We start from the raw sequence: 109,098 nt of genomic DNA on the forward strand, positions 1-109,098 counted from the left end.
CCTCTCGTGCCTGTTGCACTGCCTTACCTTATATCGCCTCCGCTCAGCTTTCGCTGCCTCAAGTTCTTCTTTGGGGCAGTGATATTCCCCAGCCTGACTCCAGGGTCCCTTACCATCTAGTATCTCCTCCCAAGTCCAGGAGTCCAGAACCCTCTGCTCCTTGTTACCACGCTGCTTGGTCCTTTTTTGGTGGTGGGTAGTTCTGGAACGGCCGTTGGTGGAAGAAGGTGAGGACCAAGGTGCAGCGTGGTACATGTTCATCTTTATTTATGAATTGAACACTATAGGAAGAAACAACAAAAGAGAATGAACGAAACCGAAACAGTTCTGTCTGGTACAGAATACAAAAACAGAAAACAACTACCCACAACCCATAGTGGGAAAATAGGCTGCCTAAGTATGGTTCTCAATCAGAGACAATGACAGACAGCTGCCCTTGATTGAGAACCATTCCTGGCCAAAAACAAAGAAATACAAAAACATAGAAAAAAGAACATAGAACGCCCACCCTAGTCACACCCTGGCCTAACCAAAATAGAGAATAAAAAGCCTCTCTATGGCCAAGGCGTGACACCTATCATCCTTTCACTTCCTCCTCTCTACCTTCTCTTCCTTTGTATCCACTGCTAAAGCCACTTTCTACCACTTTCTACTACTCGAAAAAAATAATAATTGAGAGATGAGTTTTCTTTACTGGCTGTAATTTTCACTTGTCTGACCGCTTGCATGATGACGTGTTTCTCACACGACTGGCCTATCTGGGTGATGTATTTTCTCGCCTGAATGATCTGAGTCTAGGATTACTGTCACTCCCTGACCTTAGATATCTCTGTTTTCTATATATTTTGGTTAGGTCAGGGTGTGACTAGGGTGAGTACTCTAGTTTTGTATGTCTAGGGTTTTGTATGTCTAGGGTTGTTGTAGGTCTAGGAGTTTTGTATTTCTATGTTGGCCTGATATGGTTCCCAATCAGAGACAGCTGTTTATCATTGTCTCTGATTGGGGATCATATTTAGGTAGCCCTGTTTTTCCACTTTCTGTTGTGGGATGTGTAGTTGCCTGTCAGCAATCGTTTGTATAGCTTCACGGTTCGTTTTGTTATTTTGTTAGTTTGTTCAGTGTTCATTCTTTTAATATATAAGAATGTACGTATACCACGCTGTGCCTTGGTCCGATCCTTATAACGAACGTGACAATTACAGGGACTCCGCAACTATATTCAATGTGAGGGACAAAATTGAGGCTATGATGAAGAAGTTGGAGCTCTTCTCTGTCTGCAGGACAACACACTGACGGTCTTTCCATCATTGTATGATTGTTTTGTGTGCAAATGAACTCAAGCTTACGAACAATGTCAAATGTGATATAGCGAAGCACCTGAGTGAGCTGGGTGTGCAATTACGCAGGTTTGTCCCAAAACGGACGACACAAACAACTGGATTCGTTATCCTTTTCATGCCCTGCCTCCTGTCCACTCACCAATATCTGAATCATGAGAGCCTCATCGAAATTGCAACAAGCGGTTCTGTGAAAATGTAATTTAATCAGAAGCTAATGCCAGATTTCTGGATTTGGCTGCGCTCAGAGTAAGTATCCTGCCTTGGCAAATCGTGCTATTAAGACACTGATGCCCTTTGCAACCACTTACTTATGTGAGAGTGGATTCTCGGCCCTCACTAGCATGAAATCTAAATACAGGCAGACTGTGTGTGGAAAATGATGTAAGACTGAGACTCTGTTCAATACAACCCAACATTGCAGAGGTATGTGCATCCTTTCAAGCACACCCTTCTCATAAACCTGTGGTGAGTTATTCACAATTTTCGATTAACAAATAAGGTTTTATATGTAAGAAGGTTAAATAAAGAGCAAAATGTTTATTATTATATTATTATTTGTGCCCTATTCCTATAAGAGAGCTCTTTGTCATTTCCCATGAGCCGGGTTGTGACAAAAACAGACACTCATTCTTATGTTTAATAAATGTATCGTATAGTGTGTGTGTGGTAGGCTTACAATGATGGAAAAAAAACATTTGAGAGTGTGCTGACCCTGGTGCTATGCAGCTGGAGGTTGAATGTTTGAAGGGGTAAGGAACTACTTGGTTATACTTGGTTATTAGGCTACAGAAAGGTCACATACACAGTGGCGGACTTTACCATTAGGCAGAACAGGCAATTGCCTCAGGCCTCACATCATCATAATTAAAGCGGAGCATAATTAAAACAAATTATACTAGTAATAATAATAAAACAATTTAAAACATCTCCGCTAAGACAGAGGGGCGCTGTTTCGTTCGCTGAAGATGCTTTTTCTGGTGGGATTGTTTCAGCCACTTGCAAATTGAAGAAAAGTTAGTGAGTTCACTGTTCGGATGCTGGAAATATTTTTGGATGAATGTGCGATGGTAAGCAACTTTTTGAAGTGATTTTTTTGGTTGTGTTCATGGTACATAAAAAACCCATTGAAAATGTTGGTGCACTCGCTTGTGGGCCTCAGACTGGACTCTGCCTGGGGCCTCCAAATCACTAAGTCCGACCCTACACATACACATTGATATATATGAATAGGCAACAGAGGTCAGCCAAATCTGTGACTCAAGATTTCAATGACTTATTATTTGTGCTCTATTATACAATTAAAATAGGCCTCCATTTTGATTGGACCCAATATACATATTTTATAAGTAATTGGCCGTGTTATATCTGAGAGGGTTAACTCTCTGCACGTTCTCTTTCAAATTGGCAAAAATAAGGACAACAAAAACATTTCACAAGGTAGCATTGAATTTTAATACTGACAGACTGTATTCAGCAAAGTCGTACATTTTGTGTTTGGCAGAGTATACGAGTGACTTGTAGGTGAGCTGTCTACAAGCGACGCTTGTTGTTACATCATCGACTTATGCATGTGTAAAGGTCAACAATAAACAGCTGTATATGTTTTGTTTTGGCAATAATATTAAAACGGAAACAACAAATAAGGCAAATAAGGTACATTGTTAAATTATAAAAGGCTTGCCACAATTTCAAGCATAAAATGTACCTATGAAATACAGTAGTAATTTTAGTATTCAATACAGTAGTACAGTAGTAAAACTAACACAAGGGTGGCCAACTGTTCCTGGATAACCCGTGTGTGCAGTCTTTATTACTTAAAACTCTTTGAATCAGGTGTGCTGGGCTGGAATGAAACCCTGCACACACTGCTGCTACTTCCGGAGCAAAGTTGGCCATCCTTGGTCTCTAACATGATCCTGGCCTTATTGACACATCAGTATTCACTCCAATCATATTGCATATTACTGGCAATTAGCCTTCCTGTCTCAGCTGTGTAGCCTTTGAATCAGTCGACTCCGACGGAAGCACCAACACCTGTGTGCTAACATTCACAGATCTTTCCCAAACATGGATAGGCTAAACAAATATCCTATACAGGTCCAGTACCATAATAGAGTAACTATACATCAGCCTGGTTAAGACTGTGTTAACAAAAAAAGGCAATGGCTGGAGCTAAGTCAGGGTTTGATCCTGTATACGACCAAGGAACTTACAGCATTTTTATGGGCTGATATAAGGGCTTATCATTCCACAACAATAAAAGTCCCAAAAGGTACTTTTTTTCTTTTTTTTTCTCTTCAGGACATTGTCTGTCCTTTGACTGCTGTTGTTTGTTGGTAGAGAACAGTAGATCACAGTATGCAGTGCTGGTTGAGTCAGAGAGTCATCTTCTCATTGATGCAGAAGGGGTGATCTCCAGTTGTGTGTCAGTAAAGGTTGAATGGATGAGATTAGTGTTCATGCTGAATGCCAACGTGTGAGACGGAGGTGTGTGTGTCAGGACGATCTAGCACTCCAGCTTCAGAGTAAAATCCATATATCAAACAAAAATGTGTATCTATCCAAAAGTTATGGTCAGAAATGAAAACGAATAGTTTTGGGTGTAGGGGTACGTGCGTGTCAAAGAGAATGCCAGGTATCCAGGTTGCGACAGTTCCCAATCCTCCCCAGGTTGATAGCTTGCTACACTATCAACAAGGGAGAAGAGACAATCTAACAATAATGATGACCCTATCATGACATCGTGACCTCATCACCATCTCTACTCCCCAGCCCTGCTCCCCACAGGACCACTCTTGAACTTGACCACCATGACAGTGATGTTGTCTGGGCAGCCGCGGTAAAAGGACTGCAGCACAATGCTCTTGGCACCGTAGTGCGGCTCGTCCAGGCGCTCGCGCACAAAGCGCACCGCCTCCTCGTTGCTGAAGGCGTCCCACAGGCCGTCCGACGCCAGGATCATGAACTCGGGCTGCAGCTTGTCCAGGTCAAAGGTCAACACGTCAGGATCGGGGATGACCACGTTGAGGTTCTTCAGGGGGTAGTCGCCCAGCGATCGAGACATGGCCAGGATGCCCTGGACTCGCCATGAACCGTTGAAGCTTATGAAGCCCCCTGGTGGTGAAGGAATGGAAGTGCAATGCAATTGAATTAAACTACCTGTAACTTTATTATTCCACACTGGGACATTGGTCATTCATTGTGTACACAGAAAACAACACAGAAAAAAGTGCAGACTGAGCATAGAAATATCTGTATCCTAGTCAAAGTACACAATATCTATATATCTATAAATATTATATTTACCATATCCAGTGGCGTAAAGTACTTAAGTAAAAATACTTGAAAGTACTACTTAAGTAGTTTTTCTGGGTATCTGTACTTTACTTTACAGATTTTTTTCAACTTTTACTTCACTACATTCCTAAAATAATGTATTTTTTACTCCATACATTTTCCCTGACAACCCAAAGTACTCATTACATTTTGAATGCTGAGCAGGACAGGAAAATAGTGAAATTCCCACACTTATCAAGAGAACACATGGTCATCCCTACTGCCTATGTTCTGTCGGAATCACTAAAAACAAATGCATAGTTTGTAAATGATGTCTGAGTGTTGGAGTGTGCCCCTGGCTATCCATACATTTTAAAAACAAGAAAATGCTACCGCCTGCTTTGGTTAATATAAGGAGTTTGAAATGACTTATACTTTTACTTTGATACTTAGGTATATTGTAGGAATTCAATCCACTTGTGAAACTTACGTATATTTAAAAACCAAATACTTTTAGACTTTTACTCAAGTAGTATTTTACTGAGTAACTGTCACTTTTACTTGAGTCATTTTCTATTACACTTTTACTCAAGTATGACAATTGGGTACTTTTTCCACCACTGACCAAATCCAGCACAGGATATATTAGTGCTTCCTATCATTTGTCAGAGCTAATAATCCTCGCAAGGCTGCCGGCCCAGACGGCATCTCTAGCCATGTCCTCAGAGCATGCGCAGAACAGCTGGCTGGTGTGTTTACGGACATATTCAATCTATCCCTATCCCAGTCTGCTGTCCCCACTTGCTTCAAGATGTCCACCATTGTTCCTGTACCAAAGAAGGCAAAGATAACTGAACTAAATCACTATCTCCCTGTTGCACTCACTTCTGTCATCATGAAGTGCTTTGAGAGGCTAGTCAAGGATCATATCACCTCCACTTTACCTGTCACCCTAGACCCACTTCGATTTACTTACCGCCCCAATAGATCCACAGACGATGCAATCACCATCGCACTGCACAATTACCTATCCCATCTGGACAAGAGGAATACCTATGTAAGACTGCTGTTCATTGACTATAGCTCAGCATTCAACACCATAGTACCCTCTAAGCTCATCATTAAGCTGGACTTCCTGACGGGCCGCCCCCAGGTAGAAACAACACCTCCACTTCGCCGATCCTCAACACAGGGGCCCCACAAGGGTGCGTGCTCAGCCACCTCCTGTACTCCCTGTTCACCCATGACTGCATGGCCACGTATGTCTCCAACTCAATCATCAAGTTTGCAGAAGACACAACAGTAGTAGACCTGATTACCAACAATGACGAGACAGCGTACAGGGAGGAGGTGAGAGCCCTGAGAGAGTGGTGCCAGGAAAATAACGAAACGAAGGAGCTGATCGTGGACTTCAGGAAACAGCTGAGGGAGCACCCCCCTATCCAGATTGACGGGACCGCAGTGAAAGTGGAAAGCTTCAAGCTCCACGGCATACACATCATTGACGATCTGAAATGGTCCACCCACACAGACAGTGTGGTGAAGAAGGTGCAACAGCGCCTCTTCAACCTCAGGAGGCTGAAGACATTTTAGGGGCTTGGCCTCTAAAACCCCCACAAACTTTTACGGATGCAAAATTGAGAGCATCCTGTCGGGCTGTATCACCACTTGGTACAGCAACTGCACTGCCCGCAACCACAGGGCTCTCCAGAGGTTGGTGCGGTCTGCCCAACGCATCACAGAGGGTAAACTACCGACTCTCCAGGACACCTACAGCACACGATGTCACCATCATCAAGGACATCAACAACCCGAGCCACGGCCTGTTCACCCCACTATCATCCAGAAGGTGAGGTCAGTCAGTATCTGTGCATCAAAGCTGGGACCGAGAGACTGAAAAACTGCTTTTACCTCAAGGCCATCAGACAGTTAAATAACCATCACTTGCCGGCTTCTACCTGGTTACGCAACACTGCACCTTAGAGGCTGCTGCCCTATGTACATAGAAATGGAATCACTGGTCACTTTAATAATGTTTACATACTGCTTTAGTTTTCTCATATGTATATACTCTTTTCTATTCTACTGCATTTTAGTCAATGCCACTGCAACACATTGTTCAATCTAATATTTGTATTTCTTAATTCCATTATTTGACTTTTAGATTTGTGTGTATTGTTGCGAATTGTTAGATACTGCTGCACTGTTGGAACTAGGAACCCAAGCATTTTGCTACACCCACAATAACATCTAAATATGTGAATGTGACCAACACAATTTGATTTGATTTGATAAGCCATCACTGTTTGCATTTCCAAAGAGGGCCAACAGGTGGCGACTCAAGGCTGCAATTCTTAGTCTCTCCATTTGACACTGATTCATTCTAGTGATTCATCCTAGCGTGCCATTGTGATCTGCTGAAATGTGGGAAACATTTTACGAGGATAATTATACACTGCCTTGCCACAGCCAAGGAAATGTATGTGTGTTTTGTTTCTGTGACAGTTTGTTTCCTGGACAGTTTGAAGGCCCAATGCAGCAGATTTTTATTATCAATATCAAATCCTTTCTGGGTAAAAATGAAGTACATTCCAAAAAGAAAGAAAAACACTATTTCTGGAGCAAGAATTTTGCTAGGACTGTCTGGAAGTGGTCTGGCTTGGGAGGGGAAAAGTAGATGTTATTGGCAGAGAGGTTTGGAAACACAGAACAAAACATCATTTTGACAGCATGGGACCTTTAAGCCTGGTGCTGGATTGAGAAGCATTTTCAATTGAGATTTTTTTCATTCAAAATGCTTTTTTAGTTCCGTTCTAAAACAGCCCTGTGAAATTTAGCGTGACTTAACTCTGTAGTATTTACAGTTGAGCTAGGTTTGACACAAACGTCTCCACAACGTCCCCATAACGTCGTGGTCCTTTTGATCCATGCAGCGCTCCGCTCACCTGCCCTCTTGATCCTCTTGCGCTCTTTGAGCTGGTAGGGCTTGTGGTCATGTGACAGGGCCACCGCATTCCCATCCTTGTCACACAGCACGCCCCGCGAGTCCCCAACGTTGGCCACTGTTAGCTCCCGGTCTGATAGCAGGGCCACCAGACATGTAGTGCCTAAGAGAGAGAAATTGTTTTTTTTTCTTTTTTAAAGGGAAACCATAGCTAGATCTACACAACCGATGGCCTGGGACGTGGATCTATTTTGATATTAGACTACTGTGAAGTAATGAAAACATTTGACGAACTTAGATTTTTTTGTATGTGATGTCCCTTTAAGTTTACTTGAATACATTTTTCCCCTGTGTTTCTCATTCTCAGAATACAATGTGTATCCTAGTCTAGTAATCAAGCGCAACACTGAACGCCATAGTCTATTTACACTGAGTGTACAAAACATTAAGAACACCTGCTTTTTCCATGACACAGACTGACCAGGTGTATCCAGGTGAAAGCTCTGGTCCCTTATTGATGTCACTTGTTAAATCCACTTCGAATCAGTGTAGATGAAGGGGAGTAGACAGGTTAAAAAGGGATTTTTAAGCTTTGAGACAATTAAGACATGGATTGTGTCTGCGCGCCATTCAGAGAGTGAAAAAAGCACCGCTTTGAGTGTGTCAAGAACTGCAACGCTGCTGGGTTTTTCAGTTTCCCATGTGTATCAAGAATGGTCCACCACCCCAAAGGACATCCAGACAACTTGACAAGACTGTGGGAAGCATTGGAGTCAACATGGGCCAGCATCCTTGTGGAATGCTTTCGATACCTTTTTAGAGTCCATGCCCTGATGAATTGAGGCTGTTCTGGGGGCAAAGGAGGGGTGCAACTCAATATTAGGAAAGTGTTCCCAATGTTTTGTACACTCAGTGTATATCATAACAACGAAAGCATCCGAGTAACAGGAGCGAATGCTATTCCTGGCCCTAATAACTTATCTGACAAAGGTTTATCTTTTCATTCTGCCCATGTCCTCCACTTCCATTGGAATTGATTTATAAGGTACTGTTTCCAGTACAGGCGTCTAATCCATTTCTCAGGGCTGACAATAAATCTCCCAGGGCAACAAAGGGATGCGACACTGACTTTATGTCTTGACCTTCAAAAGGTCTTCTACATGGAGACATTTCACCGCCGCCATAACAAATAATACTACATTTGAGGTATACTGCTGTTCTTAGACAAAATCTGTAAAACATCTAAAAAAGTGCTTTACATTTATTAAAAAAGTGTTCCTTGTCTCTCTGTTTTCTCTACGCAGAACGTCATTAGGATGTTTTACAGAGAGGGTCAACTCTGACCAGTCTTAACCTGGGTTACGTTCAATAGGTGGAAAACAGAGTGAAACAGGGAGGCACTACCTTAACTTGTCCAATAAGAACACATATTTTCGTTTCCTACTGAAGATAACTATCTGACCTATTGTCTTAACCCCTCCCCCACTGTTGCCACCTTTTTAATGTGTGACACCTGGGCTCGTATTCACAAAACGTCTCAGAGTAGGAGTGCTGATCTAGGATCAGGTTCCCCCTGTACATGTAATCTTATTAATTATTGGCAAAACGGTCCCTCACCTGCTTCGTCATGATTGGCGGAGAGCTTGTCCACCATGTCTCGGTCCACAGCCAGGATGCGCTGCTCCAGGATGCTGTGGTAGGAGAGAACGCCCTCCCTCTTCTCCCTGTCATAGGACAGCAGCTGCTGCCTCAGAGACTCTGGCAAGTGGGCCTTCACGAAGTCAGCTGCAGCCTGAGAGAGAGAGAGAAGGGAGGATAGAGAAATAATTTCCCTTATTTGGTTGAATTTCAGTTATTTGACTGGTTGACATTCCAACGATTTGTTGTTACAACACCGTGCCGTTACATGTACAGAATGTTAGCTTTTTTTCTTATAGCCAAATTCATCCAGACTCAACTTTATGTTTGAAAGACGTACATGATTATTATCTATACTCAGCAGTGTTCTGAGTAAATTAATGGTGGCCTTGAGATAGAGTGTCTATGTGCCCATCTTTTACAAGAGCACAGACAGGAGATTTTATACTTAACCTTTATTTAACTAGGCAAGTCAACGGCGGCCAAACCCTAATCCGTACATCGCTGGGACAATTGTGCGCCTCCCTATGGGACTCCCAATCACGGCCGGTTGTGATACAGCCTGGAATCGAACCAGGGTCTGTAGTGACACATCTAGCACCGAGATGCAGAGCCTTAGACCGCTGCGCCACTCGGGAGGTAGCTGCCAAGGTAAACAAAGTATCAGATGTTTAGTTTCAAAATGTCTGTTTATATCATGGTTCAATTTAAATTGAGTCAAAACAAGTTCTTCAAATTGAAATACATTGAAATGGACTTGACCCCAAAATACAAGTTGAAAACACTTTTTATACACACCAAAGGCACGACATGACACTCAAAGATAACCATGCTTTCTAGGAGCTACCAGAAATATTCATAAAGACTAGAGGGAGCCTATTCATTATTTACAGTAAGACCCAGTAAGAGCATATCTAAACAAAAAGCTATACATAGCACAGGACCATAGAAGTTATATTTGACCAAGCACATTTTATATATACAGTGTAGAAATGGTTTCAATGTATATGGCAGTATGTCTACACATAATGAATGTGTTTACATAAAGCACTGAGTGAATGGAGGGCTATTTGTAAGATATTTTAATATGCACGCCCAAACGCACACTTGGTTGAGTTGCTAATGTCAATGAATCATGCCTGGCTGTTCAGGAATGAATTGTGTAAGGGACAATCAACGAGAGGCTATGCGTTCTATGGAAAATAATGAACAACGTGGAAGGTGTGTTCCACGACTATCATTTTCCAGAGAACGCATGGCTATAATGTAACACATTTGCCGGTAGAAATGTGTTCAACATCCGCTGAAGTAGCTAGCAAGTTTACTAGATAGCTACAGTAGTTGCCGTGGTAGCCAAACAACCAGACTTGCTAGATTAGCTAACCAAAACATCCGCCCTTGCTTGTCATTATGAAAATCGAATTCAACAATGCCAATAATGTTTTCAATTCGACTTTTGCTTTCAAAAGCAGCTCAAGGGCCTCCCGGGTGGCGCAGTGGTTAAGGGCGCTGTGGCGGGCTGGGCGCAGTGTGCGCTAACCAAGGTTGCCAGGTGCACGGTGTTTCCTTCGACACATTGTTGCGGCTGGCTTCCGGGTTGGATGCGCGCTGTGTTAAGAAGCAGTGCGGCTGGTTGGGTTGTGTATCGGAGGACACATGACATTCGACCTTCGTCTCTCCCGAGCCCGTAAGGGAGTTGTAGCTATGAGACAAAATAGTAGCTACTAACAATTGGATACCATGAAATTGGGGAGAAAAAGGTGGTAAAATACCGTGCAAATATACTGTGCATTATAGGTAAATAATACATGCTCTAGAATGCCTGTCAAGCCAATCGGAAACAAGTAATCAACAATGCCATGGTATTGTTAAGCAATAAGGCCCGAGGAGGTGTGGTATATGGCCAATATACCACGGCTAAGGGCTGTTTTTAGGCACAACGCATCGCTGAGTGCCTTGACACAGCCCTTAGCTGTGGTATATTGCCGATATATCACCCCCCAAAAAATGTATAATAATATGTAAATATCACAAACCCCTGAGGGTTTGAACTGCACTGTTGGTTAAGGGCTTGTAAGTAAGCATTTCATTGTCTACACTTGTTGTATTCGGAGCATGTGACAAATAAAGTTTGATTTGCCTTATTGAACGGGTTATAAACTGGTTACCAATTAAAGCAGTAAAAAATAAATGTTTTGTCATACCCCTGGTATACGGTCTGATATACCATGGCTGTCAGCCAATCAGCGTTCAGGGTTCGAACCTCCCAGTTTATAATAGTTAATAATGACTAATCAAGTACCATGGGAAGAGCTCTACAGTGTGCATGAAGGTTAACATTGGTTTCCAGTGATGATGTTAAAAATACTTTGTATATTGAGATTACTGTGTATTAGGGAAAGGGGGATCCCTAGTCAGTTGTCCTGAATTCATTCATTCAGTTGAACTGAATGCATTCAACTGAAATGTGTCTTCCGCATTTAACCCAACCCCTCTGAATCAGAGAGGTGCTGGTGGCTGCCTTAATCAGCAACCACGTCATCAGCGCCCGGGAACAGTGGGTTAAATGCCTTGCTCGGGGGCAGAATGACAGATTTTTACCTTGTCAGCTCAGGGATTCGATCCAGCAACCTTACCGGTTACTAGCCCAACGCTCCTATCCGCCAAAGCTACCTTACTCCGGTAAGCACAGTGAATCCTCTTTGTTTCACTACAAGTAAAAATGTGATATTAGTTGGATTGACATTAAGAGGATGGCATTCAGTATCTTAGTGGTTATTTTTTTGTCTGGGAGGTGAAAGAGAAAATGAAGGATGGTTCAACAGGTGTTCTGTGCTTAATTATTCAACAACCTCTCTTCATCGCCATTCCTCCCTCCTTCCTGCTCTCTTTTTCAAGCCCTTTCCTTATTTCCCCTGCCCCCTACTTTCTCCTCAGATCACGTTCACTGAACACTAATTCAGCAGCTAGACGTTCAGAAATATTTCAGTAGAGAACCTTTCAGAACTCTCTCAAACTTGAGGCTCCAACGCTCATGTCGTTTGCATATTCGTTACACTTTGCAATCAACAGTTGTTATGTTTTCATCACTCCTGTAATCAAGGCACCCAATTAACCGAGGCAGATGAGATATTAACGAACAAACTCATTTCACCCATAGTGATAATTGTAGGAGCAGATTCATTTGAGAGAGAAAAGAAGAGGGGGGGGTGTGTGTGTGTAATGATGAAGTGAAATGGTATAAATAAATGATCAAAACAACCAACTCTTCATTAGTCTCTCTCTCTCTCTCTCTCTAAGTGTACACAGGGAGCATTGAATAGTGAACAGTGAATGTAGTTACCCATCCAAGAGCCCAAACGACTGAGCCATGTAAAAGTCAATGCAGTCTTCATGGCTGTAGACTCAATTTACCCCGTAAACTCAACTGTCAGTTTGAACCAAAATAAAATGAAGAATATTTACTTGTAATGGCCTTGTTGGTTAAGAGTGTCTGGCCTGAGATTGGAAGGTTGAGAGTTCGAGCTCCGGCTCTGTCATTCTAAAGACAAAAAATGGGACCCAATGAGTCTCTGCTTGGCACTCAGCATTGAGGAGAGAGATTGGAGGTAAGGTCCTGCGATAGACTGGCATCCTGTCCAGGGGGGTGAACTTGTACATCAAGTTGTCTCACATTAGAGAAACCGGAGATAGGCTCCTGGTACTTTACTGACCTTTTACCTTTTTGGTCAAAATAAGGACTGCTAAAAGATTGAAAAAAGAAAGAGTTGAGAATATGCAACATATTTGCAGTTAAAGGACACACTGCTCAGTTAGGAACGGGCTGTTCTATACACAGATATTTGTTTTGGAGACATTTCTCTCCATTTGATATTGGGGGACAAGCAAACATTTATATTTATCAACTTGCAGAAAATTATTTGGAGAAAAGCCCTTGAACACAAACACCTCCTGCAACTGGAAGGCGGAGGAGTGGAAGATTTTTCTTCATTCCGGAGACTTGGGTAACTTATGGTTCGTACTGAAAAGGTGAACATTTAGCCATCTGAGTCTGTTGGGTTTGGTGCATGCAAACATACACATGCTTTCTCAAACTAACACACCTCCTCTGTTACTCTCACCATATGCTTGCCAAAAGAGCTCAGCTCCGGATAACTTAATTCAACACACGGCCCCTTCTGACAAAAAAGTTCCACAACACATTCCTATATGCATGTTCTTATAACTCATTCCCTCAGTGGTCTATAGTCTACTGCGTGTGCTTCTCTTGGACGTGTCTCTGGCACTAGTCAGGATGTTGTGCAACCTTCTCTTAATTGAAGATGGCGCCCGGAAGAAATGGCAGCCATGTTACGGGTGACTAACCAATTGTGCGATTATGTGGTTTTTTTTTTGCGTTATTTGTAACTTATTTTATACATAATGTTTCTGCCACCATATCTTATGGCAAAACGAACTTCTGCATATCAGGACAATGATCATTCACCTCGGATTAGACAAAGATTTTTTCGTCAACAAGCAGGACGCCCAGGATGTACTTCAGACACCCGACAAGGCCCAAATCCCTGTCATTGGCAGGAGAAAGAGACGCCTGTATAGAGGACACGGCGCTGGGTGCCTCGTAAGGATCCGCCAACGGCGAGTGGGAAATCTGCCCTTACCATCAATATTACTTGCCAACGTACAATCATTGGACAATACATTAGACGAGATACGATCACGAATATCCTACCAACGGGACATCAAAAACTGTAACATCTTATGTTTCACCGAATCGTGGCTGAATTACGACATGGAAAACATTCCGCTAGCGAGATATAAGCTGCACCTGCTAGAAAGAACAGCACACTCCGGTAAGATGGGGGGGGGGGGGATGGGGGTGGTCTGTGTATATTTCTAAACAACAGCCGGTGCACAAATTCTAAGGAAGTCTCTAGATTTTGCTCGCCTGAAGTAGAGTAGCTGATAATAAGCTGTAGACCACACTATTTTCCAAGAGAGTTTTCATCAATTTTTTTCCGAGGCTGTGTATTTACCACTACAGACGGACGCTGGCACTAAGACCACACTGAGTCAGCTGTATAAGGAAATAAGCAAACAGGAACCACTCACCCAGAGGTGGCGCTCCTAGTGGCCGGGGACGTTAATGCAGGGAAACTTAAATCAGTTTAACCTAATTTCTATCAGCATGTTAAATGCACAACCAGAGGGAGAAAAAAATAGAGATCACCTTCACTCCATGCACAGAGATGCGTAGAAAGCTCTCCCTTGCCCTCCATTTGGCAAATCTGACCATAATTATATCCCCTTGATTCCTGCTTTCAAGCAAAAATGAAAGCAGGAAGCACCAGTGACTCGGTCTATAAAAAAGTGGTCAGATGAAGCAGATGCTAAGCTACAGGACTGTTTTGCTAGCACAGACTGGAACATGTTCCGGGATTCTTCCGATGGCATTGAGGAGTACAGTGAGGGGGAAAAGTATTTGATCCCCTGCTGATTTTGTAAGTTTTCCCACTGACAAAGAAATTATCAGTCTATAATTTTAATGGTAGGTTTATTTGAACAGTGAGAGACAGAATAACAACAACAAAAATCCAGAAAAGCGCATGTCAAAAATGTTATAAATTGATTTGCATTTTAATGAGGGAAATAAGTATTTGACCCCTCTGCAAAACATGACTTAGTACTTGGTGGCAAAACCCTTGTTGGCAATCACAGAGGTCAGACGTTTCTTGTAGTTGGCCACCAGGTTTGCACACAAGTCAGGAGGGATTTTGTCCCACTTCTCTTTGCAGATCTTCTCCAAGTCATTAAGGTTTCGAGGCTGTGTCACGTTCTGACCTTTATTTCCTTTGTTTTGTATTTAGTTAGTATGGTCAGGGCGTGAGTTGGGTGGGCAGTCTATGTTTGTTTTTCTATGTTTTGGGGCATTTCTATGTTTCGGCCTAGTATGGTTCTCAATCAGAGGCAGGTGTCATTAGTTGTCTCTGATTGAGAATCATACTTACGTAGCCTGGGTTGCACTGTTTGTTTGTGGGTGATGGTCTATGTTAGTGGCTTGTGTCAGCACAGGTCTAATTTGTAGCTTCACGGTCGTCATTTGTTTATTGTTTTGTATGCAGTGTCAGTACTTTCTTTATTAAAGATTTACCATGGACACTTACCACGCCGCATTTTGGTCTACCGATCCATCTCACCTCTCCTCTTCAGATGAAGAGGAGGACGACCGTGACAGGCTGACGTTTGGCAACTCGAACCTTCAGCTCCCTCCACAGATGTTCTATGGGATTAAGGTCTGGAGACTAGCTAGGCCATTCCAGGACCTTAATATGCTTCTTCTTGAGCCACTCCTTTGTTGCCTTGGCCGTGTGTTTTGGGTCATTGTCATGCTGGAATACCCATCCACGACCAATTGTCAATGCCCTGGCTGAGGGAAGGAGGTTCTCACCCAAGATTTGACGGTACATGGCCCCGTCCATTGTCCCTTTGATGCGGTGAAGTTGTCCAGTCCCCTTAGCAGGAAAACACCCCCAGAGCATAATGTTTCCACCTCCATGTTTGACGGTGGGGATGGTGTTCTTGGGGTCATAGGCAGCATTCCTCCTCCTCCAAACACGGTGAGTTGAGTTGATGCCAAAGAGCTCAATTTTGGTCTCATCTGACCACAACACTTTCACCCAGTTGTCCTCTGAATCATTCAGATGTTCATTGGCAAACTTCAGACTGGCATGTATATGTGCTTTCTTGAGCAGGGGGGACCTTGCGGGCGCTGCAGGATTTCAGTCCTTCACAGCGTAGTGTGTTACCAATTGTTTTCTTGGTGACTATGGTCCCAGCTGCCTTGAGATCATTGACAAGATCCTCCCGTGTAGTTCTGGGCTGATTCCTCACCGTTCTCATGATAATTGCAACTCCACAAGGTGAGATCTTGCATGGAGCCCCAGGCCGAGGGAGATTGACAGTTCTTTTGTGTTTCTTCCATTTGCAAATAATCGCACCAACTGTTGTCACCTTCTCACCAAGCTGCTTGGTGATGGTCTTGTAGCCCATCCCAGCCTTGTGTAGGTCTACAATCTTGTCCCTGACATCCTTGGAGAGCTCTTTGGTCTTGGCCATGGTGGAGAGTTTGGAATCTGATTGATTGATTGCTTCTGTGGACAGGTGTCTTTTATACAGGTAATAAACTGAGATTAGGAGCACTCCCTTTAAGAGTGTGCTCCTAATCTCAGCTCATTACCTGTATAAAAGACACCTGGGAGCCAGAAATATTTCTGATTGAGAGGGGGTCAAATACGTATTTCCCTCATTAAAATGCAAATCAATTTATAACATTTTTGACATGCGTTTTTCTGGATGTTTTTGTTGTTATTCTGTCTCTCACTGTTCAAATAAACCTACCATTAAAATTATAGACTGATCATTTCTTGGTCAGTGGGCAAACGTACAAAATCAGCAGGGGATCAAATACTTGTTTCCCTCACTGTACACCACATCAGTCACTGGCTTTATCAATAAGTGCATCAAGGACGTCGTCCCCACGCGCGTCGGATGTGGCAGGGCCTGCAAACTATTACAGACTACAAAGGGAAGCATAGCTGCAAGCTGACCAGTGACACAAGCCTACCAGACGAGCTAAATCACTTCTATGCTCGCTTCGAGGCAAGCAACACTGAGGCATGCATGAGAGCATCAGCTGTTCCGGACGACTATGTGATCACGCTCCCCGTAGCCGACGTGAGTAAGATCTTTAAACAGGTCAACATTCACAAGGCCGCTGGGCCAGACGGATTACCAGGACGTGTGCTCCGGGCATGTGCTGACCAACTGGCAGGTGTCTTTACTGACATTTTCAACATGTCCTTGATTTGAGTCTGTAATACCAAAATGTTTCAAGCAGACCACCATAGTCCCTGTGCCCAAGAGCACTAAGGTAACCTGCCTAAATGACTACAGACCCGTAGCACTCACGTCCGAATCCATGAAGTCCTCTGAAAGGCTTATAATGGCTCACATTAACACCATTATCCCAGAAACCCTAGACCCACTCCAATTTGCATACCGCCTAAACAGGTCCACAGATGATGCAATCTCTATTGCACTTCACACTGCCCTTTCCCACCTGGACAAAAGGAACACCTACGTGGGAATGCTATTCATTGATTACAGCTCAGCGTTCAACACCATAGTGCTCTCAAAGCTCATCACTAAGCTCAGGATCCTGGGACTAAACAACTCTCTCTGCAACTGAATCCTGGACTTCCTGACGGGCCTCCCCCAGGTGGTGAGGGTAGGTAGCAACACATTTTCCACGCTGATCCTCAACACTGGAGCCCCTCAGGGGTGCGTGCTCAGTCCCCTCCTGTACTCCCTGTGCACCGACGACTGCCTGGCCAGGCACGACTCCAACACCATCATTAAGTTTGCAGACGACACAACAGTGGTATGCCTGATCACTGACAGCGACGAGACAGCCTATAGGAAGGTCGTCAGAGACCTGGCTGGGTGGTGCCAGAATAACAACCTATCCCTCAACGTAATCAAGACAAAGGAGATGATTGTGGACTACAGGAAAAGGAGGCCCGAGCACGCCCCCATTCTCATTTACGTGGCTGTAGTGGAGCAGGTTGAGAGCTTCAAGTTCCTTGGTGTCCCCATCACCAACAAACTAGAATGGTCCAAACACACCAAGACAGTCGTGAAGAGGGCACGACAGGACCAATTTCCCCTCAGGAGACTGAAAAGATTTGGCATTGGTCCTCAGATCCTCAAAAGGTTCTACAGCTGCAACAATGAGAGCATGGTTGCATCACTGCCTGGTACGGCAACTGCTCGGCCTCCGACCACAAGGCACCGCAGAGGGTAGTGCATACGGCCCAGTACATCACTGGGGCTAAACTGCCTGCCATCCAGGACCTCTACACCAGGCGGTGTCAGAGGACGGCCCTAAAAATGGTCAAAGACCCCAACCACCCCAGTCATAGACTGTTCTCTCTGCTACCGCATGGCAAGCGGTACCGGAGCGCCAAGTCTAGGGCCAAAAGGCTTCTCAACAGCTTTTACCCTCAAGCCATAAGACTCCTGAGCAGGTAATCAAATGGCCACCCAGACTATTTGCAACTCCTTGGTCCTGCTGCTGACAGCCAGGTTTATTGCCTACGTGGCCAGCCTGTGAACAGTGTACCTACTGTAAAGGGGACCTGCCTCATGTAGACATTGACAACTATCTCCTGTGGTAATCTGGGCTCAACTCCTTGGTCCTGCTGCAGGACCACTCTGCCCAGCTGCTGACAGCCAGGTTTATTGCATATGTGGCCAGCCTGGGCACAGTGTACCTAAGCATTGGGTCAACAGAGCCGCCTTCCACTCTCAGATGCTGGTGCACCAAGCTCCAGCCTCTAAAATGGTGAAAGAACTACGGTTCGGTTTGTTCGTTTCATGTCACACGAGTATCCGAAGAAAGAGGCAGGTGAATGTTTGGTACGGGAGTTGGCCAGGTCCTTTTTGTGACAGAGAGACAGGCGAGACACAAAGAGTTCCACTCCAAATGAAAAAGATGGATGGGAACTACCAAGAGACTTCTGCCAACAGATTGTGGTGGAAATTCAACACAAGGGACACCTGAAGCTGATCTTAAAATGAATCACTTTTTATTATCAGCAAGCTGGAGAGGTTACAACAAACTCTGCACACCCTACAGGTCTATCAGAAGCTCTGTTGGGGCGGTCCCAGCTGCTGTCTTATATACAGCTATACACAGACAAGTTATATTTGCATGATTTAGCATAACTAATTCATCACTACCGGTGGCTCACACATGTGACTGGCCAATACCTAACGAGGCTCTCTCTCTCTCCAAGTTGAGACCTTGAAACTGAGACACCTCGGTTGTTCCCATAGCAATATTCTGGTCGACTGCCAAGCTGAGAATCAGTGATAGTGAGGATTCCTCCATAAGCGATCAGTCAGTCACCTGCACGAACCCATCTAATGAGTGATTATGAAGTAGCATTAATTTGATACATACAACAGAACATTTCCCTCACATGATCAAGGAGCCCTAAATCACGTTCACCAACTACCAGCAGGTCACAGGCATGGAGGGTCATTTCACAGCCATCTAGGGGAACCTGGCGCCTTTATGGTTACAGCGTGGCGTCTTTCCATGTTTCCACCTAACTGTCCCTAGTAAGCCAAACCAGGCAGGGAAGTTGGAGTCGGTACATTGACACACTGATGCAAATAAATGAACATGGTGTGTATACAATGAACCACGTTGTCTGCTTTTGAAAGCATCAGAGGTGCATGGCGATCTTCGGGTTCATTATTTATTTATTTTATATTGGGACGGATTTAACATTTGCAGTTCTGGAATTTGTTATGTGTTAAGTTTGTGCGCGTGTGTGTGTGTGGACTCTGATTTGTGTGTTTCTGGCAAAAATCCCACTGAGAACAAGGTCAAAGTAACCCAGCCTGCAGAGTAATAGCTAATGCATGTCACTCTGTCACCATGACCACAGAAAACACACAAACAGCAGGGGTGGTAATTGGCCCACAGAGGGACGGGGGACCGGACAGGAATAGGCAGAAAGGTCCAGATAGATATGTAAACAGCCCGCCCAATCAGACTCCCTCCAGCCTTCACGACACAACATCAACAACAACAACTCTATTCAAAGCCTTAAGGCCCTTATATTAACAGGATCTTGCCAACCTATTTAGAGAAGGAATAGCATGACAGACATAGTACTACTAATGGTTGAAAGCTGATGTAGGTTGAACTGGCTTTCGTTTTCAGTGTACATATAAAACTGGTAATACAACACAAAAAAAAAAAACATTTTAACATAAGAAAAAGCCAATAACATAGAGAACACAGTAAAATCTGCCTGAAGATGATGCCAACAGTTTGTGGACTAAATTATTAGGCTGCAGGAGATGAGCATTACCATAAGATAAAAAGTAGAGAGGATTAACGACTACCACGTGAATCTCAAAATGGCAGGTTGAATACCTCTCTTCTGTAGTCAATATAAGGTCTAATGTGGGTCTCATCTTACAATACATGCATGGTGGACAAACTCCTAAGAAGTAAATGGCCTAGATAAAAAATACTATTTTTTCATCAACATAAATCCTTTAGTATTTCCATTTGCGAAGATAGACACAGTTGCCATACTTAATGAGTAAACTAAAGTGGCATTTGTGACTTCTAAAATGCACGTGTAATAGTGTGTAAAAGTTTATGTGTAATAGCTATGTAATAGTCGCTCCCTATCCCAGTCTGCTGTCCCCACATTCTTCAAGATGGCCACCATTGTTCCTGTACCCAAGAAGGCAAAGATAACTGAACTAAATCACTATCTCCCTGTAGCACTATCTCCCTGTAGCACTCACTTCTGTCATCATGAAGTGCTTTGAGAGACTAGTCAAGGATCATATCACCTCCACCTTACCTGCCACCCTAGACCCACTTCAGTTTGCATATCGCCCCAACGGGTCCACAGACGACGCAATCGCCATCACACTGCACACTGCCCCATCTATCCCATCTGGACAAGAGGAATACCTATGCAAGAATGCTGTTCATTGACTATAGTTCAGCATTCAACACCATAGCACACTCCAAGCTCATCATTAAGCTTAAGGCCCTGGGTCTGAACCCCGCCCTGTGCAATTGGGTCCTGGACTTCCAAACGGGCCGCCCCCCAGGTGGTGAAGGCAGGAAACTACATCTCCACTTCGCCGATCCTCAACACTGAGGCCCCACAAGGGTGTGTGCTCAGCCCCCTCCTGTACTCCCTGTTCACCCATGACTGCACGGCCATGCATGCCTCCAACTCATTCATCAAGTTTGCAGACAACCCAACAGTAGTGGGCTTGATTAGAACAATGACGAGACAGCCTACAGGGAGGAGGTGAGGGCACTCGGAGTGTGGTGTCAGGAAAACAACCTCTCACTCAAGGTCAACAAAACAAAGGAGATGATCGTGGACTTCAGGAAACAGCAGAGGGAGCACCCCCCTATCAACATCGACGGGACAGTAGTGGAGAAGGTGGAAAGTTTTAAGTTCCTCGGCGTACACATCACGGACAAACTGAAACGGTCCACCCACACTGACAGTGTGGCGAAGAAGGCGCAACAGCGCCTCTTCTACCTCAGGAGGCTGAAGAAATTTGGCTCGTCACCTAAAACCCTCACAAACTTTTACAGATGCACAATTGAGGGCATCCTGTCATGCTGTGTCACCGTCTGGTACGGCAACTGCACCGCCCACAACCGCAAGGCTCTCCAGAGGGTGGTGCGGTCTGCACAACGCATCACTGGGGGCAAACTACCTGCCCTCCAGGACACCTACAGCACCCGATGTCACAGGAAGGCCAAAAAGATCATCAAGGACAACAACCAACCGAGCAGCTGCCTGTTCACCCCGCTACCATCCAGAAGGCGAGGTCAGTACAGGTGCATCAAAGTTGGGACCGAGAGACTGAAAAATAGCTTCTATCTCAAAGCCATCACTCTAAACAGCCATCACTAACACAGCTGCTGCCTACATACAGACTCAAATCATTGGCCATTTTAATAAATGGATCACAAGTCACTTTAAATAATGCCACTAATGCCAATAATGTTTACATATCTTACGTTACCCATCTCATATGTACACTACCGTTCAAAAGTTTGTGGTCACTTTGAAATGTTCTTGTTTGTGAAAGAAAAGCATTTTTGGGCATTAAAATAACATCAAATTCATCAGAAATACAGTGTAGACATTGTTAATGTTGTAAATGGCAAACTTCCTCTAACTAGAATAAAAAGAAGAGTGGGAGGCCCCGGTGCACAGAGGCGGAGCAAGAGGGGTGTCCAGGGTGGCATTGGACACCCCTGACACCTGATTGGCCACCCCGGGTGCCACCCCAAAATGTAATTCGCTACTGGCAGTTTGATGCTGATTGACATCTCATTTCACCTCTTGTTGAAAGAAGCATTTATTTTGACGTTCGGCAGCGCATTTTTTAAATCGAGAAGGAGGAAGAGAGAATATTATCGTTGGTTGCGAGACACAGAAGAATAAGAAGAACCTACAGAAGAAGAGAGAATATTTCCACAGCTCCACAAGCTCCTTTCGCGATTGGCAAAAGCATCATATTTGAAGTAAGTTAAGGTTTAGCATCGGGTTTAGGTTTCCTGAACAACTTTTACGAAAGTTGAGTCGCTGTGTCAGTTCATTTTAGACCTTTGACTCCATTAACAGACAGTTAATCAGATAAGAGAGATCGGTTAACAATTTAGCCTAACATTTTGTTTACATCTGTGCTAGTAATACACGCATATACAGTGCAGTGTCATAAGTTACCGTTAGCTAATGTGGGGTAACTAGTAGGCTGCAGCTGTCAGTGTTCATCAAATTGAAATCCATTACCTCAGTTAGATTTTCGTACTTGAACTCAAAACGAACAATTGTTGCTATCAATCTGTTAACGTTACTCAAAAGACTACCACAATTTTCAGATAGCCTGTTTGCTATCGTAAAGGTGTAAGAAATTATAGCTAGCTAAGTTACTTACTGCAGAGTTGGGATAGCCATGATCTAACTAGTAACTTAAGGTACAGTTATACAGTTTTAAGGTACAGTTATGATAATGGGGATTTGTAATTAAGATTGAGATTGGACTAGAATGTGGGTAATTGGATGCTTAGATGTCACCATAGTTTTTGCATAGGGTCAAATAAACATGAAAAAAAGGGAGAGATATCAGACTTCTGTTCTTAAAGGACCCAATGGTAGGCCAGGCCTATACTTTAAACTACACATTTTAGTTAGCAGCTGTTAGTATCTAATCTTGTGGATCCCTTAATTACACATTTACACAGAGATATGACACATTATTTAACGTGTATTTCAGACATTACAAGATCCAGAGAAGAGGGTCCTGTACCAGCCGTGTTTGAAAACATTTCCCAGAACTCAGCATGGTACTTAGGAAAAGGGCTTTCAACAGCTCCTGGTATAAGGACAATTCATAGTTTGAATATTCTCTAAGTCAAGATTCGACTTACTGTTTCACCTGTAGGCATTTTTGTCTGCCCAATACACCTGAATCTGCCTTCACACACAGTCAGGTTTTTGTAACTGGGAAAAAGGCGCTGTTTAAAGATTCTTTAAGCTCCATTCGAAGGCAGAGCATCATATCAATGCTATGTATGCTTGGAATCAGCAGAAAAAAAGGGCTATTGACAGCAACTCATCAATGTTAGATGTCATAAATGAGGACCGGAAAAATAAAGTTGAGGAAAAGTGTACTTACATTAAAACAATTGCAGATATGCTCCTATTAACTGCCACTCAAAATATAGTGCAGAGAGGTCATCCAGAGTCTGATGACTCTCACGACAAGGGTCATTTTTTGGGGACAATATCTTAGAAGAAATGGCAAAGCATGACCCATCTCATAGAGAAGAAAATGAATGCATGTCGCAATGCTAAGAACACAAGTCACCAAATCCAGAAGGAAGTTGTTGAGGGCTGAGCTGAGATGGTACAAAGTGAAGTAATAAGAGAAGTTTTTTAAAAAAGTGACGTTTTCAGTGTTATTGCAGATGAATCCAAAGATTTAAAGAAAAAATGTCTTTAGTTGTGAGGTACTATTACTACGGGGCCGTCCACAAAAGATTTTCACACTTTCAGTCAGCTGAAAGCTGAGATGCAGCAGGTCTCACTAAAATGATAATTGATTGCCTTGGAAAAACATGGTCTGGACTGCAGAAATGATCTTGTGGGGCAAGACTATGACGGTGCATCCGTCACGAGCGAAAAGCATTCTGATGTGTCTGCACGGATTAAAAACAGTGCGTGATTTGCATTTTATGTGCACTGTAATGCACATTGTTTGAATTTGGTTCTTGTCGATGCTGTAAAATCAGTGCCCGGGCAACTTTTTTTGCTCTCCTGCAGAAGCTTTATAAGTTTGTATCTGGCTCATACGTTCATCTCAAGTGGCTTGCAGTTCAGAAAGAGACAGTCTCACAGTTGAGCTGCAGAGGCGTTTTTCAAAGAAGAATTGCGAGAAAATGCAAGGGGTCCAGTCTCTCAACCCAAAGACTACAACATCCTTGAATGAGGAGCTTCTGTTTGCCTTTGCTCAGACCTTTGAGTCAGATTTAGAGGACCACAAACATGAGGTTCATCAAACCAAGCGGCTTCTTGATAGGAGAGAAAAGTGGAAGCGAAAGACCGTCTACTCTCCTTGACTGTGTGTTTCTAGAACCTTATAAAGAGGTCTTCCATGAGCTATTTTGACTTTGTAAGATTTCTGTTGCTACACCAGTCAGCAGTGCTTCTTGCGAGAAAAGTACAACACTGTGTACTACTCCCTTCACAGAACAGAGCAAACGGGCTCTAACCTGAATAGAAAGAGAAGTGGGAGGCCCCGATGCACAACTGAGCAAGAGGACAAGTACATTCGAGTGTCTAGTTTGAGAAACAAACGCCTCACAAGTCCTCAACTGGCAGCTTCATTAAATAGTACCCGCAAAACTCCAGTCTCAACGTCAACAGTGAGGAGACGACTCAGGGATACTGGCCTTCTAGGCAGAGTTGCAAAGAAAAAGCCATATCTCAGACTGGCCAATAAAAAGAAAGGATTAAGACGGGCAACAGAACACAAACACTGGACAGAGATATGGCTTTTCTGTAATATCTTTGAAATAGTGTGTAATAGTTTTGTAATACCTTTGTAATAGTATGTAATATCTTTGTAATAGTGTGTAATAGCTTTGTAATAGCGTGTGATAGTGTCTGTGAGAAAGAGAATCCCGCCTCCAGGCTCACTGAGGACACCGGAGTGGCAGATGGTTCACCAGACATGTGGTCTAGAGGCTCCTTTGGGAATTCACTGACCCTTGACAGAAAAAGGGGGGAAAAGGTTCACACCCATGTGTGTGACACACAAAGCCTCAAAGGCAGCCTCTCTGTGCGCATACGCAATTCAACCCCCATGTATTTGTGCTGATGATATCACAAGAAAAACATTAGCATGTCCCCAGACTATTCTCTGTTTGAAGTGATTTTAGTTGGATGTATCCTGAAAGCTGGGGTGGGAACATGTTTTGTTTGGACCTCTCTCACTCCAAATCCAAATGAGAACGCTGTAATGACCAAAGATATCTATGTTATTTAGTCACTTTATTTTATCAGGGAGTCCTACTGAGACCACGGTCTCTTTTACAGAGGAGCCCTGAATGACTTAAAATGACAGAAAGTACACACGTCAAAATGTGAATACAAAATGCAAGCAGAGAGAGAGGAAAAGACGGTCATAAAAAAAAACGAACACATTCATCAGTAATAAGGTCCCGAATTGCCCGAGAGGCATCAGAACATCAAATTTAAGAACAATTTGAAGATCGTTTCACAAATAAGGTGCAAGAAAGGTAAATCCAGCTTTCAGTTAACGCAGTAGAGACCAAAGGAGTTTCCAGAGTTAACCATCCCTGAGACCAGGTGTGGTAACTTGAATGTCTAAAGTTCAGTAAAGATGATCGGTACAGTGGGACTTTTTGTAAAAGGGCTTTATAAATGAAAATGTAGCAATGTATCAATCTACATGACATCAAAGAGGGAAAACCAACTTTCTGGTAGAGAATGCAGTGATGAGTAACTAAAACTGTTGCCTGTAATAAAGCGCAGTACGCTATGATAAACTGCATCGAACGGCTTTAATGAAGTGGCTGCTGGGTTCATATTGATGACGTCGCCATAGTCTAGGACCAATAGGAACGTCGACTGAATAATATGCATTCTACTATTTTGTGAAAGGCAGGACCTATTAATATAGAAAATTACAATTTTTATTCTCAGCTTTTTAACTACAATATACAGTATATACAAAAGTATGTGGACACCAAATACGTGGATTTGGCTATTTCAGCCACATCCGTTGCTGACAGGTGTATAAAATCGAGCGCACCGCCATGCAATCTCCACAGACAAACATTGGCAGTAGAATGGCCTTACTGAAGAGCTCAGTGACTTTCAACGTGGCACTGTCATAGGATGTCACCTTTCCAACAAGTAAATTCATCACATTTCTGTCCTGCTAGAGCTGCCCCGGTTAACTGTAAGTGCTGTTGTTGTGAAGTGGAAACATCTAGGAGAAACAACGGCTCACTGTTTGGTTGGCCACACACAACCTCACAGAACGGGACCGCCGAGTGATGAAGCGCGTACAAATTGTCTGTCAGCACAAGAACTGTTAGTCAGGAGCTTCATGAAATGGGTTTCCATGCCTGAGCAGCCGCACACAATCCTAAGATCACCATGTGCAATGCCAAGTGTCAGCTGGAGTGGTGTAAAGCTCGCTACCATTGGACTGGAGCAGTGGAAAAGCGTTCTCTGGAGTGATGAATCGCTCACCATCTGGCAGTCCGACGGACGAATCTGGGTTTGGTGAATGCCAGGAGAACACTACCTGTCCCAATACATAATGCCAACTGTAAAGGTTGGTGGAGGAGGAATAATGGTCTGGTGCTGTTTTTAATGGTTCAGGCTAGGCCCCTTAGTTAAAGTGAAGTGAAATCTTAACGTTACAGCATACAATAACATTCTAGACGATTCTGTGCTTCCAACTTTGTGGTAACAGTTTGGGGAAGACCCTTTTTTTGCATCAATCTTAAGCAAGGCATCTAGCCCATCACAGATAGTAAATTGTTGAAATGAAAACAAAGATTCATTAGAAGCTGACTGGTTAACCGTCGAGTCAGCTAGAGGCTGGCAGAGGGAAGAGCAGTCGAATGACTGACTAGGGTCAATTAAACCATCGTTTCGCTCAAATAAAAAGCCCGCCAAGATAAAATGATGATTCAAAGCATCACTTATCCTATTCTTCTCAGTCATGATGCCAGAGTCAGACAGAACTTGCTGAGGCAGGGAAGAAGAGGAATGTGTACGCTTCAGTGCGTTTACTGTTTTCCAAAATTTTGAAGGATCACCAGCAGAGTCAAAGATAGAGCTTAAAAAGTAGCTTGATTTAGCTTTATTAATTGAGTACATCTGTTTCTCAATTGTCTGAAAGACTGCCAGTTAACTTGATTTGACCCAGGGCTGATTTCTCATTTGAATACGCTCAGATAGCTCAGAAGAAGGTTAGATCTATATTTCACTCTGAATTGTTTAAAATGGGCATGTTTATCTGCCAGAGGAATAAATATGGGGGATACATTTTGTAGAACCAATCCATGGTCAGGAATACAGGAGAAAGTGCCTAAATCAGAGTAGTGCATGTCATGTCTCCCTCACCCGAGGGGATTTTTGATTTTTTTTTATGTGCCTTCTTAATTAAACGATGAGTATTTTGCGGTTAATTAAACTATGAGTATTTTGAGGTTTCTTATCTCTAATACATACTATGGCACAATGACCACTGAGATCATATGCAAATACTCCACTGGACAAATATTTATGGAAGTTGTTAGTATGAATTAAATAAATCAATGAGGAATTAACAGGGTTTTTCACGTTTAGCCATGTTGGTTTTGAGATCAATTGAGATCGAATAAAATCAATGCATATACTCTTAAATTGATTTGAGGCCGCTGATTGCCAATCTAGAATAAAATTCCCATTCCCTAAAATGGCCAACTCCGAGGAAAATGATGATAATGATGCTGACCGTCCAGGCCTATTTTAGGCTGTGTTTTTGAAAGACACCCACACCTTTGATACATACCTCACCACCGTGACCGTCAAATATCCCGAATATAGACGGATGACTCTTGTTGGTGATGTCCGTGAGCACCTCGAAGCGGTCCTCCATGTGGTCACGCCGCCCCTGAATGGAGTACACAGCTACATTGTTATTTTTGAACTCCCAGGTTTTGGAGAACTCCGCGTCTAGGACGCTCAGGCCCCCCAACCTGTCGTTCTGCATTATCTCCGCCACTTTCCCCTTCACCATCTTCACCGCATCCCGGCTAGACTTGACGATGGTCTTCACCTCGTCCGTGTGGAAGAAGTAACTCCATAAGGCCAAGCTAATGCATAGCAGAAACAATGTCTCTGGCCTCAGGAGGAAATAACGCATGATCCGACCCAAAAGAGACAACAGCGTCATTGTGTCTCCTATCATCACACGCAAGAAAACTACTGACTCTCGCTCCCCTCGTGCAATTCACTCCATTATATCCGTTCAATGGGACAATAAAAAACGTCCACCATATAAATGTCTGATGTCAGAACTGCTATAAATATATCTAATTGGATTTAAATGGTCAATGTATTCCCAGGATTTACTCAGCCGAATATAGCCACAATGAAGTGAAGAGCGAAGGAAAAACTAGGCCCGCTGTCTTGAAATATACACGCGAGACTGTCCTCCTGGCTCTCGGAAGGACAGCTGCAGCAAGAGGATCTGCGGACAAAAAAAACTCGTTATGAAGCCGCTTTCGTCTGTAGCCCATTGCAGGCTTCGCGAATAACGGGCGAAGACCCAGCGGAATGTGAGGAGTTGTCACCGGGGGCGACGTAGGGGTTTGGTGGCCTCTTTTTGCCTTTACCCCGTTTCTCGTGTGGGAAATGCTTCTATTCAGCTTCTACTCATCCGCATCAACAACAACACCCCCCCTCCCTCCTTCCCTCAGTTTTCAACTCTAGTCTGGGATGACAGCGTGCGCAGCTGCGGCAGAACGTCCTGATGGATCATCACAACACTTGCAGCAAGTGAGGGAATAGCCTTATTATTAATTATTTCTTAAATATAGCTTTCATTTTATTCCAGTAGGCTTATTTAGTTTTCTTGAGGAATATGACACCTTTCAGTCCGGTCAGCTTACTGAAATGTAATTTAACTGTAGAGTTTATTATCATTAAATGTTTTTATTGAAATGTTAGGGCTATTCAACTTATTACACTTGGGTATCAGGTGTGTTGGTGTTGGGATGCACATTGGTGGCTGTCGGGGAAAGGGTTAGTGACCACTGAACACTAGCCTTAAACAGTACCACAAGTAATGTTGTCTTGTAGCCCTCTGGTGGCTGAAACACATTTCCTTTTGTCCCTTATTGAGGTGAAATACAAATTGTCCTTCTGAACTGCTTTTCGACTGTAACGCCGGTGTTTCACTCGTGTATACATCCATATAATACTAGGGAAATTGTGTTTCCATATCTAGGGCTGACAGTGAGGGCTTGTGAATCAACGACCTCTGTATAATCAAAACAGTTGATATTGAAAAAAAAACATATATATATATATATATATATATATATATATATATGATATATAAATACAATTATATTTATTTGTTCTATATGATTACGTTGACAATGTAAGTAATAATGAACTTGCCATGTCAATAAAGTCAATTGAATTGAATTGATTTGTGAGAAGGTGTAAAAGTTCACAGTTAGCCATTGTTATATAATGCCCAGTGAGACACAAGTACTGGCCCGCATATTTTTTAAAAACCTTTATTTGTTACCTTGTCAGCTCGGGGATTCGAACTAGCAACCTTTAGGTTACCGGCCCAACGCTCTAACCACTGTAGTAAATCCTGTGTATGGAAATGGAATTCAAAGTTACATATGTATTTACATCGTAATTACATAGGCACGCACATTGTGTATACGTTGTTACAGGCCTCTTACACATTATATACCTGTTTGTGGGGTGTCCTATTTTCAAAGATTTGCAAATAAACTCACAATGGAAATAATGATCATGTAAGGGAAGGTCTAACCACAATTAAGTTAATGAATTACAATACACAGAAAATGTTTATTCTGTAATTCCACAAACTGCAAATAAATTGTCACAGGCTATTGTAGGCTACAATGCAACAATGTGAACCTATGCTGTAATACTGGCCTACACTGAGTGCACAAAACATTAGGAACACCTGCTCTTTCCATGACATTGACTGACCAGGTGAATCTCAGTGAGATTCTTGAGACAATTGCGACATGGATTGTGTATGTGTGCCATTCAGAGGGTGAATGGGGCAAGACAAAATATTTAAGTGCCTTTGAACAGGGTATGGTAGTAGGTGCCAAGCGAACCGGATTGAGTGTGTCATGAACTACAACGCTGCTGGGTTTTTCACAATACTTCACTTGGACTGAAATAGGTGCCGGTACTCATTTTGTGTGGCGGTGCTGTTTATATTTAGGTGCAGGAGCTCCACTAAACTTTTGAACTAGTATTCTATAAGAGGAACCAGAGCACCAGCAGTAGAACATTTGAGGTGCCGGTACTCTGCTCCAGTGAGCTCCTGCCCAAGTCAACCACTGGTTTTTCACACTCAACAGCTTCCCATGTGTATCAACAATGATCCAGCCAACATGTCACAACTGTGGGAAGCATTGGAAGCAACATGTGCTCCTCTTTTCAGTTCGCTGCAGCTAGCGACTAGAACGAGCTGCAACAAACACTCAAACTGGACAGTTTTATCTCAATCTCTTCATTCAAAGACTCAATCATGGACACTCCTACTGACAGTTGTGGCTGCTTTGTGTGATGTATTGTTGTCTCTACCTTCTTGCCCTTTGTGTTGTTGTAGGTGCCCAATAATGTTTGTACTTTGTTTTGTGCTGCTACCATGTTGTGTTGCTACCATGTTGTTGTCATGCTACCATGTTTGTGTTGTCATGTGTTGCTGCCGTGCTATGTTGTTGTCTTAGGTCTCTCTTTATGTAGTGTTGTGTTGTCTCTCTTGTTGTGATGTGTGTTTTGTCCTATATTTATATTGTATTTTTACATTTTTAATCCGAAGCCCCGATCCTTTCAGGAGGCATTTTGCCTTTTGTTAGGCCGTCATTGTAAATAAGAATTTGTTCTTAACTGACTTGCCATTTAAATAAAGGTTAAATAAATAAATGGGCCAGCATCCCTGTTGCACGCTTTCAAGATCTCGTAGAGTCCATGCCCCGACAAAGTGAGGCTGTTCTGAGGGCAAAAGGGGGTGCAGCTCAGAATTAGGAAAGTATTCCTAATGGTTGGTACACTCAGTGTATATACCATGTGAATACACACTTTTTTAGCACTATGTAATGTAACATGGGTAGCCTGGCTGACGCGACTGACGTGGGACACAGTGAGAGAGAACTGTGACACACTGGTCTGGAAAGGAGCCCGTTGTTAGTGCAGTATTCGTACAGAAGTTGTCTCTTCACCCTGTTATCATCCAGAAGGTGAGGTCAGTACAGGTGCATCAAAGCTGGGACAGAGAGAAAAACAGCTTCTATCCCAAAGCCTGAAACTGAAAAACAGCTTCTATCCCAAAGCCTGAAACTGAAAAACAGCTTCTATCCCAAAGCCATCAGACTATTAAATAGCCATCCGGCTTCCACCTGGTAACTATCCGGCTTCCACCTGGTTACACAACCCTGCACCTTAGAGGCTGCTGCCCCATAAACATAGACTTGAAATCACTGGCCACTTTAATAATGGAACACTTGTCACTTTAATAATGGAACACTAGTCACTTTAATAATGTTTAAACACTCTTTACATACTGCTTTACTAATTTCAACTGTATATACTGTATTCTATTATACTGTATTTTAGTTTATGCCACTCTGACATTGCTCATCCTAATATTTATATATTCTTTAATTCTATTCTTTTAGGATGTGTGCATTGTGTGTACTGTTGTGAATTGTTAGATTTTACTGCACTGTTGGAGCTAGAAACACTTCGCTACACCCGCAATACCATCTGCTAAACCTTTGTATGTGACAAATAATATCTGATTTGATTTGAGTTTTGATTGGTTCTCTCAAAGACCCCTTGTTGTTGGGTTTGAAAATCCAACAATTGTATTGGAAGGGAGCAGCGCTCGGGGGCTGTATGTGTCTGTCCATGTTGGTGTTTAAGTGAGAAAGAGACAGAGGAGAACCAATCGGTAAGGATCAACTAATCTTGCGCACAACATCCTGGAGCCTTTCCAGACTCTGAAGTCAGGAAGACTTTGAGTTAAGGGTCAGCCAGGCTATAATATGGACCACATTATTACCAAGCTCTCATTGGGATATATATTGGGGGATTTGGGGTGTCAAACTCATTTCCTGGAGGGCCTTTGGGTCTGCAGGTTTCACTCCACAAGACAGAAATGGTCGAACCCAGAGAATTCACTGCAATTTTGCGCCACACAATGCATACATGCATATTCATCAGACGTTCTCACTTTCAAGAATAAGATCTTAAGGCAACAGCCGCTGGATATCAAATGTGAGCCTAGATTTGTTGAACAAAGGTCTCTCTATCTTAACTTCCTTTGGTTGATTCTCTCCCTCTCTGTTGAATGAAGAACATAGTTGCGGCCTGCCCCAACCCTGTAGCTCACGGCTTGTGGACATTCAGAAAAAAGCACATTGAGAATGTGATTACAGATCTAAAGCCATTTAAGGCTACATGTACCCAACCTCCCAAAAAATCCTTACCTCAGAACACCTCTCCAGGTGACTATCCCATTAATAGTGAAGAAAAAGTTGCACTCTGTGTCTGCATTGATCATGACTTCATTCACGGGACAATCAAGCAGGGTCATGTTTCGGCGTAGGAGACCTTCATCAGAGCCTTGAGTAGGAACCTGTCATGAGGCACCTAAAGCTTCAGAGGAGCACATGCAAATAGCGACTGCTGGTGTTGGTTTCACAGACGAGGCCACAGTACAGCATCGGAGGGGGTTCAAACTTCAAACCTCAAACCACACCTCATCCGGTGTCAAGGTAGAGGGTTGACATCCTACCCATAAAGCCCTCTGAGAGGAGTTGTAAAAGTCAGCAGTACTGGGTTTCCTAAAGGTTGGTGGGATGTTAGATCAAGGTGGTTATGGAGGCTCGTTTGAGAAATGTATCCCTCCCTCTGCGGTTGTGTTTTGGTCCCTTCCGCTTTGAGGCGGTGCCAATGTGGTGTGGTCGCCCTGATGCCTGACCGTACGGTCCTGCCACCATCTCACATGGGGTATGATCCATTACTAACAGGTGTGTGTGTGTGTGTGCGTGTGTGTCTGCGTGTGTGTTGGTGCGCATGCACGTCTGTTTGTGGCAGCCATATAGAACATCATATCACACATCACAAAGACCCAAGGTGAAAGGAAAGAAAGTCCTGTGTTGTAGTATGTTATTCTAGCACTTCATGACCATATCCCTCAGGTTCTCACCTTGTGTCCGTGCCAACCCACCCTTCCTCCAAATCCCAGTGTGTCCCTTGGTCTTCTCTCATTGGTCAAGCTACGGAGGCAAGAGGCTAGCAGACACAATAAAAGGGAAGAGTTTTGTTGTTGAAATCACCAAATGCAGGGAATGGAGTGAACAGCAAACCATTTAATTTAAAGGTAAGCACAGAGTGCTTCATTTGAGGTCACTTTGTATGTGAGGTAACTTTTTTGTTTAGGCCAGTCCTCAGAATTGTTCATGAACTGATAGCTACTTGTTACTAAATGTGATTTACTACCTTCATCTGTGTTTATTCTCTCTCTCTCCACTTCTCAGATCAATGCACACCAAAAGCCGCTGACATGCCCTCTCTTCGTTTGCTCGCCATTCTCACAACCCTGCTAGCGGTAGTCTTGATGGCGACCCAGTCGTCCGCAACCAGAACAACCCGCAGACCAAAGCCTCAGAATACCAAGAAGCCCCCTCGCGGAGGTGGTACCGGAGGAGGGGGAGGAGGTGGCGACCAGCCGGCCCGTCTGGGCTTCAGGCAGACCACCACCACCATGTCACCCTCCAGTAGCCTGGGCACCGACGAGACCACAGAGGATACCATGACGGACGCCTACTCCCTGTCCCCCACTGACAGCACCACCTACGCAGGCGACGCCTACCCCACAGAGTTCCACACAGACTCCATGGCGCTCCCGGGAGCCGGCATGGGAAACTACACCCTGGACTACAGCCACTGCTACTTAAACGTCTGCGAGTGCTGCCCGCCTGAAAAGGGCCCCGTGGGGCCCCCAGGGGAGAGGGGGCCCCCAGGGCCTGGAGCGGAGAGGGGTCTTCCAGGTAGACTAAAGAATATAAATTGGCGGCCTCCCGGGTGGCGCAGTGGTTAAGGGCACTGTACTGCAGCGCCAGCTGTGCCATCAGAGACTCTGGGTTTGCGCCCAGGCTCTGTTGTAACCGGCCGCGACCGGGAGGTCCATGGGGCGACGCACAATTGGCCTAGCGTCGTCCGGGTTAGGAAGGGCTTGGCCGGTAGGGATGTCCTTGTCTCATCGCGCACCAGCGACTCCTGTGGCGGGCCGGGCGCAGTGCGCGCTAACCAAGGTTGCCAGGTGCACAGTGTTTCCTCCGACACATTGGTGCGGCTGGCTTCCGGGTTGGATGCGCGCTGTGTTAAGAAGCTTGGTTGGGTTGTGTATCGGAGGACGCATGACTTTCAACCTTCGTCTCTCCCGAGTCCGTACGAGAGTTGTAGCGATGAGACAAGATAGTAGCTACTAAAACAATTGGAAACCACAAAATTGGGGAGAAAAAAAAGGGTAAAAAAATAAATAAAAATAATATAAATTGTGTCGATTTTAGTACAGAGTGACCTTAAACATACATAGGGATCGTGACTGTACTGGATAGTGACCATAACTCGTAGTCTGTGTTTGGTGTGCTTGCATACAGTATGTTGTGTGTGTGTGTATGGAGGCTCATTAGAGAAATGTATCCCTCCCTCTGCGGTTGTGTTTTGGTCCCTTCCGCTTTGAGGCGGTGCCAATAGCTCCTCATATCCTTAATAGCTCCTCATATCCCTCATACCTCTGCTCTTCCCTCCTTCCCCCTGTCTTCTTTCAGGTGTACCTGGAGAGAAAGGTGATGTGGGACTCATGGGACCTCCTGGACTGGATGGTATGCCTGGAGCTACTGGACTTGAAGGAGATAAAGGTTAGCTTGCCAACTCTCAAATACAACTTTTAAAGGACCCCCACAGAGGCCACTGTTTCGACGTCATTTCCTGACCTAGAGAGGAAATGCCCATTTTGGTTTCCCCTCCGAAGAATGAGGAAGGCTATTTATACATATTCATGAATTAGGTGTGGGAATTTCCACGTGGAGATGATAAAAATCAAAGATGGCAATGACAGCTGTCAGTGTTCCTAGCTAGCATGCTTACCTTATCCAGCTAGCCATCTGTCTAACCTTAGTTAGCTAGCTAGCCATCTTGCAAACCTTATCTCGTTAGCTAATGTTATCTCCATAGTTTTGGCATCTTCCAAAGAGACGCCTCACAAGTCCTCAACTGGCAGCTTCATTAAATAGTACCTGCAAAACACCAATCTCAACATCAACAGTGAAGAGGCGACTCCGGGATGCTGGCCTTCTAGGCAGAGTTCCTCTGTCCGGTGTCTGTGTTCTTTTGCCCATCTTAATATTTTATTTTATTGGCCAGTCTGAGATGTGGCTTTTTCTTTGCAACTCTGCCTAGAAGGCCAGCATCCCGGAGTCGCCTCTTCACTGTTGACGTTGAGACTGGTGTTTTGTGGGTACCATTTAATGAAGCTGCCAGATGAGGACTTGTGAGGCGTCTGTTTCTCAAACTAGACACTCTAATGTAATTGTCCTCTTGCTCAGTTGTGCACCGGGGCCTCCCACTCCTCTTTCTATTCTGGTTGGAGCCAGTTTGCGCTGTTCTGTGAAAGGAGTAGTACACAACGTTATAAGAGATCTTCCGTTTCTTGGCAAATTCTCGCATAGAATAGCTTTCAATTCTCAGAACAAAGAAGAAAGTTCTTTGTTTCTGGCCATTTTGAGCTTGTAATCGAACCCAAATGCTGATGCTCCAGATACTCCACTAGCCTAAAGAAAGACCGTTTTATTGCTTCTTTAATCAGTACAACAGTTTTCAGCAGTGCTAACATAATTGCAAAATGGTTTTCTAATGATCAATTTGTCTTTTAAAAGGATAAACGTGCCATTGGAACATGGGAGTGATGGTTGCTGATAATGGGCCTCTGTACGCCTATGTAGATATTCCGTTAAAAAAATCTGCCGTATTTCTGATCAATTTGATGTCATTTTTATGGACCAAAAATGTGATTTTCCTTCAAAAACAAGGACATTTCGAAGTGACCCCAAACTTTTGAACAGTAGTGTATGTATATGTTTTTTTTTTAATACAGACTAGCTTAAAAATAAGTGACACCTTTTCTGGTAAAAAAATGTGGAGGTGCAGAAACATACATGTATTACCCCATGGTTCAATCATCTCAGTCACAAAGAGGAATAACTTTGAAGCTGTTTCTGATTCATAAACAATTCCATGCTGGTGGGTAACATTAAAACAAAACCCAGCCCTGAATTGAAACCTAGACAGAAAATGATTTGTATTTCATATCATAGGAAAAGACACCTCATTTACATGGATTTTCACAAAGTGGGCAGTTCAGATTTGTCACTTCAAGCCCAAATATATCATACTCTGGCTAAAAGAAAGGATGACTTATTGACTTAAATCGTTGTTCAACATCATGGGTAAGCTCTGGCCATCGTCTTTCAAGCTCAAAAAAAAGTGTATTTCTACTGGTGTAGGTTTTTAAAGAATGTAATCTTGGTTTCTACATTTATTGCCCAAAGTGTTAGCTACTATGCTATCTGTTATCTCGTTATTGAACACGTCGCTTTCTGGTGCTGATTTCAACCAATCTGTAACTTTGATCTAAAATGGAGCATTAATGCTGGGGACTGATATCTATACCCACACGTTTAAGATACCAATCCTTCTCTCTTTCTATTTGATAGGTGACAAAGGCGATCAAGGAGACACGGGGATGCCTGGTGCTCCAGGGATACTTGGGAAAGAGGGACAGAAAGGTATACAATGTTCGCTAGATGTCATCAGAGTAATGTGGGGAGGCAGAGTAGCTCTAGTATAATGCTATTGCTAGAATACCACACTATATTAGGGGAGAACAGTCATCTTATTAGACTGAATGTCAACTGTTGTTTCACTATCAAATTCTGGCTACAGTAAGTGACTAATTTCATTCTCACAGGTGACTTGGGCCCCAAAGGAGAAAAAGGAGAAACAGGCCTCCCTGGCTTGAAAGGAGACCTAGGAGAAAGGGGAAAGCCTGGGTGGAATGGGACCCAGGGCGAGAAGGGTGACCTGGGTAAAATAGGCCCTGCAGGTCCCTCCGGGCTGACTGGCCCAATGGGACAGAATGGCCAAAAGGGAGAGATGGGGGAGTGTCCAACTGGCGAGAAGGGAGAGAAAGGGGAGGCTGGCTTGCCTGGCCCCCCTGGGCCGAGGGGGTCGGTGGGACCCCCAGGAGTAAATGGAAGCAATGGTCTACCAGGGCCTGTAGGTCTGAGGGGTCAGCTAGGCTCCCCAGGAGGGAAAGGGGAGGCAGGGGGGCGGGGGCCCCCAGGCTTGAGGGGCATGCCTGGGCCGAAAGGAGAGAAAGGCCCCAAGGGCCCACGAGGTGTACGGGGTCCCAAGGGCCCGCAGGGGGAGACCGCAGAGCAGATACGATCTGCCTTCAGCGTGGGCCTCTTCCCCAGCAAGTCCTTCCCCCCTCCAGGCCTTCCCGTCAAGTTCGACAAGGTCCTCTACAACGAAGAGGAACACTGGGACCCAATGCTCAGCAAGTTCAATTGCACCCACCCCGGGGTCTACGTGTTCTCCTACCACATCACCGTGCGCAACCGCCCCCTGCGCGCCGCACTGGTGATTAACGGCGTGAAGAAGCTGCGGACGCGTGACTCCTTGTACGGTCAGGACATCGACCAGGCGTCCAACCTGGCTCTGCTGCGTCTGGCATCAGGGGACCAGGTATGGCTGGAGACGCTGAGGGACTGGAACGGAGTCTACTCCAGCAGCGAAGACGACAGCACCTTCACCGGCTTTCTGCTCTATGCCGACCCCAAGGCCTGACCTGCGACCTCGCCTGTGAGCCCGGCTTGACCTCTTCATGACCTGTATCCGACAACTCCGCATCCCCTCCAAACGCTTTGCACCACTCGGCTAAATCATCTCTGTCAATGTTGCTATTGCTACTGCTGCTAACTATTTTTCTGCCTATTGCTATCACAACAATCTGACCAAATGCTTGCTGTAATTTGGATGGGAAAGGCTGTAACACTTAATGCAACGCTTACGCGCTCTGACAATGCAATAAAACACTGCTAATGCTTGAAATGAATATTGTGTGTGTTTATAGATTTGAACATATCTAGACTTTACTGATCTTAGCCTTAGATTCAATCAGATCAAGCGTTTAACCGGCGATAGCCAACACCCGCGTAGCTGATGTTTTCGATGTGTTGGACATGTAGCTGTGTTCGGAGCTGTCAAGTCGGTGAGCAGCTGCTCTTAATAATTGTCACAAAGCCACACCTGTCCAACTCGCATTAGAAGTTGAGAGTGAGAAAGTGTAGTCTATACATAAATAATGTCGCAAAATCATAAAACAAAAATAATGAGGATTTCTATTAGCCTAATCGAGGTGTAGAGTACATCTCACATTCCAGTGTTTGAACTTGTAAACAAGGCTGCATGGAATTTCTCCTAATGCGTCTCCATGCAACCAATGGCAATGTCCGCTTTAGGTTTAACATCAGGAGCTACTTGTGGATATGGCAGCTCTTACGCAGTTGTTATGCGGATGTCGGCCAAAGCAGATCTGATTGAATAGAGCCCTTAGTTTTGTCAACTGCCCAATCCCAGCTCAGATTAGGGACAGTTTCACCCATTACTACTTGAATGTGCTCCTCACAGTAATGAGCCTTCATCATTGTTGTGTCATAGACATACAGCTCCAAGGTCTGGGAGTGATGGTGGTTGATGTGTGAATGCATTATGTATTACAGCCTACTAATGTAATGGTAGTATATGGTCACCACCAAAATATGTCTGACTGAAATGTACATTTTATTTCTACCACTAGAGGGCACTGGGATATCACAGTTTGAAGAGGAGGGCTGAATGAGGATCGTATTGATTGTACAGTATCATGTAAAATAAATCATGTTTAAATACATGAAAATAAGGTCTCAAACACACACACATGCAATACGTGTTTGTGTTACACTATCCAAGCAGCAGTAGCCAAATCGAATTAGAAATCTAAATAAAGCAGGTTTATATTCTGTTTTTACTTAAGCAATAATGCACGAGGGGATGTGGTATATGGCCAATATACCACGGCTAAGGGCTGTTCTTGGGCACGATGCAACGCAGAATCTATGACCAGTCTATGACCTCCCTCCTACATGATGTCATCTTTTTGGAGTTGGATGGAGGGAAAGCAGACTATTGTTTATGAGATTAATTATTTAAAAAGGCATTTAAAAAAAAAAGCTAAACAGAAATGCATGGAATAAAATATCATTCAGAATAACTTCATTTCTATTTCAAGTTTTTTTATTTTGAATATTTAATATATAATAAAAAATAAAAAATAATAATACATTTAATTTGTAAAGCGCTTTTAATTACAGTGTTATCTCAAAGCTCTACATAGGCAAAAAATAATGAAAAAATAAATTACAGCAAAAACTATAAAAACATCATACATTTAGTACCAAGGCAGGAAAAAGCAATAGCAGTCTAGGTGCTAAAATGACTTTCCAGATTAGGACTATAAGAAAGGCAGTTTGTAGAAATGTGTTTTAAGGCTCATTTTAAAAGTTCTGATTGATGGAGTGGTCTCCGATGGTCAGGGAGAGCATTCCATAGGCCGAGGAGGAAGGCAGTAGAATGCCCAGTCCCCAATAGTACAGAGATGTGTCTTCGGGACTTGAAGCAGTGGTGAATTCCTGGAGCGGAGAGCGCAAGGTGGCTCTTTGATAAAAAATTTGGTTGCTGTTGTAGTTGGGAATCAATCCATTCAAGGCTTTAAACAAGGATTTTAAAGTCAATCCTATAGTTGGCCAGTAGCTAGTGGAGTTCAGCAAAGAAGGGAGTGATGTGGGATGACTTTTTGGTCATGTTTAGGACTCTAGCAGCACTATTCTGGAGAAGTTGTAGCCTCTGAAGTGATTTGGCTGGAAGGCCCCCAAACAGAGCGTTGCCGTAGTTGAACCGAGAGAAGATGAAGGCGTGGACGAGTTTCTCTCCAATGGGGATGTATCACTTCCTGTTGGAGAGGTAGGAGGAGCACTGCGGTGTGCTCTCTGAGACACGGCAGGAGGATGCTGTGGTCAATGGTGTCAAAGGCAGCAATGAGATTTAAGTGGAAGAGGCAAGGTGATCTCAAATCTAAAGCTATCAGTAGGTCGCTGGTAACGTTCACCAGAACTGTTTCAGTGCTGTGCAAGGGCCGGAAACCAGACTGGGAAACTTTGTACAGCTGTTTGAAGGTGGTTTGCAACTACTTTCTCCGGTACTTTTGATAGGAAAGGGAGGTTGGAGATGGGCCTGTAGTTGGACAGGATGTCATGGCCAAAGTTGAGTTTCCTCAGTAAGGTACCTCCCCGGGCAGCAGGGACTTGTTGATGAGGGTGGTGACAAACTGAAGTAGATTAGATGAGCAGGTTTTGAGTAAGGATGTAGGGATAGGGTCAAGGGAGCAAGTGGTGGCCTTCATTTTAAAGATGATTGACTGCACAGCAAGCGATTACACTGCTCAGATGAGGCTGCAAGAGGGCATGAGTTTGCAGAGTTGAGAAGGCGGTTGATGGTTGAGAACAAGGTTCTAGGGTTATCTTTGATCTTGTCAATCGTGGTGGAGTAGAAGGCTGGTTGTGCTTAAGGAGGCATAGTAGCTTGCTTGGTGGTCTTTGTGGGCCAGTAGATGGGCAGTGAGGCCATCCTTCCTCCAATGCATCTCAAGCTTACGGCCAAGAGTCTTCTTTCAGCGCAGTTCATCAGTGAACCATGGTTAAGAGTGTTGTTGAGGTTACTTATATGTTTTTTCGGGAGCAGTGATATTTAGGGTAGTAGTCAGAATGCTGTTATACAGGTTCACCATGTCGTCGTGGGCAAGTTTACTGCAGTCAGACTCAAAGTGGGCTAGATGTGTTCCAGGAAGAGGGATGGGTTTATTTAATGGTCTCTTTGGGCTCTGGAGAGGAGTTGGAGCACTCAGACAGTATAATAAACCGGGATTTGCCGGGCCAGGCAATGTTTTTCATCTCCTCAATTGTCCAGTGTTGGTGATCCTACTAGAGCCGCTTCTTATTGTTTTTAGCTGATGGGAGTGGAAACCGGTGTGGTCGTTTGCTGCAGTAGCCCATCCGTGACAAGAACCAACGAGTTGTGCGTTCCGAGATGCCGCTCTGCACACCACTGTTGTACTGTGCCGTTATTTGCCTGTTTGTGGCCCGCCAATTAGCTTGCACGACTCTTGCCATTTTCCTTCGAAATCTCATCAATGTGATTTTATCGCCCACAGGACTTAGCGCTGACTGGATGTGTTTTGTTTGTCGCAACATTCTCTGCAAACCCTAGACCCTGTTGTGTGTGAAAAGCCCAGGAGGCCGGGCGTTTCTGAGATACTGGAACCGGCGGGCCCGGCCTCGACGATCATACCACGCTCAATGTCGCTTAGGTCACTCGTTTTACCCATTCTAACGTTCAATCGAACAGTAACTGAATGCCTCGATGCCTGTCTGCCTGGTATGAATAGCAAGCCATGGCCATGTGACTCACTTTCTGTAGGAGCGAACCATTTTCATGAACGGGGTGGTGTACCTAATAAACTGAGAGTATACTAGAGTGAGCTATGTCAAGTATAGAAATAAATATGCGGTGTATAGCTTTTGGAAGAGAGTCCAGAATAAAAATATACACTAACTATACAAAACATTAAGAACACCTGCTCTTTCCATGACATGGACTGATCAGGTGAATCCAGTTGAAAGCTATGATCCCTTATTGATGTCACTTGTTAAATCCACTTCAATAAGTGTTGATGAAAGAGGGGAGACAGGTTAAAGAAGGATTTTTAAGCATTGAGACAATTAAGACATGAAGTGTGTATGTGTGCCATTCAGAGGGTAAATGGGCAAGACAAAAAATGTAAGTGCCTTTGAACAGGGTATGGTAGTAGGAGCTAGGCGCACCGGTTTGTGTCAAGAACTGCAACACTGCAGAGTTTTACATGCTCAACAGTTTAAAGTCAAATCAAATCCAATTGTATTTGTAAAAACAAAAGGGGGAGTCAAGTCAATGCAAATAGTTCAGGTGGCCAATTGAATAAATGTTATTCAGTCTTATGGCTTGGGGGTAGAAGCTGTTAAGGAACCGTTTGGACCTAGACTTGGCACTCCGGTACCGCTTGCCGTACGGTAGCAGAGAGAACAGTCTATGACTTGGGTGACTGGAGTCTTTGACATTTTTTTGGCCTTTCCTCTGACACCGCCTAGTAAATAGGTCCTGGATGGCAGGAAGCTTGGCCCCAGTGATGCGCTGGGCTCTACCCACTACCCTCTGCAGTGTCTTACGGTCGGATGCTGAGCAGTTGCCATACCAGGCGGTGATGCAACCTGTGTTTGGACCATGATAGTTTGTTGGTGATGGGGACACCAAGGAACTTGAAACTCTCGACCCGCTCCACTAAAGCCCCATCAATGTGAATGGGGGTGTATTCGGTCCTCCTTTTCTTGTAGTCCACAACCATCTCCTTTATTTTGATCACGTTGAGAGAGAGGTTGTTTTTCCTGGCACAACACTGCCAGGTCTCTGACCTTCTCCCTATAGGCTGTCTCATCGTTGTCAGTGATCAGGCCTACCACCGTTATGTCGTCAGCAAACTTAATGATGGTGTTGGAGTCATGCTTGGCCACGCAGTCGTGGGTGAACTGGGTGTACAGGAGGGGACTAAGCACGCACCCATGAGGGGAAAACGTGTTGAGGATCAGCATGGCAGATGTGTTGTTGCCTACCCTCACCACCTGGGGGCGGCCCGTCAAGAAATCCAGGATTCAGTTGCAGAGGGAGGTGTTTAGTCCAAGGATCTTTAGCTTAGTGATGAGAGCATCGGCTTTCAGACCAACAGGCTCCAAGACAGCTTCTACCCCCAAGCCATAAGACTGCTAAATAGTTGTGTAAATGGTTAGATGGACCACTAGGGGTCAATGTCTTTTAACTATTGTGTGCTATACTAAATAAATGTTCATTGGACCTGATGACTCTGATCATTGAACAACTTAAAAAGGATATTATCGAGATAGCAACCTCAGTTGAAAATTCACAGATAGCTCTACGAGACGAGCTTAATGACCCCATTAAACTGGATGATCTCATTAAGAGTAACGCTGACCTTCAGACTAAGATTACGAGCGAACTGAAGGAGAGGAAAATCAAGAAGTATAAACGCAATTTGGAAGATAAGAAAAACGGACTAATATATCTCTGGCAAGACTCTGAGCACAAGAAACCAAAAAAACAGAAGAGACAAGCCAATTTACCTGTCCTACCGTGAGTCAAGGAGGAGATGGAGCCATTAACCCAATTGAGGTACCTGAGAACTCTGAGAGAACCACGTTTAGAGCAAAAAGTTCATTTGTACCTCCCCCCAAACATAATGCATCCATAGAAACCTTCTGTAGGATTGTTGAAAATTATGTAGGTTACCTACTGAAAGACAAACAGAAACACAAATCCTACTATAATCTGAGTAGAGACGAGAGAATGGCTCTTAAGGACTTAAAGTCAGATCCTTCGATTATCATAAAAAAATGTGACAATGCAGGAGGAATTTGTGTACAAAACAAATGTGACTATTTGAATGAATGTCGCCGACAACTATCTAAAGGTGACTTCTATTGCAAACTGAATTGTGACCCAGCCCTGGTATTCCAGCAAAATATCTCATCCACAGTGGAATGCTGTGTGGAATCAGGACAAATCACTAAAACAGAAGTTGAATTTCTATGTGTGAAATTTCCCAAGATACCAACTTTCTATACCGGCCCTAAATTACACAAACAAGTGTCTCCTTCTCCAGGAAGACCCATTGTAGCAGCCATCGACTCTGTGACATCCAATATTTGTACATTTGTGGATTACCACATTAAACGGATGGTTGAGAATCTCCCATCTTATGTCAAAGACACTAGTCACATGATCTCATTGATAGAGGGCTTAGGAAGGATCCCAGAGGGCACCCTGCTGGCCACTTTTGATGTGGAGAGCTTGTACACTAACATGTACACTAACATCCCACACACTGGAGGCTTGCAGCCACTACAACACTTCCTTCAGCAGAGAGACTCTACCCTTGCTCTCCCCCCCCCCCCCCCCCCTCAACTATGCAAACCTGAATGTGGGACAATTTGAAGAAGAATTCCTTTTTAAATCAGAGACACACCCCTTACAGTCTAAAATACTTATGTGGAAGAGATACATAGATGATGTCTTTGTGCTCTGGGAAGGAAGTCAGCAGGAACTAAATTCATTCCAAACTCTACTAAACGAGAGCTCTGAATACCTCAAATTTACCATGCAGACCGACGAGAGATAAATAAACTACCTGGATTTATGGATTATCAAAGAGAATGATGCATTACACACAGACTTATAGACAAAGCCCACAGATCACAATACCTTGCTATGTGCAGATAGTATGCATCCCCTTCCCCCTCAAGAACGGTCTACCATATAGCCAGTTATGCAGGGTTAAACGAATCTGTGGCCACCAGACAGATTTTGACAACGATGCTAAAAAAATGACAGATAAATTCTAAATGAGAGGCTACAAAGACAAACTCTTGATGCTGCAATGATGCAAACACCTCAAAAACCAAGAGCGGAATTACTAAAAACTCAACCAAAGAAGAAAAACAACGCAACCATTTTTTGCACTAAATACACGAAGGTTTCGGAGAAAATGAAAGCAATCCTGAAAAAGCACGGGCATGTTCTGCAATCAGACAAAGAAAATCGCACACCTTTTCCAGGAACCCTCACTGGTGGTCTATAAGCTTGGTCGCAATATTGGAGACAGTTTGGTGAGATCTGACCTGCCCCCTGAGCCTACTCTACTACAAATGTGGCTCATGCGCACAGTGCAATATCACTATAAAAACATCTTTCTTCAGACACCCACATACAGGTCGAAAGATCCCTGTTAGGGGCATCATCTCATGCAAGACCAAGGGAGTAATCTATCTCATCACCTGTTCATGTGGAAGAGCCTACGTAGGACAAAACGAAAAGACAATTAAAACAACTCATAGCTGAATCCGGTGTAAGAACATTGACTATCCAGTAGCAGCTCACTTTGTTGAAGCCAACCATCCCATCTCCTCCCTCAAATCCACAGGCATTGAGCATGTTGCTCTACCAAGGAGAGGAGGTAACGTCGAGATCCCACTACTACAAAGGGAGGCTTACTGCATATCCTATCTAAAAACATTGACCCCTTAGTGCTCTGAATATTGACTTTAATCTCAGGCCCTTCTTATGAACACCATTTTCCTTTATGAACAAGTCTTATAAATTGAATTTATTTATTTTTTTACAGCTTATTAGCGTACACCTAATATGTTCCCCCTGTTGATGTTCATTATATATTGAGGTTGAACCAAAAGACTACATGTAACAATAATTAAATATGAAATGATTGTGAAATTGAATGAAACAGTGTATGTTGACATATTCCATTATGTTTTTATATGATCACAATAGCATAATATATTTAATATGCCATATACTCTTTTTTAACAGTTTCACTAATTAATTTGAATTAACCTAATCATTATTACACACCCCTCACTACTGGCATCGGTTGCACTAATTGCACTGTGTGTCTACATAACCTGGTTCAAGTATTCATGACATTACCCTGAGGAAGGCAGAGTGATGCCGAAACGTTGGTAAATATTAATTAAATTGCTGGGAGATTATACATGGAGTGTGTGACTTTCTTTATTTTGATTAGTTTACAGGTTGGGAATTTAGCCATGACACCGGGGTTAACACCACAAGTCTTACAATAAGCACCATGGGGCTTTTGATTGACCACAGAGAGTCAAGACACCCGTTTTAACATCCCATCTGAAAGACGGCACCCTACACAGGACAATGTTCCCAAATGTAATCAAGGTTTAGTCAAATGTTTTGTCTGTTTAGGCTTCATGCGGTCGGTTTGCATTCAATGTTTTTTCTATTTTTATAATCATGTTACGGCCCCTGACCAACAACAACAAAAAATATGAAAGTGTACAGTTGAAGTCGGAAGTTTACAGACACTTAGATTGGAGTCATTTAAACTCGTTTTTCAACCACTCCACAAATGTCTTGTTAACAAACTATAGTTTTGGCATGTTGGTTAGGACATCTACTTTGTGCATGACACAATACATTTTTCCAACAATTGTTTACAGAAAGATTATTTCACTTATAATTCACTGTATCACAATTCCTGGGGTCAGAAGTTTACATACACTAAGTTGACTGTGCCTTTAAACAGCTTGGAAAATTCCAGAAAATTATGTCATGGCTTTAGAAGCTTCTGATAGGCTAATTGACATCATTTGAGGCAATTGGAGGTGTACCTGGGATGTATTTCAAGGCCTACCTTCAAACTCAGTGCCTCTTTGCTTGACATCATGGGAAAATTAAAAGAAATCATCCAAGACCAAGTCTGGTTCATCCTTGAGAACAATTTCCAAACGCCTGAAGGTACCACGTTCATCTGTACAAACAATAGCACGCAAGTGTGAACACCATGGGACCACGCAGCTGTCATACCGCTCCTCGAGATGAACGGATTTTGGTGCGAAAAGTGCAAATCAATCTCAGAACAACAGCAAAGGACCTTGTGAAGATGCTGGATGAAACAGGTACAAAAGTATCTATAGCCACAGTAAAACGAGTCCTGTATCAACATAACCTGAAAGGCCGCTCAGCAAGGAAGAAGCCACTGCTCCAAAACCTCCATAAAAATGCCAGACTACGGTTTGCAACTGGCCATGGGGACAAAGATCGTACTTTTTGGAGAAATGTCCTCTGGTCTGATGAAACAAAAATAGAACCGTTTCATAATGACCATCATTATGTTTGGAGGAAAAAGGGGGAGGCTTGCAAGCCGAAGAACACTATTCCAACTGTGAAGCACGGGGGTGGCAGCATCATGTTTTGGGGGTGCTTTGCTGCAGGAGGGACTGGTGCACTTCACAAAATAGATGGCATCATGAGGAGGAAAATGATGTGGATATATTGAAGCAACATCTCAAGACATCAGTTAAAGCTTGGTCACAAATGGGTCTTCCAAATGGACAATGAGCCCAAGCATACTTCCAAAGTTGTGGCAAAATGGCTTAAGGACAACAAAGTCAAGGTATTGGAGCGGCCATCACATAGCCCTGGGCAGATCTGAAAAAGTGTTTGCGAGCAAGAAGGCCTACAAACCTGACTCAGTTACACCAGCTCCGTCAGGAGGAATGGGCCAAAATTCACCCAACTTATTGTGGGACGCTTGTGGAAGGCTACACGAAACGTGTAGGCAATGCTACCAAATACTAATTGAGTGTATGTAAACTTCTGACCCACTGGGAATGTGATGAAAGAAATAAAATCCAAAATAAATCACTCTACTATTATTCTGACATTTCACATTCTTAAAATAAAGTGGTGATCCTAACTGACCTAGACAGGGAATTTTTACTAGGATTAAATGTCAGGAATTGTGAAAAACTGAGTTTAAATGTATTTGGCTTAGGTGTATGTAAACTTCCAACTTCAACTGTATATACACACTCACACACACACTACACTGACACGCTCACACAAAACCCACACACATTCACAGACTGTACTTACACTACGTACACACACACACATAGCACACACACACGTTTAACTCATCATATGCTGTGGCTACTCTGTTATTTATTCTTACTATTATTATCTATTGTGGTTCCTAGTCACTTTATCATGCATTTATGTACATATCTATCTCAAACACCTTGTAACCATGCACATGAATCTGGTCATCCCTGAATACAATTGAATTGTTGTGCATTTTATTCCTTTTATGTCACACATTATTATTATTATTATTTGTTTTACTCTGCATCATTGGTAAGGGCTCATAAGCAAGCATTTCACGGTGTAGTCTACACCATTTGTATTCGGTGCTTGTGACAAATATAATACCATATTATTTTATTTAAAATAAATTTGACACTTAGTAACAATGTTTGCTGGGATTAACACCTAAACCGCGAAGTGGGTGACTGACTGGAAAACGACTGTCACTGCAGGATTAGATGAAAAAAAATCCGGTCATTGTTTACAATCTGTGTCAAATACTTTCTATTTTAAAACCTTCAGGAACTATGTAAACATTCCCGTTAAACAGACGTGCTAATCAGAGGGAAAGAGGACCCATATCATAACCAGCAAACAAAATAGAAAACAGTGACTTCTATCAATTGCAATCAATGAAGACTTGACGATCCATTATTTTCCCTGCATATTTTTTTTGTAGTAGGTTTAAGGCTATTCCTAAAATTATTTTTAAATTCTTCGTTCAGGGGGTTTCCATGTTGCATTGGACGTTCAGCACTGTCAGCACTCAACACAAATATAGAAGTGACTATGAATTTCACACAATGATATATTAAAAAGAAAACAGTGTTATTGTTTGAAACATTTTTGTCTCCTGTTTTGTTGCACCTACTGACCTGGGCAATTAAAATAATTAATGTGATCCTCCATGTATTTTTTAAAAATGTTCTGCGTTTGTGAAAATAGAAACCGATAAGATGCCAAATAAATGGTAACTTGGACCGTTTAAAATAAAAAAACTTCACTCTGCTTGTTGCGACAAAGACTTTCACATGATACATAGCCTATTTTTTTCCACTGAGGTAATAATTTGAGGCAGGTAGACTTTGCTCATCGTGTTATTGATATACGTTGCATGCAGAATGACGGCACACATGTATCCAAACGGGTGTAAAACAAACTACAATCTCGCTTTCCTGACCATTTTTATTTGTTGTAAATGATGTCTTCAAGTGGTTGTCTTCATCTACAATTATCTGTTCTTCTCAAGGTTTCTTCTCTTGCCAGTATTGCTCTGTGAATGAGAAGCGCCTAAACTGAATTTAAAAAAATAAAAGAATACAACCCCAGCATAAAAACAAAAATGGTGCAAGAAAAGGTAGATGGGACTTTGTGACAAGTCTAACAAACCAGTTATACTAGCCATCACATCTTATCAATCATCTCATGCCAGGTTGAGACCCAATTGTTTCAGGTTGAGACCCAATTGTTTCTGTGCTTCTACACCTGCATTGCTTGCTGTTTGGGGTTTTAGGCTGTGTTTCTGCACAGCACTTTGTGACATTGGCTGATGTAAAAAGGGCTTTATAAATACATTTGATTGATATTTGTGCACCAGCACTGCCTGTGCTGTTCACCCTATCTCTGTACATAGGATATTATAACCATAGAATGTCCATGCACAAGAAGACCACGTTTGATCAAAATACAAATGAAGGAAATCATTTCTGTCGTGAGTGTACCATAACTTGCACGATGAGTAAATTACAAGTCAGCCCTTCTGGTGATGGTCTTGAGTCATACACGTTTAATAGAAACCATAAAAAGGAGTGACGTCGCCACCTGTGGGTAGAGAACGAGAAAAGCAGCTTTCCACCGTCCTATTTGTCCAGGTCAAAAGACATAAACCATTTATGTGTGTATGTGTGTGTGTGTTGGTATATACTGTGTGTGAAAATATAAATAACTGCCATGGCGGTGTAGGCAGTGTAATCTGTACCCAGCAGGCTGGTTCCCCACTGTGTGAGAGTCAGTGTATTGTTCCTGCAGCGCAGCAGATAACAACTCATTAACATACAGAATCATTTGGCTGCAAGAGCCACTCTGCCATCCATCTGCACTGAGCTGATAAATCCGCTCACACGCGCACGTGCACACACAGACATGCATGTACACACACACACACACATAGACACCCGCCCGCACGCACGCACACACACACACACAAACACAGTCCCCCCCCCGCCTTTTTCTGTCACTCTCTCTCATGCACTTCTCTGTCCCTGTTTTCCTGTTTCTCTTTTTGGATGGACAGTATGACTGCAGTCTCCGGGCTGCAGGTAAATGTTTGGCAGTCGAGCCACAGAGTTAGTTATCGAGGTCGCAGTCCAGTCAGTCATAGCCTGATGTGGAATACTGGAGGGGTCCTAGAACACCTGGGTGCCTCCGCTTTACTAGAAACACTGCACTTTGGTTTTTGCTATATCTGCAAGTGCAGCCGATATCCCAGTAATTCATACAAAAACATGAAACATATTTTGTACTGCAAGATGATCATTAAGTTAAATGGTCGATGTAGCGTTCATGCATCATAATGGCTTCCGTGGTTTACTTCTTGAGTTTTGTGCCGCATCATCGTGAATGAACAACTCTTCGTGTTTCATGTGATTGTTGGGTAATGTTCCAGATGGACTGAGTGTGGAAGGTCTTAAAAGAGTGTGAACCACTTTCACAATGGCAGGATATCCTGAAGGTCACTGAGCCACTCTGACCTTTTCAGGAAGTTGTCACTTGCTAAGAGGAAGTGAGGATTCCAGACTCCAGTGGGAGTGTTTTACATGCCGTGATATGGATTTACTGCACATTGTCCAGGCTGTGTTGAAGGGGGCGGTTCACTGCATTTGTGCTTAATTTAGCCCACAAATATAGGAATGAGTTGTTTTTTAATTCTTGCAATTGTTGTTCAATAGTCTGAATTATGTGATGGGTGATGCTTCCTAAAATAATAATAATAAGTAAATAAAGAAAACTGAATCATAAGAACGCTGGAAAAAAATTGTGTGATCCACATGATTTATAACATACATAATCAGTATTTTGTTGCCTTTTCCTGTGTTCATTTTATTCAGCATTTTATATAAAAGTCATCAAGTTAACATTGCATATAGTCATAGATATATTTATCATACAACAAACATGTTATTTTTTTACTAAACAGAACATACAATGTCCCTTCGCTTTACTGTAGTTCATAAAATAGTAACCAAAGGTACCAAGATAGGCTACTAAATGTATGTTGAAAAAGCCGTAATGAAATAACCAAACTACAGTGATGTACACCTCACTGTTTACTGACATAAAACTGCTGGTGTTGTTGATCATCCCAACAGAGAGAAGGAGGGGTGTATTTAGGAGGCGATATACTTAGTGTACCATACCAAACCACAACTGCAATACAGTGAGAAAAACATTAAAATAGATATTTATAATATACAAAATGGTTGGAAGTGAGCGTATGATTTCACTGGATCTCAGTTACAGAAGTACTATTTGTACCTCTTGACAGGATTCATTTTGAATTTGTATACCTGTGGCTGTTGTAGTTGCTAGCAACCTGGCCGCACATATGTCCTTCTACATGCTTAGGCAATATGTCTCAGAAATCAAGTGTTCACACAGATTGTACTCGATATGTATGTGTGTGTGTGCGTGTGCGTGTGCGTGTGTGTGTGTATGTGTGTGTGTGTGTGTGTGTGTATGTGTATGTGTGTGTGTGTGTGTGTGTGTGTGTGTGTGTGTGTGTATGTGTGTGTGTGTGTATGTGTATGTGTATGTGTGTGTGTGTGTGTGTGTGTGTATGTGTATGTGTATGTGTGTGTGTGTGTGTGTGTGTGTGTGTGTGTGTGTGTGTGTGTGTGTGTGTGTGTGTGTGTGTGTGTATGTGTGTGTGTGTGTGTGTGTAATATGTGCGTGCTTAACGGTCAGTTGCCATGTTACTCTGCATCGTTTTACTCAACACTAATCAGTCATGTGTGGCGGAAATAAATAAATAAGGTACCACATTTGTTATATCATTATATGTGTTTGACATTCATTTACTAGTTGACATGTTGTTCACCCACTGTTGAATGAATAGTATGTCATCAGGAGCACAGAGCAGAATCCTTCTCAAAAAGCCACCTGACTGAAAGCCCTGTCTAAAATATAGGCCACTATATCAAACTGCCTAATCACATCACTTGACATGAACCACTGTCAAAATATTTTAGAAGTTAGGCTAATGTTATATGTACATGTTTGATCATGTGTTCAGAGTGCTAAATCCATGCTAAAGATAACACATTTTAAAGCAAATAATAATGGTCTTCAATGTGTGATTAAGTGTGCATTTTTTTGTGTGAGGATTTGGCATCAAGCCATTGCTATCAGCGAAACAGTTGTGTTGTTGTCGTGTTGTCGTAAACTTTCAGAACAGCTCAAATGGCCCTCATTGACAACTGGTAAAGATTGATCTTGTTCTTAACCCAAGGTGAGAGAGCATGATGGCATTCCTATTGACATTTCCTGGTGTGGACTGATGCGTCGCCTGCTGGTACCATGGCATCAATGACTTTTATGACGATGACATATGATGTATACTGATAACATGATAGTGTAACAGAAGCACACTCTATTTGAACATTCATAATGCAGGAAATATGAGGTGTTCCTCAACCCAGGTCCTAGACAGCATGAAGCATGCAGAATTTACAAGTCTTTCATTTTGTTAACCAACTGACCAAAAAAGGACCAAAAAAAGGACATTAGAATCCTGATGAAGTGAAATTCTGGCATCAGCATGCTCCCCGAACCTGAAGCACCGTTCTTTAGATAGAGCTCAGAGATGCTAGGGCCCTTCTCAGACTCATCCATATTTGAGTCATCCCTCTTCTGGGGACATAAGTCAATCCCTTTGTTTCCCTGCGGTCCACCATCAACTCCACCAACTCCGTATCCACCATCGTCATCACCGACACCACATCGCCACCATCCCCACCACTATTATCATCGCCGTCATCGCTGGCTGCCGCCATCTTGTGGGCGTGCATTGCGTCGTAGGTCCCTACCGCGCGGCACGGGCACAGTTCTCTGGGCTGGAGGTGAGTCTTGGTCCTCGGTGAAGCTCTCGGGGCTGCCGTCCCCGTCTGGCAGACTCCCACAGCTGGACCCGGGCGACAACGTGCCCTGGAGGAGGAGGTCGTCCTCCCTGGCCAGTCCCACCCCGTCCTGACGAGGGCCCTGGGGTCCACCCTCACGGCCCCCCACCAGCAGCCCTGTCCCGTCACCCACGCCCACGGTGGCCCCTCCGTCCTGGTCGTCCAGCAGGTTGGACAGGAAGCTGATGTACTTCATGGCCAGACGCAGGATCTCGTTCTTGCTCAGCTTCTTGTCCGGTGGGTGGGTGGGGATGAGCTTGCGGAGCTCGGAGAACGCCCCGTTGACATTCTGCTGCCGCCAGCGCTCCCGGCTGTTGGTGAAGATCCGCCTTACGATCTTTGGTTGGCCAGCTGGCGGAGGAGAGGAAGAGGGGAGGGGAGTGGAGGGGAGGAAAGAGGAGTAATGGGAAAGATAGGGGATGTGGGAAAGGGGTTGCACAAATGAAGAGTAAGACTCAGTCAGTCCAAATGTCGTATTCTCTCAAATTCTGCCTTGATGTTTGTCTTATCTGCTCTACAGAATATACTTGGTCACTTTAGATGTAATCCTTCCTCTTCATAAAGTAAATTGAAAAGCGACAAAGTGATGAGAATGTTTTAATGGTGGTAAAGTAGTAGAGTGAGATACAAAATGAGAATAGCGGCATGACAGAAGCCAGCGTAAAGGTGGTGACAAGTGACTGCATTTTCCATTTCTGAAGACAGCTCTACGGTGCCTTGGTTAACGAGCTGGTTATGTATTGTAAAGCAACCAGAAGTGGGACTCTTTAAACACTAGCACAAGATATAACATAGTGAGCTGACCAATTTGTTGCTCTGCCATATGTGAAGAGGTTCCTGAGTTTGGCACACCGATTACATTATTGGGTTGGCGAGCACAGTGCCGTGGGATGGACTCTAATCTTGACTTTGCTACATTGATGTCAGAAGTGGGCTAGGAGACGCAGCGGGTAACATAAATGTATGTTATCCATTATCATATATTTCCCAATGTGGTGTTTAATATAATGGTACATATAGCCAATGAATAACACCTGCGGCTCGCGTCGGAAACTGTGGGATGCATTTGAGAAATACAATATCCCGTTGGTGTACAGTATACCATTTCTTTCTCTTGGAACACACCCAGCCTCCCGTAATATGCCAGCTTACTATGCAGCAAAGCCTTGGCAAGGTGGCAGCTAACTCCCTCCACCCTCCCCCACGCTATTTGACTGTGAGTGGTTGATCGAGAACACGAGACGCTGTATCCTACAGATGTTTCTAATAAGCTAAAACCATAGATATCATATTCAACATCATTGACTAGTTTGGGAGATTTGTTTAGGAGTGCTCTATAGATTGATGGTCGGTCGGTAGCCTATTTTCTTCAATACCTGCCCATGTTGCGGCCAAGTCGTTGGATAAACGGAATGGGGTGATATTGGGATGAGGAGAGGATTGAGAAGAAGACTGTGAGCAGGAGGAGGACACAGCAGAGGTGCGTCTTACCATACTTAGAAAGATCTAAAATGCGCCTACCCTCGTCGAGCTCAACCTCGTAAGGCGCAGGACGGCGCTTTACCCTGTTGCTGGGGTACATGCCGTACTGTTCCGACTCCCCTCCAAGACTAGTGACAGAGAATAGATATGAGAAACAGGTACACATACTACCATACACACAAACAACTTACACACAGGCACATATACAACAGCTTACCAATATGATGTGTAGGCAATACCAAAATCTTTCATGAAATGTATAGCCTTATTATATATAGCCTGTATAATATATGACATACAGATGGTCTCCGTGTCCAAAATTGCAACCAAAACACATAAAGTGTAAGGGTATTATAGGTACAAGTAGTCTAACCTGAAATCTTCGCTATTCAGACTAATAAACAGAAATAAATCTGACTGCAATTAATCAACACAGGTAGCCTAGAGGTGAAGGCTCTGACAAATTCCTTTGTGAAGGTGAATGAGCCAATTGCCTAGATAACAAGCTACTACATTCACTTTTCTGTTTCTCAGTTATTTAGGTTTATAGGTAGGCTATAAAAAAACATGTTTTGATGTAGGCTATACCTGTAAGTAATGATTTACAAAGGATTAGGCCTATTCTGCCACAAAAATAAACGAAGATGAATAACGTATAGACGTCTATAGGCTATAATTATAGGCTATATTATTTAGGGGAGGGGGGGGGGGCAATCAGGATAATATTTCTCAAAGCTATATTATAGTTTATTTTACTTTACCTGTTGATTGCAGCGAGAGGTTGCGCCAAGTTGTAGAGCATTGCTCGCGCCGGGAGAGGGAACGCGTTTGGGCTCAGCTGAACCATTCGAGCGTCGATCAGCGCGTCTCGGTGCGGCAGCGGCAACGGCACGGGTGGTCTGCGAAGCTCCGTGATCGGTACCGTTTGACTGTCGGTTCTCTGCTGTCCCGTCTTTATATCGTCTCTCCTCAAGAGCTCGATCACTGGTACTTCCCTTTTCAGGTCAAGGGCGTCGTAAGCGGTTTCCTTGGCAACGCCGTTTAGGATGATGGTCCCGTTGCGCGTGTTCCGCAGAGGCGCGTCATCTGTCTTAACCCTTTCCCCAGTGAAGTTCCCCTCCTTCGAGTCCTCCAGGTCTTGGCACCCATTCTCCCTGATGGAATCCTGCTTCAGCGGGATGCATAATTTGGCACCGGGACTTCCAGGACAAAGATCCAGCTTCATTTTTTCCATAATTTCATCACGTTGGAGTTATATCCTATGAAATGTCTCTCTATAAATCAGCTGTCGAAAACACCACACTGTGGGGCAGAAAACACTTTGTAAATGCATGCAATAAAAGAGGACTGATATAGAAACATTATTGTTGTTGATTCAGGTCAAGGCAGTCAACAAAGGCATTTCCCGATAATTTCATCACTCCACGATTCCATCATTATAAGGCTGTTATTCATCTGTGTAGGGCAGTTGGCATAGGCCTACATGTATCCTATAAAGCACCACATATATACATTTCGTATAGACTATCAAGAAAATAGCCCCTAAAATGCAGGCATCTGCGCAGCAAATGTTAACATGCTTTCAATTCAGAACTGGTGGTAAATGTCCTCATCAATGCTACAAATATACTGTGATTCGCAACTCGTTGCCATGTTGTTTTGGAGGCTATGGTTGTTTTATTTTCCCCCAACATGTTGGATTAGACCCTAGATAAATCCTATAAGGCTGATCGAATGGTTCGCTATTAGGAAACCAAATAGACTAGGCCTTGTAATTCTCCAAATAGCCTACCTATGGCCATGTTTGAGTGCACCACACTGAATATTTTTCAGAAAATAAGTAATAAATGTAGTTTGAATAGCGAACACAATGGATATGAATAAAGCGCGGGGCACGTTACGAGAGGTCAGTCAAAAACATCATTGACTGCCTTTGATCGCCAATGGTGTTGTTCAGCGAAATACTTTCCACCTCAAACTACTGTTTTTAAACGTCCGTTATTCTCATTTGAAAAACAGTGACCAAGGCCTATATGGAGCAAGCATTCAATATGACATTTAAAATGAAAATTGGTGTTGCTGTTTTCGAAAATGACCTTTTCTTCAAATCCTATAACAAAAACATTTTGCGAGAAAAGCCGTCTGGATTGTGAGCATTAACTTGAAATATTTCCTTTTGAAATGACCTATTAGGCCTATTTAATTTGATCATGTGAAATAATGTATTATTAACAAGAGAGTAAGTGAATCTCATTCTTAATTGTCTTTATTGTTGAAACAAACCTCATCAAAATGGCTTTTCTCTGAGGGATTTTCGTTTCTATGGTTAAAGCTATAGCCTACGATCCAATAGGCAGTCACTTCGATTATAGATTGCATCAGACATTTGGAACAAAGGTTGACATCACCGAGCTATTGTTCGAATGTTTGATTTATTTTTGGTTCCCTTTTTGGTTCTATCGATGCTGTAGTACTGACATGTGTAGCCTACCATAACCCAAAACAACGAAGAAACCACAAGCCAATCCTTTTGAACTGTAGGATAATAATATAGCTTACCATTGTCAATGAGACAATAACAATAATTATTAATATTCATACAATCATTAACATAGGCCAAAACAATCACACAAAACCGTTTCGAACCAATAGCCACATAATTATTTATGATTCGCCTATAATTGTTTAAAAATAAATCCCCAAAAATAATAGGGCCTAATGCGTTCCTAATGTATTCTAAAGTGGCCAACCAACGAACAATAACGAAAAAACACTTCAAACACACTCCTAATTGTAATTCAAAAATATTTACCGTGCAAACCCCAGGCATGGAAAAAGGAAATATCGATTAATTTTATGCGCTTACCGTTCCCGACGTCTTGTTGATGCTAGTGTGAAAGTGGAGCCATTTTGTGAGTGGGTCATCCATGTCTGAGGTTTTTTTTAGTGCCGGTGAAGTGCAGTGTGGAACTGGAAGTGAGGTTTGAGTTATTCCTCACTGCGTCCAGCGCGCCCGCTCAGTATGGGGAGCGGAACACGAGCGCAATGTGGCCAGGCGAGATAAGCGCACGGCAGCGGACTCTTCGTTCCTGATAAGCCACTAAACCCATTATTTATGAAATGATTCATTATTATTTGGCTGTCGTAGGCTATATAGGCTTGTGGAGGGCAAAGCATAAAGACATATGGATGCAGCTCCAGTAACTACAACGATGCGAGGAATAGGCAAAAGGTGAATCTATGTGGTTATATTTTCCTGATATTATTCCGCCCCTGGAAAATAAACAAACAAGTCTATAAGGTACAATATGTTTATCTTTGTCGTGCATAAGGCTTAATTTCCAATTAAAATTAGGCAATACAACCCTATAATTTGTAGACCGACACTGATAATAATAGTCATAGGATATAATAATAATAATAGCCTAATAATCATAATTATAAACTAATCATAATCATTAGGCTGTAGTAATATACATTTCAGTTGAATCGAGGCCTATTCTCTAATATTCTATTATATTAATTTCAACATCAGTACTTTGGAGATGATCAATGTGTAATTTTTTTGTTGTCTAAGTTGAATACACAAATGGACCCAATACCAAATGACTTCTGATGCTGGAAGGAATTGTTCACTGTCATTGTTTTTATGTAGCTTATCTATGGGGTAGCCATGCCTGGTATTCGTGGCAAATTTAGCGGGAGTCCCCGGGGGTGACATGGCTGAGAGAGATAAAACCCATATCAGCTCGCTTTCATCGGATAAGCGGAGGGAGAAATCAGCAGTGACGCACCATCACTGGAGGACATACAGCATAGGCTATAGGCTAAATGGTCAGGTATTTTCCACGCTTTTTTTGTTCATTCAAATGAAGGGCGCAACTAGCCTATCATAATTCCGTTTTATTGGAATATATTACCCCATGTTCGATAAGCCTAGTAGGCTACGATTAGGAATATAGGCCTTGGTTTACAGTCTGTGCCTATAGCCTAACCTATATTTGTCGGACCATCAGAGGTGGCAAGGATTAGGCCTATTCTTAAACTTAGTATAATGTATAATAAGACGTACTTGGCCATTAATATGTAGCCTATTCTACAAAGACAAGTTGAGACAGAGTGTGCGACTGTCTTTTTCTTTTTCAAGTGTTCTACTCCAGCACCTCGCCTAAACAGGTGTGCGTTTCTTTCGCCTCCATAGACATATTTACTGACACGTCTAAGCTTCAGACTGTGGAGAAAACGTCCTACGCTAAACGGAACACATTAGAGCCACTTACTTCCATTGATAAAAAAAATCCCCACCAATGTCCCCTCATTCACTAGCTCTCTGTTTTCACGCCTTGAAAGTTGAGTGTCACACAACCTTTGACATAATATCACGTGCTGTGGATGACTGGTCACGACAAGCATCCTCTTACATCCAGTAAAAGCAGACTGGGCAAGCTGTCGGCTATACAAAAAGAGAAAAACAAACACAGCCTATTTCCCAACCTTTTTCGTTAAAGTCAATCGATTGACTGCAGAAGGAGACACTACCACACAAAAAAATAAGAATAACATACGGTAGGTCTATAGCGTTGATGAATAACTTTTGAGAAAGAAATTAACCACCTTGGTAGCGGACTAAACTTCACTCCATTGTGAATTAAGTTTCTGATGAAGTTGACCAACGGCGTGGAGCCGAGACCAGGCTACATCGATTCGCCCAGGTTAAATAACATTTTTAAAAGTAAATTAGGAAACGCCCGCCTTGTACGTGTTTGCCCTCTGTAGTTGCGTGCCTTTCTTTATTTGCCGAAATCCATACGTTTTCAATAAACGTTAATCAAATAGCCTACAACTTTTATTGAAAAAGTCTGGATTTCAGCAAAGAAAGGCGCGCAACTACAGAGTGCAAACATAAGTACAAGGTGAACGTTTGATATATGTATTTTTTAAGTATTAAGTATTGACCTTCGGCGAATCAATGTAGTTGGAGCTAGATTCTACAAAACCTGGTCTCGGGCCCCAAGCTGTTGGTAAAGTTCATAAGAAAGTCCGCTACCTCGGTAGTAGAGATATTTGATGAATGAGCTTTTTCAACAAAGCTTGCAATTAGATTCGCAAGGGAGGCTGTGTGTTAGAAAAATGTCAACTATTGGGTTGAACTGTCATTTAGCAAGTTACCAAATATTGCATAGGACGAGTGAGTGCAGGTTAAACAGGTAGCCTAATTTAATAAACAGATTTCACTATCACCTTCGAAACAATATGTGATTTATTGTGAAATGCAAAATGACCATTAGGTGCAGCATCTTATTTCTCCTCTGTTTTATTTGACATCCGTTTGGATTTACCAGTACTTACATTTGCCTGAATCTTCAAAGACTAGGCCTAATAATGGACAAATATAATTAGGTTGATTATGTCCTTCCTTTGGTTCTCCCAGAGTTAAACAAATCTCTCATTATGCTTGCTTATTTCCATTCTCGTGTTTTCGTCATGACATCATCACAGGGCAGTGTCCAGTGTTTTTTAATTTATTGAAATGGATAATGGAATATTCCAGTATTGCATTGCTCATCGCTGGTTTCGACGGAGTCATGAGACCTGACACCTGATCCAGGGTCAGTCCAGCCACTGCCTCCCCGTTCACCTCCAGGATCTCATCCCCAGCGCCCAGGAACCGTCCCCTACCTGCTCCACATACACACCTGAGATGAGAGAGAGGGGTGGAGAGAGAGGGGTGGAGGGAGGGCGATAGAGGGATGGAGATAAATGGGGCTCTGGTAAGCTCTAGGAGAAGGGTCCCATCAGGGAAGTCCTGGATGACAAGCCCCATGGGACCTCTTCCACACTCAGGGCTCTCTGGATCACTAGAGATAGTAGGATACAGACATTCCGGTGAAATGTAGTGGGGGTATATATTTACCTTCATGAAAAATTAGTGGCAGTTGTCAAAATCGGGCTCCTATTGGAAATTGGGTTCTTACAATAATCAGGCTATATGGTTTGTATAAACACAAGGCATTTTGCCAAGTCAAACATTGCCTAGTGTGAAATAAGGTCTACAATCTACACTGAACAAAAATATAAACGTAACATGCAATCATTTCAAAGACTTTCCCGAGTTACAGTTCATATGAGGAAATCAGTCAATTGAAATACATTCATTAGGCCCTAATCTATGGATTTCACATGACTGGGAGTACAGATATGCATCTGTTGGTCACAGATACCTTTAAAAAACATGTAGGGGCGTGGATCAGAACACCAGTCCGTATTTGGTGTGACCACCATTTGCCTCATGCAGCGTGACACATTTCCTTCGCACAGAGTTGATCAGGCTGTTGATTGTGGTCAGTGGAATGTTGTCCCACTCCTCTTCAATGGCTGTACGAAGTTGCTGGATATTTGTTTTTATTCCCCCAAAAATATTTCACCTTTATTTAACCAGGTAGGCCAGTTGAGAACAAGTTCTCATTTACAACTGCGACCTGACCAAGATATAGCAAAGCAGTGCGACAAAAACAAAAACACAGAGTGCAAATGAAGTAAGGAGGTAAGGCAATAAATAGGCCAATAGTGGCAAAGTCATTTCAACTGAGCAATTTACACTGGAGTGATATTCTGTATGTGCAGATGACGATGTGCAATTCGAAATACTGGTGTGCAAAAGAGCAGAAAAACAAAAACAAATATTGGGATGAGGTAGGTAGTTGGATGGGCTATTTACAAATGGGCTGTGTACAGCTGCTCCAACTATTGGCTGGAACTGAAACACGCTGTCGTACACGTCGATTCAGAGCATCCCAAACATTATCATGCATCACGAGGTGATGGCGGCAGATGAATGGCACAACAATGGGCCTCAGGAGCTTGTCACGGTAATACTGCGCATTCAAATTGCCATTTATATGCAATCTTATTCGTTGTACATAGCTTATGCCTGCCCATACCATAACTCCACCTGGGGCACTCTGTTCACGTTGACATCAGCAAACCGCTCGCCCACATGACGCCATACACGCCGTCTGCTATCTGCCCGGTACAGTTGAAACCGGAACTCATCTATGAAGAGCATACTTCTCCAGTGTGCCAGTGGACATTGACGGGGAGCATTTGCCCACTGAAGTTAGTTACTACGACGAACTGCAGTCAGTTCAAGACCGTGGTGAGGACAACGAGCAGGCAGATGAGATGGTTTCTGACAGTTTGTGCAGAAATTCTTCGGTTGTACAAACCTAAAGTTTCACCAACTGTCCGGATGGCTGGTCTCAGACGATCCTGCAAATGAATAAGCCAACTGTGGAGGTCCTGGTAAGGCATGGTTACAAGTGGTCTGTGATTGTGAGATCGGTTGGACGTACTGCCAAATATTCTAAAATTACATTGGGAGGCGGCCTATGGTAGAGAAATTAACATTAAATTATCTGGCAACAGCTCTGGTGGACATTCTTGCACTCAGCATGCCAATTGCACACTACCTCAAAACTTGAGACATCTGTGGCATTGTGTTGTGTGACAGAACTGCATATTTTAAAATGGCCTTTTATTGTCCCCAGCACAAGGTTCACCTGTGTACTGATCATGCTGTTTAATTAGCTGTTTGATATGCCACACCTGTCAGGTGGATGGATTCTCTTGGCAAAAGTGAAATGCTCACTAACAGGGATGTAAACAAATTTGTGCACACCATTTGAGAGAAATAAGGTTTTTGTGCATATGGAATGGCATTTGTTCAGTGTAGATTAAGAAGAACTGCGTGTGTTTGTAGTGTTGTCAAAAAGGATGACAGTATTCACATTCCCCCTTTTCCTTTATGTTCCATATGTTGTCCTGAAATTTCTTGATTGGAATTGAATTTCTGTTTCATTATAGTTTTTTTTTACCATTTGAAAGATTGGAAAGTACAGAGTACTATTGGCAGAGCTAGTTGATTTAGAGCCTATACACAATGATAAATCTCTTTTGTCCTTCTCTCTCCCTCTCTCCACACACACACACACACACACACACACACACACACACACACACACACACACACACACACACACACACACACACACACACACACACACACACACACACACACACACACACACACACACACACACACACACACACACACACACACACACACACAGTACCTGGGTGCTAGGCTTTAAGGCACGGGCACCCCTCCCAGAATGGTTGAACGCTCCACTCTCCTCTCCAGACGCTGCACAGAGAGGCTTCCGAAGCTGGGCCAGTGGGGACACCTGGTGACAGAGAAGCACATTGCAACAAGGTGTCATCATCAGTGCAGTTGATGTTGTCCCCTGAGTGCTGACAGTCACAGACAGTCTCTTGTATGTCAGCCATGCAAATACATCTCAACATGAACATGTTAAAGAATGGTATAAGAGTAAAGTGCCATAGGCCTTTCTGTTGCTTAATGAGTTAGTGAGAATGCAACTGAGCTGACCTGAATTGAAGGACTGATGCTTACTGTGCACCGTGCCTGTAGTGAGGGGGTCCTCTGCTGGCGGGCGTTGGGGTGAAGCCTGTGGGTGTGGCTGGGTGAGGCGGAGCTGGCCAGAGGCGCTGAGATACTGAGCTGTTCCATGCTGGTGGAGCGCCCTCCCTTCACCAGCCTGCCCACACTGTGCAGCTCAACGAAGGAGAAGAACCGTCGCAGTGAGAGTTTGGGTCTACCATCCCACTCTGCCATAGACCTCCCACATACGTTACCAACGTGTACAGACAGAGCATCCTGGAGGTGTGTTTTGGGTCATTGTCCTTGTCCAAATGACAGTCCCACTAAGCGCAAACCAGATGGGATGGTGTATCACTGCAGAATGCTGTGGAAGCCATGCTGGTTAAGTGTGCCTTGAATTCTAAATAAATAACTGACAGTGTCACCAGCAAAGCACCATCACACCTCCTCCTCCATGCTTCACGGTGGGAACCACACATGCGGAGATCATCCACTCACCTACTCTGCATCTCACAAAGACATAGTGGTTGGAAACAAAAAGACCAAAGGACAGATTTCCACCGGTCTAATGTACATTGTTCGTGTTTCTTGGCCGGTGCAAGTCTCTTCTTCATATTGGTGTCCTTTAGTAGTGGTTTCTTTGCAGCAATTTAACCATGAAGGCCTGATTTACAGTCTCCTCTGAACAGTTGATGTTGAGATGTGTCTGTTACTTGAACTCTGTGATGCATTTATTTGGGCTGCAATCTGAGGTGCAGTTAATTTGAATGAACGTATCCTCTGCAGCAGAGGTAACTCTGGGTCTTCCTTTCCTGTGGCAGTCCTCATGAGAGCCAGTTTCATCATAGTGCTTGATGTTTTTGTGACTGCACTTGAAGAAACTTTCAAAGTTCTTGAAATTTTCCGGATTGACTGATCCTCATGTCTTAAAGTAAGGATGGACTGTCGTTTCTCTTTGCTTATTTCTTTTACCAAATAGGGCTATCTTCTGTATACCACCCCTACCTTGTCACAAAAAAACTGATTGGCTCAAACGCATTAAATTCCACAAATGAACTTTTAACAAGGCACACCTGTTAACTAAAATGCATTCCAGGTGACTACCTCATGAAGCTGGTTGAGAGAATGCCAAGAGTGTGCGAAGCTGTCATCAAGGCAAAGGGTGGCTAATTTGAAGAATCTTAAATATATTTTGATTTGTTTAACACTTTTTGGATTACTACATGATTCCATATGTGTTATTTCATAGTTTTGATGGCTTCACTATTATTCTACAATGTAGAAAATAGTACAAATAAAGAAAACCCCTGGAATGAGTAGATGTGTCCAAGCTTTTGACTGGTACTGTATATATAAACTGAACAAAAATATAAACTCAACATGTAAAGTGTTGGGCCCATGTTTCATGAGCTGAAATAAAAGATCCCAGAAATGTTCCATATGCACAAAAATCATATTTCTCTAAAAAGTTTTTCACTCATCTGTTTACGTCACTGTTAGTGAGCATTTCTCCTTTGCCAAGATAATTCATCCACTTGACAGGTGTGGCATATCAAGAAGCTGATTAAACTGATTCCTCTCCCAGAATCAGGACCTCCCCGATGGTGACCGCTGCCACTTTGGGGCAGCCACTGCTGGGCTGTTCTAGTTGGGGGATCCCATCTGATTGAGCTGGTAGGACACAGCGAGTGACCTTCTTCCCCTGATTCTCCTCCGCGTTTCCGGGCTGGGCCGTAGCAGTCTGTGGTTCGGGCACCGGAAGATCCCTAAGATTAGATCCACAATCTTTTCATTTCCTCACCAACATCGCTGACTCCGTCACCTGGGTAGAAACAGCATTCGTGAAACTGACGTCCTCCAGTATTGGAGTAGGGCCTGTAATGCTGATTCTACGCTCTGTCTTCTTTTCTAGAATGCCCTTGGATTTCTGGCCCGTGGCCCGCCCACTCTCCTGATCCAGGTAGCAAGACTCCGCTTCGTTCTCTGATTCGTCCTCAAACCGCACCGGCGTGGGCGAGTTCTCATACCGACGATTATGTGTGTGTGTGTCAGTTTTCCTAATACCATTTGTTGTGAATGGATCCCACTGATACAGTATAAGAGCGGATTTCAGGAACAAAATAACCATTACGTAAATGCCATGGTGTAAGCCATAGAGCAGTCTCTATATCTCTAAACTACCCACTCTGTGTTTCCAATCAGAAACCAGAGTTATGATTCTGAAACGATCAGTCATTGGTAGTTGGGTCGTTCCACGAAATGAGTGCCTTTTGCATCCCTTTGATATTTTAAGTGGAAATTGTGCATCAATACTGAATTTCAAAAGCCTGTTACATGAAATAAAGTGCCCTTTAATATAGACCACTTGGATCATTCAATAAATCAGATTTTGTATATGAATAAAGGCTCCATCAACCTTGTGCCAATTCTAGGAAGATTTCAAACCACTTCATCCAAAAAATGTCTCCCAAGTTTTCACTGTCATTGTAAAGCACTAGCTATTTTGTTGCTTTGACGAAGTCATTTCTGATGATGATTATTTATTATGATTAGTTTACGCCTGTCCCTCATTCTCAGGTCAACCTTGTTATGTGAACTGAAGTTTTAATATGGTGAAACTATTCTTTTTTTTATTGTTATATAGAAATATTAAACACCTAAGTCAAATCAGAGTGTAAAAACAGGTGAGCTGGTAAAAAAAAAAAAAAAAATTTAAAAAGGGCAATTTTCTGGTGTTTTGTGGTGGAAAACTGAGCTGGTCGAGCATAACAAGTCAACCCTGTTACCCGTAGACAGACAGGCTAGAAATTACAGTTTTTTTTGTGAAACCTGCCTTCAATTGCCACTCTCTGTTGCACACAAAAAGCTTCCATTCCTGCTGTCACGAGCAGATTTATGGCTGATTTATTATTAAATTGTCAACCCTTTTACGGTCAACCCTGTTAATTTATTTGGTACTTAATAGGCACTTACTATAGTACTTTTTAAATTTAAGCTCTTGAGATGGGAAAGCATGTTTTTTTATTATGTTAAACATGTGCTCTTTATGACAGAATGTAAACATTTTGTGAAATAAATCAAAAGGGTTTTTTGGAACAAGTTACACTTCTCAAAAGATACAGGTAGTCAGACAGGTGAACAGAAGAGGGTGTTGATAGAGATCGACAAAGGAACAAATACAGTTGATTGACAGCAGGGCACAGCTGGCTTACGGGTTATATATCTGGGCAGAATGGGCACGGCGGGTTGGGGGGCGTTCCCCTTTGGCGTGATTGAAGTGTGCTTTTAACCAAGCCTTCTCCAGCAGTAGCATGGCCCACTCGTGTCTGGGGCTCAGGGGAATTTTGTCAGGGTTGACGTGTGACCTGTCAATCACATAGAGACAGAGGGTAAATGGGAGAGGGAGATATAGAAATAGTAATATATATATATATATATATATATATATATATATATATATATATATATATATATACTGTATATAGGTGATATAAATGTCTTACCAATCATTGCCAGGAGAGGGCGCAATCACCCTGTGGGATACTTGAATAGTTTATTGGGATGATTTGGGATCAGGGTTGTCTTTAAGCTAGTAATTGAAGTGGCAACATGTTTGTTTATTGATTGATCATAGATATGGAAAGATAGCACCCCTTTTATCTTCGTAAAGGCGTCTTCTGTTACAGCATGGGCAACACCATTGGGGGCTAGCTCCATTTTAAAGTAGTCAATTTATTATTCTTCTATTGGTGTATTAGCAGTTTTTAAATAAATGCTGGAGTATGTATAGTCTGAACAGTTTTAAAGCTGCTAACCTGGTTGGAATTCTGTGATTCTTCCTTATTAACCCATAGCAAGTTCCACCTAGTTGACTACTTCGAAATTGTGAAAGTCCTCAATGGTGCTACCCATGCTAAAGCAGGCTTTTGGTCCAAGTGCGCCATCTATCTACCTCTATGATGTTGCTACAACACCATTGAAGAATGCAGTTGCCCTACCCTTTACTGAATCCTCGCCTTACATAATTGATGGCAGCGGTGGGATCCGAACCCACACGAATTAAGTGTATTTTTTTCCCGACTCATTTGCCTGCACCACACATCTGGGGCCTTCAGTTGTACCGAGCTGATTCTGCACCGGTACATATCCAGAGAACATCATATGCCCTACGGATAGACTTATAGAGAGTGGAGCTATGAACGCCCGAATCTTCAACGTTAAGCCTTCTTATATCAAATCAGATAGGACTGGAGCATGGTGGCGAGCATTAGGAGAGGAGCGTCATATGCCCAACAGCGTAGCTTAGCCCCTGTATTGTACTTTATCCACTGTATTCCACTTGATCCTCTGCTCTATCTGCTTTAGTGGCCAAGAGAGCATGACACACCCTTATCCTTGTCATCTGCATACTCATCCACTCCTGGATGTAAGGAAGCTGTTGTGTCTGTAGCTTAGCTTTGTGATGCTTCGTATTTACCCACTACTTCCACTCTCACGGGAGAGGTGTGATCGGATGTCATATGCTTTCTTAGCATCTTTGCTGTAGCCTATGTTTCAATCTGTAGCTCTGACAAAAATGAGTTTTCCATCTGTGGCCAGCCTGCTTTCATTGATTTGTTCAAAGTGATTTACGCTTCAACCATGTCCCTCGGGGCAATGCAACGTTCAGGTGTGCATGATGCTAGTGAGGACAACGTTTTATTTTTGAACCAAATAAAGAATATATAGGGGGGCAAAACTATCCCCCATAAAGGTAGTTGAACCCCCATCCATCCTTGCACACACACCCACCCCACTTTTCTATGCAGACAGACACTAGTGTGATATTCCTTACCGGGCCAGCACTTGTTGTAGAATGGCTGAATCCCACTCATGGTCCCGCAAAGGCAGATGTGTCTAGAGACACTGGAAACAAAAAAGAGACCTTTCACCATTAAAATAAATCTTTCCAAACTTAGTTCCATGCCATGCAAATGGACCGTCATGCATCCGTTGCAACAAATCCAAAGGAACCGTTCAACTCAACAAGCTTAGCATTAACACAAATGCTATTACATTGTTACGCAAAGCCACTTTCAATTCACATGGTTGACGTTTAGGGGTGAAGATGCATCAAGATACATTTACATGGTGGGATATTTGAGAAACTTTGGTCACAGTTTAGCTCTAACGCAAACTGAGCAGCAGAAGTGCATTGTTAAAGCATGTATGCAGGTACTAAAACTGCGGAGGGCTTTACTCAGCCATTAAGGTTGAAGGTAAGCCACACATCACATCAAACCCATGGAACGTCCCCAAGCTCATCTCGGATCCTAATGCCTGTCAAATTCATGGGCCTTACAGATCGGTATTAAAACATTAACATCTGACTGTGCCATGCACTCCGTGTCACTGTGGTTCAACTTTAACCCCACCCCGCACAATCACACGCGTACAAACAAACAAACGCACCCATGGGCAGACGCAAAGAAGGACATAAACAGACTCGCCCCTCCCCAGAGTGCTAATAATAGCTCCACAACACCAACACATCTGTTCCTCTAAGTGCTCCTGGTGGTGGGAGGTACTCACGGAAACAGAAACCATAGAGCTCTGATCGTCTGACACAAGATCTGAGACTGGGCCCCAGACTGAACAGTTCTAAGCACATTTTATAATGAAGGGATTTACTTCATCAACGACGCCTGGTTTGCTTACAAAACAATTGACATTCACTTGAAAAGGAGGTGCATCTAAAAGGTGAAACTAAGCCCTCCTTCCCAATCCCAGCATTATCGAGCAAATGATTTGTGTTCCAAAGCTGGACCTATTTGTTTACCTCCCACACTCTTGATGAACACTCTGTCCCACAGCACACGTGCTACCATGTACCATGTTCTTCAACCATGAGCGGTCAGCAAGGGGAATTTAGTATCTATCTTTTTCAGTTAACTTCTCCAAGTACCCAGACTTGTCTTACAACAAGGCGTACCAACATTTCATATCTTCACTGGAACTTCATGATCATGCCATCTCTGTTGTCTATCTGGTCGACACACAGGTACAGGATGTCCACGGCACCTTTCTCTTCCCCTCTCCGGGTAGCAGTGCAGGCTGTCCGAACATAGCATGTCCCAACAGCCCTTGTCCTTGTCCTTGAGAGGGTGGCATTAACAGGGGGTTTGTCCTTCAGAGATACAAATGACGAGGCTATGGGCATCGTAGTCTGAGTGCCTACGGTAGACTGAGTGGCTACTCCGTTCAGAGTCTCTGAGCGTGCCACCCTGCAGAAGCCTTTAGGGGGTGCCCAGTGTCTGTGAGAGGAGGGAGATGAGGAGGAAGATGAGGCAGAGGAGGACGAAGAAGCAGGTTTTGGAGAAGGAGGGGGGTCCTCCATCTTTCCGCCGGTGCTGTCCGACTGGATGTTGTCCAAGCTCTCCAAGCTGGCCCCCTCCCCGAACCCACGAGGCTGCCCTGGCACACATCCAGCCAGGCCTCCCCTCTCCCCCTTCTCTGCCCCCTTCCCCATGGTACCCCTGCTCTCCTGCTCCCTCTGTGGTTCAGTCAGGTAGGTGTTGAGCTGTACCCTGGCCACCATCTTCTGCACCACATCGTCTTCACTACTGCTGGACCTCCTCCTTTGGTCAAAGCACCGGGAGGGCACGGGCAGTGGCACCTCCCCCTACTGCGGGCCTTCTGCCTGGGACGAGACAGGCCCCCCTGCCTGGAGCTCTAAGGCCCTCTTGTCCTCCCACTCGCTCTTTCTCTATCTCCCGCTGGATTTCTGGGAGAGTGCCTTCACCTTGGACTGCAGGTCATGGACGGCAGAGCCTGGAGCAGAGGGGGAGGAGGGGGAATGTAAGGGAGAGGATGCAGAGAGTGTGCCAGGCTCGAGGACGAGGCTCAGGAGGAAGCCCCGGTCATCAGAGGCTTTTGTCCAATGCGAAGAGCTGGCAGAAGGCGATATTTGTGTGATTTGCACCTCCATTAGCTGACAAGGCAAAGAAAACAAGTTTGATTGGAACCTAATGAGGAGAAAGGGATCACTAATTGTTGCAGGCAGCTGGTAAAATAGACTCACTAGAACTAGGATATCTGAAGTAGTGAATTTAATTTAATGTCTACCCTTTATCAAATGATTACTACATAGGATAATGGATAATCATTTAGAATGGAAATAAGCCACCAGTACATAAGAAACATATGTGTGATAGCTGGCATTGTACTGACCATATCAGAAAGTGGTGTTGCCATAAAAGACATGGGATGAAGACATTAAAATATATATAAAAAAGTGCATTACTTGTAATTTTGTTCTATTTTTCTTTATGATCAGCTGCAGACTGATTAGGCACAGAATTTGTCCAGTTGTACTAATAAAAGTAAATAGTACAAGAACAACAATGATCTGTTACTAAGCATCCAACTGTAGGCTATCGCACATGAATGAATGACCTATTTGCAACTGAAAGAATTCCCCTGACATTGAGTTTCAAGTGTACCAGAGGATAGAAATACACTATCACAAAATAATTTCAAAATGACTATAAAATATTTGAACAAGGTCAATAACCTACCCGGACAGATGTAATCCACCACCCTTGAAGAAAACTTGTGAATCGGTCCAATTCGACCATTTACACGTTCTCTCTCTGAAAATGTAGTTAATTTAATCTGATTGTCATAAGGTTCCATGACTTTGTCCACACAGGGCATCTGAACACACAATATACTTTTTGATGATTTTCATTAAACTTTGGGTGTTTTATTTAACATTTGTGCCCCTGTGGTGTTCCTGGTAAAAAAAAAAGAAAAAAAAGACCGGTCATTAGAAATGAATGAGTGAGACTAAAATTGGTGTTTAAAATTGAGTTCAGGCACATGCCCATTCATCAGATGGTCACATTTCCTCTCCCAGACCCCCACATGCATGTATGTTTGAGCACACACCTCACTCCCCTTCTTGGCATCCATGGCAACCTCCACCGGAAACTTTCACCCAATAGAATTTTTCCCCCACGGGAACCACACCTGCTGGCATTCTCACAAACAATCGCAACATTGCTGTATTCAACGGAGAGCGATGCTATGCTACTAGTCTCAGTCATTAATATAAATCGCCATGCCAACTCTGATATAAATGTTTTTCTCAAAGTTGCGGGGATGTCACGTGTATTACTCGTGTAACAACCAGCATTAAGAAACGTCTATTCAATCAAATAAGCCTCACGTAGAAAATAACCCATTCCTTTTTTTGGGACCAAATTCGAAACTCTCATTGATCTCCATACAAAAAAGCATTGCTTGGTAGGCGAAAAACGCCACCTACTTGGAGGGACACATATTTTCCACCGACATGGGCCGCTACCGCTTCCTCTGGCTATATCCACTAGACGTGACAGATGGCGATGCTGCCCGACATGTTTGCTGTGCACTGGCATTCTCCCACCAACCGGGGGTGCAGTCGCTCATCGCCCACCTCAAATGTTAGCTAACAAGCCAGACACTCAGTTGACACCCTCAAACTTCGGCAGCAGCCAAGCTGCATAGGCGACATGGCTTCCGATAAAACAACACAAGATTTTTCTAAAGACAGATAAAAGTCTTCCAAGTGTTTTGGAATGAGTGAGTAATTTGTGCATGTAAACGCTAAAATGTTATGAACCGTGAACAATACATGTTCGTTAACGACGCCTAGTTTCTGAGCTAGCCTAGCCAGCTGGCATGACTGAGAGCTAGCATCCCACTCAGCTCGCTAACTACGTAGTAGTATGTTAACTGGCTTATTTAATTTACTCGCCAACAACATTCTGCAACCTGGTTTAGTAATTAGATTGCCACACAACGATAGCTAGCTAAATATTTGATATTCAGTTAACTAGACGTCTACTACAGTAAAACGGTAGTGTTAAATATAGCTAACGTTAACTAGCTTAGCTAACACAATTTTAGCTATTGCCACATGAAATGGCTTTACGTTATCTAGCTAGCACGATTTCCCTTGTAGTTAGCTATTTGTTTTACTTGTAATGTTAATGTGGCTAGTTTAACAGCCCGCTAACTTACCTAGTTTCTTTAACTAAATTCGTTTCATGCGTTTTTGTTTTCGTTTCAGTCATGAAAGCATCTAACGTTAGCTAGATATCTAAGGTTGTTTACCATATATAGTAGCCAGTTAGCTAATTGTCGCTCGAATTTAACTCAACTATTTAGCGACTTGCCATAAAGCTAGTTAGACGTGTTGTGTTGCGTGGTTAACTAATTGGTATTTGAAATAAAACGCATGAGTATATAGAAGCTGTAGCTAAACTTGCAGGATCAAATTGTTAGTTAGCTAATTCTGCGCAGTATAAGTTGGTTAACTAGCTACGTCAAGTAGCTAGCGTTGTCGCCTCTTTGTCCACTAAGCTAGCCAGGCCACAGGCTAACAACGTCAGTCGTTGTTTTGATCGGTCATTTGGCCGTCTGGGTGGCCAGCCATTCATTATGTATCTGAAGGCTGAATTTTCTGGCGCTTTGAAAATGATTGAACCACCCAGAACAGGTTTAATCAGGTAGTTGGCTGGTTAACTAAAGACGACACTGCTGGATGGCAATCATGCTAACGTTACTAACTAACTATTCAGCTTGCCGGTGGTGGATTGTCTCTTTACCTAGCCATTTTGAATTTGTAAGGCAGCAGTATTGAACTGACTTGCCTGACTTGCCTTGCCTTAATCAGAAAATATTCTCTAGGCGTGTTCATTGAAGCTATTCAGATTGTGCCTGGTATAATTTTAATGAAAATATAGTTAGCCAGACGTTAACGTTTCTCTGTCAGCTAAGTATCGTTAGTTGGCTAACAGGACACTGGCCAATGGATTTGTCCAACCTTATTTTATTGTAGCTAACGTTAGTTAAATGTAGCAATTATTGCTTGATCTGTGCTAAGAGAAATTAGATCCACTTTATCAGCTCCTGTAACTTGGGTTGTTTGTTATGAGAAGTGTAGCTATGCAAATAGTTGCCAGCCATAAATGTAAAGAATGACGGTTTGAGTCATCTGTTGTGTGAAAGTAATTGGCTCGGCTAATGTTACATTGTGCAAGAGTCACTGTCAACACAATATAACCCACAGGCTTTTAACCAATGATGTATATAGAGTTCGCCAGTTTGTAGTCCTAAAACCCGGAAATGAGTTACCTTTGGTTAGTTAACATCGATATGGGGGAAATAATACGTTTAATAACCTCCAGCCTTATTTTCGGCATTTAACACATGTTTAGGATATTTTTTTTATACGTTTTGTTCTATGAGATTATAGCAGTCAGTTAACATAACCTTTATGAATTATGAAGCCTTTATTTGCTTTTTCTTACAACATAAATTCTTAAAAATTCACAAGGGACATTAGCTGATAAAGATTCTCATAATCAAATGTTTAAAGATTTCCTACGCTTGTGTCTACCACAGACCTTATTTTCAGCGTTTATCCAAAAATGGCATTAATTTTCCTCAAAGCTTTGTCCAACAAACCATGGTGGTGTTAGTGCCTACAAAAAGAAGCCATTACTATTTCTCTCTGCAAACCCTGGATTACAGATGCTATGTATTGCCAATGGATAGGCTGTGAAGCCACCGGTCGGCCATATTGGCACTACCCAGTAGGAGTGGTCCTTTATAGGAATTAATGGAATTCTACAGTATTTCAATTACATGTTTCAAGGAGAAAATTACATGTATTTAAGTATTTTTGTTGTTGTAGTGGGGACAGTAACATTAGCAGTCTCAAATAATTATACTTCATCGAATGATTTTATAAATGTTTTCATTTTGTAGTTTTGTGTTTAGCTCACATATATATCAAATTATTCATTAAGGTGTCTGTAATATAATACATGTGTCCAAAAACGAATGTAGACATTAATAAATGGATTTCTATAGCTTCAAAAATGTTTTACAATGGAGGAGTGCCAAGATGGAGACATGGTGACTTCAACCCTATTTGTCTTCTAGTTTATATATAATCCATTGCTTTTATCCCACTATGATTGTTTTCCTTCTCTTTCAGGATTTGTGACGTGATGCGCATCCACGATGTGTGACATTTGAAGAACAATTGAGTTCGGAAGAAAAATCTTGATTCCAGTGGAATCTTAAAATATTTTTTTAACACTTGCACACACACCCACCCAACCCCTACACACGCTGCCCAGCCATGCCCGTGCAAGCCCCACAATGGACAGAGTTCCTGCTGTGTCCCATTTGCACTCAGACGTTCGAGGAGACGGTGCGGCGGCCCATTTCGCTGGGCTGTGGCCACACAGTCTGCAAGATGTGCCTAAACAAGCTGCACCGCAAGGCCTGCCCCTTCGACCAGACGGCCATCGCCACTGACATCGAGCAGCTGCCCGTCAACACAGCCCTGCTGCAGCTGGTGGGGGGACAGGTGAGTTGTGAGACCTGAGAGAGGGGCGTCAGGATTGGAGGGGGGTGGCTCAATTCAGTTAGAATCTGTTCGTTGCGCTGTCCCACCACAGTGTTCCCCCTTTTCTATTACAGATGAGGTGCCAAGGTCTCCAGGGTTAGGGATACAGGATCATGGGAATTCTACCAACAGAATAGTATTGGAGATGAATCCATCAGATGTGATAGTTAGGAGCTGATTGTTGATGTTTAGGGTGAAGAAACAGTAGTTAATGATAAGAGGAGGACCTAGCTAATGGGGAGTTATTTGGGATCTGTGTTGTTCAGAGATCTTTCTGGTCAGTAGTTGTGGTGCATGTACCTGGCCTTAAAGGTAGGGACGGGCATGAGTACTCGAACGCACGTCTCAACTCTATCTTTAACCCAGAGATCACGTTTTTCTTTAAATACTGCAATACTATTTGTCAGATTTATTTCGTAACTCCTGCTCTACCCAATAAACATTCCCACACACCAACACACACATAATATCCACACACATTTATACTGACTGCGCACACACACTCGCATACAATCATCATTTACGCTCCTGCTACACTGTTTATCATACATCCTGATGCCTAGTCACCTTATCCCTTATACATATCTACCTCTCTCACTCCAGTATTCCTGCTCATTGTAAATATGGTACTGGAACTGACCCTGTATATAGCTTCTAACTTTCTCGTTCTTATTTTATTGTGTGGTTTTGTTCGACTTTATCTGCATTGCTATTAATTACTGCGTTGTTGGATTTAGAGCTTGCAAGAAATTTCACCTTGTGCACGTGACATTAACATAAAAAAATGTTTATTGTCAGAGATGGATTAACTATCCCCGTACAACTTATTTAACATTCAAAAATCTAAATGACATCTATTTTATGTCAAGTGCTTCTGATTGGCTGTGGGGTGTCTGTTTCAGGCGCATAGCGCAAAGTGGGGTCTATCAGCATGGTGGCCAAACGCAGTGAGGTTTGGAAGCAAGGTATTTTGATCAAACTGATGAAACCCATGTGCAATGCAAACTATGCAATATCAAGCTCTCCTATCACAGCACATCTAGTTCCATAAGAAATCATACGCTTATCAAGCACAAAGAGACGTTCTCAGAGGGGACAAGTAGCAGAAATCTCGCATCACGTCTTTTGCCACCGCAAAGGACTGCCGTGACCCTATCAGAGCCGAGCAGGTAACACAGCTCATTACAGTTTCAATGAATGATTCTCAAATGGCACTTGTTTTTATTAACTGAATATGTATGGGGAAATTTGATTTCAGCTCATATTTAATTACTTAAGCTACCATTACATAGTCCTTTTGATTCCTAACATAAGGCTTGTACAAGCAAGAGCCACTGCTGAGGTTACTGCCTCTTTTGAAGATTGTGTTCCACGCTATAATATAACCAGTTGATACGGTTTCAGTAAATTAATCTTAAATGGCACTGTTTTCTTGACATATAAATATAGATATATATATATATATGGGTAAATGTAACAATTAGGATTTATCTGTAATGGTTCTGATGTAATGGCTATGACAAATTTGGCATGTTGCGCGCTGTACTCGGAACAGTCAAAAAAATGTCAAATGCCCATCCCTACTTAAAGGTGTGTCAGAGATGGTCTGAGAGTAATAGCCTATTCAGTTATGATCACTAGCTATGTTTCTATTAATTTGTCCAGAGATTTTTTTTTTTTTTTTTTTTGTCAACATTTAGGAAGTTCACAAAGAAATTAGATGTGACAATTGCCCGCAAGGGTGAGTTACCATTTAGCTATCTTGTTGATTAAAAACTGCTGGACGTAATGAATTCACACCTATTTAAAAAAAAAAAAAAAAAAAACAGCAGTCACCTCAGGTAGCCTGCGAAAACCAGCATGGATAGAATGCAATAATTTACATATTTGCCGTATTCTAATAATTGTGTTCCAACGTAGCACCACGGTCCGTGCCATGGTGAAACTTGCACTCCTGTAGATCTGAAATAATTTGATGGTGAAACTTGCCAGCCAACCAGAAAGCAAGCTAAAGCAGTTCAGGCATTCTTGAAAGTCAGGACAACCCTTGTCCTGTAAATATATATATTTTTATATAGTTAAAATAGATTTAGCAAGCAGTGGGTATTTAGAATTAAATGTGGAGTGGAGCTTCCAAACTTATTTTGCAATCAACATTTATAAGAAACTATTTGTTGCAAATAAAGTTTAACTAAAGAAAAATCCACCCTTGACTCCTGGTTGTGCTGCTGCTCCAGTTTCAACTGTTCTGCCTGTGGCTAATTTTTTATTTACCTGTATTTAACTAGGTGAGTCAGTTAAGAACAAATACTTATTTTCAATGGCGGCCTAGGAACAGTGGGTTAACTGCCTTGTTCAGGGGCAGAATGGCAGATTTGTACCATGTCAGCTCGGGGATTCAAACTTGCAATCTTTCGGTTACTAGCCCAACACTCTAACCACTAGGCTACCCTGCCTGCCCCTGACCTGATCACCGGATGTGCTACCTTGTCCTGGTCCTGCTGTTTTCAACTCTCTCTACCGCACCTGCTGTATTGACTTCTGAATGCTCCGCTATAAAAAGCCAACTGACATTTACTCCTGAGGTACTGACCTGTTGCACCCTCTAGTCTAAAACCACTGATTTATTATTTGAACCTGCTGGTCATCTATGAACGTTTGTTCTTCAAGATGTTCAATCTGGCCTTAAATGGCCATGTACTCTTACAATCTCCACCCAGCAAAGCAGGAAGAGGACTGTCCAACTCTCTAGGTTTCTTCCTAAATTCCTTCCTTTCTAGGGAGTTTTTCCTAGCCACTGTGCTTCTACATCTGCGTTGCTTCCTTTTTGGGGTTTTAAGCTGGGTTTCTGTATAGCACTTTGTGACATCTGCTGATGTAAAAAGGGCTTTATAAATACATTTGATTGATACATGTTGTCGCTCCTTTAGAAAATGTATTCTATCTCTGCCGTTTCCATTACAGATTGCTTTTGTGGAATAAACCTGGGTCAATGGAAACCTGACTATATATTAAATCACAAAAGGCAGTTTCGGTTTGGGATGTTACTCACCAGGGCGTCTCTCGCTTTTTTTATTGGATTGTTTTTTGGGGCGTGGTGATGGCACAGTAGTGTTGTGGGATCGCTAATGTTGTCGACGTGAAAGGACATTGTTCTGATGCAAAGGGGTGTGGCAGATATCGATACATTTCTTTTGTGAAGTTGCCAGGTGGCCTGTCAGGTAACATTACTATTACTGCCAAGACGCGCTGTCATCACACTGTTTCCTCTGTCACTCTTAACAATCTGTGATACAATTTGACTGGAAGTGTCAACACATAGCCAGCCAAGGGTGTCCAAGATTCTATAGCTGTGAAGTTGGGTCAATTCTCTCTGCTCAGTGTGTGTCTATGCCCATTGACATACAGGTTTTTTTCCAGGCTCAAAAGGGGGCTTAGGTGGCAGGTGTGTGTGGTCAGTGCAATTGTGTATATTACATTTTGTTTTATTTGATTGCTTTATTATTTCTAAAAATGATCATCTCTATAGAGCTGCTGCCTCTGCTGTCTGACAATTTCTCTTTTGTAGTTTGTACTTTTTATGACTGTGGAATACCAACTATCAATCACTCAGATCATGTATTTTCATGCAGAGATACCTCAGGATGCAACAGCTGCTGCTCTATCACCTCCCGATCACTGAGGTGATCGTGAGGCCCACCCATGGCTGCACCCCTGGCCAGTCATGTGAAATTCATAGATTAGGGCCTAATGGATTTATTTAAATTGACTGATTTCCTTATGTACTGTAGCTCAGTAAAACCTTTGAAATTGTTGCATGTTGCGTTTATATTTTTGTTCAGTATATGTCACTGCGTATAGGGAAAGTAGAACCTGCACACTCAATGCTCCAACACATAACTGTATTGATTAAGTCATCTAATTATATTATAAGCCAACAAAGGTCTTTGTTTGATTATTTGACTGTTTGATTATTTGACTGTAAATTAACCCATTTACTATTCCCAGCATCATATTAAATGTGAAAAGTGTTTAATTGTTTATTTTCATGTATTAATATTCCATTGTGTCACTTGTGTGGCCTGTCAATTCCAGGTTCCCAAGATCCAGCCGGTGGCCCTTATCACCAGCCCAGAAGACGCGCAGCACTATGAGGAGGCCAGTCAGTGTGTGGAGGAGCTGGCCCTCTACCTCAAACCCCTCAGCAACACCAGAGGTAACGTGCATACAGTGTTGAACCAACTCTGACTCAGGACGATGATGACAATATTGTAAATAATTAACAATTCATGAATCACAATAATTGTTTGCTAAAATATTAATTGCTTGCCAAAAATGTAATTTTTGTAATGGCAATCCTGGTTTATAGGGAAACATCCTAAGCATTAGAACTGCCCACATTATTACGCATTTTATTTGTTAATTGTGGAAATTAAGATACGCAAGATTTAATATTTTTTTACAACTGTATATAATACTATCGAGGTAAGGGTGATGGAAATGCTTTTGGCGGTTTATCTGCTTCTGTCCTGTGGGTGGCACTGTGTGCTCTTTTTGAGTATAATACGGTTTTGATTATCTCAATGGATAGGTAAACAAACCACACTACAAAATATCACCATCATGCACTTAAGGAAAACACCATTATCATGGATATATTGGAACTAGTGGATGTATGGAAGCTTAAATATCCTGACCTAGTGAGATATACATGGCTGAGGCTCAATCAAGCTAGTCTTCTTGACTACTTCCGTATGTCATTCTCGCTGGCACCAAAAGTAAACAAAAAAAGGTGTTGAGAGGGGACAGAAAGCGTTCGGAACATCAAATAATTGGCATGTATATTATTCTTAGAGAATTACCACATGGGTGAGGATATTGGACGTTTAATCATAGCCTATTGGATGACAACTTGTTTTTAACCAGGACAGAAGAATTTATAGCAGTTCTCCTTATTGTATAGGGCACTTTTAAATGTGCCTATTAGAGGCCATGCAATTCAATAATCATCTCTAAAACAAAGCAATTTAGGTCAAGAGTCCATATTAACAAAGGAATTGGAAGGACTAACAGTACAGATGGATAGTGATAAAAACTGTACTATAGAAAAAACTAAAAGAAATGGAGGAACTTATTCCAGAAAAATCAAGTGTAATACATTTTAAAAAATGAAGCGAACTGGATGAAATATTAAGAAAAATGCACCAAATTATTTATTTTTTTTATCTTCAAAATAGAAATGCTGCCAAAAATAATTTACTGAAACTTGTTACAAATGTCACCCATGATTCACCAAACAATATATTGAAAGAGGAAGCAAAGTACTTTAAGCATATTTTTTTACGTTTGTCTCCATTTCCACTAACCCAAGTTAAATTGCATGGATTTTTTAAATGTTAATAATGTAAAATTAGTAGCTGTACAGAGACTCATTTGAAGGCCAAATTACATAGGTGGAACATCTTGATGCATACCAGTGGAGGTATACCTAACTTTTTTTGTACTACTAAGAGGACCATTATTAGCTTATTTTAACCACTCCTATTAAAATGGTAGATTATCAGATATACAACAAAGGTCTGATTTTCATTATTACTGAAACAGGACCCAAGTGGTAAATATAAAGATCTAGTCCATTTAAGAAATTGGAGTCCCCTTACACTTCAGTGTTATGATGCAAAATTTCTAGCAATATGCATAGAATTAAAAAGGTATTGTCGGGTATTATTCATCCTAAGCAGACAGGGTTTTTACATGGGCAATATATTGGAGATAATATAAGACAAGTACTGGAAACAATAGAGCACTATGAAAAATCTAGGAAACCTGGCCTGGTATTTATAGCTGGCTTTGTAAATTACTGTCGTACTTTATCAAGTGGGGCAAAAAAATATTTAGTCAGCCACCAATTGTGCAAGTTCTCCCACTTAAAAAGATGAGGCCTGTAATTTTCATCATAGGTACACTTCAACTATGACAGATAAAATTATAAAATAAATCCAGAAAATCACATTGTAGGATTTCTTATGAATTTATTTGCAAATTATGGTGGAAAATAAGTATTTGGTCAATAACAAAATACTTTATTATATACCCTTTGTTGGCAATGACAGAGGTCAAACGTTTTCTGTAAGTCTTCAAAGGTTTTCACACACGGTTGCTGGTATTTTGGCCCATTCCTCCATGCAGATCTCCTCTAGAGCAGTGATGTTTTGGGGCTGTTGCTGGGCAACATGGACTTTCAACTCCCTCTAAAGATTTTCTATGGGGTTGAGATCTGGAGACTGGCTAGGCCAATCCAGGACCTTGAAATGCTTCTTACAAAACCACTTCTTTGTTGCCCGGGCGGTGTGTTTGGGATTATTGTCATGCTGAAAGACCCAGCCATGTTTCATCTTCAATGCCCTTGCTGATGGAAGGAGGTTTTCACTCAAAATCTCACGATACATGGCCCCATTCATTCTTTCCTTTACACGGATCAGTCGTCCTGGTCCCTTTGCAGAAAAACAGCCCCAAAGCATGATGTTTCCACCCCCATGATTCACAGTAGGTACGGTGTTCTTTGGATTCAACTCAGCATTCTTTGTCCTCCAAACACGACGAGTTGAGTTTTTACCAAAAAGTTATATTTTGGTTTCATCTGACCATATGACATTCTCCCCATCTTCTTCTGGATCATCCAAATGCTCTCTAGCAAACTTCAGACGGCACTGGACATGTACTGGCTTAAGAAGGGGGACACGTCTGGCACTACAGGATTTGAGTCCCTGGCGGCATAGTGTGTTACTGATGGTAGGATTTGTTACTTTGGTCCCAGCTCTCTGCAGGTCATTCACTAGGTCCCCCCGTGTGGTTCTGGGATTTTTGCTCACCGTTCTTGTGATCATTTTGACCACACGGGGTAAGATCTTGCGTGGAGCCCCAGATCGAGGGAGATTATCAGTGGTCGTGTATGTCTTCCATTTCCTGATAATTGCTCCCACAGTTGATTCCTTCAAACCAAGCTGCTTACCCATTGCAGATTCAGTCTTCCCAGCCTGGTGCAGGTCTACAATTTTGTTTCTGATGTCCTTTGACAGCTCTTTGGTCTTGGCCATAGTGGAGTTTGGAGTGTGACTGTTTGAGGTTGTGGACAGTTGTCTTTTATACTGATTACAAGTTCAAACAGGTGCCATTAATACAGGTAATGAGTGGAGGACAGAGGAGCCTCTTAAAGAAGTTACAGGTCTGAGAGAGCCAGAAATCTTGCTTGTTTGTAGGTGACCAAATACTTATTTTCCACCATAATTTGCGAATAAATTCATTAAAAATCCTACAATGTGAATTTCTGGAATTTTTTTATATTTTTTTCTGTCATAGTTGAAGTGTACCTATGATGAAAATTACAGGCCTCATCTTTTTTAAGTGGGAGAACTTGCACAATTGGTGGCTGACTAAATACTTTTTAGCCCCACTGTATATATAAATGCCTGGAATATTTCAATTTTTGAGAATCTCATATACAATTGGTTAAAGTTATGTATAGTAACCCCATATTTAAACTAGTAAATAATGGCTGCTTCTCAGAAAGTATTACTGTCCAGAGGAGTAAAACAAGGTTGTCCACTATCAGCATATCTATTTACTATGGCCATTGAAATGTTAGCTATTAATTTCAGATCAAACAATGTCAAGGGCCTAGAAATCCAGGGCTTAAAAACAAAGGTGTCATTGTACACTGATGATTCATGTTTTCTTTTAAATCCACAATTTGGATCCATCCACAGCCTCATGAGGATCTAGATACTTTTCTAACCTCTGGATTACAACCAATTGTGTTATGTATTTGATCAACAAAAAAAATACAGCTTTTACATTACTGTGTAGTTTACCAATAAAATGGTCTGGCAATAATGTGGACATACTCTATTTCTAGCCCGAAAGAGAAAAGATCTCACAACAATACATTTTAATACAAAGTTAGCAAAAATAGGAATTGCTACCATGGAAAGGAAAATACCTGTCTATTTGTGGAAAAATCACCCTGATTAACTCTTTAGGCTTATCCCAGTTTTATTTTTTTTAATTTTACCTTTATTTAACTAGGCAAGTCAGTTAAGAACAAATTCTTATTTTCAATGATGGACTAGGAACAGTGGGTTAACTGCCTTGTTCAGGGGCAGAACGACAGATTTTTACCATGTCAGCTCGGGGATTCGATCTTGCAACCTTTCGGTTACTAGTCCAACGCTCTAACCACTAGGCTACCTGCCAGTTTACAGTGCCTTGCCTAGACCTAGCGACTAGTTAAAATGATTAAAAAAAATAAATAAAAACTTTTTTTTTTATTTGGGCCTATTCATATAATGAATAGGAATGGGCCAAAATTCACCCAACTTATTGTGGAACACTACCCAAAACGTTTGACCCAAGTTAAACATTTTAAAGGCAGTGCTACCGAATATTACTTGAGTGTATGTAAACTTATGACCCACTGGGAATGTGATGAAAGTAATAAAAGCTGAAATAAATCATTCTCTACTATTTATTCTGATATTTCACATTTTTAGTATAAAGTGGTGATCCTAACTGACCTAAAACAGGTAATTGTTACTATTAACTGTCAGGAATTGTGAAACTGAGTTTAAATGTATTTGGCTAATCTTCTGACTTCAACTGCATATTCTTTTAATTAAAAACCATTTGATGGTGTCTCTCTCTCCATCCCCCAACCTCCTTCCCTTTGTCTCTCACCAGGGGTGGGTCTGAGCAGCACGACCCTGAGTATGCTGAGTCGACCCATGCAGAGGAAGCTGGTGACCCTGGTCCACTGTCAGCTGGTGGAGGAGGAGGGCCGGGTGCGGGCCATGAGGGCAGCAAGGTCTCTGGGGGAGCGCACAGTCACAGAGCTCATCCTGCAGCACCAAAACCCCCAGCAATTGTCGTCCAATTTGTGGGCCGCCGTCCGGGCCAGGGGCTGCCAGTTCTTGGGTCCAGGTAGGATGAGATCAAGTTTACACATTCTCACCCGCCTTGACAATACCAGAGTTTCTCTAACCTCTCCTCGGAGACCCCCAGCCATTCCATTTTCCAGTTGATCTATTCCGTAGCAAACTCCCAGATCGTCCAGAGCTAATCCTCAAGCTCTTGACTAGTTGAATCACTGCTAGTTCAGGACGACAGCAAATTTGTGAAACATCTGCGGGTCCCCAAGGATAGGTTAGAGAAACGCTGTCTTATGCAATGACATTTACTACTGTAAATGTTTGTATGTTGTCAAACTTGCACAAATGTCTTTGTGGTCTAAACCCACTTGTATGCGTTCTCCCTCCCAGCCATGCAGGAGGAGGCTCTGAAGCTGGTGCTGCTGGCTCTGGAGGACGGCTCGGCCCTGTCCAGGAAGGTCCTGGTGCTGTTCGTGGTCCAGCGGCTGGAGCCACGCTTCCCCCAGGCCTCCAAAACCAGCATAGGCCACGTGGTGCAGCTCCTTTACAGGGCCTCCTGCTTTAAGGTAGGTCTGACTCTACCAACACACACAAACACTGTTCTAAGAGCTGGTTCTTGTTCATTTGGTACAAACCAGAGTAAAATGGAGAGGTACTAGCTAACATTCTCCAATAACAAACACTGTTTTCTGTTGTGTAGTGTTTTGGAACGTTCGCTAGAGTGTGCTCCAATGAATATGACCCAGCATAGGCCACATGATTCACAAACATGTTTTGGGCTATGACCTCCCTAATATTTTCTAAAACATCTATAACCAATCAGTAGATCCTGACCCAATGTTTTTAGGAAACTCTAACCTAATGCCTTCTCTCCTGGTTGTCTAGGTGACCAAGCGGGACGAGGACTCGTCGCTGATGCAGCTGAAGGAGGAGTTCCGGACGTACGAGGCACTGCGGCGCGAACACGACTCCCAGATTGTCCAGATTGCCATGGAGGGCGGCCTCCGCATCGCCCCTGACCAGTGGTCCTCCCTGCTCTACGGGGACCAGTCTCACAAGTCCCACATGCAGTCCATCATCGACAAGGTACCTGTGTGTCTGTTAGTGTGTCTTCGACAAGGTGTCTGCGTCTGTTTAGGTCTGTTACTAGTCTTAGAAGTAGCTGTCATGTACAGTACCAGTCAAAAGTTTGGACACACCTATTCATTCCAGGGTTTTTATTTTTACATTTTTTTAATTGAAGAATAATTATGTGGTCTTAAACTATGAAATAACACATATGGAATCATGTATTAACCGAAAGTGTTAAACAAATCTAAATCTATTTTATATTTAAGATTTTTCAAAGACAGCTTTGCACACTCTTAGCATTCTCTCAACCAGCTTCATGAGGTAGTCAGTCACCTGGAATGCATTTCAATTAACAGGTGTGCCTTTGTAAGTTAACTTGTGGAATTTTTTTCCTTCATAATGCATTTGAGCCAATCAGTTGTGTTGTGACAAGGTAGGGTTGGTATACAGAAGATAGCCCTATTTGGTAAGAGACCAAGTTCATATTATGGCAAGAACAGCTCAAATAATCAAATAGAAATGACAGTCTATCATTACTTTAAGACATGGTTAGTCAATCTGGAAAATTTCAACAACTTTTAAAGTTTCTTGAAGTGCAGTCGCTAAAACCATCAAGAGCTTTGACGAAACTGGCCCTCATGAGGACCGCCACAGGAAAGGAAGACCCAGAGTTACCTCTGCTGCAGAGGATAAGTTCATTAGAGTTACCAGCCTCAGAAATTGCAGCCCAAATAAATGCGGTCAAGTAACATAAACATCTCAACATCAACTGTTCTGAGGAGACTGTGTAAGTCAGGCCTTCATGATCAAATTTATGCAAAGAAACCACACCAATAAGAAGACATTAGACTGGTGGAAATCTGTCCTTTGGTTCCCACCGGGAAGCATGGAGGAAGAGGTGTGGGGGTGCTTTGCTTCACCAGCTGGCTACCACAGTATTCTGCAGCGATACGCCATCCCATATGGTTTGTGCTTAGTGGGACTATCATTTGTTTTTCAACAGGACAATAACCCAAAACACACCTCCAGGCTGTGTAAGGGCTATTTGACCAAGGAGAGTGATGGAGTGCTGCATCAGATGACCTGGCCTCCACAATCCCCCGAACTCAACCCAATTGAGATGATTTGGGATGAGTTGGACCCACAGAGTGAAGGAAAAGCAGCCAACAAGTGCTCAGCATATGTGTGAACTCCTTCAAGAGTGTTAGAAAAGCATTCCAGGTGAAGCTGGTTGAGAGAATGCCAAGAGTGTGCCAAGCTGTTAAGTGTGACTATTTGAAGAATCTGTGTCCAAAGTTTGTCCAAACTTTTGACTGGTACTGTTCGTCGTACATTCCATTATCAACGAGGTGTGTGTCAGTTACGCATATTCACAAAAATCCCTCTTTCACTCATGTGAACATCTACTTATCAGTTTGTGTATTTGTCTATATAACTGTCTGTGTGCACACATGAAACCACAAAATAACCATAAGCTTCCACTAAAGGAGCAGCGCTCTGTCTGTGGGTCAATCCTTCACAATAGAAAACATGTTATTGCAAACAATGCTGATAGGATTCAGGATAGCAGGAATTATCATATCCAGGTGCAGGCACTCAAATGCTGATTAGAATTTTCATTTAATATCCCGTGTCCCCTCCAGTTGCAGACGCCGGCTTCGTTTGCCCAGAGCGTCCAGGAGTTGACCATCGCCCTGCAGAGGACGGGCGACCCCGCCAACCTTAACCGCCTCCGACCACACCTGGAGCTCCTGGCCAACATCGACCCGAGCCCCGGTGAGAGGCACACACACGCTGGCTCCCATGCACATCGCACACCCCGCTCGGGGCCAAAGCTTGACAATGATGCATGCAACTGAAGATTGTATTCGAACCACAGACACACCAGGACTGCCTTTACGCATTCAAAATTGTTCTCTAACTCACTCCTGTTTTTGTGTTGTCCCCATTATGGGACTGATGGGACTAAATAGCTGAAAGCATTACCAGGAACTTAGCCAAATTATTGCATTCCCCTTTTCGGTCTCATCAAATCCTCGAAGGGCAGGGAACAAGTGCATAGGGGAGGGAGTTTTCTTGAACTTTCTGGATTTAAATACAGCCCAGTGCTTTCCAATAGTTAAGTGGTGAAGAATCAAGCAATCAGTGTAGAACAGGTTGGGTTTGTTTGAGCTGCATGTGGCTGTGGTCAGGGAGAAGAAGTTGTGATGTTATCAGACTGATTCAAATGAGCATAACTCATTGGCCCTTTATGACTCATCTCACCTATGGATTTGGACTATCTGTCATTCTAATCATGGTTAAGTACCGTTTCATTGAAGCACTTTTGTTTTTAGAGCCCTTTAAGCTGTAGCCTATGTTTTAAGAGGGGGAGTGAAGTACCCAGACATGCAAATAATTGGGAAAAGAATTTGGATGTCTAATACCTATCTGGTATTTTTCCTTTTGTTTAACAACCACGGGGGATCTTGTCTTTTTGACTCCTGATTTTTATACCACCTGCGTATCTGGATCTCAATCCTGATACAAACCCGATCCACCATTTGCGACCTCTGTCTACACGCTCAGATAAGATCATTTTGCTCTGAAGTGTTTTTTTGGTTGTTGCACATGACCTGCTGTTACCATGACAACCACCCCAAATGTTTGAAAAGGAGAAGTGACATGAAATGACCATTGCATCGGTGTACTACTTTCAGAGGATACATCAGTGTGAGTGTGCAAATCTGATACGGGTCACAAGTAATTCTGAGTGTGGACAGTCAGGGAAAAAAATGGAGAACGGATATGGAAAGAAAATCAGATTTGGGTTCTTAGAGTGGCTATGTAAACACAAGCCGTATTGTCATACTTGTGTGTTACCCTTTTTTTCAGGCAGCTTTCTTATTTCTTTAACGAGGCTAGTACTGATAGAGAGAGAGGCCCCACCTGATAGAACCCAGGTCTTATCAGGGCATAAAATTAACTTTTTGGTCTACAAGCCCCTGTGACAGGTAGATTTAAAAAATCTACCAACCACTCGTATCTTTCACCAGATTTTTTTGTTGTTGTTGCCAAAATTACACCAAAACAAAAGAGAATGAGTGAGCTTTGTAATGTTTCTAAAACAATACATGAATTACTAGTAAGAACTAATGTGGTATGAGTCTGACTAGTCGGATTGTCTTCTCTTCCCTAACAATTGAAACTCTAACAGAAAAACAACCTACCTTCATGAACAAAACAACGTAAATAGCCAAGAAACGCAAGGACAAAGTCTCACTTCAGTAGACTTTAGTTTCAAGTAAATTAGACCAACTTTTATGCCTGTGCGCACCGCTTCTAAAGAATGAGTCTTTCACTCAGCTCTTAACCAGCCAGACAGTGTTGCAGCGTGAGGTAGAATAGGCTATATAGGATTCGTAGTTCTTTGACTTTGTGCGATTAATTTACCAGCTATGAATCGAAACTGCAGAAATACTTTAAATGTAACTGTAGCTGTTTTCATTATCCTGTAAATGTGATCATACTTGACTATTTTCATTCACAAATGCGAGTGACATGCTCGCACTGTGGAGCCCAGACCACACGTTGATGTGCCTGGTGAAATAGACATCTCACCTGCCAATGCCAAAATCGACCTGCAGGTGGCGAGTGTTCATTTTAGGCCCTGGCTTATATATGTATATATATATATGTGTGTGTGTGTATATATTTGTATGTAAGTGGCAGTAATAGGCAAGGGGGTGTATATGGTTATTATCTAGGCCTACAGGACACTGTTTTACCACGAGTTAGTAAAACTATGAATGATACGGGGCAGATATACCATAAGAATGTATATGCATGCAGGGTTGCCAGGTCAAGCAACAAAAAAAATCTAGCTCAATGACCAGTCAAGCCCTTCCCAGGAGGCCTGAGAAGTAGCCCAATTTTTAGTTGTTTTTGGATTAAGAGATCATTTGCCATACACCCTTTTCCCATAACTTTATCAAGCCAATTAAGGATTATCACGTTAGAAGCAAAATTCGGTTTTCCTCAAAATAATAAATATTGCAAGCTATGACATTACTTAATCATAGTAGTCAAACGAGTTAATCGGCATCCATTGATGGAAAACTATATGGCGAGTTTTATAAGGGCGAATGATCTTTTTCACTTGCCACATTCAAATTCCTATATTACGTCATAACCCACAAGGGCTATGGCGTATGGCCATATGGCCAACGACTAAGGGCTATTCTTAAGCATAATGCAAAGGCGGAGTGTCTGGATACAGTCGTTAGCCATGATATATTGGCCATATACCACATACCCCCGGGCTGCCTTATTGCTATTATAAACTGGTTACCACTGTAAATAGAACAGTAAAAAGTATACCACGGCTTTCAGCCAATCAGCATTCAGGGCCCATTGGCAAGATTGACTTTTCATTAAAATGGGTGTAGGCTACAGACTAAAATAGTTTATAGTAGTTAATAATAGTTTGCTTAGATAAAAGCATTTAGTCTATAGCCCCTGATAGGCCTACATCTAATTTCAGATAGTTGACAGTAGCCTAGACAAGATGTAGGCAAGATGTAAACTGAACGATTTAGCAGCTTGCTTAGTTCAAATTAAGACCAATGTATTCATGAGTTGTGAGGCAATTCCGCAGTAAGAAGTGCTTGTGTTTCCCAATAGCCTGCTGAAATAGGCTGGGGTCATAATTTAAATCACTGAATTAAATATTAATAACGTACAGTACCAGTCAAAAGTTTAGACACACCTACTCATTCCTGGGTTTTTCTTTTTTTGGTACTATTTTCTACATTGTAGAATAATAAAGACATCAAAACTATGAAATAACACATGGAATCATGTAGTAACCAAAAAAGTGTTAAACAAATCAAGATACATTTTATATTTGAGATTCTTCCATGTAGCCACCCTTTGCCTTGATGACAGCTTTGCACACTCTTGGCATTCTCCCAACCAGCTTCATGAGGTAGTCACCTGGAATGCATTTCAATTAACAGGTGTGCCTTGTTAAAAGTTAATTTGTGGAATTTCATTCCTTAATGCATTTGAGCCTATCAGTTGTTTTGTGACAAGGTAGGGGTGGCATACAGAAGATAAGTAAAAGACCAAGTCCATATTCTGGCAAGAACAAGTCAAATAAGCAAAGAGAAATTACAGTCCATTACTTTAAGACGTGAAGGTCAGTCAATCCGGAAAATTTGACGGTGCCACGTTGAAAGTCACTGAGCTCTTCAGTAAGGCCATTCTACTGCCAACGTTTGTCTGTGGAGATTGCATAACTGTGTGCTCAATTTTATACACCTGTCACCAACTGATGTGACTGATAGCCGAATCCACTAATTTGAAGAGGTCCACACGTTTTTGTATAAATACAGTTAGTTTGGAAAGTATTGACGCTTTTCTTTTTCCACATTTTGTTAGGTTACAGCCTTATTCTAAAATGTATAAAATATTTTTTTTCCCTCAGTAATCTACACACAATACCCCACAAAGTGAACACAGGTTTTAGAACTGTTTGCAAATATATTACAAATTAAAAACTGATACCTTATTTACATAAGTATTCAGACCCTTTCCTATGAGACTTGAAATTGAGCTCAGGTGCATCCTGTTTCCATTGATCATTCTTTAATGTTTCTACATCTTGATTGGAATCCACCTGTGGTAAATTCAATTGATTGGACATGATTTGGAAAGGCACACACCTGTCTATTAAAGGTCCCACAGTTGGCAGTGCATGTCAGAGCAAAAACCAAGCCATGAGGTTTACGGAATTGTCCGTAGCGCTCCGAGACAGGATTGTGTTGAGGCACGTCTGGAGGAAACCTGGTATCATCCCTACAGTGAAGCATGGTGGTGGCAGCATCAAGCTGTGGGGATGTTTTTCAGGGACTGGGAAACTAATCAGGATCAAGGTGAAAGGAGCAATGTACAGAGATCCTTGATGAAAACCTGCTCCAGGACCTCCGACTGGGGGCGAAGTTTCACCTTCCAACAGGACAATGACCCTAAGCACACAGACAGGACAATGACCCTAAGCACACAGCCAAGACAATGCAGGAGGAGTGTCTTCGGGAAAAGTCTCTGAATGTCCTTGAGTGGCCCAGCCAGAGCCCGGACTTGAACCCGATCTAACCTCTCTGGAGAGACCTGAAAATAGCTGTGCAGCGGCGCTCCCCATCCAGCCTGACAGAGATTGAGAGGAATGGGAGAAAATCCCCAAATACAGGTGTGCGAAGCTTGTTGCGTCAAACCCAAGAAGAACCGAGGCTGTAATCGCAACCAAAGGTGCTTCAACAAAGTACTGAGTAAAGGGTCTGAGTTCTTATGTAAATGTGACATTTCAGTTTTTTATATTTAATACATTTGCAAAAATGTTAACTTGTTTTTGCTTTGTCATTATGGGGTATTGTTTGAAGATTGAAGGGGGGAAATTATTTAATACATTTTAGAATAAGGCTGTAATATAATGTGGAAAAAGTTCAGGGGTGTGAATATTTTTATTTTTGGGGCTGTTAAGCACTTTGAGCACAGTGCCTATAAATTATATTAAGAGTTATTATTTATCATTGACCTAACCGACCAAGATATCTAAGTTATCAGCCTCACTATTGTAATGCTGTGTTATACTCCTTCAGGCCAAATATTGACTCTTATCTCCCTCCGTCCTCTGGGTCTCTAGACGCCCCCCCTCCCACGTGGGAGCAGCTGGAGAAAGGTCTGGTGGCGGTGAAGACTGTAGTCCACGGCCTGGTAGATTTCATCCAGAACCACAGCAAAAAGGGAGCCGACCCACAACAGGTACCGTAGCTCACACTCCTTTTCCCGCTACGCCTTTCACTCTACAGCAGCCTTTATTGGTCACAACCCAAAGTGGGTCGCGACATGTCAGAGAGAAAAGGATATATACATTGCCTTCACAAAGTATTCATACACTTTGATTTATTCCACATGTTGTATTACAGATTTTGAACTTCTGAGTGATAAGAGGACTAACACCAATCGGCCTACACCACTGTGCGCCTGTCGCTACTATGACAACTAGCGTAGCCATGTCAGCAAATGACTGCTGTCTGAACACACATACGATTTGCTGTTTGGACAGTCAGTATTCCAAAACGGATTTGAAAAACAAAACTTGATTTGAGTGCTGTCAAATTGGTTGTTGATCAGTGCTAGACAAACATTTTCAGGTCTTGCAATACATTTCCAAGTAGATTTAAGACTAAACTGTTACTCGGCCACTCGGGAACATTCACTGTCTTCTTGGTAAGCAACTCCAGGGTAGATTTGGCCTTGTGTTTTAGGTTATTGTCCTGCTAAAAGGTGAATTCATCTCCCAGTGTCTGGTGGAAAGCAGACTGACTGAACCAGGTTTTCCTCTAGGATTTAAAAAAAATCCTGAAACACTCCCCAGTCCTTAACGATTACAAGCCAAGGGGTGTGACTACTTTCTGAATACTTTCTGTATAGAGTAATATAAATGTTGCTTTCAGGTGCAACATTCCAAAATGTAATGTACTTCCCAATTGTACTGTCATGTTTCAAATAATGTGGCAAAACGGACTTTGGTAAAAAGGGATTTAATATGGCATAGGTGTTTCAAAATCTACTTTAAAGATAAGATACAGATATCAGAATTATTTCAAATTTTTGAAGTTTGTACAATATTGGCTTTCTGGAAGAATCTTCTATCCTGTAGCGCAGAGAATTTCAAACACAGGCTTTCCAATGCATCGCAATGTAGGGCACCTATTGGTAAATTGAATTACAAAAATAAAAATAAAGCAGATATTGAATATTCCTTTGAGCATGGTGAAGTTGTTATTTTAACTTTAGATGGTGTATCAATACACCCAGTCATGACAAAGATACAGGTGTCCTTTCTAACTTAGTTGCCAGAGAGGAAGGAAACCGCTCAGGGATTTCACCATGAGGCCAATGGTGATTTTAAAACAGTTTAATGACTGTGATAGGAGAGAACTGAGGATGGATCAACAACATTGTAGTTACTCCACAATACTAACCTAATTGACAGAGTGAAAAGAAAGAAGCCTGTACAGAATAAAAAATATTCCAAAACATACGTCCTGTTTTCAACAAGGAAAACTGCAAATAATATCATTTGAATCCGTTTTGAATTCGGGCTGTAACACAAAATGTGGAATAAGTCGAGGGGTATTTATACTTTCTGAAGGCACTAAGTTTCCATCCAATTTGTGACAGATTCAGGCAAAGTATCTAAAATTTGCATAAAGAAAATAAAGCACACAATGTACCATTTCACTTCCAAGTTTTCATGTACTGAAAAAAATTCTAAAGTGCAATGTGTTTCCATCGCATTTTCAACTCTACGGACAGTTATGTCAGAAGCTGTTGTGTTAAATAGCAAATGTGCCCACTCTGGTCTTGCCACGTGCTCTCTAGCCAACAGCTCACAGTTACAGTGCAGGTAGGCTGTGCGTGAAGGCTAGTCTACATGAAATGCATTTCCGACGCCATTTCTCACATAATTAATTTTACAGACACAAAAAGATCCCACCAGGTCGAACGAACAAATTATCTGTCTGCATGTATGAAATTCTACTGCAACTTTCCATCACAGCTGTCGATTAAAAACTGTAGCTGGAAACGTGGTTACTCTAAAATGTGTCTTTCAGCCCCCCCAGCACAGCAAGTACAAGACTTACATGTGTCGGGACATGAAGCAGAAGGGAGGCTGTCCTCGAGGAGCCAGCTGTACCTTCGCCCACTCTCAGGAGGAGCTGGAGAAGTAAGTCCCTTTCAGAAATATAAACATCTAACAACCATGGAATAACGCACTCTCTGCCCTCTTTCCCATTTAAATCAATAGACCTAAACATATTTTGCTCTGATAACCTCTCTTTAGTTTGATAGTTATCACTTAGAATGGCACTGTTTTAAAACATCTTCCCCTTGGTGTAGATTTTTTATTTTTGAATCTACGGTAGGATGACTTTTCTGTTTTTTTATAGCTACTGTAAAATTAAAACTGTATTTTGTGTTTTATAGCAAGCCACCAATGCCAGAAGTATAACTGTATTTTCTGTTCGTAGGTACCGTAAAATGAACAAGCGTTTGGTAGCTCGCCTCCCTGGCTCATCTGGCCTGCTGTCGGACGATGGACTCTCTCTGGACGTGGGGGTGACCCGGAAGCCCTCGCCCCTCACCAACGGCTCAGCCATACCCCCCATGCCCCAGCTCATCGCCCGTGGCACCGACCTTGTGACCTACGACCTGTTGCACAAGCCCAAGATGGACGGCGGGAGCAACAGCTCCCCGGAATCGCCCCCTGACTCGTGAGTGGGAAACACCGCCTTTCAGCCAACCTTATAATTATATCTATTTGGTTAATCTATTTTGTAACAGAAGAAAATGTGTGTTTTAGCTATATTGTTTTAGTTAAATAAACACTTTTTTTAAAATTATTTTTTACATTGATGCGAAAACTTGATTGATTTATGTATTTATTGTATCCAGAACGCTCACTGTTTTTCTACCCTCAGTCTGGACTCGGGGCCCAAACAAGGGTACCCCCAGCCACCCCATGCCATGGGCTACTCCAGGGGGCCAGGAGACCACATGTCCATGCCCAAGCAGATGCCCAGTGGCGTGGTGCCCCGGGGGCCTCAGATGTACCCGCAGCAGCTACCTGAGATGTACTACTCTGACTCTCGCCACCCGCCCTCCTCCTCGCAGTACGACCCCTCGCAGTATCCCCAAGGTGAGGCTGCTAAACGCTTGTTTTGTGCTGTTGAAACATCTGATTTAGTTTGTCATGTTTTTACTTTTACTTATTTCAATGCTTTCATTGATTGTGTTTTGAACCTATTGTTGAATGACCAATATGAAGAAAATGTCCCCCCTCGCCCCACAGGTTACCCCTACCAGCAGCCCCCCCAGTACGCCCCCCAGCGCTACATCCGCAACCCCCCTCCCCCCAGCGAGCCCGCCGGACTCCCCTACCAGGACCCCTACCCTGACTACGGCCCACCCGATCGCCCTTACCCGGCCCCCCACTCGGGCCCTCCCTTTTCCTACCCTCCCCCATCCCACTATGACACCCGGGGCCGTCACGGCCCTTACCCCGGCCACCCCCCTCCGCCCCAGCCCTACCCCTCGCAGAGGGACGACATGGTCCGGATGAGCCCTGCACCCCTGGAAGGGCCCCCTTACCACCAGGAGCAGGCTGCCAGGGAGAGGTACCCCCCAGAAGGATTCTACCCACCAGGGGCCCAGCCCCAACCCTTGAGGTCCTACGTCAGAGTGAGTTTGGTTCCTCCACAGTGGTCAGCAACCCTGGTCCCAGAGAGTTACAAGGTAGATTGGCTTTTTGGACCAGACCAGTAGTAAAACCTTACTCAACCAGTCCAAGGTCTGGATGAACAGTTGATCAGTTGAATCTGGCTGTGTTGCCACTGGGCTCAGCAAAAAGCTAGCAAACCCTGTAAAACTCCAGGTTGATGACCATTGGTGAACATACACACGGACTACAATGCAGTTGTCTGATAACTCATAAGATATGAGCTGCATCTCCCTTGAGTTAGACATTTGTGTCGTTAGAAGTTGGCCAGAAGTCAGATGTATTTAATATTGAATAGTTATCTCATGAACTGTGTCCCGAGGTGAGTTAACTAGGAGCAGTATGGCCACTCTTCCCAGCCCAGTCTGGGCGACCTGCACCATTGGTGTACACTATATTTCATTGTAACTAATCATTAGAAATGTTGTCCTGTGGTTTGTTAGGAGCCGTACGGGCGCTCCTCCCAGCCCAGCCTAGACTACTTGCACCACCGCCGTAAGGAGCTGATGGCCCAGCTGGAGGAGAGGAAGGTCATCGCTCCCTCGCCCACCCTCCCCCACACCTTCCCCAGCGACTACCCCCCAGAGGCGAGGACCCCCCACACACACACACATACGCACCGAATGTCACTCAGGGTCAACACACACAAGTCAGTTCTGCCTGGTCCAGAAACAAACTGTTGAGTGACTAGTGTTGGCCTTCAAAGCTCCCCACGGGTAGTTTTAATGTCATGACATTGTCTATTTATAACGGTTTCAAAACAGAGCTTCTGGTTCTGTTTTAGTTATGACAATCTTATCTAGCGATGACCCTGTTTCAGTAAAATTTGATATTATTCCGCCCTATATACATGTTTCTAAAATGCCTATGTTTTAGCATGTTTAAATGCTGTTTCCTAGTTAGCATGGATATACAAGTTACTAACACATCTGCCTGTCTCCACAGTATGGGGAGGAGAGCTCCAAAGCCTTTGGGAAGTGCAGGGAGCCCGACTACGCGGGCCAGTACTCTCCCTGGTCCTGTGACACCATCGGCTCCTACATCGGCACCAAGGACTCGAAGCCCAAAGATGTCATGGCGCCCGGGGCCATGGAGATGATGGTGAGTGGTGACAGTTGGAATAGTGCCGGTGGGTCTTAGCGAGACGGGTATGTGTCTGAACGTGTTACTGGTTCAGATGTCACAGGAGCAGTGTTGTGCTTGATGAGGAGGATTAGAACAATAAGTTTCATGAGCTCTATTTTACCTAGTGTCTTCCTCCCTTTTTTTTATCTTCTTACTTCACCATCTCTCCTCTTGGCTTTGTTTGAGAGCATCTGTTAAATGGTTCAATTGTTAATTGCCCCTCGGCCTTTCGCTCTCATTTTCCTCTCTTCGCACCATCTTTCCCTCTTCGCCCCATCTTTCCCTCTCTCCATTTTGTTTTATTATTGTATTTCACTCTGGATGAGCGCGTCTGATCAATGTCTACAATTCTAAAATGTGCCCCTACTCTGTCTTTTTCAACCCAGCCTTTTTGTTTATTTCTCTTTCCCTCCTGCGTCTCTTTGTAGAATGACTGTTAAATTATTTTTAAATGAAGGGCCTGCTACTGTTACTAAATAAGGGGCCTGCTAAATGACCGTTCTAAATGCCCACCCCCCCTTCTCTATCTAGAATGTGGACGGTAATGGTAGACGGGGGGAGCCCTCCATGGATGCCCAGGTCAGGCGGGGGACAGAGGTGAAGGACGACGACCCCATCATCCCTTTCGGCCCCCAGCCCACTGTGTCGCGCTTCGGAGCCATCTCACGCACCTCCAAGACAGGCTACCAGACGACAGGCCCCATGCAAGCCTTGGGCTCCACCCAGGGACCCAACCCCAAGCACATGGCCATAGCCGGTAAGGTTACTCACACTTGGCACTTGCAACTTTACTTTGACCATTCACTGTTGTCACCTTTATCACGGTCATATTCATTAGGCACCAAACAGAAGGAAACAGAGAGAGACTGCCCTGGACTTAAAGGGATAGTTCACCCAAATTACAATATGACACATTGGTTTCCTTACCCTGTAAGCGGTCTTTGGCCAAGGTATGACTGCAATCCAATCTTTGGTTTTATTTACCTGGCATTGTTCCAAATGCTAACATTTTAGCAGTCTCACATGTCCAAATCATTCTGAAGTGAAGCTCATTTAAGTCCCATATAAAATGATTTGAACATGATGCTCAAAAAATGCTAATATCGGTCCAATGACTTTAATGGGATTTGTGCCAGGTAACCTAAACCAAAGCATTGATTGCAGTCATACCTTGTCCATATACTGCTTACAGGGTAAGGAAACAAATTTCATTTTGTGATTTGGGTGAACTACCCCTTTAAGGAACACTTCATTTCGCTTTCAGTTGCAAAACGTTTTTCGTTGCATGTCTCAATGAATATTTGAACCAAGTATCTAAGACATGGTTGTTAACGCATCATTGTCCCGCCAACAGCGGAGTACTCCTATGAGAACCACGGAGGCTGGGGCGGTGCCTCCTACCCCTCCCACCAAACTGTCTCCTCCTCTCAGGGACACTTCAGTGAAAGGTACGGCCGAACACACCTCTCATCCATTTATTTATCCTCTCATCCATCCATCAATCACTCATTCACTCCTTCCCACTATTAATTCACATTTATCAGTAATTCTGACGGTTCTCTTCTTTCTCAGGCTGCCTATGCCAACTCAGGACAGAGAGCAGCTGAAGACTGAGCTCCAACAGGTCAACCAGCAGATCAACCAACAGTCTCAGATCCACGGCATGGAGGTGTGTATTCACACACACAAACAGAGAGATGGGACAAACACTTGTAATACTCATGTGTAGACACCCTCAACCAGAATCCAGGACGGGCAACATCAACATTTTGCTTTGAAATTGTGACAAAAAACCTAGCATTTTTTGGGGGTACGGGGCATCCGAGCTTGTAAGTATTGGTAGAGAATGGGGTTAATTGTAGGGTGGAAAAACTGACCTTACTAACCCTGGACTCCCTCCTCCTCTTCCACCAGCTCTCCCAGCCAGGTCAGAACCAGGGCCAGCAGGGGGGGAAGTGGCCTGGTCCAGCGGGGGGTTCCGGCAGCGCTGCCCCAGTGTCCAGTGAACAGCTCAGCATAGAGCTCCACCAGGTGGAGAGGGAGATCGGCAAGAGGACCCGCGAGATGGACATGGTGAGGGAGAGGGGGATGGATTGATGGGAGAATAGTAGGTTGTCTGTATTACAATGTGAAATCATTCTGCCCTGCCCCCAATGCCCTATAGAGTTATTGCTAGCCTTATGCCATATCAAATTGTATTTGTCACATGTGCCAAATACAACAGGTATTACATTACTTACAAGCCCTTAACCAACAATGCTTTAAGAAGTTAAGAAAAATAAGTGTTAAGTAAAACATATACATAAAAGTAACAAATAATTAAACAGCAGCAGTAAAATAACAATAGCGAGGCTATATACAGGAGGTACTGGTACAGAGTCAATGTGCAGGGGCACCGGTTAGTTGAGGTAATATGTACATGGATAGAGTTAGTGACTATGCATAGATAATAAACAGTGTAGCAGCAGTGTAAAAGAGGGCTCTAGGTAGCCCTTTGATTAGCTGTTCAGGAGTCTTCTGGCTGGAAGCTGGTAGAAGCCTTTTGGACTTGGCGCTCCAGTACCGCTTGCTGTGCGGTAGCAGAGATAACAGTCTGACTAGGTTGGCTGGAGTCGGACAATTTTTAGGGCCTTCCTCTGACACCACCTGGTTTAGAGGTCCTGGATGGCAGCTTAGCCCCAGTGATGTACTGGGTCGTACGCACTACCCTCTGTAGTGCCTTGTGATCGGAGGCCGAGCAGTTGCCATACCAGGCGTTGATGCAACCAGTCATGCTCTCGATGGTGCAGCTGTAGAACCTTTTGAGGATCTGAGGACCCATGCCATATTTCTCAGTCTCCAGAGGGGGAATAGGCATTGTTGTGCCCTCTTCACAACTGTCTTTGTGTGTTTGGACCATGATAGTTTGTTGATGATGTAGACACCAAGGAACTTGAAGTTCTCAACCTGCTCCACTACAGCCCCATCGATGGGAATGGGGTTGTGCTCGGTCCTCCTTTTCCTGTAGTTCACAATCATCTCCTTTGTCTTGATTTACTTTGAGGGGGAGATTTGTTATTCTGGCACCACCAGGCCAGGTCTCTGTCCTCCTCCCTATTGGCTGTCTCGTCGGTGATCCGGCCTACCGCTGTTGTCATCGGCAAACTTGATGATGGTGTTCGAGTCGTGCCTTGCCGTGTAGTCGTGAGTGAACAGGGAGTATAGAAGGGGACTGAGCACGAATCCCTGAGGGGCCCCTGTGTTGAGGATTAGTGTGGCGGATGTGTTGTTACCTACTCTTACCACCTGGAGGCGGCTCGTCAGGAAGTCCAGGATCCAGTTGCAGATGGAGGTGTTTAATCCCAGGGTCCTTAGCTTAGTGATGAGCTTTGAGGGCACTATGGTGTTGAACGCTGAGCTGTAGTCAATGAATAACATTCTCACATAGGTGTTCCTTTTGTCCAGGTGGGAAAGGGCAGTGTGGAGTGCAATAGAGATTGCATCATCTGTGGATCTGTTTGGGCAGTATGCAAATTGGGGTGGGTCTAGGTTTAGCGGGATAATGGTGTTGTGAGCCATGACCAGCCTTTCAAAGCACTTCATGGCTACAGATGTGAGTGCTACAGGTCGTTAGTGATTTGGGCAGGTTAGCTTAGTGTTCTTGGGCACAGTAACTATGGTGGTTTGCTTGAAACATGTTGGTATCACAGTCAGGGACAGGTTGAAAATGTCAGTGAAGAGACTTGCCAGTTGGTCCGCGCATGCTCGGAGTATACGTCCTGGTAATCCGTCTGGCCCTGCGGCCTAGTGAATGTTGACCTGTTTAAAGGTCTTACTCATATCGGCTACGGAGAGCGTGATCACATAGTCGTCCGGAACAGCTGATGCTCTCATGCATGTTTCAGTGTTACTTGCCTCGAAGCTATTTGGCTTGTCAGTGGGCAGCTCGCGGCTCTGCTTCCCTTTGTGGTCTGCAATAGTTTGCAAGACCTGCCACATCCGATGAATGTCGGACCCGGTGTAGTATGATTCAGTCTTAGTCCTGTATTGACGCTTTGCCTGTTTGATGGAGGGCATAGCGGGATTTCTTATAAGATTCCGGGTTAGAGTCCCGCTCCTTGAAAGCGGCAGCTCTACCCTTTAGCTAAGTGTGGATGTTACTTGTCATTTACGGCTTCTGGTTGGGGTTTGTACGTACGGTCACTGTGGGGACGACGTCATCGATGCACTTATTGATGAAGCCAGTGACAGATGTGGTGTACTCCTCAATTCCATTGGAAGAATCCCGGAACATGTTCCAGTCTGTGCTAGCTGACAGTCCTGTAGCTTAGCATCTGCTTCACCTGACCACTTTTTTTTATAGACCGAGTCACTGGTGCTTCCTGCTTTATATTTTGCTTGTAAGCAGGAGTCGGGAGGATAGAATTATGGTCAGATTTGCCAAATGGAGGGTGAGGGAGAGCTTTGTGCATGTCAGTGTGTGGAGTAAAGGTTGTCTAAAGTTTTTCCCTCTGGTTGCACAATTAACATGCTGATAGAAATGAGGTAAAACGGATTTAAGTTTCTCTGCATTAAAGTCCCCGGCCACTAGGAGCGCCGCCTCTGGATGAGCGTTTTCCTGTTTGCTTATGGCTGTATACAGCCCATCGAGTGCGGTCTTAGTGCCAGCATAGGTTTGTGGTGGTAAATAAACAGCTATGAAGAATATAGATGAAAACTCTCTCGGCAAATAGTGTGGTCTACAGCTTATCATGCGATACTCTACTTCAGGCGAGCAAAACTTAGACTTCTTTCGATTTTGTGCACCAGCTGTTGTTTGCAAATATACATACACCGCCACCCCTTGTCTTACCAGAGGCTGCTGTTCTATCCTGCCGAAAAAGCTTAAAACCCGCCAGCTGTATGATGTCGTCGTTCAGCCACGACTCGGTGAAACAACATATTACTGTTTTAAATGTCCCGTTGGTAGGATATACGTGATTTTAGTTTATTTCCCATTGATTGTACGTTGGCTAATAGGAGTAATGGTAAAGGGAGATTACCTGCTCGTCATTGGATCCTTACAAGGCGCCCAGACCTTTGTCCCCGATGTCTCTTTCTCCTGCGAATGAAGGCCTTGTCGGGGTCTGAAGTAAATTCTTCTCATCAGACTCGTTAAAGAAAAAGTATTCCTTCAGTATGGGGTGAGAAATCGATATCTAGAAGCTCTTTTCGGTCATTAGGCACGGTGACAAACATTATGAACAAAATAAGTTACAAATAATGTAAAAAAACATACACAATAGGACAATTGGTTAGGGGATCGTGAAATGGCAGCCATCTCCTTCGGCTCCATTGATGTTGTCGTCTGGTAGTATAGCTGGTTTGTGTTCATGTGTCTGTATTTTATTATGGATCCCCATTAGCTACTGCCAAGGCAGCAGCTATTCTTCCTGAGGTCCAGCAACATTAAGGCAGTTATAGAATATTACATTCACGACACATGTGCACAGACAGACACCCTCTCCATGACATGTGAGTTGTTGTGGTCTCTACAGGACAGCCAGGTGACTCATGAGGTCCTGTACAAGACGAAGACTGCAGAGAATGGCCAGCAGGACCACAAGGCCCAGCTGGAGGAGATTGCTCTGGCCCTGGGGTGAGTGGAGACACACAACTCAATAGTAAAACACATGACATGCTGAAGGATAATATCTCGGAAGTTTACATACACCGTAGCCAAATACATTTAATCATAGTAAAACTTCCCTGTCTTAGGTCAGTTAGGATCACCACTTTATTTTAAGAATGTGAAATGTCAGAATAATTTATTTCAGCATCACATTCCCAGTGGGTCAGAAGGTGACATACACTCAATTAGTATGTGGTAGCATTGCCTTTAAATTGTTTAACTTGGGTCAAACGTGTCAGGTAGCCTTCCACAAGCTTCCCACAATAAGTTGGGTGAATTTTGGCCCATTCCTCCTGACAGAGCCTGTGTAACTGAGTCAGGTTTGTAGGCCTCCTTGCTTGCACATGCTTTTTCAGTTCTGTCCACAAATTTTCTATATGATTGAGGTCAGGGCTTTGTGATGGTCACTCCAATACCTTGACTTTGTTGTCCTTAAGCCATTTGCCACAGCTTTGGAAGTATGCTGGGGTCATTGTTCATTTGGAAGACCCATTTGCGACCAAGCTTTAACTTACATCAACTGATGTATTGATGTTGCTTCAATATATCCACATAATTTTCATCCTCATGATGCCATCTATTTTGTGAAGTGCACCAGTCCCTCCTGCAGCAAAGCACCCCCACAACATGATACTGCTTCACGGTTGGGATGGTGTTCTTCGGTTTGCAAGCATCCCCCTTTTTCCTCCAAACAGTTCTATTTTTCATCAGACCAGAGGACATTTCTACAAAAAGTATGATCTTTGTCCCCATGTGCAGTTGCAAACCGTAGTCTTGCTTTTTTATGGTGGTTTTGGAGCAGTGGCGTCTTCCTTGCTGAGCGGCCTTTCAGGTTATGTCGATATAGGACTTGTTTTACTGTGGCTATAGATACTTTTGTACCTGTTTCCTCCAGCATCTTCACAAGGTCCTTTGCTGTTATTCTGGGATTGATTTGCATTTTTTGCACCAAAGTACGTTCATCTCGAGAAGACAGAAGGCGTCTCTGCCTGAGCGGTATGACAGCTGCGTGGTCCCATGGTGTTTTATACTTGCGTACTTGTGGCAGACCAGGGGGTTTGGTCAAGACATTTACAAAGATCAGAGTATGATTAGCTCGGTTTCAAGGGTGTTTAAATAATAAATCAAAAAGGATATATGAGACCCTCGCCGCTCTACCGTCTTCTGGGCTCCTGTCGGCCACAAAAACTGAACTCCCTCCTCATACCTTTGCAACCGTCCCCAACTATACGGGAGTCCTTTCTTCCCCTACTCTCCCTTGTGTGCTGCCCTTCTGGCAGCTTTATGGGCCTTGCACAGCTGGTGAGCAATCAGCCTTTGATTACTCACCAGATCCCAATTAGTCCTGGCCGGAGAGCCCGTCAAGACCTGGCATGTCCAGCAGATGGAGCCATCACCTCGTGATGTATACTATGTTTGTCACTAGGCCTCTGAGTCTCCCCCTGGTGGCTGACCTGCTGTACGCCACAGTACTATTCTTTGAGCTGAACGTGGCACCTTCAGGCGTTTGGAAATTGCTCCCAAGGATGAACCAGACCATTTTTTTTCTGAGGTCTTGGCTGATTTCTTTCGATTTTCCCATGATGCACTGAGCTTGAAGGTAGGCCTTGAAATACATCCACAGGTACACCTCCAATTGACTCAAGTGATGTCAATTAGCCTATCAGAAACTTCTAAAGCCATTACATAATTTTCTGGAATTTTCCAAGCTGTTTAAAGGGACAGTCAACTTAGTGTATGTAAACATCTGACCCACTGGAATTGTGATACACTTAGGTTGGAGTGAATTCACTGTATGTAAACTTCCAACTGTGTGATCTTTAAGCCTCTCTGTTTCTCTCTCTTCGTCTTTCTCCTCGTTTCTAGTGAGGTGTCGAATGGCTCCAGCGGTCTAGTTCAGGATGGTGGTGTGGGCGGAGCCATGCTGTCACTGACCACTAGGGCGTCATCGCTTAGCCTGTGTTCTGAACCAGGACCCGGGGGCTCTGATCTGCAGAAGAACGGTGTGGTCCATTCCTGCTCCTAGACCATATACACTGCGACACACACAACAAACACACACTCAGAGCCTTTGTTCTAAAGCATGCACACACATACTTGTTTTATTTAGAGGATGAGCAGTATCTGCCGTGATATGAATTTTCTTTCTTTTTGTTCTGTGAATGAGCATTTTCTTTATTTTTTATGACTTTCATCGCCTGGAAACCATTTGATGACATTTATTTCTCTTGTGTTTTTTTTTTTTTTTACTGGGATTATATAAAAAGACTTTCAAAGTAGATATGTCAAAAAAAGCAGATGATGATGGTAATTGTTCAAAGAAGGCTATCCCTCCTACGTAGATATCACGTACCAAGACACGTAGTGCATCGAAGGGTGGATTATTTCTCAATTCTCCCCCTCTATTTTTGTGCCCGTTACCAGGGTAAGCAACTTGCAGGGACCTTAATTACCCCCAAAGATGGTTTTAAGGCTGTGAAATGTAAACGTTCAATTTTGTAACCAATTTAGTATCGAATCCTAACTCAAGTTATGGTCATTTTGGTCTTATGTACAACATAGCTATCAAAAGTCTTGGTGTTTTACGACGTAGTTATGTCAGCTGTCAAAAGTATCATGTAAGTGTCTGTTTATAATGCATTATAGCCTGATATTTTATAAGGCAAGTCAGTTAAGGACAAATTCTTATTTACAATGACGGCCTAGGAACAGTGGGTTAACTGCCTTGTTCAGGGGCGAAACGACCGATTTTTACCTCGTCAGCTCGGGGATTCGATCTAGCAACCTTTCAGTTACTGGCCCAACGCTCTAACCACTAGACTTCCTGCCACCCCGGTATGACACGTTGTTTCTTTCTGATGCCTTTGACAGCTAACTAACGGTTAGTCAGTGTAGTAATCGTTCTGTTGGCGTTCAGTAATAAAGGTGTAACCGCTAGTGTTCAGGAATGCGCCACCCCCAGAATCGTAAAACGTGGTTGACCAGATGGGGGGGGGGGGGGGGGGGGGAACGTTCCACCAACGCTCAGTCAACCCTCAAAGCCAAACAAGACCATGTCGCTTCAAGCTGCATGCCGTATTTAACCCGCCATGAGAAGTCTGATTTTTATTAGTGCATTTTATGAATACATCGTATGTCTGTTTCATACTTGAAAAGCAGTATCTTATTAACCAAAGCATTCTGTTTTAAAGATTGCAAGATGTATCTTTTTGATAATGAGCTTTTCTCATGTTTTCTATAAGGGAACATACTATGTGCTTCTCGTGGGATGGGGTGTGACTTGCTGCAGAAATGTCTTGTTTGTACTTTGATGGGCTGGAATTCAATCAAACTTGCAGTGCGGAAATGCAAATTCCAGGGAGTGTAACACAACATACATTTTCACACTGCAGGAAGAACATTTTCCACGTTGCGAGAGAGATTGAATCCCCTCCCAGTGTGAATTGAATCATAGGGGGTGATTGGTGTTTTTGTTCTTCGTCTTCCTCAGAGCTCCTTATCTGGTCATTGAAAAGGCCTCCCCATTGGGATTATCTTGTCATTGGTTCTCCTTAACTTCTATGAAGTTGCGTTCCCTTGTTTGTTTTTTTTGCTTGCGTAAATTGCGATTTAAGGGGGTGTGGCTTGCCTGAACGCTAGTCCATAATTGGAGGGGAAGTAAAATGGTTCAATATGCACATTTTTTTGGCTCCTCTTGTTCTTAATACGTGTGTGTGTTAAAGGTGTCTGTAGTCTGCCAAACAGTCCTTTTCAATGGTTTGTGCGTCAATGTCAACCGTTAGAGTAGCGAAGTGTCTTAAATAACTGTCATTCTACAGGCTTTAAAAAAAGTCCTATCCCTTTTTTTGTTTTTAACCGTGTACTATTAGTTCATTTTAGAACAAGTCTGTATCAAGACACATATTCAGGGTATCTTAGTGGATTCAAAACCCAGGACTTTGGGCCACACATGTGAGGCTTAAAGCAAGCAGCCAGAGTGTGTTGCCCCTCAAAAAGCCTCTAGTCAAAGTCTTGATCTTTTTAATGATATTTTTCACTATATCGTTTTCTGGTATTATTATTATTGGAAGCTATAAAAACAAAGAGTTGCACAATCCATATGTATAACTCACAGTAATATATTGGGTAAAAAAAAACACAAATGTTTGTGTGCCTTTCGAAACGTTGTTTTTTTTACCCAATAAATTACTGAGAGGTAAAGCGTATGGAGTGTGCCGACTTTGTTTTTATAGCTTCCAGTTTATTCACCATTAGTCAAAACCTCTACACTAAATAATGTTCTCTGGGTGTGCGCCAGCTCATGCTTTTTATTATTAGGATTATTACTTGATTAGTGATGTTCTGTCATGGTAATTGTTTATCGCTGATGCTCTTTAAGGAGCTCTATGCCTTTTTGTAAACAATTGTCATGATTGGCCATTGGAGGAAAAAGCTGTGCTGAAATGCAAAGAGGTTGATCCCAGTGCTCAAACGGTTACGAATACACGGAATGTCGGTGACGGATCGGGTTTCATAATTTGGGTTCAGGAAAAAAAAAGGGTCAGCGATCAGTGTAGATGGGTGTTGAGGGCCAGGGTCAGTTCTAGGGTGTTTTTTTTTTTTTCAACCACACTTCATGCCTCTTGGGCTACTCTTTGCTATATTTTATTGTTTAGGTAAACAACTCACTTATACATATGAGTATGTATACATACATTAATATACTAAGCACTATTAACGTGCCACCTCTTATTCTACTCGCTCAGCATTTATATTAAATGATCTCTACTTAGAATCAGCTAAATGTTTTATTTTATTTCTCTACTGGTTGCCAACAGACTTTATCCTTTCCCAGTTGAAGGACTTCTGTGCGCATTGATGTGTGTTCACTTAATCTTTTTGTGTTCAAACAAAGATAAGTTCTCTACTGAAATATGCTTCCGAAAGAAGACACAATTTAATGATGAAAATGTACAACAACAATAAAAATGTTTGTGTGCGTGTGTTAGGTTGTATTGTAGGAAATGTACACTGTCTTTTTGTCAAAGTAAAGTGCGCTGTGCTGGGTGACGGTGTGGAAATATTAGAAATGTGTTGGGGTTTTCTCTTTTTTTAAGAGGTCATCCGGGTAAGCCTTTAATTTAGTCAAAGGCATGCTTCATATTCTCAAGGAATAGTCCTAGGCCATTCCTTCCAACAGTATGAGATCATTTGGAAGCACCCTAACCAAATTGAAAGCAATCTTAATTGGCACACTCATTTTGTCACCACCATCACTAATCACATGACAGGCAGAGACTCGTGTTTTGTAATATTTAGCACAAAAAAATGTGTTTCTGCTGGGGGAAAATGTAATCAGCTAGTTGGGTTTGTTTTTCTTTCTTCCTGTCGTTGAGTGAAATAACTAACTTCCCAGTCTTACAGTGATCTATGTAACGCATCCCAAGGCGACGCATCATGTTGTCCATCCACAGGGAAACTGTCAAACTTGGCGTCACACTCATCCACACACAAGTTTTCATTTGTTTCAGAATAGTCATGAAAATGTGCTTACCCTTAAGTCCCTCCAGCTGTGAGCCTTCAAGAGAGTTCACTTCAAATTTGTGATTTTAGATATCAAAAGTGGTCTGTTGGCTTGAGGCCACATTCCATGCCATCTATTGTGAAGATCCAGCTATAAGCCTCAATCCCCAAATCAATGGCAAAGGTGAACATAGTCTAGTTACCTGAACATAATTCAGTGCCTATCATTTCCACTCATTCTGGGTTTAAGGCATATAGTTTATATATATCTCAAGTGGTTTAACGTTTATTCAAGGTCATGTCCCAAACCGTGTGTGTGTAATGTTTTGGGACGTGACCTTGAATAAACGTTAAACCACTTGAGGTCTAAAATGTGCAACAAACTTTGATTTTGGAGTAAACTGTCCCTTTCTGAAAGCCAATAGGTGAGTAGAATTAACAATGATATAGTTTCTATGGGAATAGCAATGATGTTCATGTCAGTCTCATGCTTTCATTTGTTTCTGAGTGAAACTGCTGCCTACCCCTCCTTCACACAGCCAATGAACTCTTCCCCCAAACCACAGAACTCTTACTGCTGTTTTGGGCTCACATTTGAATTCCTAACTTTTGGGAAAAACTCAATGGCTGTTTTTTTTTTTTATGATTAATCCCTTGTAAAATATCTCTTAAATTAAGGTACAGTTTTAATTTCAGCAAGAAAATACGTTTTTATATGTATTATACTCCATTAAGGAATGTTTAGAATTATCTTCCTCCAATGTGGATGTAGCCATTATTACACCATTTTATGACTTTGTAAGAGAATTCACTGTGTGAAAATTGGTTTGCATTTTTGTATAATACAATCTGCTTTTTTTGTTTGATACGAGAGGGAGGTCAAACTGGAAGTTTTTAAGAGAGAAATGAACCTGTGAAATTGAGAGAATCTTTTTTTAATTTATGTACAACAGTGATTCTATGCTGAGGGGGGTGGATTAAAAGATATTGCTAACTCTGATATTGGCGTCTTGTTTTACTTTCCCATGGGGAAATGAGTGAACATCTGAGCGCAAGTATTATCATGCATAACACTACATTATTTTTATCTGGCCCTGCCTGTTAGCCCACACATCTTTATCCACCCCAAACTGTGGAGGACAGAGATTAATTTTGCCCACCACCAATTTAAGGGATCAAAACGGAATTTAAGAGAGGATTAAGGAGTATCAACCAATTTACGGCCACATTGATGGCGTGTGTAATGTTACACAGCGTGGAGACATGTTTAGTTAGTTGTCATGATGAGCTCTTCCCAGCTAGCTAGTTTATTCTGACCGGCAGTGGTGTTGGAGGGTATACAGTGTATCAATAAAGCTAATTGAACAGAGAATGTTTAGCTTAATGTTGATGGGCTTTATTTTTCCACGTTTTAGGCGCAGCAACGTGTGAATGTCCCAAAATGCGTTCTTAAATGCTAATGGTTTCATGGACAAAGATGGAAATGTAGAAAGAGGGGCGATCGAAAGATGCAACAACTACCATGGGTCGCTAATATGATTTTGGCTATAGGCTACTTCGAAGCAAGGTAAGATGCCTCATAATATGAATTAAAACATCCAGGTTTTAAAAAATTAAGGAACAGGAAAAATACAGCGATCCTATTACAGGCTGAACGTCTTCTGGTAGATGGAAAGGCTTTCCCAAAAACCTTAATTAAATGTTAACTTGTTACAAAGCAGTGTATGCTTATCTGGCAGAATTATATGATTATTTGCATCAAACCTGTGGCGTGGCCATCATGTGCTACAGAAAAACCTCTTAACCAATCAGCAGTGCTTGGTGCCTGCACACTTGAATTAAAGGGAAACTACACTCAAAAATCGAAATGTCTTAAAAGTGGTCTCCAGATGTGGTGCTTTAAAACATCAAATTTTTGTGTGACTAAGAATGAAAACCTGTGAATTTCTGACTCAGTTGACAGCCTTTTATCTGTTTCAATAGTATGGCTACTATTAGCCTACTGCACAGTACAGCTTGAGTTGGCCTGACTGAAAGACACATTTTTTAAATAA

The 109,098-nt window shown here is 42.9% G+C and overlaps 4 protein-coding genes, 3 long non-coding RNA genes and 1 pseudogene across 10 annotated transcripts; 3 read left to right on the top strand and 5 right to left on the bottom strand.

Moving 5' to 3' along the window:
* Nucleotides 1-2,768: 2,768 nt before the first annotated feature.
* Nucleotides 2,769-28,886, bottom strand: LOC110530155 (protein phosphatase 1L). Of its 3 annotated transcripts, XR_016482469.1 has the most exons (5): nt 27,925-28,832; nt 9,652-9,841; nt 9,178-9,352; nt 7,562-7,723; nt 2,769-4,454 (listed from the first exon to the last, which is right to left on the bottom strand). XR_016482469.1 is itself a non-coding variant. In XM_021613003.3 (4 exons), exons 1-4 carry the CDS (start codon nt 28,321-28,323, stop codon nt 4,102-4,104), a joined length of 1,089 nt encoding a protein of 362 aa, XP_021468678.1. In that variant the 5' UTR covers nt 28,324-28,886; the 3' UTR covers nt 2,769-4,101. The 3 variants fall into 3 exon arrangements, 2 of the variants coding, with proteins under 2 accessions (XP_021468678.1, XP_036841607.1); XM_021613003.3 differs by lacking the exon at nt 9,652-9,841 and having other exon boundaries at nt 27,925-28,886; XM_036985712.2 differs by lacking the exon at nt 27,925-28,832.
* On the top strand, nt 22,231-38,324 carry otol1a (otolin 1a). Its single transcript, XM_036985713.2, has 5 exons — nt 22,231-22,351; nt 33,686-34,198; nt 34,982-35,071; nt 36,926-36,997; nt 37,180-38,324. The coding sequence occupies exons 2-5, from the start codon at nt 33,712-33,714 to the stop codon at nt 38,058-38,060; spliced, it is 1,530 nt and encodes a 509-aa protein (XP_036841608.2). The 5' UTR covers nt 22,231-22,351; nt 33,686-33,711; the 3' UTR covers nt 38,061-38,324.
* Nucleotides 38,325-50,958: 12,634 nt separating this feature from the next.
* On the bottom strand, nt 50,959-58,659 carry LOC110530157 (T-cell acute lymphocytic leukemia protein 1). 2 transcript variants are annotated; one of them, XM_036985714.2, is made up of 4 exons: nt 57,408-58,659; nt 55,303-55,843; nt 54,551-54,669; nt 50,959-53,410 (listed from the first exon to the last, which is right to left on the bottom strand). In XM_036985714.2, the coding sequence occupies exons 2-4, from the start codon at nt 55,773-55,775 to the stop codon at nt 52,917-52,919; spliced, it is 1,086 nt and encodes a 361-aa protein (XP_036841609.1). In that variant the 5' UTR covers nt 55,776-55,843; nt 57,408-58,659; the 3' UTR covers nt 50,959-52,916. The 2 variants fall into 2 exon arrangements, with proteins under 2 accessions (XP_036841609.1, XP_021468682.1); XM_021613007.3 differs by having other exon boundaries at nt 54,581-54,669; nt 57,408-57,668.
* Nucleotides 58,660-59,782: 1,123 nt separating this feature from the next.
* LOC118965529 (uncharacterized) lies at nt 59,783-62,784 on the bottom strand. Its single transcript, XR_005052912.2, has 2 exons — nt 62,674-62,784; nt 59,783-60,237 (listed from the first exon to the last, which is right to left on the bottom strand). It is a non-coding gene; the product is annotated as an uncharacterized LOC118965529 (long non-coding RNA).
* Nucleotides 62,785-64,587: 1,803 nt separating this feature from the next.
* LOC149982031 (uncharacterized) lies at nt 64,588-65,939 on the top strand. The gene is made up of 2 exons (XR_016482471.1): nt 64,588-64,828; nt 64,915-65,939. It is a non-coding gene; the product is annotated as an uncharacterized LOC149982031 (long non-coding RNA).
* A 44-nt stretch (nt 65,940-65,983) lies between these two features.
* Nucleotides 65,984-67,907, bottom strand: LOC110530159 (uncharacterized). The gene is made up of 2 exons (XR_016482470.1): nt 66,506-67,907; nt 65,984-66,367 (listed from the first exon to the last, which is right to left on the bottom strand). It is a non-coding gene; the product is annotated as an uncharacterized LOC110530159 (long non-coding RNA).
* Nucleotides 67,908-68,858: 951 nt separating this feature from the next.
* On the bottom strand, nt 68,859-70,085 carry LOC149982032 (uncharacterized; annotated as a pseudogene).
* A 1,287-nt stretch (nt 70,086-71,372) lies between these two features.
* LOC110530158 (roquin-1) lies at nt 71,373-108,044 on the top strand. Its single transcript, XM_021613008.3, has 20 exons — nt 71,373-71,606; nt 74,032-74,409; nt 78,544-78,664; nt 83,185-83,424; nt 83,763-83,938; nt 84,258-84,458; nt 86,087-86,219; nt 91,126-91,244; nt 93,104-93,216; nt 93,521-93,763; nt 93,971-94,188; nt 94,342-94,730; nt 95,211-95,354; nt 95,713-95,868; nt 96,424-96,649; nt 97,247-97,340; nt 97,465-97,561; nt 97,807-97,965; nt 101,409-101,509; nt 103,409-108,044. The coding sequence occupies exons 2-20, from the start codon at nt 74,179-74,181 to the stop codon at nt 103,566-103,568; spliced, it is 3,321 nt and encodes a 1,106-aa protein (XP_021468683.3). The 5' UTR covers nt 71,373-71,606; nt 74,032-74,178; the 3' UTR covers nt 103,569-108,044.
* Nucleotides 108,045-109,098: the final 1,054 nt, after the last annotated feature.

This window comes from Oncorhynchus mykiss, chromosome 8, assembly GCF_057628025.1.
Source record: "Oncorhynchus mykiss isolate SJ-2025 chromosome 8, ASM5762802v1, whole genome shotgun sequence".
In the NCBI taxonomy this organism is placed as follows: domain Eukaryota; kingdom Metazoa; phylum Chordata; class Actinopteri; order Salmoniformes; family Salmonidae; genus Oncorhynchus; species Oncorhynchus mykiss.

What these genes read in the sequence shown, in the direction of transcription:
- LOC110530158 (XM_021613008.3), top strand. Translation starts at nt 74,179, where the DNA reads ATGCCCGTGCAAGCCCCACAATGGACAGAGTTCCTGCTGTGTCCCATT. An exon ending in TGCAGCTGGTGGGGGGACAG is followed by an intron (nt 74,410 to 78,543) that starts GTGAGTTGTGAG and finishes TGTCAATTCCAG; the next exon opens with GTTCCCAAGATCCAGCCGGT. An exon ending in ACCCCTCAGCAACACCAGAG is followed by an intron (nt 78,665 to 83,184) that starts GTAACGTGCATA and finishes GTCTCTCACCAG; the next exon opens with GGGTGGGTCTGAGCAGCACG.
- LOC110530157 (XM_036985714.2), bottom strand. Translation starts at nt 55,775, where the DNA reads ATGGAAAAAATGAAGCTGGATCTTTGTCCTGGAAGTCCCGGTGCCAAA. An exon ending in CCTCTCGCTGCAATCAACAG is followed by an intron (nt 54,670 to 55,302) that starts GTAAAGTAAAAT and finishes CTCTGTCACTAG; the next exon opens with TCTTGGAGGGGAGTCGGAAC. An exon ending in TTTAGATCTTTCTAAGTATG is followed by an intron (nt 53,411 to 54,550) that starts GTAAGACGCACC and finishes CTCCTCCGCCAG; the next exon opens with CTGGCCAACCAAAGATCGTA.
- otol1a (XM_036985713.2), top strand. Translation starts at nt 33,712, where the DNA reads ATGCCCTCTCTTCGTTTGCTCGCCATTCTCACAACCCTGCTAGCGGTA. An exon ending in TGGACTTGAAGGAGATAAAG is followed by an intron (nt 35,072 to 36,925) that starts GTTAGCTTGCCA and finishes TCTATTTGATAG; the next exon opens with GTGACAAAGGCGATCAAGGA. An exon ending in TGGGAAAGAGGGACAGAAAG is followed by an intron (nt 36,998 to 37,179) that starts GTATACAATGTT and finishes TCATTCTCACAG; the next exon opens with GTGACTTGGGCCCCAAAGGA.
- LOC110530155 (XM_021613003.3), bottom strand. Translation starts at nt 28,323, where the DNA reads ATGATAGGAGACACAATGACGCTGTTGTCTCTTTTGGGTCGGATCATG. An exon ending in TTGACGGTCACGGTGGTGAG is followed by an intron (nt 9,353 to 27,924) that starts GTATGTATCAAA and finishes TCTCTCTCTCAG; the next exon opens with GCTGCAGCTGACTTCGTGAA. An exon ending in CGCCAATCATGACGAAGCAG is followed by an intron (nt 7,724 to 9,177) that starts GTGAGGGACCGT and finishes TCTCTCTCTTAG; the next exon opens with GCACTACATGTCTGGTGGCC.